The sequence below is a fragment of the Lampetra fluviatilis genome, chromosome 48, assembly GCF_964198595.1.
Source record: "Lampetra fluviatilis chromosome 48, kcLamFluv1.1, whole genome shotgun sequence".
NCBI lineage: Eukaryota > Metazoa > Chordata > Hyperoartia > Petromyzontiformes > Petromyzontidae > Lampetra > Lampetra fluviatilis.
The window spans coordinates 3,103,896-3,240,088 of record NC_136322.1 but is presented as its reverse complement, the minus strand read 5'-3'; the positions used below and the strand labels follow the sequence as shown (position 1 = coordinate 3,240,088).

The following is a 136,193-nucleotide window of genomic DNA, read 5'->3' as shown; positions in this document are numbered from 1 at the left end:
CGATCTGTTGCAAGATTGCACGTGGAGTGAATAATCGGTGTAAGGTCTTGTTTTCAAGTGAACAAGATGAACTAACTTTATAATCGTGTGAAGCTAAACGGCTTCCAACACAATAGTTGAGTGAACGTCACCAACTAGTTCTCCCAAAGTAAGAAAGACATTGCAAACAATGCGATATTTACGTATAGAAATTAATTTTAATAGAGAAGTTTAGATGGTGCACCGCAATGTTTACAAAACAAAGTGAAAAGGCGAGAACGAGCGAATGAAGGCAAATTGAGTAAAGCTGTCTGGAATCAATACCTTTTTAGACTAAATTCCATATTTGGCACCAGTAACATGATGACGGAATGAAGAGGTGCAACACATAATTCGGACGTCGCTGAGATTACTCTGCACTCCGTTCGAGTGAGGGAGCTGCCACCCGCCTCGCCTGTGTTTGTGATCCCTGCTTTCGGGCTCGATTACTCCCATCACATCAATGCTTAAAACACATCGAGTGGGTAAAATGTTATAGTTAATTTGGCGAATGTACGTAACTTATCCAATCTACACAAATCCTCACGATTGAACTGCACCAAGCGTCGAGCTCCTTGATCAGGGCCGAGGCAAGGCGAGCAACCATCGCCACGCCGTAAATGGGTTTGACTTACAGAATATGGCACGCATTCAACAGCAACGTAATACACTGTCATGTGTTACCGATGAACTAATGGAAGCGCAGCAGCATCTGGTTCACTTTTTTAACTAAGTGGGTGGCTCTGAAAAGAGCCGTTGAGGTGGAGTGAATCGAGCGTCGTCCGATCGGATTCACTTCTTTGGCGCAGTCTTCTTGGGCTTGGCCGCGGCCTTCTTGGGCTTGGCCACCTTGGGTTTGGCGGCCTTGGCCTTGACGGTCTTGGGCTTAGCGACCTTGGGCTTCGCAGCCTTGGGCTTGGCTGGGCTCTTCGCCGCCTTCTTGGGCTTAACAGCCAACTTCACCTTTTTGGGGCTCTTGGCCGCCTTGGCAGCCGCGGGCTTCTTTGCTTTCTTGGGAGACTTCTTGGGCGCGGTCTTCTTGGCTGCCGCGGGCTTCTTCACCTTCTTGGCTGCCGCGGGCTTTTTAGCTGCGGGCTTTGCCGTTGACGACTTGGGCTTCGCCTTTGCGGCAGCCTTTTCCTTGTTGAGTTTGAAAGAGCCAGACGCGCCGCTGCCCTTCACTTGCGCCACGGCGTCTTTGGCCACGAGCTTCTTGATGGCCAACTTCACGCGGGCATTGTTCTTCTCCACGTCGTATCCTCCGGCAGCAAGCGACTTTTTGAGCGCAGGAAGAGACACGCCGTTCCTCTCCTTGCTGCTGGCCAGAGCCTTGAGGATGAGCTCGGACACGCTGGGGCCGACCTTCTTGGCCTTTGGAGCGGCGCGCTTCTTCTTGGGGCTTTTAGGCGCTGAAGTAGCCGCAGCTGGTGGTTGAGCAGGAGCAGTTTCCGCCATCTCAAGACGTCGCTTTTATCGCCTCGCCTCTTTGAAATCGAAATCAGCGCTCTCACGAATTCGAAACGAGTGTTCTCCAGGCCCGAGGTTATTATAGAAGCGGCGTACTGAATGCGGACGTCGCTGAGATCATCCAGAACTCAGCTCTGGTGAGGGAGTTGCCACCATACTCACTGTGTTTATCACGCCTGCCTTTGGGCTCGATTACTCCCGTAACGTTCATACTTACATGCATCTAGTTGATACATTATCACGAAGATCACTTCTTTAATGTACGTTACTTATGCAATATACGACAATGCTCACGATATAAATTATAATTCAAAACAAGTGAACAACCAACATTTGGGAGACTGTGGGGGTCGCTAGCCCCCGAGATCCCTCCCTCGATAATACTAACGGCCGGACTAACATCATCAATCGCCCCCCCGCTGCTAAGCGAACCGCCGCTAGGCTCCTCACCCAGGGTGTGGGAGCCGTCACCCGAGGATTCCCCTCCACCGCGGGTCCGCGTAGCAGGCATGGATAACCACGCACGCGCACACCCACACACAGCTCTGCACGGCACTCACCCAACCCTGACCACTCACGTTAGGATCGCGCACCTGTGTTACACACGTCGTGAACGTGCGCGCACACACGCGTACAGCTCCACACGCGATACCCACTCCTGCGCCGCTCTGCGCTGCGCTGGCCGCCCACGTTACGATCGCGCACCTTGGGCACGCCGATTACGCACGCCGAGAGCTTACGCAAGTAACGAGCGCACGCAAGCGGGGCACACGCCGACACGACGACTCGTCCCCTCCCCCACTCGCGCGTGCACGTCAATACAAATATTGTACAAGGACGATTCTCCTCTCACACGGCTGCGTAGTCACGCCAACACACCAAAAGTGCTCTCCCCGGGCGTTAACGCACACACCTCCGTACCCGCACAATCGTACAGAGACCACGGCCTTTATGCGTACAACGACCACACACTCGCGAATGCAATGCACGCTAATACCACGTTCCAAAAACACCCAACAACACGGTTTTGTTACTACGCTCGAGATTTTATTAGCCCTTGCTAACCAACCGAGCCACCCGTGTGTGTGTGCGGGACAGCAAGGCGCTTCTAACCCACACTCTGGTGCCGTGTAGCCCTACTCTATGCTGCGCTCTCTGCTAAACCGCTTTCCTACTCGTCCTTACCCCGAACTAACCCTCTCCTACGGATCCTACCCTCCGCTCTGAGGTGTTGTAAGGCGCGCAACACGATACCGTCTGTAGTCCTTGGTGACCTTGCGGCGCTCAGATCGTCCTGCAGACAATCTAGCGGCTCGCCCGATGACTCCTTCGTCGCTGACCCCGTGTCCAAACTCCAGAAGAAGAGAGTTCCCTACTGCCCCTGCGTTTTCTTTTAAACTATTCACATCAAAGGCTAGGCGCCCCCGTCCCGACCGCCTTGGTCTCTCGACCAATCCTGAGCCTAGGATTTCCCGCTCTTTTGCGATCCCGCCGGCCTTTGAACTTTCGACCAATCAGTCGTCCCGGGTCCTGATCCCAGCTATCTGCCTTGCTGACCCGTGTTTGTGTTTGTATGCGTTTCTAACTGCGGGGCTCTCTGAGCTCGCCGTGGTCGTGCGATCTCAAATCCGCCCACGGCGCCGCAGTGTTACTTGGCCTGGGAAGGGTCCTGTCCAATTCCCTGGCCCTGAGAAACCGTGGGGTAACCCCCCTAGGGGGCCCTCGGGTGAAAACTCAGGGTAGGTGACCCGACCACGAGGCCCTACGTGGGTGCGGGTGCGTGTTTATGTGGGGGGGGTGATGGGGGGCAGTGCGGCGGTGGAAGCCGGGCGGCTCCCTGGCTCGGCCGAGCGGCCCCGTCGCTGTGGCACCACATAGCCCCCCGGGGTGCCAGTCCCCGTCCCGGGTTGACTGGAGCACCTCGCCTGGGTTGCCCCCACGAGGTATCGCCGCGGGGTCCGCGGGATTCGCCCGGCCCTTGTGGCTGGCCTCGGGGGTGGCGGCTCTGTCTCCTGGGGCTCCGGCGGTGGTCTCCTCCTCCATTCCAACGGCTCCCCTCGGTCTCCGGCACCTGCGGGCTGGGGGACAAACTCAGAGGCGGTGGGGTTTAAGGGTCGCCGTCCTCGTCGCCCCCGGCCCCGCCCGGGGCCCCTCGGAGCCCGGGGCTCCGTGGGGCCCATATACTGCGCGAGGCCCCCGGGCACGGGGGGTGGGGGGACCCCGGGGTTTCGGGGTACTTGGACGGCGGGGCTCCCCCCCTCGGGGGCTGCTCGCCACGGCTTCAGTCGGCGGATGTTGACCACCATCTCCCGGCCCCTCTCTCCTCCCTGAATCAGCACCGTCCATGGTGAGATCTGCCGTCTCACAATCCAGGGTCCTCGCCAGTAGGTGGTCAGCTTCCCCACCTGTCCGGCACCGACGCGGGGAGTGTACAGCCACACCTCGGAGCCCGCAGTGTAGAAGGGGGGCTCCATACGGGGTCGGGCGCCCTGCTCTTGCCGCTGGTGCGCGGCCTCTCCGTGCGGGTAGGCTCGGCCCCTGGCCTCTCGCAGGGTCTCCAGCAAGTGCTCCATGGGGTGGCTCCCTTCCTCCCGTTGCGGCGGAGGGACACCGAACAGCAGATCTGCGGGCAGGCGAGACTCGCGACCAAACATCATTAGGAACGGGGTCTGTCCTGTAGATGTGTGAACGGCGGTGGTGTAGGCGAACAGGGCATAAGGGAGGTGTTCGTCCCAGTCCTGTTGATTCGCGGCCGCCATGCGTTTAAGCTTCCCGGCCAGAGTCTGGTTCATCCTCTCTACCATCCCGTTCGCCTGGGGGTGATATGCCGTGGTTCGGTCCTTCTGGATCCCGAACTCTCGGCACAGCGCCTGGAATAGTTCGGCCTCGAATTCACTACCCTGGTCGGTAATGACTCGTTCGGGGATCCCGCACTTAAGTACGTAGTTTTCCACGAAGGCCCGGGCCACTACGAGGGCTGTTTTATCCGGGATAGCCACCGCCACGGGGTAGCGGGTGAAGTACTCCACCGCTACAAGAATATATCGGTTGCCCCGGTGGGATCGTGGAAAGGGCCCCTGCAGGTCGATTCCGACCAACTGATTCGTCCGACTGACTCGGAACGGCCTCAGGGGTACCTGGTACCTCGCCGGCTTTTGCCCACACTGCTGACAGGCCCGGCAGCCCTGCACCCAGGCGGCCACATCTTGCGCTAATTTAGGCCAGAGATACTGGCGACGCAGAGTCTCCCGGGTGCGCCGTTCCCCATCATGGCCCCCGAGCGGGTGGTCGTGTACCAGTCGTAGTAGTTGGGGCCGCACATGGGCGGGAACGCAGATGCACCCCGGCTGCCCAGCGTCGGCCAGTTCCCTCACCACCCCGTTTTCTACACACAACCGGGCATACAAACCGCTCCAGGGCCCTGGTAGTGCATCCTTCCTCTCTCGCAGTGCCGCCTCCACCGCCGCCAGATCCGGATCCCGCTGCTGGGTTTGTCGCAGCTGCTCGTCGTCCAAGCCCGGGAAGGCGCAGCCGACATCCTCTTGGATCCGCCCGGTTGGGGTGGGATGATCCGTCTGTCCCCGGGCTCCTTCTGCAGGGGTTCCTGCGGCGCACACTGCACTCTCTCTCGGGGGGGGGAGTTTAGTTTCCGCGCGCTCCTTGGGTTCTGCTGCCTGGCGGCAGCGTCCCCCCGTGAAGCACGGGCAGGCGTCTCCCTCCCTCGTCTCAGCGCGCACCGCGGGCCGTCTTGACAAGGCGTCCGCGTTCGCGTGTGTTCGCCCCGCTCGGTACTCGATCTGCAGGTTGTACTCCTGCAGCTGCGCCAGCCATCGAGCCATCTGCCCCCGCGGTTCCTTGAATGTAAGGAGGAACTGCAGTGCATAATGATCGGTGCGCACACGACATTTCCTGCCGTACAAGTACGGTCGGAACTGTTTACACGCGAAAATTACAGCATACAGTTCCTGACGGGTTACACAATAGTTCAGTTCGGCCCCGCTCAGGGTCCGACTGGCGTATGCGATGACCCGCTCCGTCCCACCCTGCACTTGCGACAGCACCGCGCCCAGCCCACTGCTGCAGGCGTCAGTGTCCAAAATAAAATCGGTGGTGAAATCTGGGAAAGCCAAGGTGGGGGTGTGGGTGAGGTGGTCTTTGAGTGTGGTGAAAGCCGTCTGGCAGGCCTCCGACCACTGATAGGGGTTCTTAGGGGAGGTGAGTTGGGTGAGGGGGCGTGCAATCTCACTGAATCTTTTTACAAATCGACGGTAATAAGTGGCGAGTCCCAAGAATGACCTGATCTCCGTCAGGTTCCTCGGCCGCGGCCAATCCACTACGGCACGCACCTTCTCGGGATCGGTGCTCACCCCTGCCTCGCTGACTCGGTGTCCGAGGTACCCCACCTCGCGTTGCGCAATGTAACACTTACGTGGCTTGAGCTTGAGATGGGCTGCTCGCAGTCGCTGGAATACTTCCCGCAGCCTGGACCAGTGTTCGGACAGCGACCTACTGAACACTATTACGTCGTCCAGGTAAATCAGGCACTGTTCCCACTGCAAGCCCCGCATCACCAACTCCATCAACCGCTGGAACGTCGCGGGCGCGTTAGTGAGTCCGAACGGCAACACTCGAAACTCAAACAGGCCCATCGGGGTGGTGAATGCTGTTTTTGGCCGATCCTCCTCCGTCATCTCCACCTGCCAGTAACCGGACGCCAGATCGAGGGTGGAAAAATACCGCGCTCCTGCGAGACTGTCGAAGGTGTCGTCGATGCGTGGGATGGGAAAAGCGTCGCCGAGGGTGACTGCGTTCAATTTTCGGTAATCAACGCAGAACCGAGTCGATCCGTCCTTTTTCGTTACCAGTACCACCGGGGCAGACCAAGGGCTCGCGGAGGGCTGGATTATGTTATCGCGTAGCATATCCGTGACTGCCTCTTTGATCTGGGTCCGTTCAGGCGCGCCCACTCGGTATGCAGGGAGTTTGATGGGTCGGGCTGCACCTGTGTCAATTTGGTGCTTGACCAGGTCGGTCCGGCCCACGTCCGAATCGTGCTCACTGAACACGTCGGCGTACTCCCGCAATAACCCGCGCAGCTGATCGGCCTCCCCCTTAGGTAAGGCTGCCCAAGGCACATGTAACGCATCCTGCAGGGGAACAATCTCGGCTCGGGGGGTCGGGCCGACCCGCCAGGCCAGATCCTGGCTGTCCTCGGGGCGGCCAGGGTCCTCCGCCCAGAGTGCGAACACCGAGTCGTTCGAGTGGCGAGCGTGCAGGGGGTGTACGGTGGCTACCGGGGTGCGTCGTCGTATCATTGCCGGGGTACTGTGTGGGTTAAACACACGTATAAACAGCCGGCCTCCATCTGCGTTTACCAGTGTGGCTGACCCTACCACCCCGTATCGCGATGCCAACTCCGGGTGAGGAGTCAGCATTACCTCGCCCGATGGTCGGTGGGTTGGGTCGGTGGAGAGGGTTGCCACTGGCACCAGCATCTCGGCGAGAGGCCCGATGGTGACGGCCGACACCAGCGTAGCGGCCACGGGTGTGAAGCGTGGGCGATTCGGCTCCTGTCCTAGGAACGGAATCCGCTCCCCGCTGCCCTCCACCGTAGCGCATCGTTGCCGGGGCTGTACGTTAAGTCCCAACTTTTCCAGGAGGTCCGTTCCTGCAATGCACTCGTGGCACAACACACTCGAAACGTAGAATTCCTGTGTGCACACCTGGTTTCCTAGACGGACCTCGAGGGAGACCTTCCCCAGCAACCCCATCCCGGCTCCGCTTGCCGTGTGCAGCGCGCGATCCGGGGCCTGCAGGCAGCCCACGTCCACCCCGAGCATGCTGCAGTGCGCGGCGCTCATGAGAGAGGCCACGGCGCCCGTGTCCAACAGGATCCGGGTGCGCTGCCCGTTCACCTGGCCTTCCACCAGCGACGTGGCTCCCGTTATCCCTGCCACCAGCTCCCGCAGCCAATCGCCCGAGGTCCCTGCGCCCTTGGGTGTTGTCGTTGTAACCTGTTTATGGATCACTCGCTCGCCATTATTATTACAGCTGGTTTGGGTCGGGTCTACGTCGATTTCATCCCCCGGTGGTCCCCTCTCTAGGGGGGGCTTAGTGTTTGACCTATGCATCGGCCTCGCACGGGCGAGCTGAGGGCAGTCCCTCATGAGATGCCCTCGACGGTCGCACACATAACACGTCCTGGGAGGAGTGGCGGCTCTGTGGCGAACTTTCTGCCCACTCCCTCCTCCCCCCGTGCGCTGTTGCTCATACTCTGCTTCTAGTCGGGCTATCCTTCCAGTTAGCCCTCCTACCGTGGAGTCTAGGTCCCCCATTTCGGATCGGATGGTCTCAACGGAGGATTGCAGTTGGGTCATATTTTTATTCGTTTCCTCACCTACTTGGTTTACCTTGTTGTCTATCTGGGTTACCTGGCCGGAGACATCCTTTATACCCGTTTGTATACCGGCAACCCATCCCGGGGTTGTCTCGCGGGACACTGGAGGCTCTCTTTCCCGGCCCCTTACCGTCCTCGCGAGCTCCTGTTCCTCCTCCTCGTCTTCCGAGAGCAGGCTCGCAATGGCGCGCTCTCGTCCCAGCCCCCGGAGCTGCGCGCGTTCGCTGTGAATTCTTTCACACTTACGTGCGCGCTCGACAAGGGTGTTAAAGGGAAGACGTGGGCAGCTCATGTCTGGCTGCCACCACGCCGTGCGAGACAGGTACCGCTGGATTTTCTCGGCAGCCAGTTCCTCAATAACCTCAGTTGCGTACCCCGGGCGTGCGATCTTTGTTAACTCGCGCACATCCTCGGCGTAATCACGGAGATCTTCGCCAGGTTGGCGACGGCGCGCCTCTAAGGCCGATTTTGCTTCCTCCTCGTCACGCGTGCCAAAACGCTGATCGAGTCGGCGCATCAGCTCCTCTAGCTGTGTCTGTGCGCTCGCGGGTAACGCTTCTACAAAATCGGCTGCCCGCCCATCAAGATTCATATTAAGTTGACGTACTGCCTGCACGTCCGTCCATCCATTAATTTCCTTAGCCCCTAAGAGATTGCGGGCGAATGCCTTCCACGAAGGGGCCCCCCTGCCGGTAAATATTAGTCTTATTTTAGCGTGAGGTAACGCGGGGGTCCATCCCACTTCTGACACCAATTTGTGGGGGTCGCTAGCCCCCGAGATCCCTCCCTCGATAATACTAACGGCCGGACTAACATCATCAATCGCCCCCCCGCTGCTAAGCGAACCGCCGCTAGGCTCCTCACCCAGGGTGTGGGAGCCGTCACCCGAGGATTCCCCTCCACCGCGGGTCCGCGTAGCAGGCATGGATAACCACGCACGCGCACACCCACACACAGCTCTGCACGGCACTCACCCAACCCTGACCACTCACGTTAGGATCGCGCACCTGTGTTACACACGTCGTGAACGTGCGCGCACACACGCGTACAGCTCCACACGCGATACCCACTCCTGCGCCGCTCTGCGCTGCGCTGGCCGCCCACGTTACGATCGCGCACCTTGGGCACGCCGATTACGCACGCCGAGAGCTTACGCAAGTAACGAGCGCACGCAAGCGGGGCACACGCCGACACGACGACTCGTCCCCTCCCCCACTCGCGCGTGCACGTCAATACAAATATCGTACAAGGACGATTCTCCTCTCACACGGCTGCGTAGTCACGCCAACACACCAAAAGTGCTCTCCCCGGGCGTTAACGCACACACCTCCGTACCCGCACAATCGTACAGAGACCACGGCCTTTATGCGTACAACGACCACACACTCGCGAATGCAATGCACGCTAATACCACGTTCCAAAAACACCCAACAACACGGTTTTGTTACTACGCTCGAGATTTTATTAGCCCTTGCTAACCAACCGAGCCACCCGTGTGTGTGTGCGGGACAGCAAGGCGCTTCTAACCCACACTCTGGTGCCGTGTAGCCCTACTCTATGCTGCGCTCTCTGCTAAACCGCTTTCCTACTCGTCCTTACCCCGAACTAACCCTCTCCTACGGATCCTACCCTCCGCTCTGAGGTGTTGTAAGGCGCGCAACACGATACCGTCTGTAGTCCTTGGTGACCTTGCGGCGCTCAGATCGTCCTGCAGACAATCTAGCGGCTCGCCCGATGACTCCTTCGTCGCTGACCCCGTGTCCAAACTCCAGAAGAAGAGAGTTCCCTACTGCCCCTGCGTTTTCTTTTAAACTATTCACATCAAAGGCTAGGCGCCCCCGTCCCGACCGCCTTGGTCTCTCGACCAATCCTGAGCCTAGGATTTCCCGCTCTTTTGCGATCCCGCCGGCCTTTGAACTTTCGACCAATCAGTCGTCCCGGGTCCTGATCCCAGCTATCTGCCTTGCTGACCCGTGTTTGTGTTTGTATGCGTTTCTAACTGCGGGGCTCTCTGAGCTCGCCGTGGTCGTGCGATCTCAAATCCGCCCACGGCGCCGCAGTGTTACTTGGCCTGGGAAGGGTCCTGTCCAATTCCCTGGCCCTGAGAAACCGTGGGGTAACCCCCCTAAGGGGCCCTCGGGTGAAAACTCAGGGTAGGTGACCCGACCACGAGGCCCTACGTGGGTGCGGGTGCGTGTTTATGTGGGGGGGGTGATGGGGGGCAGTGCGGCGGTGGAAGCCGGGCGGCTCCCTGGCTCGGCCGAGCGGCCCCGTCGCTGTGGCACCACAAGACATTGTTCGGTCAGGGCATGCTATGACGATTGTCGGTTTTCAAAAGTGTTACTGATGAACACTATTTTAAACGCACTCGAATTTTTTGCAAGACAAGATGCTTCAACAGACTACTCATATTTAATTCCAACGAAATATTTTCTATTTAAGTTTTGCCTCGCGCGCTCGCGATTCCTCCTCTCGCGCTATGGTGAGGACTGCGCGCCATGTCAACAGTCCCTTGTCACCGAACTTTTAACTGGACGTTTTAATCGAACTTTGAAATGAATAAATATATGGATTTTCAGATGGACAACAAACTGAAGAAAATTACTCAAAATTAACCGACATTAAATAGAAAGTTTAACATTTTACGTGGCAAGAGGTGAGTAGCTCACGCACTGCAGAAGGGTCGCGCGCCTTGAACAAGATCGAGGCACGGTGCACAATCATCACCACTCAAATTCAACTCAAGTGACTCTGCAGTCGAATGTTTAAAGAAAATATATAATCTTACGTTTAATGCACCGACAGAGTTGATATTCTAGGAGCGCAGGATGGTTCATCCGATGGGTTGTTTTTACTGCAATAAGTAACACGTATTTACTGCACTAAGTAACACGAATGAGTAATCATTGGAAAGATGTTATTAACCATGTAAAAAATATTTAACTACACATATTTGTACCATCTTATTTGACAAGTAATATTATACTTTACCGAGTGTTGACATCCCCAGCGTTTACCAGTACTTTTTTGCTTACTATCAGCTAACACCGGCCACAACCCTGAGCTGATGTGCTCATTTGATCCCTTTTCTGACCGCTCAAAAAGAGCGAGTTTTATTCTTTAAAAAACACGATTCTTTCTTCCAATAGGCATCCCAATTTATTCTAAACCATGTTCCATGATTGATGCAATGTTGGAATGCTGCTCAAATACCGTTCCTAAATTAGACATAAAGGGTATCTGGAATGAGCAGAGCATTCGTTTAATTGCGAGCAATTTGGGACGAGGGCAACTCGACGACGGTGTCCTTATTAAACAGGACCCTGCGGGGTGGGCTGGTAGGAACGAATAACCAAATAATATAAACATAATGTATTATTACACTTGTTAAGCCAGGAAAGCCCCACTGAGTCAAAAGGTTTTTGTAGGGTCCTGCCAAGTGTTTGCAGTAGGGGGCGATGTTGCTACACCTAATCGGACGATACGAAGGGAGAGATTGAGGCCTAGTTCTAGGCTTTAGGCCTAGCTGTATGCTTTAGGGCGCTGTGAGTTAATTTTTAATTTAAATGATTTAATGATTCATGTAAAAGCTTTAAATTTAAATGTTTCTATTTAAAAACATGAGGGAATGTAACATTGTTAAACATAACTCCCTTTCACACACGCGGGGGTACGACACGAATGGAGAGTTTCAGGCCTAGTTCTAGGCTTTAGGCCTAGCTGTAGGCTTTAGGGCGCTGTGAGTTTTTTTTTAATTTCAAAGTTTTAATTAAAAGCTATCTCAGGGAATTATTAGGGCGATGTTAGTTGTTTTATTTAATTTCAAAGTTTTAATTAAAAGCTATCTCAGGGAATTATTAGGGAATGTTACACGTGTTTAGCCAGGAAAGCCTCATTAATTTAAATGTTTTAATTAAAAGCTGAGGGAATTATAAGGGAATGTTACACTTGTTTAGCCAGGATAGTGTGGTGCCACAGCGACGGGGCCGCTCGGCCGAGCCAGGGAGCCGCCCGGCTTCCACCGCCGCACTGCCCCCCATCACCCCCCCCACATAAACACGCACCCGCACCCACGTAGGGCCTCGTGGTCGGGTCACCTACCCTGAGTTTTCACCCGAGGGCCCCCTAGGGGGGTTACCCCACGGTTTCTCAGGGCCAGGGAATTGGACAGGACCCTTCCCAGGCCAAGTAACACTGCGGCGCCGTGGGCGGATTTGAGATCGCACGACCACGGCGAGCTCAGAGAGCCCCGCAGTTAGAAACGCATACAAACACAAACACGGGTCAGCAAGGCAAATAGCTGGGATCAGGAACCGGGACGACTGATTGGTCGAAAGTTCAAAGGCCGGCGGGATCGCAAAAGAGCGGGAAATCCTAGGCTCAGGATTGGTCGAGAGACCAAGGCGGTCGGGACGGGGGCGCCTAGCCTTTGATGTGAATAGTTTAAAAGAAAACGCAGGGGCAGTAGGGAACTCTCTTCTTCTGGAGTTTGGACACGGGGTCAGCGACGAAGGAGTCATCGGGCGAGCCGCTAGATTGTCTGCAGGACGATCTGAGCGCCGCAAGGTCACCAAGGACTACAGACGGTATCGTGTTGCGCGCCTTACAACACCTCAGAGCGGAGGGTAGGATCCGTAGGAGAGGGTTAGTTCGGGGTAAGGACGAGTAGGAAAGCGGTTTAGCAGAGAGCGCAGCATAGAATAGGGCTACACGGCACCAGAGTGTGGGTTAGAAGCGCCTTGCTGTCCCGCACACACACACGGGTGGCTCGGTTGGTTAGCAAGGGCTAATAAAATCTCGAGCGTAGTAACAAAACCGTGTTGTTGGGTGTTTTTGGAACGTGGTATTAGCGTGCACTGCATTCGCGAGTGTGTGGTCGTTGTACGCATAAAGGCCGTGGTCTCTGTACGATTGTGCGGGTACGGAGGTGTGTGCGTTAACGCCCGGGGAGAGCACTTTTGGTGTGTTGGCGTGACTACGCAGCCGTGTGAGAGGAGAATCGTCCTTGTACGATATTTGTGTTGACGTGCACGCGCGAGTGGGGGAGGGGACGAGTCGTCGTGTCGGCGTGTGCCCCGCTTGCGTGCGCTCGTTACTTGCGTAAGCTCTCGGCGTGCGTAATCGGCGTGCCCAAGGTGCGCGATCGTAACGTGGGCGGCCAGCGCAGCGCAGAGCGGCGCAGGAGTGGGTATCGCGTGTGGAGCTGTACGCGTGTGTGCGCGCACGTTCACGACGTGTGTAACACAGGTGCGCGATCCTAACGTGAGTGGTCAGGGTTGGGTGAGTGCCGTGCAGAGCTGTGTGTGGGTGTGCGCGTGCGTGGTTATCCATGCCTGCTACGCGGACCCGCGGTGGAGGGGAATCCTCGGGTGACGGCTCCCACACCCTGGGTGAGGAGCCTAGCGGCGGTTCGCTTAGCAGCGGGGGGACGATTGATGATGTTAGTCCGGCCGTTAGTATTATCGAGGGAGGGATCTCGGGGGCTAGCGACCCCCACAAATTGGTGTCGGAAGCGGTACGGACCCCCGCGTTACCTCACGCTAAAATAAGACTGATATTTACCGGCCGGGGGGCCCCTTCGTGGAAGGCATTCGCCCGCAATCTCTTAGGGGCCAAGGAAATTAATGGATGGACGGACGCGCAGGCGGTACGTCAACTTAATATGAATCTTGATGGGCGGGCAGCCGATTTTGTAGAAGCGTTACCCGCGAGCGCACAGACACAGCTAGAGGAGCTGATGCGCCGACTCGATCAGCGTTTTGGCACGCGTGACGAGGAGGAAGCAAAATCGGCCTTAGAGGCGCGCCGTCGCCAACCTGGCGAAGATCTCCGTGATTACGCCGAGGATGTGCGCGAGTTAACAAAGATCGCACGCCCGGGGTACGCAACTGAGGTTATTGAGGAACTGGCTGCCGAGAAAATCCAGCGGTACCTGTCTCGCACGGCGTGGTGGCAGCCAGACATGAGCTGCCCACGTCTTCCCTTTAACACCCTTGTCGAGCGCGCACGTAAGTGTGAAAGAATTCACAGCGAACGCGCGCAGCTCCGGGGGCTGGGACGAGAGCGCGCCATTGCGAGCCTGCTCTCGGAAGACGAGGAGGAGGAACAGGAGCTCGCGAGGACGGTAAGGGGCCGGGAAAGAGAACCTCCAGTGTCCCGCGAGACAACCCCGGGATGGGTTGCCGGTATACAAACGGGTATAAAGGATGTCTCCGGCCAGGTAACCCAGGTAGGTGACAGGGTAACCCAGGTAGGTGACAGGGTAACCCAAGTAGACAACAAGGTAACCCAAGTACGGGCACACATGACTGCGCTGGAGACAATGGTAGAGACGGTCCAGGCCGAGGTAGGAGGATTAACTGGGAGAGTGGCTCGACTGGAGGCAGAGTCGGGGCAGCGGCGTGCCGGAGGGGGGATAGGGAACGGACGGGGGGGCTCCTACGGGACGGCCCCCCGTGCGTGTTACCTGTGTGACCGGCGAGGGCATCTCGTGAGAGACTGTCCGCAGATCGCCCGCGCTAGAAACGCGCCGGGGTTAAACCCCAACGCCCCCTAGAGAGTGGACCATCTGGGGGTGCATTCGAAGCGGTCCCGATGCAAAAAGACGGTAATAATGGCGAGCGAGTGATCTCCACACAGGTTCCAACAACAACGCCCACGGAAACGGTGACTCCTGGCGACTGGCTACGGGAGCTGGTGGCGGGGATCACGGGGGCCACGTCGCTGGTGGAAGGGGAGGTAAACGGAGTGCGTACCCGAATTCTGCTGGACACGGGGGCGGTGGCCTCGCTCGTGAGCGCAGCGCACTGCAGCGCGATCGGGGTCGACGTGCGTCACCTGCAGGCACCGGACCGCGCGCTGCACACGGCGAGCGGAGCCGGAATGGGGCTGCTGGGGAGAGCCACCCTAGAGGTCCGCATAGGCAGTCAGGTGTGCACCCAGGAGTTCTACGTGTCGAGTGCGTTGTGTCACGAGTGTATCGCAGGTACCGACCTCTTAGAACGGCTGGGACTCAACGTGCAACCCCGCCAGCGATGCGCCACCATGGAGAGCAACGGCGAGCGGATACCGTTCCTGGGACGAGAACCAACGCGCCCCCGCTTCGCACCTGTGGCCGCTACGCTGGTGTCGGCCGTCACCATCGGGCCTCTCGCCGAGATGCTGGTGCCGGTGGCAACCCTCTCCACCGACCCAACCCACCGACCATCGGGCGAGGTAATGCTGACTCCTCACCCGGAGTTGGCATCGCGATACGGGGTGGTAGGGTCAGCCACACTGGTAAACGCAGGTGCAGCCCGACCCATCAAACTCCCCGCATACCGAGTGGGCGCGCCTGAACGGACCCAGATCAAAGAGGCAGTCACGGATATGCTACGCAATAACATAATCCAGCCCTCCGCGAGCCCTTGGTCTGCCCCGGTGGTACTGGTAACGAAAAAGGACGGATCGACTCGGTTCTGCGTTGATTACCGAAAATTGAACGCAGTCACCCTCGGCGACGCTTTTCCCATCCCACGCATCGACGACACCTTCGACAGTCTCGCAGGAGCGCGGTATTTTTCCACCCTCGATCTGGCGTCCGGTTACTGGCAGGTGGAGATGACGGAGGAGGATCGGCCAAAAACAGCATTCACCACCCCGATGGGCCTGTTTGAGTTTCGAGTGTTGCCATTCGGACTCACTAACGCGCCCGCGACGTTCCAGCGGTTGATGGAGTTGGTGATGCGGGGCTTGCAGTGGGAACAGTGCCTGATTTACCTGGACGACGTAATAGTGTTCAGTAGGTCGCTGTCCGAACACTGGTCCAGGCTGCGGGAAGTATTCCAGCGACTGCGAGCAGCCCATCTCAAGCTCAAGCCACGTAAGTGTTACATTGCGCAACGCGAGGTGGGGTACCTCGGACACCGAGTCAGCGAGGCAGGGGTGAGCACCGATCCCGAGAAGGTGCGTGCCGTAGTGGATTGGCCGCGGCCGAGGAACCTGACGGAGATCAGGTCATTCTTGGGACTCGCCACTTATTACCGTCGATTTGTAAAGGGATTCAGTGAGATTGCACGCCCCCTCACCCAACTCACCTCCCCTAAGAACCCCTATCAGTGGTCGGAGGCCTGCCAGACGGCTTTCACCACACTCAAAGACCACCTCACCCACACCCCCACCTTGGCTTTCCCAGATTTCACCACCGATTTTATTTTGGACACTGACGCCTGCAGCAGTGGGCTGGGCGCGGTGCTGTCGCAAGTGCAGGGTGGGACGGAGCGGGTCATCGCGTACGCCAGTCGGACCCTGAGCGGGGCCGAACTGAACTATTGTGTAACCCGTCAGGAACTGTATGCTGTAATTTTCGCGTGTAAACAGTTCCGACCGTACTTGTACGGCAGGAAATGTCGTGTGCGCACCGATCATTATGCACTGCAGTTCCTCCTTACATTCAAGGAACCGCGGGGGCAGATGGCTCGATGGCTGGCGCAGCTGCAGGAGTACAACCTGCAGATCGAGTACCGAGCGGGGCGGACACACGCGAACGCGGACGCCTTGTCAAGACGGCCCGCGGTGCGCGCTGAGACGAGGGAGGGAGACGCCTGCCCGTGCTTCACGGGGGGACGCTGCCGCCAGGCAGCAGAACCCAAGGAGCGCGCGGAAACTAAACTCCCCCCCCCGAGAGAGAGTGCAGTGTGCGCCACAGAGACCCTCGCAGGTGGCACTAAGGATCCCGTCGACCGCCCGGCAAGCGCGGGACCCGCGGCTCGGGACCCGATCGGACGGACCCAGGAGGACGTCGGCTGTGCCTTCCCGGGCCTAAACGACGAGCAGCTGAGACAGACCCAGCAGCGAGATCCGGATCTGGCGGCAGTGGAGGCGGCACTGCGGGAGGAAAAGAGCGCCCTACCAGGACCCTGGAGCGGTTTGTATGCCCGGTTGTGTGTACAGAACGGAGTGGTACGGGAGTTAACCGAGGCCGGCCAGCCGGGGTGTATCTGTGTTCCTGCCCAGGTGCGACCCCAGCTGCTACGACTGGTACACGACCACCCGCTCGGGGGCCATGATGGGGAACGGCGCACCCGGGAGACTCTGCGTCGCCAGTATCTCTGGCCTAAATTGGCGCAAGATGTGGCCGCCTGGGTGCAGGGCTGCCGGGCCTGTCAGCAGTGTGGGCAAAAGCCGGCGAGGTACCAGGTACCCCTGAGGCCGTTCCGAGTCAGTCGGACGAATCAGTTGGTCGGAATCGACCTGCAAGGGCCCTTTCCACGATCCCACCGGGGCAACCGATATATTCTTGTAGCGGTGGAGTACTTCACCCGCTACCCCGTGGCGGTGGCTATCCCGGATAAAACAGCCCTCGTAGTGGCCCGGGCCTTCGTGGAAAACTACGTACTTAAGTGCGGGATCCCCGAACGAGTCATTACCGACCAGGGTAGTGAATTCGAGGCCGAACTATTCCAGGCGCTGTGCCGAGAGTTCGGGATCCAGAAGGACCGAACCACGGCATATCACCCCCAGGCGAACGGGATGGTAGAGAGGATGAACCAGACTCTGGCCGGGAAGCTTAAACGCATGGCGGCCGCGAATCAACAGGACTGGGACGAACACCTCCCCTATGCCCTGTTCGCCTACACCACCGCCGTTCACACATCTACAGGACAGACCCCGTTCCTAATGATGTTTGGTCGCGAGTCTCGCCTGCCCGCAGATCTGCTGTTCGGTGTCCCTCCGCCGCAACGGGAGGAAGGGAGCCACCCCGTGGAGCACTTGCTGGAGACCCTGCGAGGGGCCAGGGGCCGAGCCTACCCGCACGGAGAGGCCGCGCACCAGCGGCAAGAGCAGGGCGCCCGACCCCGTATGGAGCCCCCCTTCTACACTGCGGGCTCCGAGGTGTGGCTGTACACTCCCCGCGTCGGTGCCGGACAGGTGGGGAAGCTGACCACCTACTGGCGAGGACCCTGGATTGTGAGACGGCAGATCTCACCATGGACGGTGCTGATTCAGGGAGGAGAGAGGGGCCGGGAGATGGTGGTCAACATCCGCCGACTGAAGCCGTGGCGAGCAGCCCCCGAGGGGGGGAGCCCCGCCGTCCAAGTACCCCGAAACCCCGGGGTCCCCCTACCCCCCGTGCCCGGGGGCCTCGCGCAGTATATGGGCCCCACGGAGCCCCGGGCTCCGAGGGGCCCCGGGCGGGGCCGGGGGCGACGAGGACGGCGACCCTTAAACCCCACCGCCTCTGAGTTTGTTCCCCAGCCCGCAGGTGCCAGAGACCGAGGGGAGCCGTTGGAATGGAGGAGGAGACCACCGCCGGAGCCCCAGGAGACGGAGCCGCCACCCCCGAGGCCAGCCACAAGGGCCGGGCGAATCCCGCGGACCCCGCGGCGATACCTCGTGGGGGCAACCCAGGCGAGGTGCTCCAGTCAACCCGGGACGGGGACTGGCACCCCGGGGGGCTATGTGGTGCCACAGCGACGGGGCCGCTCGGCCGAGCCAGGGAGCCGCCCGGCTTCCACCGCCGCACTGCCCCCCATCACCCCCCCCACATAAACACGCACCCGCACCCACGTAGGGCCTCGTGGTCGGGTCACCTACCCTGAGTTTTCACCCGAGGGCCCCCTAGGGGGGTTACCCCACGGTTTCTCAGGGCCAGGGAATTGGACAGGACCCTTCCCAGGCCAAGTAACACTGCGGCGCCGTGGGCGGATTTGAGATCGCACGACCACGGCGAGCTCAGAGAGCCCCGCAGTTAGAAACGCATACAAACACAAACACGGGTCAGCAAGGCAGATAGCTGGGATCAGGAACCGGGACGACTGATTGGTCGAAAGTTCAAAGGCCGGCGGGATCGCAAAAGAGCGGGAAATCCTAGGCTCAGGATTGGTCGAGAGACCAAGGCGGTCGGGACGGGGGCGCCTAGCCTTTGATGTGAATAGTTTAAAAGAAAACGCAGGGGCAGTAGGGAACTCTCTTCTTCTGGAGTTTGGACACGGGGTCAGCGACGAAGGAGTCATCGGGCGAGCCGCTAGATTGTCTGCAGGACGATCTGAGCGCCGCAAGGTCACCAAGGACTACAGACGGTATCGTGTTGCGCGCCTTACAACACCTCAGAGCGGAGGGTAGGATCCGTAGGAGAGGGTTAGTTCGGGGTAAGGACGAGTAGGAAAGCGGTTTAGCAGAGAGCGCAGCATAGAATAGGGCTACACGGCACCAGAGTGTGGGTTAGAAGCGCCTTGCTGTCCCGCACACACACACGGGTGGCTCGGTTGGTTAGCAAGGGCTAATAAAATCTCGAGCGTAGTAACAAAACCGTGTTGTTGGGTGTTTTTGGAACGTGGTATTAGCGTGCACTGCATTCGCGAGTGTGTGGTCGTTGTACGCATAAAGGCCGTGGTCTCTGTACGATTGTGCGGGTACGGAGGTGTGTGCGTTAACGCCCGGGGAGAGCACTTTTGGTGTGTTGGCGTGACTACGCAGCCGTGTGAGAGGAGAATCGTCCTTGTACGATATTTGTGTTGACGTGCACGCGCGAGTGGGGGAGGGGACGAGTCGTCGTGTCGGCGTGTGCCCCGCTTGCGTGCGCTCGTTACTTGCGTAAGCTCTCGGCGTGCGTAATCGGCGTGCCCAAGGTGCGCGATCGTAACGTGGGCGGCCAGCGCAGCGCAGAGCGGCGCAGGAGTGGGTATCGCGTGTGGAGCTGTACGCGTGTGTGCGCGCACGTTCACGACGTGTGTAACACAGGTGCGCGATCCTAACGTGAGTGGTCAGGGTTGGGTGAGTGCCGTGCAGAGCTGTGTGTGGGTGTGCGCGTGCGTGGTTATCCATGCCTGCTACGCGGACCCGCGGTGGAGGGGAATCCTCGGGTGACGGCTCCCACACCCTGGGTGAGGAGCCTAGCGGCGGTTCGCTTAGCAGCGGGGGGACGATTGATGATGTTAGTCCGGCCGTTAGTATTATCGAGGGAGGGATCTCGGGGGCTAGCGACCCCCACAATAGCGTCACTGAGTCAAGGTTTTCGTAGGGTCATGCCAAATGTTTGCAGTAGGGGGCGATGTTGACGGACGGACACATTAATCTATTGTTGGTCTGGTCCACTTCGTTCCTACCAGTATAACAAAACTCCTGTGTACGACTGTCCGAGCTCTTTGCAAGTAAGTGGGTGGCTCTGAAAAGAGCCGTTGTTGTGGTGGTAGAGGCGGCGGCGCGTTCACTTCTTTGCCTGAGAGGTCTTCTTGGGCAGCAGCACGGCCTGGATGTTGGGCAGCACACCGCCCTGGGCGATAGTCACGCCGCCCATGAGCTTGTTGAGCTCCTCGTCGTTTCGCACGGCGAGCTGCAGGTGTCGGGGGATGATCCTCGTCTTCTTGTTGTCGCGGGCGGCATTGCCAGCCAGCTCGAGGATCTCGGCAGAAAGGTACTCGAGCACGGCGGCCAGGTAGACGGGTGCTCCAGCGCCGACCCGCTGGGCGTAATTGCCCTTGCGGAGCAGCCTGTGAACGCGACCCACGGGGAACTGCAGGCCGGCGCGGGAAGAGCGGGACTTTGCCTTGGCGCGAGACTTGCCACCGGTCTTGCCGCGTCCAGACATTGTTAAGCGACCTAGGATGCAAAAAGCACTGGAGACAAAGTACGAACGATTTGTGACGTTAACACGCACCACCGGAGCGGCTTTTATAGCGGAGACGAGGATCGTAGAGCGCGCCGCTGCTGATTGGCTCCTCTCGGTCGAGTCCCGCCCTCTCCTTGAGCCACCAATGAAAAGCCGGGACGCGAGGATTCGATGTTGACTTTAATTATTTGTATCCATATATATTTTAATGCGGGCACGCATCTTATGAATGAAACAATGCGATACACGTACTTAATAGGTTCAAGTTTTAAGCATGATAGAGTTAATTAATGGGCACGTGCTGGCAAGTCAAACTTATAAGCGGATTCCGCAAATATCAATGTATTATTGATTATAATAATCATTTTGAGGGACCGCATTGGTTATAAGAAATCATTGTGATAGCCTTGAGCTCGTGATTGATCGCCCACGTGCCTATACGGTGTATATATATTTTCCTTTAACCGCCTGTTCGGGCAATGCCTAAAAATATATGTGCGTGAATAATTCAGTCTCTTAGTTTGCAAAATGTGAACTTCTTATCAGCTCGGGCTTGAAACAACATAAACCAATATCTTTGGGTTTAATAGTTAATATATTTCACCAAAATAACCCTTTTGTTGAACATTATGTAAGCATGGTTTCACAACGCTTATATACGACACCAACGTGTGATGTTGAAAAATATGAGCGGCGGGGTATAGAAAATGAACTTCATTGTCGCTTACGCCTGACGACTCGTGAGAGCAGTGACCAGCAAACGAAGGTTTCCGGCACCCGAACTTTGAAGAACACACATGGAAGCGTTTTCATGAGTAAGTGGTGGCTCTGAAAAGAGCCTTTGTGTTGTGCTTTGAGGGCCGAGCTGGGCGTTCAAGCGCGCTCGCCACGAATGCGGCGGGCGAGCTGAATGTCCTTGGGCATGATGGTGACGCGCTTGGCGTGGATGGCGCACAGGTTGGTGTCCTCGAAGAGCGCGACAAGGTACGCTTCGCTGGCCTCCTGCAGAGCCATGACAGCGGAGCTCTGGAAGCGCAGGTCGGTCTTGAAGTCCTGCGCGATCTCCCTGACGAGGCGCTGGAAGGGCAGTTTGCGGATGAGCAGCTCGGTGGACTTCTGGTAGCGGCGGATCTCGCGCAGAGCGACGGTGCCGGGCCTGTAGCGGTGAGGCTTCTTGACGCCGCCCGTGGCCGGAGCGCTCTTTCGGGCCGCCTTGGTGGCGAGTTGCTTGCGGGGGGCCTTGCCGCCCGTGGACTTGCGAGCCGTCTGCTTGGTGCGAGCCATGGCTTGGTGAGGGCAAAGATTCTCACAGGCGGGGAGAAGGCGGCTTATGTAGCCCAGAGCGCGCGCTCACTGGTCAGCGGAGTCGTGACGTGCGAAGAAGGGGAGCGTGCTGATTGGTTGGCAGCGTGCAATGATCTCGAGTCGTCAACTCTTCTTAATCAACAAAATGTTCACAGTTTGGATCATTTCAGAATGCCGCATCACGATGCAGTAGTACCGTTTGAGCGCCGTCGATGTCTTTAACGGATGTTCTTTTCTCAAGCAAACACCTTTCCGAAAACAACTTTACAGTGCTCTGCATGATCTAAATAAAGTGTGAAGAAACTGCACTTCATTGGAAACAGTAATACGTAAAAATGTCGGAAAGAGGTGATCACAGGAATAGATATATATTCTCTTGGCATTGAGATGATGATCAATTATACTGCACGAGTCATCCATGCTAGGCGCTTACTTTTACATATATGTACACGTGCAAAATGTTAGTTCCTGCCCGAAAATACAACCACGAATTAAATATATTGCATTGCAAGGTTTTGGCGCCAAATATCCAATGTAATATCTGAATGGGCTGCAGATGAAATCAATGGACAATCAAGTCCAAGAAATGCCTGCTGGTGAATATGATGTGCCATGAATATTGTTATCGCTTTTATTCACGTGGAAACATGTTAAAATGCGTTCGATCTCTCCACTTCACTCAATGAGCGAACAATGTCCCCGCGTGAACCGGGGCTTTGTTGGAAGTTTCGTTTTGTACTCCTGCTAGGACTGGTACAAGCAGGTTCGGAGAGGTGGGTGGCTCTGAAAAGAGCCTTTGTAATTAATGGGAGTCGAGGCTTCACTTGGAGCTTGTGTACTTGGTGACGGCCTTGGTGCCCTCCGACACGGCGTGCTTGGCCAGCTCGCCGGGGAGCAGCAGTCGCACTGCGGTCTGGATCTCCCGAGAAGTGATGGTGGAGCGCTTGTTGTAGTGCGCCAGGCGGGACGCCTCGGAAGCGATGCGCTCGAAGATGTCGTTGACGAACGAGTTCATGATGCTCATTGCCTTGGACGAGATGCCGGTATCGGGGTGCACCTGCTTCATCACCTTGTAGATGTAAATGGCGTAGCTCTCCTTCCTGCGGTGGCGTCGCTTCTTGCCATCCTTGCGCGTAGCCTTGGTCACAGCCTTCTTGGAGCCCTTCTTGGGAGCAGGAACCTTGGCCGGCCCAGCGCTCTTTGATGCGGGAGGATCGGGCATGTCGACGCGTTGTAGGCAGCTTCAGGTCAGAACAGACGGGAAGCGAATGTGGATGTCGGTCGGGCGATGAGCTCCTTTTATAGGAGGCGAGATGCAAATCAGAGGATCGTAGTGCGCGGCGCTGCTGAGTGGCTCTTTTAGTACCATCCCTCTCCATCAGCCTCCAATGAGAAACGCGGACGCGATGCTCACTTTAATATCGTTTTTACTGCAAAAAGGACTTGTGAATATAACACAATGTAATGTCCAAACATGTATATTAGTGAATTGCAGCCATGGCCATTGCCTTTGTTTTAATAAGGATGACTGGAAAACCCAATACAGTATATTGTGTTTTGAGCGTGGGTTTTTTTGTTTCTTACGAGGGATTGTTTCACCACTCGTCTAATACGGCGCACGGGCGTTTTAAGAACGCAATTTGGAAAAATACAAGCGCTCGGTGGAGAAAAATAACTTCGCTGTTGTGCTGTACAGGTGGAGATTAGCATTCCGGCACGCTACGTCAATTAGGACGAGTGTGCTGTAAGATTGTGGCGCCAAATGCTCCACGTAATATCGGAATCGGCTGCAGCTGGAAATTAACGCAAAAATACCAGAAATGGGTACTGTATTAACGCGTTCAAGAATTACGCCTTGTTAAATGTGACGTGTCGTGAATATCATGATTTCTTTCATTCATGTGGAAGCAGATGAAGATTCGCCAACTCAACAAGCAAACGTCCACCACGCTCACGAGGAATTGGCGCGCAACAACCCAGGACATGTGCTCCATTTAGAAAGTGTTTGGCAACACTGGCGCAAGCAGTTTCGAAGAGGTGGGTGGCTCTGAAAAGAGCCTTTGGGTTGGCTTAGTGTGCGAGAGATGGGCGCTCAGCCTCCGAAGCCGTAGAGAGTGCGGCCCTGGCGCTTGAGGGCGTAGACCACGTCCATGGCGGTGACGGTCTTGCGCTTGGCGTGCTCCGTGTAGGTGACGGCGTCGCGGATGACGTTCTCAAGGAAGACCTTCAGGACGCCGCGGGTCTCCTCGTAGATGAGGCCCGAGATGCGCTTCACACCGCCGCGGCGAGCGAGGCGGCGGATGGCGGGCTTGGTGATGCCCTGGATGTTGTCGCGCAGCACCTTGCGATGGCGTTTTGCGCCTCCCTTGCCGAGCCCCTTACCGCCTTTACCGCGTCCAGACATTCCGACTACTTCTGACAAAGCTCGCGAGAGACTGCGCGCTCAGCTTGCAGCAGCAGCCGCCTTTATACCCGAAGCGTGGTGACGTCACCGACCACCCCTGCCCTCCGCGATGGCTCCGCCTTAAACCTTAGACCTTTAACCTCTGTGACGAAGAAAACCCTCCACTGTCGTCAATAACACTTCCTTGACATGTATAATATGCGACGTTTTGGGCAATGACCCTTCTTCGAAGCACTCTGTAATGATATTGGCACACCCGCAGCGAACGCGAGAGGAACGCGATCTGTTGCAAGATTGCACGTGGAGTGAATAATCGGTGTAAGGTCTTGTTTTCAAGTGAACAAGATGAACTAACTTTATAATCGTGTGAAGCTAAACGGCTTCCAACACAATAGTTGAGTGAACGTCACCAACTAGTTCTCCCAAAGTAAGAAAGACATTGCAAACAATGCGATATTTACGTATAGAAATTAATTTTAATAGAGAAGTTTAGATGGTGCACCGCAATGTTTACAAAACAAAGTGAAAAGGCGAGAACGAGCGAATGAAGGCAAATTGAGTAAAGCTGTCTGGAATCAATACCTTTTTAGACTAAATTCCATATTTGGCACCAGTAACATGATGACGGAATGAAGAGGTGCAACACATAATTCGGACGTCGCTGAGATTACTCTGCACTCCGTTCGAGTGAGGGAGCTGCCACCCGCCTCGCCTGTGTTTGTGATCCCTGCTTTCGGGCTCGATTACTCCCATCACATCAATGCTTAAAACACATCGAGTGGGTAAAATGTTATAGTTAATTTGGCGAATGTACGTAACTTATCCAATCTACACAAATCCTCACGATTGAACTGCACCAAGCGTCGAGCTCCTTGATCAGGGCCGAGGCAAGGCGAGCAACCATCGCCACGCCGTAAATGGGTTTGACTTACAGAATATGGCACGCATTCAACAGCAACGTAATACACTGTCATGTGTTACCGATGAACTAATGGAAGCGCAGCAGCATCTGGTTCACTTTTTTAACTAAGTGGGTGGCTCTGAAAAGAGCCGTTGAGGTGGAGTGAATCGAGCGTCGTCCGATCGGATTCACTTCTTTGGCGCAGTCTTCTTGGGCTTGGCCGCGGCCTTCTTGGGCTTGGCCACCTTGGGTTTGGCGGCCTTGGCCTTGACGGTCTTGGGCTTAGCGACCTTGGGCTTCGCAGCCTTGGGCTTGGCTGGGCTCTTCGCCGCCTTCTTGGGCTTAACAGCCAACTTCACCTTTTTGGGGCTCTTGGCCGCCTTGGCAGCCGCGGGCTTCTTTGCTTTCTTGGGAGACTTCTTGGGCGCGGTCTTCTTGGCTGCCGCGGGCTTCTTCACCTTCTTGGCTGCCGCGGGCTTTTTAGCTGCGGGCTTTGCCGTTGACGACTTGGGCTTCGCCTTTGCGGCAGCCTTTTCCTTGTTGAGTTTGAAAGAGCCAGACGCGCCGCTGCCCTTCACTTGCGCCACGGCGTCTTTGGCCACGAGCTTCTTGATGGCCAACTTCACGCGGGCATTGTTCTTCTCCACGTCGTATCCTCCGGCAGCAAGCGACTTTTTGAGCGCAGGAAGAGACACGCCGTTCCTCTCCTTGCTGCTGGCCAGAGCCTTGAGGATGAGCTCGGACACGCTGGGGCCGACCTTCTTGGCCTTTGGAGCGGCGCGCTTCTTCTTGGGGCTTTTAGGCGCTGAAGTAGCCGCAGCTGGTGGTTGAGCAGGAGCAGTTTCCGCCATCTCAAGACGTCGCTTTTATCGCCTCGCCTCTTTGAAATCGAAATCAGCGCTCTCACGAATTCAAATCGAGCGTTCTCCAGGCCCGAGGTTATTATAGAAGCGGCGTACTGAATGCGGACGTCGCTGAGATCATCCAGAACTCAGCTCTGGTGAGGGAGTTGCCACCTTACTCACTGTGTTTATCACGCCTGCCTTTGGGCTCGATTACTCCCGTAACGTTCATACTTACATGCATCTAGTTGATACATTATCACGAAGATCACTTCTTTAATGTACGTTACTTATGCAATATACGACAATGCTCATGATATAAATTATAATTCAAAACAAGTGAACAACCAACATTTGGGAGACATTGTTCGGTCAGGGCATGCTATGACGATTGTCGGTTTTCAAAAGTGTTACTGATGAACACTATTTAAAACGCACTCGAATTTTTTGCAAGACAAGATGCTTCAACAGACTACTCATATTTAATTCCAACGAAATATTTTCTATTTAAGTTTTGCCTCGCGCGCTCGCGATTCCTCCTCTCGCGCTATGGTGAGGACTGCGCGCCATGTCAACAGTCCCTTGTCACCGAACTTTTAACTGGACGTTTTAATCGAACTTTGAAATGAATAAATATATGGATTTTCAGATGGACAACAAACTGAAGAAAATTACTCAAAATTAACCGACATTAAATAGAAATTTTAACATTTTACGTGGCAAGAGGTGAGTAGCTCACGCACTGCAGAAGGGTCGCGCGCCTTGAACAAGATCGAGGCACGGTGCACAATCATCACCACTCAAATTCAACTCAAGTGACTCTGCAGTCGAATGTTTAAAGAAAATATATAATCTTACGTTTAATGCACCGACAGAGTTGATATTCTAGGAGCGCAGGATGGTTCATCCGATGGGTTGTTTTTACTGCAATAAGTAACACGTATTTACTGCACTAAGTAACACGAATGAGTAATCATTGGAAAGATGTTATTAACCATGTAAAAAATATTTAACTACACATATTTGTACCATCTTATTTGACAAGTAATATTATACTTTACCGAGTGTTGACATCCCCAGCGTTTACCAGTACTTTTTTGCTTACTATCAGCTAACACCGGCCACAACCCTGAGCTGATGTGCTCATTTGATCCCTTTTCTGACCGCTCAAAAAGAGCGAGTTTCATTCTTTAAAAAACACGATTCTTTCTTCCAATAGGCATCCCAATTTATTCTAAACCATGTTCCATGATTGATGCAATGTTGGAATGCTGCTCAAATACCGTTCCTAAATTAGACATAAAGGGTATCTGGAATGAGCAGAGCATTCGTTTAATTGCGAGCAATTTGGGACGAGGGCAACTCGACGACGGTGTCCTTATTAAACAGGACCCTGCGGGGTGGGCTGGTAGGAACGAATAACCAAATAATATAAACATAATGTATTATTACACTTGTTAAGCCAGGAAAGCCCCACTGAGTCAAAAGGTTTTTGTAGGGTCCTGCCAAGTGTTTGCAGTAGGGGGCGATGTTGCTACACCTAATCGGACGATACGAAGGGAGAGATTGAGGCCTAGTTCTAGGCTTTAGGCCTAGCTGTATGCTTTAGGGCGCTGTGAGTTAATTTTTAATTTAAATGATTTAATGATTCATGTAAAAGCTTTAAATTTAAATGTTTCTATTTAAAAACATGAGGGAATGTAACATTGTTAAACATAACTCCCTTTCACACACGCGGGGGTACGACACGAATGGAGAGTTTCAGGCCTAGTTCTAGGCTTTAGGCCTAGCTGTAGGCTTTAGGGCGCTGTGAGTTTTTTTTTTATTTCAAAGTTTTAATTAAAAGCTATCTCAGGGAATTATTAGGGCGCTGTTAGTTGTTTTATTTAATTTCAAAGTTTTAATTAAAAGCTATCTCAGGGAATTATTAGGGAATGTTACACGTGTTTAGCCAGGAAAGCCTCATTAATTTAAATGTTTTAATTAAAAGCTGAGGGAATTATAAGGGAATGTTACACTTGTTTAGCCAGGATAGCGTCACTGAGTCAAGGTTTTCGTAGGGTCATGCCAAATGTTTGCAGTAGGGGGCGATGTTGACGGACGGACACATTAATCTATTGGTGGTCTGGTCCACTTCGTTCCTACCAGTATAACAAAACTCCTGTGTACGACTGTCCGAGCTCTTTGCAAGTAAGTGGGTGGCTCTGAAAAGAGCCGTTGTTGTGGTGGTAGAGGCGGCGGCGCGTTCACTTCTTTGCCTGAGAGGTCTTCTTGGGCAGCAGCACGGCCTGGATGTTGGGCAGCACACCGCCCTGGGCGATAGTCACGCCGCCCATGAGCTTGTTGAGCTCCTCGTCGTTTCGCACGGCGAGCTGCAGGTGTCGGGGGATGATCCTCGTCTTCTTGTTGTCGCGGGCGGCATTGCCAGCCAGCTCGAGGATCTCGGCAGAAAGGTACTCGAGCACGGCGGCCAGGTAGACGGGTGCTCCAGCGCCGACCCGCTGGGCGTAATTGCCCTTGCGGAGCAGCCTGTGAACGCGACCCACGGGGAACTGCAGGCCGGCGCGGGAAGAGCGGGACTTTGCCTTGGCGCGAGACTTGCCACCGGTCTTGCCGCGTCCAGACATTGTTAAGCGACCTAGGATGCAAAAAGCACTGGAGACAAAGTACGAACGATTTGTGACGTTAACACGCACCACCGGAGCGGCTTTTATAGCGGAGACGAGGATCGTAGAGCGCGCCGCTGCTGATTGGCTCCTCTCGGTCGAGTCCCGCCCTCTCCTTGAGCCACCAATGAAAAGCCGGGACGCGAGGATTCGATGTTGACTTTAATTATTTGTATCCATATATATTTTAATGCGGGCACGCATCTTATGAATGAAACAATGCGATACACGTACTTAATAGGTTCAAGTTTTAAGCATGATAGAGTTAATTAATGGGCACGTGCTGGCAAGTCAAACTTATAAGCGGATTCCGCAAATATCAATGTATTATTGATTATAATAATCATTTTGAGGGACCGCATTGGTTATAAGAAATCATTGTGATAGCCTTGAGCTCGTGATTGATCGCCCACGTGCCTATACGGTGTATATATATTTTCCTTTAACCGCCTGTTCGGGCAATGCCTAAAAATATATGTGCGTGAATAATTCAGTCTCTTAGTTTGCAAAATGTGAACTTCTTATCAGCTCGGGCTTGAAACAACATAAACCAATTTCTTTGGGTTTAATAGTTAATATATTTCACCAAAATAACCCTTTTGTTGAACATTATGTAAGCATGGTTTCACAACGCTTATATACGACACCAACGTGTGATGTTGAAAAATATGAGCGGCGGGGTATAGAAAATGAACTTCATTGTCGCTTACGCCTGACGACTCGTGAGAGCCGTGACCAGCAAACGAAGGTTTCCGGCACCCGAACTTTGAAGAACACACATGGAAGCGTTTTCATGAGTAAGTGGTGGCTCTGAAAAGAGCCTTTGTGTTGTGCTTTGAGGGCCGAGCTGGGCGTTCAAGCGCGCTCGCCACGAATGCGGCGGGCGAGCTGAATGTCCTTGGGCATGATGGTGACGCGCTTGGCGTGGATGGCGCACAGGTTGGTGTCCTCGAAGAGCGCGACAAGGTACGCTTCGCTGGCCTCCTGCAGAGCCATGACAGCGGAGCTCTGGAAGCGCAGGTCGGTCTTGAAGTCCTGCGCGATCTCCCTGACGAGGCGCTGGAAGGGCAGTTTGCGGATGAGCAGCTCGGTGGACTTCTGGTAGCGGCGGATCTCGCGCAGAGCGACGGTGCCGGGCCTGTAGCGGTGAGGCTTCTTGACGCCGCCCGTGGCCGGAGCGCTCTTTCGGGCCGCCTTGGTGGCGAGTTGCTTGCGGGGGGCCTTGCCGCCCGTGGACTTGCGAGCCGTCTGCTTGGTGCGAGCCATGGCTTGGTGAGGGCAAAGATTCTCACAGGCGGGGAGAAGGCGGCTTATGTAGCCCAGAGCGCGCGCTCACTGGTCAGCGGAGTCGTGACGTGCGAAGAAGGGGAGCGTGCTGATTGGTTGGCAGCGTGCAATGATCTCGAGTCGTCAACTCTTCTTAATCAACAAAATGTTCACAGTTTGGATCATTTCAGAATGCCGCATCACGATGCAGTAGTACCGTTTGAGCGCCGTCGATGTCTTTAACGGATGTTCTTTTCTCAAGCAAACACCTTTCCGAAAACAACTTTACAGTGCTCTGCATGATCTAAATAAAGTGTGAAGAAACTGCACTTCATTGGAAACAGTAATACGTAAAAATGTCGGAAAGAGGTGATCACAGGAATAGATATATATTCTCTTGGCATTGAGATGATGATCAATTATACTGCACGAGTCATCCATGCTAGGCGCTTACTTTTACATATATGTACACGTGCAAAATGTTAGTTCCTGCCCGAAAATACAACCACGAATTAAATATTGCATTGCAAGGTTTTGGCGCCAAATATCCAATGTAATATCTGAATGGGCTGCAGATGAAATCAATGGACAATCAAGTCCAAGAAATGCCTGCTGGTGAATATGATGTGCCATGAATATTGTTATCGCTTTTATTCACGTGGAAACATGTTAAAATGCGTTCGATCTCTCCACTTCACTCAATGAGCGAACAATGTCCCCGCGTGAACCGGGGCTTTGTTGGAAGTTTCGTTTTGTACTCCTGCTAGGACTGGTACAAGCAGGTTCGGAGAGGTGGGTGGCTCTGAAAAGAGCCTTTGTAATTAATGGTGGAGTCGAGGCTTCACTTGGAGCTTGTGTACTTGGTGACGGCCTTGGTGCCCTCCGACACGGCGTGCTTGGCCAGCTCGCCGGGGAGCAGCAGTCGCACTGCGGTCTGGATCTCCCGAGAAGTGATGGTGGAGCGCTTGTTGTAGTGCGCCAGGCGGGACGCCTCGGAAGCGATGCGCTCGAAGATGTCGTTGACGAACGAGTTCATGATGCTCATTGCCTTGGACGAGATGCCGGTATCGGGGTGCACCTGCTTCATCACCTTGTAGATGTAAATGGCGTAGCTCTCCTTCCTGCGGTGGCGTCGCTTCTTGCCATCCTTGCGCGTAGCCTTGGTCACAGCCTTCTTGGAGCCCTTCTTGGGAGCAGGAACCTTGGCCGGCCCAGCGCTCTTTGATGCGGGAGGATCGGGCATGTCGACGCGTTGTAGGCAGCTTCAGGTCAGAACAGACGGGAAGCGAATGTGGATGTCGGTCGGGCGATGAGCTCCTTTTATAGGAGGCGAGATGCAAATCAGAGGATCGTAGTGCGCGGCGCTGCTGAGTGGCTCTTTTAGTACCATCCCTCTCCATCAGCCTCCAATGAGAAACGCGGACGCGATGCTCACTTTAATATCGTTTTTACTGCAAAAAGGACTTGTGAATATAACACAATGTAATGTCCAAACATGTATATTAGTGAATTGCAGCCATGGCCATTGCCTTTGTTTTAAAAAGGATGACTGGAAAACCCAATACAGTATATTGTGTTTTGAGCGTGGGTTTTTTTGTTTCTTACGAGGGATTGTTTCACCACTCGTCTAATACGGCGCACGGGCGTTTTATGAACGCAATTTGGAAAAATACAAGCGCTCGGTGGAGAAAAATAACTTCGCTGTTGTGCTGTACAGGTGGAGATTAGCATTCCGGCACGCTACGTCAATTAGGACGAGTGTGCTGTAAGATTGTGGCGCCAAATGCTCCACGTAATATCGGAATCGGCTGCAGCTGGAAATAGTTAACGCAAAAATACCAGAAATGGGTACTGTATTAACGCGTTCAAGAATTACGCCTTGTTAAATGTGACGTGTCGTGAATATCATGATTTCTTTCATTCATGTGGAAGCAGATGAAGATTCGCCAACTCAACAAGCAAACGTCCACCACGCTCACGAGGAATTGTGTGGGGGTCGCTAGCCCCCGAGATCCCTCCCTCGATAATACTAACGGCCGGACTAACATCATCAATCGCCCCCCCGCTGCTAAGCGAACCGCCGCTAGGCTCCTCACCCAGGGTGTGGGAGCCGTCACCCGAGGATTCCCCTCCACCGCGGGTCCGCGTAGCAGGCATGGATAACCACGCACGCGCACACCCACACACAGCTCTGCACGGCACTCACCCAACCCTGACCACTCACGTTAGGATCGCGCACCTGTGTTACACACGTCGTGAACGTGCGCGCACACACGCATACAGCTCCACACGCGATACCCACTCCTGCGCCGCTCTGCGCCGCGCTGGCCGCCCACGTTACGATCGCGCACCTTGGGCACGCCGATTACGCACGCCGAGAGCTTACGCAAGTAACGAGCGCACGCAAGCGGGGCACACGCCGACACGACGACTCGTCCCCTCCCCCACTCGCGCGTGCACGTCAACACAAATATCGGACAAGGACGATTCTCCTCTCACACGGCTGCGTAGTCGCGCCAACACACCAAAAGTGCTCTCCCCGGGCGTTAACGCACACACCTCCGTACCCGCACAATCGTACAGAGACCACGGCCTTTATGCGTACAACGACCACACACTCGCGAATGTAGTGCACGCTAATACCACGTTCCAAAAACACCCAACAACACGGTTTTGTTACTACGCTCGAGATTTTATTAGCCCTTGCTAACCAACCGAGCCACCCGTGTGTGTGTGCGGGACAGCAAGGCGCTTCTAACCCACACTCTGGTGCCGTGTAGCCCTATTCTATGCTGCGCTCTCTGCTAAACCGCTTTCCTACTCGTCCTTACCCCGAACTAACCCTCTCCTACGGATCCTACCCTCCGCTCTGAGGTGTTGTAAGGCGCGCAACACGATACCGTCTGTAGTCCTTGGTGACCTTGCGGCGCTCAGATCGTCCTGCAGACAATCTAGCGGCTCGCCCGATGACTCCTTCGTCGCTGACCCCGTGTCCAAACTCCAGAAGAAGAGAGTTCCCTACTGCCCCTGCGTTTTCTTTTAAACTATTCACATCAAAGGCTAGGCGCCCCCGTCCCGACCGCCTTGGTCTCTCGACCAATCCTGAGCCTAGGATTTCCCGCTCTTTTGCGATCCCGCCGGCCTTTGAACTTTCTACCAATCAGTCGTCCCGGTTCCTGATCCCAGCTATCTGCCTTGCTGACCCGTGTTTGTGTTTGTATGCGTTTCTAACTGCGGGGCTCTCTGAGCTCGCCGTGGTCGTGCGATCTCAAATCCGCCCACGGCGCCGCAGTGTTACTTGGCCTGGGAAGGGTCCTGTCCAATTCCCTGGCCCTGAGAAACCGTGGGGTAACCCCCCTAGGGGGCCCTCGGGTGAAAACTCAGGGTAGGTGACCCGACCACGAGGCCCTACGTGGGTGCGGGTGCGTGTTTATGTGGGGGGGGTGATGGGGGGCAGTGCGGCGGTGGAAGCCGGGCGGCTCCCTGGCTCGGCCGAGCGGCCCCGTCGCTGTGGCACCACATAGCCCCCCGGGGTGCCAGTCCCCGTCCCGGGTTGACTGGAGCACCTCGCCTGGGTTGCCCCCACGAGGTATCGCCGCGGGGTCCGCGGGATTCGCCCGGCCCTTGTGGCTGGCCTCGGGGGTGGCGGCTCCGTCTCCTGGGGCTCCGGCGGTGGTCTCCTCCTCCATTCCAACGGCTCCCCTCGGTCTCTGGCACCTGCGGGCTGGGGAACAAACTCAGAGGCGGTGGGGTTTAAGGGTCGCCGTCCTCGTCGCCCCCGGCCCCGCCCGGGGCCCCTCGGAGCCCGGGGCTCCGTGGGGCCCATATACTGCGCGAGGCCCCCGGGCACGGGGGGTAGGGGGACCCCGGGGTTTCGGGGTACTTGGACGGCGGGGCTCCCCCCCTCGGGGGCTGCTCGCCACGGCTTCAGTCGGCGGATGTTGACCACCATCTCCCGGCCCCTCTCTCCTCCCTGAATCAGCACCGTCCATGGTGAGATCTGCCGTCTCACAATCCAGGGTCCTCGCCAGTAGGTGGTCAGCTTCCCCACCTGTCCGGCACCGACGCGGGGAGTGTACAGCCACACCTCGGAGCCCGCAGTGTAGAAGGGGGGCTCCATACGGGGTCGGGCGCCCTGCTCTTGCCGCTGGTGCGCGGCCTCTCCGTGCGGGTAGGCTCGGCCCCTGGCCCCTCGCAGGGTCTCCAGCAAGTGCTCCACGGGGTGGCTCCCTTCCTCCCGTTGCGGCGGAGGGACACCGAACAGCAGATCTGCGGGCAGGCGAGACTCGCGACCAAACATCATTAGGAACGGGGTCTGTCCTGTAGATGTGTGAACGGCGGTGGTGTAGGCGAACAGGGCATAGGGGAGGTGTTCGTCCCAGTCCTGTTGATTCGCGGCCGCCATGCGTTTAAGCTTCCCGGCCAGAGTCTGGTTCATCCTCTCTACCATCCCGTTCGCCTGGGGGTGATATGCCGTGGTTCGGTCCTTCTGGATCCCGAACTCTCGGCACAGCGCCTGGAATAGTTCGGCCTCGAATTCACTACCCTGGTCGGTAATGACTCGTTCGGGGATCCCGCACTTAAGTACGTAGTTTTCCACGAAGGCCCGGGCCACTACGAGGGCTGTTTTATCCGGGATAGCCACCGCCACGGGGTAGCGGGTGAAGTACTCCACCGCTACAAGAATATATCGGTTGCCCCGGTGGGATCGTGGAAAGGGCCCTTGCAGGTCGATTCCGACCAACTGATTCGTCCGACTGACTCGGAACGGCCTCAGGGGTACCTGGTACCTCGCCGGCTTTTGCCCACACTGCTGACAGGCCCGGCAGCCCTGCACCCAGGCGGCCACATCTTGCGCCAATTTAGGCCAGAGATACTGGCGACGCAGAGTCTCCCGGGTGCGCCGTTCCCCATCATGGCCCCCGAGCGGGTGGTCGTGTACCAGTCGTAGCAGCTGGGGTCGCACCTGGGCAGGAACACAGATACACCCCGGCTGGCCGGCCTCGGTTAACTCCCGTACCACTCCGTTCTGTACACACAACCGGGCATACAAACCGCTCCAGGGTCCTGGTAGGGCGCTCTTTTCCTCCCGCAGTGCCGCCTCCACTGCCGCCAGATCCGGATCTCGCTGCTGGGTCTGTCTCAGCTGCTCGTCGTTTAGGCCCGGGAAGGCACAGCCGACGTCCTCCTGGGTCCGTCCGATCGGGTCCCGAGCCGCGGGTCCCGCGCTTGCCGGGCGGTCGACGGGATCCTCAGTGCCACCTGCGAGGGTCTCTGTGGCGCACACTGCACTCTCTCTCGGGGGGGGGAGTTTAGTTTCCGCGCGCTCCTTGGGTTCTGCTGCCTGGCGGCAGCGTCCCCCCGTGAAGCACGGGCAGGCGTCTCCCTCCCTCGTCTCAGCGCGCACCGCGGGCCGTCTTGACAAGGCGTCCGCGTTCGCGTGTGTCCGCCCCGCTCGGTACTCGATCTGCAGGTTGTACTCCTGCAGCTGCGCCAGCCATCGAGCCATCTGCCCCCGCGGTTCCTTGAATGTAAGGAGGAACTGCAGTGCATAATGATCGGTGCGCACACGACATTTCCTGCCGTACAAGTACGGTCGGAACTGTTTACACGCGAAAATTACAGCATACAGTTCCTGACGGGTTACACAATAGTTCAGTTCGGCCCCGCTCAGGGTCCGACTGGCGTACGCGATGACCCGCTCCGTCCCACCCTGCACTTGCGACAGCACCGCGCCCAGCCCACTGCTGCAGGCGTCAGTGTCCAAAATAAAATCGGTGGTGAAATCTGGGAAAGCCAAGGTGGGGGTGTGGGTGAGGTGGTCTTTGAGTGTGGTGAAAGCCGTCTGGCAGGCCTCCGACCACTGATAGGGGTTCTTAGGGGAGGTGAGTTGGGTGAGGGGGCGTGCAATCTCACTGAATCCCTTTACAAATCGACGGTAATAAGTGGCGAGTCCCAAGAATGACCTGATCTCCGTCAGGTTCCTCGGCCGCGGCCAATCCACTACGGCACGCACCTTCTCGGGATCGGTGCTCACCCCTGCCTCGCTGACTCGGTGTCCGAGGTACCCCACCTCGCGTTGCGCAATGTAACACTTACGTGGCTTGAGCTTGAGATGGGCTGCTCGCAGTCGCTGGAATACTTCCCGCAGCCTGGACCAGTGTTCGGACAGCGACCTACTGAACACTATTACGTCGTCCAGGTAAATCAGGCACTGTTCCCACTGCAAGCCCCGCATCACCAACTCCATCAACCGCTGGAACGTCGCGGGCGCGTTAGTGAGTCCGAACGGCAACACTCGAAACTCAAACAGGCCCATCGGGGTGGTGAATGCTGTTTTTGGCCGATCCTCCTCCGTCATCTCCACCTGCCAGTAACCGGACGCCAGATCGAGGGTGGAAAAATACCGCGCTCCTGCGAGACTGTCGAAGGTGTCGTCGATGCGTGGGATGGGAAAAGCGTCGCCGAGGGTGACTCCGTTCAATTTTCGGTAATCAACGCAGAACCGAGTCGATCCGTCCTTTTTCGTTACCAGTACCACCGGGGCAGACCAAGGGCTCGCGGAGGGCTGGATTATGTTATCGCGTAGCATATCCGTGACTGCCTCTTTGATCTGGGTCCGTTCAGGCGCGCCCACTCGGTATGCGGGGAGTTTGATGGGTCGGGCTGCACCTGTGTCAATTTGGTGCTTGACCAGGTCGGTCCGGCCCACGTCCGAATCGTGCTCACTGAACACGTCGGCGTACTCCCGCAATAACCCGCGCAGCTGATCGGCCTCCCCCTTAGGTAAGGCTGCCCAAGGCACATGTAGCGCATCCTGCAGGGGAACAATCTCGGCTCGGGGGGTCGGGCCGACTCGCCAGGCCAGATCCTGGCTGTCCTCGGGGCGGCCAGGGTCCTCCGCCCAGAGTGCGAACACCGAGTCGTTCGAGTGGCGAGCGTGCAGGGGGTGTACGGTGGCTACCGGGGTGCGTCGTCGTATCATTGCCGGGGTACTGTGTGGGTTAAACACACGTATAAACAGCCGGCCCCCATCTGCGTTTACCAGTGTGGCTGACCCTACCACCCCGTATCGCGATGCCAACTCCGCGTGAGGAGTCAGCATTACCTCGCCCGATGGTCGGTGGGTTGGGTCGGTGGAGAGGGTTGCCACTGGCACCAGCATCTCGGCGAGAGGCCCGATGGTGACGGCCGACACCAGCGTAGCGGCCACGGGTGTGAAGCGTGGGCGATTCGGCTCCTGTCCTAGGAACGGAATCCGCTCCCCGCTGCCCTCCACCGTAGCGCATCGTTGCCGGGGCTGTACGTTAAGTCCCAACTTTTCCAGGAGGTCCGTTCCTGCAATGCACTCGTGGCACAACACACTCGAAACGTAGAATTCCTGTGTGCACACCTGGTTTCCTAGACGGACCTCGAGGGAGACCTTCCCTAGCAACCCCATCCCGGCTCCGCTTGCCGTGTGCAGCGCGCGATCCGGGGCCTGCAGGCAGCCCACGTCCACCCCGAGCATGCTGCAGTGCGCGGCGCTCATGAGAGAGGCCACGGCGCCCGTGTCCAACAGGATCCGGGTGCGCTGCCCGTTCACCTGGCCTTCCACCAGCGACGTGGCTCCCGTTATCCCTGCCACCAGCTCCCGCAGCCAATCGCCCGAGGTCCCTGCGCCCTTGGGTGTTGTCGTTGTAACCTGTTTATGGATCACTCGCTCGCCATTATTATTACAGCTGGTTTGGGTCGGGTCCACGTCGATTTCATCCCCCGGTGGTCCCCTCTCTAGGGGGGGCTTAGTGTTTGACCTATGCATCGGCCTCGCACGGGCAAGCTGAGGGCAGTCCCTCATGAGATGCCCTCGACGGTCGCACACATAACACGTCCTGGGAGGAGTGGCGGCTCTGTGGCGAACTTTCTGCCCACTCCCTCCTCCCCCCGTGCGCTGTTGCTCATACTCTGCTTCTAGTCGGGCTATCCTCCCAGTTAATCCTCCTACCTCGGCCTGGACCGTCTCTACCATTGTCTCCAGCGCAGTCATGTGTGCCCGTACTTGGGTTACCTTGTTGTCTACTTGGGTTACCCTGTCACCTACCTGGGTTACCCTGTCACCTACCTGGGTTACCTGGCCGGAGACATCCTTTATACCCGTTTGTATTCCGGCAACCCATCCCGGGGTTGTCTCGCGGGACACTGGAGGTTCTCTTTCCCGGCCCCTTACCGTCCTCGCGAGCTCCTGTTCCTCCTCCTCGTCTTCCGAGAGCAGGCTCGCAATGGCGCGCTCTCGTCCCAGCCCCCGGAGCTGCGCGCGTTCGCTGTGAATTCTTTCACACTTACGTGCGCGCTCGACAAGGGTGTTAAAGGGAAGACGTGGGCAGCTCATGTCTGGCTGCCACCACGCCGTGCGAGACAGGTACCGCTGGATTTTCTCGGCAGCCAGTTCCTCAATAACCTCAGTTGCGTACCCCGGGCGTGCGATCTTTGTTAACTCGCGCACATCCTCGGCGTAATCACGGAGATCTTCGCCAGGTTGGCGACGGCGCGCCTCTAAGGCCGATTTTGCTTCCTCCTCGTCACGCGTGCCAAAACGCTGATCGAGTCGGCGCATCAGCTCCTCTAGCTGTGTCTGTGCGCTCGCGGGTAACGCTTCTACAAAATCGGCTGCCCGCCCATCAAGATTCATATTAAGTTGACGTACTGCCTGCGCGTCCGTCCATCCATTAATTTCCTTGGCCCCTAAGAGATTGCGGGCGAATGCCTTCCACGAAGGGGCCCCCCGGCCGGTAAATATCAGTCTTATTTTAGCGTGAGGTAACGCGGGGGTCCGTACCGCTTCCGACACCAATTTGTGGGGGTCGCTAGCCCCCGAGATCCCTCCCTCGATAATACTAACGGCCGGACTAACATCATCAATCGCCCCCCCGCTGCTAAGCGAACCGCCGCTAGGCTCCTCACCCAGGGTGTGGGAGCCGTCACCCGAGGATTCCCCTCCACCGCGGGTCCGCGTAGCAGGCATGGATAACCACGCACGCGCACACCCACACACAGCTCTGCACGGCACTCACCCAACCCTGACCACTCACGTTAGGATCGCGCACCTGTGTTACACACGTCGTGAACGTGCGCGCACACACGCATACAGCTCCACACGCGATACCCACTCCTGCGCCGCTCTGCGCCGCGCTGGCCGCCCACGTTACGATCGCGCACCTTGGGCACGCCGATTACGCACGCCGAGAGCTTACGCAAGTAACGAGCGCACGCAAGCGGGGCACACGCCGACACGACGACTCGTCCCCTCCCCCACTCGCGCGTGCACGTCAACACAAATATCGGACAAGGACGATTCTCCTCTCACACGGCTGCGTAGTCGCGCCAACACACCAAAAGTGCTCTCCCCGGGCGTTAACGCACACACCTCCGTACCCGCACAATCGTACAGAGACCACGGCCTTTATGCGTACAACGACCACACACTCGCGAATGTAGTGCACGCTAATACCACGTTCCAAAAACACCCAACAACACGGTTTTGTTACTACGCTCGAGATTTTATTAGCCCTTGCTAACCAACCGAGCCACCCGTGTGTGTGTGCGGGACAGCAAGGCGCTTCTAACCCACACTCTGGTGCCGTGTAGCCCTATTCTATGCTGCGCTCTCTGCTAAACCGCTTTCCTACTCGTCCTTACCCCGAACTAACCCTCTCCTACGGATCCTACCCTCCGCTCTGAGGTGTTGTAAGGCGCGCAACACGATACCGTCTGTAGTCCTTGGTGACCTTGCGGCGCTCAGATCGTCCTGCAGACAATCTAGCGGCTCGCCCGATGACTCCTTCGTCGCTGACCCCGTGTCCAAACTCCAGAAGAAGAGAGTTCCCTACTGCCCCTGCGTTTTCTTTTAAACTATTCACATCAAAGGCTAGGCGCCCCCGTCCCGACCGCCTTGGTCTCTCGACCAATCCTGAGCCTAGGATTTCCCGCTCTTTTGCGATCCCGCCGGCCTTTGAACTTTCTACCAATCAGTCGTCCCGGTTCCTGATCCCAGCTATCTGCCTTGCTGACCCGTGTTTGTGTTTGTATGCGTTTCTAACTGCGGGGCTCTCTGAGCTCGCCGTGGTCGTGCGATCTCAAATCCGCCCACGGCGCCGCAGTGTTACTTGGCCTGGGAAGGGTCCTGTCCAATTCCCTGGCCCTGAGAAACCGTGGGGTAACCCCCCTAGGGGGCCCTCGGGTGAAAACTCAGGGTAGGTGACCCGACCACGAGGCCCTACGTGGGTGCGGGTGCGTGTTTATGTGGGGGGGGTGATGGGGGGCAGTGCGGCGGTGGAAGCCGGGCGGCTCCCTGGCTCGGCCGAGCGGCCCCGTCGCTGTGGCACCACAATTGGCGCGCAACAACCCAGGACATGTGCTCCATTTAGAAAGTGTTTGCAAACACTGGCGCAAGCAGTTTCGAAGAGGTGGGTGGCTCTGAAAAGAGCCTTTGGGTTGGCTTAGTGTGCGAGAGATGGGCGCTCAGCCTCCGAAGCCGTAGAGAGTGCGGCCCTGGCGCTTGAGGGTGTGGTGCCACAGCGACGGGGCCGCTCGGCCGAGCCAGGGAGCCGCCCGGCTTCCACCGCCGCACTGCCCCCCATCACCCCCCCCACATAAACACGCACCCGCACCCACGTAGGGCCTCGTGGTCGGGTCACCTACCCTGAGTTTTCAACCGAGGGCCCCCTAGGGGGGTTACCCCACGGTTTCTCAGGGCCAGGGAATTGGACAGGACCCTTCCCAGGCCAAGTAACACTGCGGCGCCGTGGGCGGATTTGAGATCGCACGACCACGGCGAGCTCAGAGAGCCCCGCAGTTAGAAACGCATACAAACACAAACACGGGTCAGCAAGGCAGATAGCTGGGATCAGGACCCGGGACGGCTGATTGGTCGAAAGTTCAAAGGCCGGCGGGATCGCAAAAGAGCGGGAAATCCTAGGCTCAGGATTGGTCGAGAGACCAAGGCGGTCGGGACGGGGGCTCCTAGCCTTTGATGTGAATAGTTTAAAAGAAAACGCAGGGGCAGTAGGGAACTCTCTTCTTCTGGAGTTTGGACACGGGGTGAGCGACGAAGGAGTCATCGGGCGAGCCGCTAGATTGTCTGCAGGACGATCTGAGCGCCGCAAGGTCACCAAGGACTACAGACGGTATCGTGTTGCGCGCCTTACAACACCTCAGAGCGGAGGGTAGGATCCGTAGGAGAGGGTTAGTTCGGGGTAAGGACGAGTAGGAAAGCGGTTTAGCAGAGAGCGCAGCATAGAATAGGGCTATGTGGTGCCACAGCGACGGGGCCGCTCGGCCGAGCCAGGGAGCCGCCCGGCTTCCACCGCCGCACTGCCCCCCATCACCCCCCCCACATAAACACGCACCCGCACCCACGTAGGGCCTCGTGGTCGGGTCACCTACCCTGAGTTTTCACCCGAGGGCCCCCTAGGGGGGTTACCCCACGGTTTCTCAGGGCCAGGGAATTGGACAGGACCCTTCCCAGGCCAAGTAACACTGCGGCGCCGTGGGCGGATTTGAGATCGCACGACCATGGCGAGCTCAGAGAGCCCCGCAGTTAGAAACGCATACAAACACAAACACGGGTCAGCAAGGCAGATAGCTGGGATCAGGACCCGGGACGACTGATTGGTCGAAAGTTCAAAGGCCGGCGGGATCGCAAAAGAGCGGGAAATCCTAGGCTCAGGATTGGTCGAGAGACCAAGGCGGTCGGGACGGGGGCGCCTAGCCTTTGATGTGAATAGTTTAAAAGAAAACGCAGGGGCAGTAGGGAACTCTCTTCTTCTGGAGTTTGGACACGGGGTCAGCGACGAAGGAGTCATCGGGCGAGCCGCTAGATTGTCTGCAGGACGATCTGAGCGCCGCAAGGTCACCAAGGACTACAGACGGTATCGTGTTGCGCGCCTTACAACACCTCAGAGCGGAGGGTAGGATCCGTAGGAGAGGGTTAGTTCGGGGTAAGGACGAGTAGGAAAGCGGTTTAGCAGAGAGCGCAGCATAGAATAGGGCTACACGGCACCAGAGTGTGGGTTAGAAGCGCCTTGCTGTCCCGCACACACACACGGGTGGCTCGGTTGGTTAGCAAGGGCTAATAAAATCTCGAGCGTAGTAACAAAACCGTGTTGTTGGGTGTTTTTGGAACGTGGTATTAGCGTGCACTACATTCGCGAGTGTGTGGTCGTTGTACGCATAAAGGCCGTGGTCTCTGTACGATTGTGCGGGTACGGAGGTGTGTGCGTTAACGCCCGGGGAGAGCACTTTTAGTGTGTTGGCGTGACTACGCAGCCGTGTGAGAGGAGAATCGTCCTTGTCCGATATTTGTGTTGACGTGCACGCGCGAGTGGGGGAGGGGACGAGTCGTCGTGTCGGCGTGTGCCCCGCTTGCGTGCGCTCGTTACTTGCGTAAGCTCTCGGCGTGCGTAATCGGCGTGCCCAAGGTGCGCGATCGTAACGTGGGCGGCCAGCGCGGCGCAGAGCGGCGCAGGAGTGGGTATCGCGTGTGGAGCTGTATGCGTGTGTGCGCGCACGTTCACGACGTGTGTAACACAGGTGCGCGATCCTAACGTGAGTGGTCAGGGTTGGGTGAGTGCCGTGCAGAGCTGTGTGTGGGTGTGCGCGTGCGTGGTTATCCATGCCTGCTACGCGGACCCGCGGTGGAGGGGAATCCTCGGGTGACGGCTCCCACACCCTGGGTGAGGAGCCTAGCGGCGGTTCGCTTAGCAGCGGGGGGGCGATTGATGATGTTAGTCCGGCCGTTAGTATTATCGAGGGAGGGATCTCGGGGGCTAGCGACCCCCACAAATTGGTGTCAGAAGTGGGATGGACCCCCGCGTTACCTCACGCTAAAATAAGACTGATATTTACCGGCCGGGGGGCCCCTTCGTGGAAGGCATTCGCCCGCAATCTCTTAGGGGCCAAGGAAATTAATGGATGGACGGACGCGCAGGCAGTACGTCAACTTAATATGAATCTTGATGGGCGGGCAGCCGATTTTGTAGAAGCGTTACCCGCGAGCGCACAGACACAGCTAGAGGAGCTGATGCGCCGACTCGATCAGCGTTTTGGCACGCGTGACGAGGAGGAAGCAAAATCGGCCTTAGAGGCGCGCCGTCGCCAACCTGGCGAAGATCTCCGTGATTACGCCGAGGATGTGCGCGAGTTAACAAAGATCGCACGCCCGGGGTACGCAACTGAGGTTATTGAGGAACTGGCTGCCGAGAAAATCCAGCGGTACCTGTCTCGCACGGCGTGGTGGCAGCCAGACATGAGCTGCCCACGTCTTCCCTTTAACACCCTTGTCGAGCGCGCACGTAAGTGTGAAAGAATTCACAGCGAACGCGCGCAGCTCCGGGGGCTGGGACGAGAGCGCGCCATTGCGAGCCTGCTCTCGGAAGACGAGGAGGAGGAACAGGAGCTCGCGAGGACGGTAAGGGGCCGGGAAAGAGAACCTCCAGTGTCCCGCGAGACAACCCCGGGATGGGTTGCCGGTATACAAACGGGTATAAAGGATGTCTCCGGCCAGGTAACCCAGGTACGCGAGGAAACGAACAAAAATATGACCCAATTGCAATCCTCCGTTGAGACCATCCGATCTGAAATGGGGGACCTACGCGCCACGGTGGGAGGGTTATCTGGGAGGGTAGCCCGACTAGAGGCGGAGGGTGGACAGCGGCGTAATGGGGGGGGAGGGAGTGGGCGGGGGGCCCACTACGGAGCCGCCCCCCTTCCCCGGGCATGTTATATGTGCGATCGCCGAGGGCATCTAGTGAGAGACTGTCCTGAAATCACCCGAGCTAGGCAGGCGCGGGTTAAACTCCAACGCCTCCTAGTGAGCAGACCAACTAGGGGTGCAATCGACGCGGTCCCGATACAAATAGACGGTAATGGTAATAATGGCGAGCGAGTGATCTCCACACAGGTTCCAACAACAACGCCCACGGAAACGGTGACTCCTGGCGACTGGCTACGGGAGCTGGTGGCGGGGATCACGGGGGCCACGTCGCTGGTGGAAGGGGAGGTACACGGAGTGCGTACCCGAATTCTGCTGGACACGGGGGCGGTGGCCTCGCTCGTGAGCGCAGCGCACTGCAGCGCGATCGGGGTCGACGTGCGTCACCTGCAGGCACCGGACCGCGCGCTGCACACGGCGAGCGGAGCCGGAATGGGGCTGCTGGGGAGAGCCACCCTAGAGGTCCGCATAGGAAACCAGGTGTGCACACAGGAATTCTACGTTTCGAGTGTGTTGTGCCACGAGTGCATTGCAGGAACGGACCTCCTGGAAAAGTTGGGACTTAACGTACAGCCCCGGCAACGATGCGCTACGGTGGAGGGCAGCGGGGAGCGGATTCCGTTCCTAGGACAGGAGCCGAATCGCCCACGCTTCACACCCGTGGCCGCTACGCTGGTGTCGGCCGTCACCATCGGGCCTCTCGCCGAGATGCTGGTGCCAGTGGCAACCCTCTCCACCGACCCAACCCACCGACCATCGGGCGAGGTAATGCTGACTCCTCACCCGGAGTTGGCATCGCGATACGGGGTGGTAGGGTCAGCCACACTGGTAAACGCAGATGGGGGCCGGCTGTTTATACGTGTGTTTAACCCACACAGTACCCCGGCAATGATACGACGACGCACCCCGGTAGCCACCGTACACCCCCTGCACGCTCGCCACTCGAACGACTCGGTGTTCGCACTCTGGGCGGAGGACCCTGGCCGCCCCGAGGACAGCCAGGATCTGGCCTGGCGGGTCGGCCCGACCCCCCGAGCCGAGATTGTTCCCCTGCAGGATGCGTTACATGTGCCTTGGGCAGCCTTACCTAAGGGGGAGGCCGATCAGCTGCGCGGGTTATTGCGGGAGTACGCCGACGTGTTCAGTGAGCACGATTCGGACGTGGGCCGGACCGACCTGGTCAAGCACCAAATTGACACAGGTGCAGCCCGACCCATCAAACTCCCCGCATACCGAGTGGGCGCGCCTGAACGGACCCAGATCAAAGAGGCAGTCACGGATATGCTACGCGATAACATAATCCAGCCCTCCGCGAGCCCTTGGTCTGCCCCGGTGGTACTGGTAACGAAAAAGGACGGATCGACTCGGTTCTGCGTTGATTACCGAAAATTGAACGCAGTCACCCTCGGCGACGCTTTTCCCATCCCACGCATCGACGACACCTTCGACAGTCTCGCAGGAGCGCGGTATTTTTCCACCCTCGATCTGGCGTCCGGTTACTGGCAGGTGGAGATGACGGAGGAGGATCGGCCAAAAACAGCATTCACCACCCCGATGGGCCTGTTTGAGTTTCGAGTGTTGCCGTTCGGACTCACTAACGCGCCCGCGACGTTCCAGCGGTTGATGGAGTTGGTGATGCGGGGCTTGCAGTGGGAACAGTGCCTGATTTACCTGGACGACGTAATAGTGTTCAGTAGGTCGCTGTCCGAACACTGGTCCAGGCTGCGGGAAGTATTCCAGCGACTGCGAGCAGCCCATCTCAAGCTCAAGCCACGTAAGTGTTACATTGCGCAACGCGAGGTGGGGTACCTCGGACACCGAGTCAGCGAGGCAGGGGTGAGCACCGATCCCGAGAAGGTGCGTGCCGTAGTGGATTGGCCGCGGCCGAGGAACCTGACGGAGATCAGGTCATTCTTGGGACTCGCCACTTATTACCGTCGATTTGTAAAGGGATTCAGTGAGATTGCACGCCCTCTCACCCAACTCACCTCCCCTAAGAACCCCTATCAGTGGTCGGAGGCCTGCCAGACGGCTTTCACCACACTCAAAGACCACCTCACCCACACCCCCACCTTGGCTTTCCCAGATTTCACCACCGATTTTATTTTGGACACTGACGCCTGCAGCAGTGGGCTGGGCGCGGTGCTGTCGCAAGTGCAGGGTGGGACGGAGCGGGTCATCGCATACGCCAGTCGGACCCTGAGCGGGGCCGAACTGAACTATTGTGTAACCCGTCAGGAACTGTATGCTGTAATTTTCGCGTGTAAACAGTTCCGACCGTACTTGTACGGCAGGAAATGTCGTGTGCGCACCGATCATTATGCACTGCAGTTCCTCCTTACATTCAAGGAACCGCGAGGGCAGATGGCTCGATGGCTGGCGCAGCTGCAGGAGTACAACCTGCAGATCGAGTACCGAGCGGGGCGAACACACGCGAACGCAGACGCCTTGTCAAGACGGCCCGCGGTGCGCGCTGAGACGAGGGAGGGAGACGCCTGCCCGTGCTTCACGGGGGGACGCTGCCGCCAGGCAGTAGAACCCAAGGAGCGCGCGGAAACTAAACTCCCCCCCCCGAGAGAGAGTGCAGTGTGCGCCGCAGGAACCCCTGCAGAAGGAGCCCGGGGACAGACGGATCATCCCACCCCAACCGGGCGGATCCAAGAGGATGTCGGCTGCGCCTTCCCGGGCTTGGACGACGAGCAGCTGCGACAAACCCAGCAGCGGGATCCGGATCTGGCGGCGGTGGAGGCGGCACTGCGAGAGAGGAAGGATGCACTACCAGGGCCCTGGAGCGGTTTGTATGCCCGGTTGTGTGTAGAAAACGGGGTGGTGAGGGAACTGGCCGACGCTGGGCAGCCGGGGTGCATCTGCGTTCCCGCCCATGTGCGGCCCCAACTACTACGACTGGTACACGACCACCCGCTCGGGGGCCATGATGGGGAACGGCGCACCCGGGAGACTCTGCGTCGCCAGTATCTCTGGCCTAAATTAGCGCAAGATGTGGCCGCCTGGGTGCAGGGCTGCCGGGCCTGTCAGCAGTGTGGGCAAAAGCCGGCGAGGTACCAGGTACCCCTGAGGCCGTTCCGAGTCAGTCGGACGAATCAGTTGGTCGGAATCGACCTGCAGGGGCCCTTTCCACGATCCCACCGGGGCAACCGATATATTCTTGTAGCGGTGGAGTACTTCACCCGCTACCCCGTGGCGGTGGCTATCCCGGATAAAACAGCCCTCGTAGTGGCCCGGGCCTTCGTGGAAAACTACGTACTTAAGTGCGGGATCCCCGAACGAGTCATTACCGACCAGGGTAGTGAATTCGAGGCCGAACTATTCCAGGCGCTGTGCCGAGAGTTCGGGATCCAGAAGGACCGAACCACGGCATATCACCCCCAGGCGAACGGGATGGTAGAGAGGATGAACCAGACTCTGGCCGGGAAGCTTAAACGCATGGCGGCCGCGAATCAACAGGACTGGGACGAACACCTCCCCTATGCCCTGTTCGCCTACACCACCGTCGTTCACACATCTACAGGACAGACCCCGTTCCTAATGATGTTTGGTCGCGAGTCTCGCCTGCCCGCAGATCTGCTGTTCGGTGTCCCTCCGCCGCAACGGGAGGAAGGGAGCCACCCCGTGGAGCACTTGCTGGAGACCCTGCGATGGGCCAGGGGCCGAGCCTACCCGCACGGAGAGGCCGCGCACCAGCGGCAAGAGCAGGGCGCCCGACCCCGTATGGAGCCCCCCTTCTACACTGCGGGCTCCGAGGTGTGGCTGTACACTCCCCGCGTCGGTGCCGGACAGGTGGGGAAGCTGACCACCTACTGGCGAGGACCCTGGATTGTGAGACGGCAGATCTCACCATGGACGGTGCTGATTCAGGGAGGAGAGAGGGGCCGGGAGATGGTGGTCAACATCCGCCGACTGAAGCCGTGGCGAGCAGCCCCCGAGGGGGGGAGCCCCGCCGTCCAAGTACCCCGAAACCCCGGGGTCCCCCCACCCCCCGTGCCCGGGGGCCTCGCGCAGTATATGGGCCCCACGGAGCCCCGGGCTCCGAGGGGCCCCGGGCGGGGCCGGGGGCGACGAGGACGGCGACCCTTAAACCCCACCGCCTCTGAGTTTGTTCCCCAGCCCGCAGGTGCCGGAGACCGAGGGGAGCCGTTGGAATGGAGGAGGAGACCACCGCCGGAGCCCCAGGAGACGGAGCCGCCACCCCCGAGGCCAGCCACAAGGGCCGGGCGAATCCCGCGGACCCCGCGGCGATACCTCGTGGGGGCAACCCAGGCGAGGTGCTCCAGTCAACCCGGGACGGGGACTGGCACCCCGGGGGGCTATGTGGTGCCACAGCGACGGGGCCGCTCGGCCGAGCCAGGGAGCCGCCCGGCTTCCACCGCCGCACTGCCCCCCATCACCCCCCCCACATAAACACGCACCCGCACCCACGTAGGGCCTCGTGGTCGGGTCACCTACCCTGAGTTTTCACCCGAGGGCCCCCTAGGGGGGTTACCCCACGGTTTCTCAGGGCCAGGGAATTGGACAGGACCCTTCCCAGGCCAAGTAACACTGCGGCGCCGTGGGCGGATTTGAGATCGCACGACCACGGCGAGCTCAGAGAGCCCCGCAGTTAGAAACGCATACAAACACAAACACGGGTCAGCAAGGCAGATAGCTGGGATCAGGACCCGGGACGACTGATTGGTCGAAAGTTCAAAGGCCGGCGGGATCGCAAAAGAGCGGGAAATCCTAGGCTCAGGATTGGTCGAGAGACCAAGGCGGTCGGGACGGGGGCGCCTAGCCTTTGATGTGAATAGTTTAAAAGAAAACGCAGGGGCAGTAGGGAACTCTCTTCTTCTGGAGTTTGGACACGGGGTCAGCGACGAAGGAGTCATCGGGCGAGCCGCTAGATTGTCTGCAGGACGATCTGAGCGCCGCAAGGTCACCAAGGACTACAGACGGTATCGTGTTGCGCGCCTTACAACACCTCAGAGCGGAGGGTAGGATCCGTAGGAGAGGGTTAGTTCGGGGTAAGGACGAGTAGGAAAGCGGTTTAGCAGAGAGCGCAGCATAGAATAGGGCTACACGGCACCAGAGTGTGGGTTAGAAGCGCCTTGCTGTCCCGCACACACACACGGGTGGCTCGGTTGGTTAGCAAGGGCTAATAAAATCTCGAGCGTAGTAACAAAACCGTGTTGTTGGGTGTTTTTGGAACGTGGTATTAGCGTGCACTGCATTCGCGAGTGTGTGGTCGTTGTACGCATAAAGGCCGTGGTCTCTGTACGATTGTGCGGGTACGGAGGTGTGTGCGTTAACGCCCGGGGAGAGCACTTTTGGTGTGTTGGCGTGACTACGCAGCCGTGTGAGAGGAGAATCGTCCTTGTACGATATTTGTGTTGACGTGCACGCGCGAGTGGGGGAGGGGACGAGTCGTCGTGTCGGCGTGTGCCCCGCTTGCGTGCGCTCGTTACTTGCGTAAGCTCTCGGCGTGCGTAATCGGCGTGCCCAAGGTGCGCGATCGTAACGTGGGCGGCCAGCGCGGCGCAGAGCGGCGCAGGAGTGGGTATCGCGTGTGGAGCTGTATGCGTGTGTGCGCGCACGTTCACGACGTGTGTAACACAGGTGCGCGATCCTAACGTGAGTGGTCAGGGTTGGGTGAGTGCCGTGCAGAGCTGTGTGTGGGTGTGCGCGTGCGTGGTTATCCATGCCTGCTACGCGGACCCGCGGTGGAGGGGAATCCTCGGGTGACGGCTCCCACACCCTGGGTGAGGAGCCTAGCGGCGGTTCGCTTAGCAGCGGGGGGGCGATTGATGATGTTAGTCCGGCCGTTAGTATTATCGAGGGAGGGATCTCGGGGGCTAGCGACCCCCACAAATTGGTGTCGGAAGCGGTACGGACCCCCGCGTTACCTCACGCTAAAATAAGACTGATATTTACCGGCCGGGGGGCCCCTTCGTGGAAGGCATTCGCCCGCAATCTCTTAGGGGCCAAGGAAATTAATGGATGGACGGACGCGCAGGCAGTACGTCAACTTAATATGAATCTTGATGGACGGGCAGCCGATTTTGTAGAAGCGTTACCCGCGAGTGCACAGACACAGCTAGAGGAGTTGATGCGCCGACTCGATCAGCGTTTTGGCACGCGTGACGAGGAGGAAGCAAAATCGGCCTTAGAGGCGCGCCGTCGTCAACCTGGCGAGGATCTTCGTGATTACGCCGAGGATGTGCGCGAGTTAACAAAGATCGCACGCCCGGGGTACGCAACTGATGTTATTGAGGAACTGGCCGCCGAGAAAATCCAGCGGTACCTGTCTCGCACGGCGTGGTGGCAGCCAGACATGAGCTGCCCACGTCTTCCCTTTAACACCCTTGTCGAGCGCGCACGTAAGTGTGAAAGAATTCACAGCGAACGCGCGCAGCTCCGGGGGCTGGGACGAGAGCGCGCCATTGCGAGCCTGCTCTCGGAAGACGAGGAGGAGGAACAGGAGCTCGCGAGGACGGTAAGGGGCCGGGAAAGAGAGCCTCCAGTGTCCCGCGAGACAACCCCGGGATGGGTTGCCGGTATACAAACGGGTATAAAGGATGTCTCCGGCCAAGTAACCCAGGTACGCGAGGAAACGAATAAAAATATGACCCAACTGCAATCCTCCGTTGAGACCATCCGATCCGAAATGGGGGACCTAGACTCCACGGTAGGAGGGCTAACTGGAAGGATAGCCCGACTAGAAGCAGAGTATGAGCAACAGCGCACGGGGGGAGGAGGGAGTGGGCAGAAAGTTCGCCACAGAGCCGCCACTCCTCCCAGGACGTGTTATGTGTGCGACCGTCGAGGGCATCTCATGAGGGACTGCCCTCAGCTCGCCCGTGCGAGGCCGATGCATAGGTCAAACACTAAGCCCCCCCTAGAGAGGTGACCACCGGGGGATGAAATCGACGTAGACCCGACCCAAACCAGCTGTAATAATAATGGTGAGCGAGTGATCCATAAACAGGTTACAACGACAACACCCAAGGGCGCAGGGACCTCGGGCGATTGGCTGCGGGAGCTGGTGGCAGGGATAACGGGAGCCACGTCGCTGGTGGAAGGCCAGGTGAACGGGCAGCGCACCCGGATCCTGCTGGACACGGGCGCCGTGGCCTCTCTCATGAGCGCCGCGCACTGCAGCATGCTCGGGGTGGACGTGGGCTGCCTGCAGGCCCCGGATCGCGCGCTGCACACGGCAAGCGGAGCCGGGATGGGGTTGCTGGGGAAGGTCTCCCTCGAGGTCCGTCTAGGAAACCAGGTGTGCACACAGGAATTCTACGTTTCGAGTGTGTTGTGCCACGAGTGCATTGCAGGAACGGACCTCCTGGAAAAGTTGGGACTTAACGTACAGCCCCGGCAACGATGCGCTACGGTGGAGGGCAGCGGGGAGCGGATTCCGTTCCTAGGACAGGAGCCGAATCGCCCACGCTTCACACCCATGGCCGCTACGCTGGTGTCGGCCGTCACCATCGGGCCTCTCGCCGAGATGCTGGTGCCAGTGGCAACCCTCTCCACCGACCCAACCCACCGACCATCGGGCGAGGTAATGCTGACTCCTCACCCGGAGTTGGCATCGCGATACGGGGTGGTAGGGTCAGCCACACTGGTAAACGCAGATGGGGGCCGGCTGTTTATACGTGTGTTTAACCCACACAGTACCCCGGCAATGATACGACGACGCACCCCGGTAGCCACCGTACACCCCCTGCACGCTCGCCACTCGAACGACTCGGTGTTCGCACTCTGGGCGGAGGACCCTGGCCGCCCCGAGGACAGCCAGGATCTGGCCTGGCGGGTCGGCCCGACCCCCCGAGCCGAGATTGTTCCCCTGCAGGATGCGTTACATGTGCCTTGGGCAGCCTTACCTAAGGGGGAGGCCGATCAGCTGCGCAGGTTATTGCGGGAGTACGCCGACGTGTTCAGTGAGCACGATTCGGACGTGGGACGGACCGACCTGGTCAAGCACCAAATTGACACAGGTGCAGCCCGACCCATCAAACTCCCCGCATACCGAGTGGGCGCGCCTGAACGGACCCACATCAAAGAGGCAGTCACGGATATGCTACGCGATAACATAATCCAGCCCTCCGCGAGCCCTTGGTCTGCCCCGGTGGTACTGGTAACGAAAAAGGACGGATCGACTCGGTTCTGCGTTGATTACCGAAAATTGAACGCAGTCACCCTCGGCGACGCTTTTCCCATCCCACGCATCGACGACACCTTCGACAGTCTCGCAGGAGCGCGGTATTTTTCCACCCTCGATCTGGCGTCCGGTTACTGGCAGGTGGAGATGACGGAGGAGGATCGGCCAAAAACAGCATTCACCACCCCGATGGGCCTGTTTGAGTTTCGAGTGTTGCCGTTCGGACTCACTAACGCGCCCGCGACGTTCCAGCGGTTGATGGAGTTGGTGATGCGGGGCTTGCAGTGGGAACAGTGCCTGATTTACCTGGACGACGTAATAGTGTTCAGTAGGTCGCTGTCCGAACACTGGTCCAGGCTGCGGGAAGTATTCCAGCGACTGCGAGCAGCCCATCTCAAGCTCAAGCCACGTAAGTGTTACATTGCGCAACGCGAGGTGGGGTACCTCGGACACCGAGTCAGCGAGGCAGGGGTGAGCACCGATCCCGAGAAGGTGCGTGCCGTAGTGGATTGGCCGCGGCCGAGGAACCTGACGGAGATCAGGTCATTCTTGGGACTCGCCACTTATTACCGTCGATTTGTAAAGGGATTCAGTGAGATTGCACGCCCCCTCACCCAACTCACCTCCCCTAAGAACCCCTATCAGTGGTCGGAGGCCTGCCAGACGGCTTTCACCACACTCAAAGACCACCTCACCCACACCCCCACCTTGGCTTTCCCAGATTTCACCACCGATTTTATTTTGGACACTGACGCCTGCAGCAGTGGGCTGGGCGCGGTGCTGTCGCAAGTGCAGGGTGGGACGGAGCGGGTCATCGCATACGCCAGTCGGACCCTGAGCGGGGCCGAACTGAACTATTGTGTAACCCGTCAGGAACTGTATGCTGTAATTTTCGCGTGTAAACATTTCCGACCGTACTTGTACGGCAGGAAATGTCGTGTGCGCACCGATCATTATGCACTGCAGTTCCTCCTTACATTCAAGGAACCGCGGGGGCAGATGGCTCGATGGCTGGCGCAGCTGCAGGAGTACAACCTGCAGATCGAGTACCGAGCGGGGCGAACACACGCGAACGCGGACGCCTTGTCAAGACGGCCCGCGGTGCGCGCTGAGACGAGGGAGGGAGACGCCTGCCCGTGCTTCACGGGGGGACGCTGCCGCCAGGCAGCAGAACCCAAGGAGCGCGCGGAAACTAAACTCCCCCCCCCGAGAGAGAGTGCAGTGTGCGCCGCAGGAACCCCTGCAGAAGGAGCCCGGGGACAGACGGATCATCCCACCCCAACCGGGCGGATCCAAGAGGATGTCGGCTGCGCCTTCCCGGGCTTGGACGACGAGCAGCTGCGACAAACCCAGCAGCGGGATCCGGATCTGGCGGCGGTGGAGGCGGCACTGCGAGAGAGGAAGGATGCACTACCAGGGCCCTGGAGCGGTTTGTATGCCCGGTTGTGTGTAGAAAACGGGGTGGTGAGGGAACTGGCCGACGCTGGGCAGCCGGGGTGCATCTGCGTTCCCGCCCATGTGCGGCCCCAACTACTACGACTGGTACACGACCACCCGCTCGGGGGCCATGATGGGGAACGGCGCACCCGGGAGACTCTGCGTCGCCAGTATCTCTGGCCTAAATTAGCGCAAGATGTGGCCGCCTGGGTGCAGGGCTGCCGGGCCTGTCAGCAGTGTGGGCAAAAGCCGGCGAGGTACCAGGTACCCCTGAGGCCGTTCCGAGTCAGTCGGACGAATCAGTTGGTCGGAATCGACCTGCAGGGGCCCTTTCCACGATCCCACCGGGGCAACCGATATATTCTTGTAGCGGTGGAGTACTTCACCCGCTACCCCGTGGCGGTGGCTATCCCGGATAAAACAGCCCTCGTAGTGGCCCGGGCCTTCGTGGAAAACTACGTACTTAAGTGCGGGATCCCCGAACGAGTCATTACCGACCAGGGTAGTGAATTCGAGGCCGAACTATTCCAGGCGCTGTGCCGAGAGTTCGGGATCCAGAAGGACCGAACCACGGCATATCACCCCCAGGCGAACGGGATGGTAGAGAGGATGAACCAGACTCTGGCCGGGAAGCTTAAACGCATGGCGGCCGCGAATCAACAGGACTGGGACGAACACCTCCCCTATGCCCTGTTCGCCTACACCACCGCCGTTCACACATCTACAGGACAGACCCCGTTCCTAATGATGTTTGGTCGCGAGTCTCGCCTGCCCGCAGATCTGCTGTTCGGTGTCCCTCCGCCGCAACGGGAGGAAGGGAGCCACCCCGTGGAGCACTTGCTGGAGACCCTGCGATGGGCCAGGGGCCGAGCCTACCCGCACGGAGAGGCCGCGCACCAGCGGCAAGAGCAGGGCGCCCGACCCCGTATGGAGCCCCCCTTCTACACTGCGGGCTCCGAGGTGTGGCTGTACACTCCCCGCGTCGGTGCCGGACAGGTGGGGAAGCTGACCACCTACTGGCGAGGACCCTGGATTGTGAGACGGCAGATCTCACCATGGACGGTGCTGATTCAGGGAGGAGAGAGGGGCCGGGAGATGGTGGTCAACATCCGCCGACTGAAGCCGTGGCGAGCGGCCCCCGAGGGGGGGAGCCCCGCCGTCCAAGTACCCCGAAACCCCGGGGTCCCCCCACCCCCCGTGCCCGGGGGCCTCGCGCAGTATATGGGCCCCACGGAGCCCCGGGCTCCGAGGGGCCCCGGGCGGGGCCGGGGGCGACGAGGACGGCGACCCTTAAACCCCACCGCCTCTGAGTTTGTCCCCCAGCCCGCAGGTGCCGGAGACCGAGGGGAGCCGTTGGAATGGAGGAGGAGACCACCGCCGGAGCCCCAGGAGACGGAGCCGCCACCCCCGAGGCCAGCCACAAGGGCCGGGCGAATCCCGCGGACCCCGCGGCGATACCTCGTGGGGGCAACCCAGGCGAGGTGCTCCAGTCAACCCGGGACGGGGACTGGCACCCCGGGGGGCTATGTGGTGCCACAGCGACGGGGCCGCTCGGCCGAGCCAGGGAGCCGCCCGGCTTCCACCGCCGCACTGCCCCCCATCACCCCCCCCACATAAACACGCACCCGCACCCACGTAGGGCCTCGTGGTCGGGTCACCTACCCTGAGTTTTCACCCGAGGGCCCCCTAGGGGGGTTACCCCACGGTTTCTCAGGGCCAGGGAATTGGACAGGACCCTTCCCAGGCCAAGTAACACTGCGGCGCCGTGGGCGGATTTGAGATCGCACGACCACGGCGAGCTCAGAGAGCCCCGCAGTTAGAAACGCATACAAACACAAACACGGGTCAGCAAGGCAGATAGCTGGGATCAGGACCCGGGACGACTGATTGGTCGAAAGTTCAAAGGCCGGCGGGATCGCAAAAGAGCGGGAAATCCTAGGCTCAGGATTGGTCGAGAGACCAAGGCGGTCGGGACGGGGGCGCCTAGCCTTTGATGTGAATAGTTTAAAAGAAAACGCAGGGGCAGTAGGGAACTCTCTTCTTCTGGAGTTTGGACACGGGGTCAGCGACGAAGGAGTCATCGGGCGAGCCGCTAGATTGTCTGCAGGACGATCTGAGCGCCGCAAGGTCACCAAGGACTACAGACGGTATCGTGTTGCGCGCCTTACAACACCTCAGAGCGGAGGGTAGGATCCGTAGGAGAGGGTTAGTTCGGGGTAAGGACGAGTAGGAAAGCGGTTTAGCAGAGAGCGCAGCATAGAATAGGGCTACACGGCACCAGAGTGTGGGTTAGAAGCGCCTTGCTGTCCCGCACACACACACGGGTGGCTCGGTTGGTTAGCAAGGGCTAATAAAATCTCGAGCGTAGTAACAAAACCGTGTTGTTGGGTGTTTTTGGAACGTGGTATTAGCGTGCACTGCATTCGCGAGTGTGTGGTCGTTGTACGCATAAAGGCCGTGGTCTCTGTACGATTGTGCGGGTACGGAGGTGTGTGCGTTAACGCCCGGGGAGAGCACTTTTGGTGTGTTGGCGTGACTACGCAGCCGTGTGAGAGGAGAATCGTCCTTGTACGATATTTGTGTTGACGTGCACGCGCGAGTGGGGGAGGGGACGAGTCGTCGTGTCGGCGTGTGCCCCGCTTGCGTGCGCTCGTTACTTGCGTAAGCTCTCGGCGTGCGTAATCGGCGTGCCCAAGGTGCGCGATCGTAACGTGGGCGGCCAGCGCGGCGCAGAGCGGCGCAGGAGTGGGTATCGCGTGTGGAGCTGTATGCGTGTGTGCGCGCACGTTCACGACGTGTGTAACACAGGTGCGCGATCCTAACGTGAGTGGTCAGGGTTGGGTGAGTGCCGTGCAGAGCTGTGTGTGGGTGTGCGCGTGCGTGGTTATCCATGCCTGCTACGCGGACCCGCGGTGGAGGGGAATCCTCGGGTGACGGCTCCCACACCCTGGGTGAGGAGCCTAGCGGCGGTTCGCTTAGCAGCGGGGGGGCGATTGATGATGTTAGTCCGGCCGTTAGTATTATCGAGGGAGGGATCTCGGGGGCTAGCGACCCCCACAAATTGGTGTCGGAAGCGGTACGGACCCCCGCGTTACCTCACGCTAAAATAAGACTGATATTTACCGGCCGGGGGGCCCCTTCGTGGAAGGCATTCGCCCGCAATCTCTTAGGGGCCAAGGAAATTAATGGATGGACGGACGCGCAGGCAGTACGTCAACTTAATATGAATCTTGATGGACGGGCAGCCGATTTTGTAGAAGCGTTACCCGCGAGTGCACAGACACAGCTAGAGGAGTTGATGCGCCGACTCGATCAGCGTTTTGGCACGCGTGACGAGGAGGAAGCAAAATCGGCCTTAGAGGCGCGCCGTCGTCAACCTGGCGAGGATCTTCGTGATTACGCCGAGGATGTGCGCGAGTTAACAAAGATCGCACGCCCGGGGTACGCAACTGATGTTATTGAGGAACTGGCCGCCGAGAAAATCCAGCGGTACCTGTCTCGCACGGCGTGGTGGCAGCCAGACATGAGCTGCCCACGTCTTCCCTTTAACACCCTTGTCGAGCGCGCACGTAAGTGTGAAAGAATTCACAGCGAACGCGCGCAGCTCCGGGGGCTGGGACGAGAGCGCGCCATTGCGAGCCTGCTCTCGGAAGACGAGGAGGAGGAACAGGAGCTCGCGAGGACGGTAAGGGGCCGGGAAAGAGAGCCTCCAGTGTCCCGCGAGACAACCCCGGGATGGGTTGCCGGTATACAAACGGGTATAAAGGATGTCTCCGGCCAAGTAACCCAGGTACGCGAGGAAACGAATAAAAATATGACCCAACTGCAATCCTCCGTTGAGACCATCCGATCCGAAATGGGGGACCTAGACTCCACGGTAGGAGGGCTAACTGGAAGGATAGCCCGACTAGAAGCAGAGTATGAGCAACAGCGCACGGGGGGAGGAGGGAGTGGGCAGAAAGTTCGCCACAGAGCCGCCACTCCTCCCAGGACGTGTTATGTGTGCGACCGTCGAGGGCATCTCATGAGGGACTGCCCTCAGCTCGCCCGTGCGAGGCCGATGCATAGGTCAAACACTAAGCCCCCCCTAGAGAGGGGACCACCGGGGGATGAAATCGACGTAGACCCGACCCAAACCAGCTGTAATAATAATGGTGAGCGAGTGATCCATAAACAGGTTACAACGACAACACCCAAGGGCGCAGGGACCTCGGGCGATTGGCTGCGGGAGCTGGTGGCAGGGATAACGGGAGCCACGTCGCTGGTGGAAGGCCAGGTGAACGGGCAGCGCACCCGGATCCTGCTGGACACGGGCGCCGTGGCCTCTCTCATGAGCGCCGCGCACTGCAGCATGCTCGGGGTGGACGTGGGCTGCCTGCAGGCCCCGGATCGCGCGCTGCACACGGCAAGCGGAGCCGGGATGGGGTTGCTGGGGAAGGTCTCCCTCGAGGTCCGTCTAGGAAACCAGGTGTGCACACAGGAATTCTACGTTTCGAGTGTGTTGTGCCACGAGTGCATTGCAGGAACGGACCTCCTGGAAAAGTTGGGACTTAACGTACAGCCCCGGCAACGATGCGCTACGGTGGAGGGCAGCGGGGAGCGGATTCCGTTCCTAGGACAGGAGCCGAATCGCCCACGCTTCACACCCATGGCCGCTACGCTGGTGTCGGCCGTCACCATCGGGCCTCTCGCCGAGATGCTGGTGCCAGTGGCAACCCTCTCCACCGACCCAACCCACCGACCATCGGGCGAGGTAATGCTGACTCCTCACCCGGAGTTGGCATCGCGATACGGGGTGGTAGGGTCAGCCACACTGGTAAACGCAGATGGGGGCCGGCTGTTTATACGTGTGTTTAACCCACACAGTACCCCGGCAATGATACGACGACGCACCCCGGTAGCCACCGTACACCCCCTGCACGCTCGCCACTCGAACGACTCGGTGTTCGCACTCTGGGCGGAGGACCCTGGCCGCCCCGAGGACAGCCAGGATCTGGCCTGGCGGGTCGGCCCGACCCCCCGAGCCGAGATTGTTCCCCTGCAGGATGCGTTACATGTGCCTTGGGCAGCCTTACCTAAGGGGGAGGCCGATCAGCTGCGCAGGTTATTGCGGGAGTACGCCGACGTGTTCAGTGAGCACGATTCGGACGTGGGACGGACCGACCTGGTCAAGCACCAAATTGACACAGGTGCAGCCCGACCCATCAAACTCCCCGCATACCGAGTGGGCGCGCCTGAACGGACCCACATCAAAGAGGCAGTCACGGATATGCTACGCGATAACATAATCCAGCCCTCCGCGAGCCCTTGGTCTGCCCCGGTGGTACTGGTAACGAAAAAGGACGGATCGACTCGGTTCTGCGTTGATTGTGGTGCCACAGCGACGGGGCCGCTCGGCCGAGCCAGGGAGCCGCCCGGCTTCCACCGCCGCACTGCCCCCCATCACCCCCCCCACATAAACACGCACCCGCACCCACGTAGGGCCTCGTGGTCGGGTCACCTACCCTGAGTTTTCACCCGAGGGCCCCCTAGGGGGGTTACCCCACGGTTTCTCAGGGCCAGGGAATTGGACAGGACCCTTCCCAGGCCAAGTAACACTGCGGCGCCGTGGGCGGATTTGAGATCGCACGACCACGGCGAGCTCAGAGAGCCCCGCAGTTAGAAACGCATACAAACACAAACACGGGTCAGCAAGGCAGATAGCTGGGATCAGGACCCGGGACGACTGATTGGTCGAAAGTTCAAAGGCCGGCGGGATCGCAAAAGAGCGGGAAATCCTAGGCTCAGGATTGGTCGAGAGACCAAGGCGGTCGGGACGGGGGCGCCTAGCCTTTGATGTGAATAGTTTAAAAGAAAACGCAGGGGCAGTAGGGAACTCTCTTCTTCTGGAGTTTGGACACGGGGTCAGCGACGAAGGAGTCATCGGGCGAGCCGCTAGATTGTCTGCAGGACGATCTGAGCGCCGCAAGGTCACCAAGGACTACAGACGGTATCGTGTTGCGCGCCTTACAACACCTCAGAGCGGAGGGTAGGATCCGTAGGAGAGGGTTAGTTCGGGGTAAGGACGAGTAGGAAAGCGGTTTAGCAGAGAGCGCAGCATAGAATAGGGCTACACGGCACCAGAGTGTGGGTTAGAAGCGCCTTGCTGTCCCGCACACACACACGGGTGGCTCGGTTGGTTAGCAAGGGCTAATAAAATCTCGAGCGTAGTAACAAAACCGTGTTGTTGGGTGTTTTTGGAACGTGGTATTAGCGTGCATTGCATTCGCGAGTGTGTGGTCGTTGTACGCATAAAGGCCGTGGTCTCTGTACGATTGTGCGGGTACGGAGGTGTGTGCGTTAACGCCCGGGGAGAGCACTTTTGGTGTGTTGGCGTGACTACGCAGCCGTGTGAGAGGAGAATCGTCCTTGTACGATATTTGTGTTGACGTGCACGCGCGAGTGGGGGAGGGGACGAGTCGTCGTGTCGGCGTGTGCCCCGCTTGCGTGCGCTCGTTACTGGCGTAAGCTCTCGGCGTGCGTAATCGGCGTGCCCAAGGTGCGCGATCGTAACGTGGGCGGCCAGCGCAGCGCAGAGCGGCGCAGGAGTGGGTATCGCGTGTGGAGCTGTACGCGTATGTGCGCGCACGTTCACGACGTGTGTAACACAGGTGCGCGATCCTAACGTGAGTGGTCAGGGTTGGGTGAGTGCCGTGCAGAGCTGTGTGTGGGTGTGCGCGTGCGTGGTTATCCATGCCTGCTACGCGGACCCGCGGTGGAGGGGAATCCTCGGGTGACGGCTCCCACACCCTGGGTGAGGAGCCTAGCGGCGGTTCGCTTAGCAGCGGGGGGGCGATTGATGATGTTAGTCCGGCCGTTAGTATTATCGAGGGAGGGATCTCGGGGGCTAGCGACCCCCACAAATTGGTGTCAGAAGCGGTACGGACCCCCGCGTTACCTCACGCTAAAATAAGACTAATATTTACCGGCAGGGGGGCCCCTTCGTGGAAGGCATTCGCCCGCAATCTCTTAGGGGCTAAGGAAATTAATGGATGGACGGACGTGCAGGCAGTACGTCAACTTAATATGAATCTTGATGGGCGGGCAGCCGATTTTGTAGAAGCGTTACCCGCGAGCGCACAGACACAGCTAGAGGAGCTGATGCGCCGACTCGATCAGCGTTTTGGCACGCGTGACGAGGAGGAAGCAAAATCGGCCTTAGAGGCGCGCCGTCGCCAACCTGGCGAAGATCTCCGTGATTACGCCGAGGATGTGCGCGAGTTAACAAAGATCGCACGCCCGGGGTACGCAACTGAGGTTATTGAGGAACTGGCTGCCGAGAAAATCCAGCGGTACCTGTCTCGCACGGCGTGGTGGCAGCCAGACATGAGCTGCCCACGTCTTCCCTTTAACACCCTTGTCGAGCGCGCACGTAAGTGTGAAAGAATTCACAGCGAACGCGCGCAGCTCCGGGGGCTGGGACGAGAGCGCGCCATTGCGAGCCTGCTCTCGGAAGACGAGGAGGAGGAACAGGAGCTCGCGAGGACGGTAAGGGGCCGAGAAAGAGAGCCTCCAGTGTCCCGCGAGACAACCCCGGGATGGGTTGCCGGTATACAAACGGGTATAAAGGATGTCTCCGGCCAGGTAACCCAGATAGACAACAAGGTAAACCAAGTAGGTGAGGAAACGAATTAAAATATGACCCAACTGCAATCCTCCGTTGAGACCATCCGATCCGAAATGGGGGACCTAGACTCCACGGTAGGAGGGCTAACTGGAAGGATAGCCCGACTAGAAGCAGAGTATGAGCAACAGCGCACGGGGGGAGGAGGGAGTGGGCAGAAAGTTCGCCACAGAGCCGCCACTCCTCCCAGGACGTGTTATGTGTGCGACCGTCGAGGGCATCTCATGAGGGACTGCCCTCAGCTCGCCCGTGCGAGGCCGATGCATAGGTCAAACACTAAGCCCCCCCTAGAGAGGGGACCACCGGGGGATGAAATCGACGTAGACCCGACCCAAACCAGCTGTAATAATAATGGCGAGCGAGTGATCCATAAACAGGTTACAACGACAACACCCAAGGGCGCAGGGACCTCGGGCGATTGGCTGCGGGAGCTGGTGGCAGGGATAACGGGAGCCACGTCGCTGGTGGAAGGCCAGGTGAACGGGCAGCGCACCCGGATCCTGTTGGACACGGGCGCCGTGGCCTCTCTCATGAGCGCCGCGCACTGCAGCATGCTCGGGGTGGACGTGGGCTGCCTGCAGGCCCCGGATCGCGCGCTGCACACGGCAAGCGGAGCCGGGATGGGGTTGCTGGGGAAGGTCTCCCTCGAGGTCCGTCTAGGAAACCAGGTGTGCACACAGGAATTCTACGTTTCGAGTGTGTTGTGCCACGAGTGCATTGCAGGAACGGACCTCCTGGAAAAGTTGGGACTTAACGTACAGCCCCGGCAACGATGCGCTACGGTGGAGGGCAGCGGGGAGCGGATTCCGTTCCTAGGACAGGAGCCGAATCGCCCACGCTTCACACCCGTGGCCGCTACGCTGGTGTCGGCCGTCACCATCGGGCCTCTCGCCGAGATGCTGGTGCCAGTGGCAACCCTCTCCACCGACCCAACCCACCGACCATCGGGCGAGGTAATGCTGACTCCTCACCCGGAGTTGGCATCGCGATACGGGGTGGTAGGGTCAGCCACACTGGTAAACGCAGATGGGGGCCGGCTGTTTATACGTGTGTTTAACCCACACAGTACCCCGGCAATGATACGACGACGCACCCCGGTAGCCACCGTACACCCCCTGCACGCTCGCCACTCGAACGACTCGGTGTTCGCACTCTGGGCGGAGGACCCTGGCCGCCCCGAGGACAGCCAGGATCTGGCCTGGCGGGTCGGCCCGACCCCCCGAGCCGAGATTGTTCCCCTGCAGGATGCGTTACATGTGCCTTGGGCAGCCTTACCTAAGGGGGAGGCCGATCAGCTGCGCGGGTTATTGCGGGAGTACGCCGACGTGTTCAGTGAGCACGATTCGGACGTGGGCCGGACCGACCTGGTCAAGCACCAAATTGACACAGGTGCAGCCCGACCCATCAAACTCCCTGCATACCGAGTGGGCGCGCCTGAACGGACCCAGATCAAAGAGGCAGTCACGGATATGCTACGCGATAACATAATCCAGCCCTCCGCGAGCCCTTGGTCTGCCCCGGTGGTACTGGTAACGAAAAAGGACGGATCGACTCGGTTCTGCGTTGATTACCGAAAATTGAACGCAGTCACCCTCGGCGACGCTTTTCCCATCCCACGCATCGACGACACCTTCGACAGTCTCGCAGGAGCGCGGTATTTTTCCACCCTCGATCTGGCGTCCGGTTACTGGCAGGTGGAGATGACGGAGGAGGATCGGCCAAAAACAGCATTCACCACCCCGATGGGCCTGTTTGAGTTTCGAGTGTTGCCGTTCGGACTCACTAACGCGCCCGCGACGTTCCAGCGGTTGATGGAGTTGGTGATGCGGGGCTTGCAGTGGGAACAGTGCCTGATTTACCTGGACGACGTAATAGTGTTCAGTAGGTCGCTGTCCGAACACTGGTCCAGGCTGCGGGAAGTATTCCAGCGACTGCGAGCAGCCCATCTCAAGCTCAAGCCACGTAAGTGTTACATTGCGCAACGCGAGGTGGGGTACCTCGGACACCGAGTCAGCGAGGCAGGGGTGAGCACCGATCCCGAGAAGGTGCGTGCCGTAGTGGATTGGCCGCGGCCGAGGAACCTGACGGAGATCAGGTCATTCTTGGGACTCGCCACTTATTACCGTCGATTTGTAAAGGGATTCAGTGAGATTGCACGCCCCCTCACCCAACTCACCTCCCCTAAGAACCCCTATCAGTGGTCGGAGGCCTGCCAGACGGCTTTCACCACACTCAAAGACCACCTCACCCACACCCCCACCTTGGCTTTCCCAGATTTCACCACCGATTTTATTTTGGACACTGACGCCTGCAGCAGTGGGCTGGGCGCGGTGCTGTCGCAAGTGCAGGGTGGGACGGAGCGGGTCATCGCATACGCCAGTCGGACCCTGAGCGGGGCCGAACTGAACTATTGTGTAACCCGTCAGGAACTGTATGCTGTAATTTTCGCGTGTAAACAGTTCCGACCGTACTTGTACGGCAGGAAATGTCGTGTGCGCACCGATCATTATGCACTGCAGTTCCTCCTTACATTCAAGGAACCGCGGGGGCAGATGGCTCGATGGCTGGCGCAGCTGCAGGAGTACAACCTGCAGATCGAGTACCGAGCGGGGCGAACACACGCGAACGCGGACGCCTTGTCAAGACGGCCCGCGGTGCGCGCTGAGACGAGGGAGGGAGACGCCTGCCCGTGCTTCACGGGGGGACGCTGCCGCCAGGCAGCAGAACCCAAGGAGCGCGCGGAAACTAAACTCCCCCCCCCGAGAGAGAGTGCAGTGTGCGCCGCAGGAACCCCTGCAGAAGGAGCCCGGGGACAGACGGATCATCCCACCCCAACCGGGCGGATCCAAGAGGATGTCGGCTGCGCCTTCCCGGGCTTGGACGACGAGCAGCTGCGACAAACCCAGCAGCGGGATCCGGATCTGGCGGCGGTGGAGGCGGCACTGCGAGAGAGGAAGGATGCACTACCAGGGCCCTGGAGCGGTTTGTATGCCCGGTTGTGTGTAGAAAACGGGGTGGTGAGGGAACTGGCCGACGCTGGGCAGCCGGGGTGCATCTGCGTTCCCGCCCATGTGCGGCCCCAACTACTACGACTGGTACACGACCACCCGCTCGGGGGCCATGATGGGGAACGGCGCACCCGGGAGACTCTGCGTCGCCAGTATCTCTGGCCTAAATTAGCGCAAGATGTGGCCGCCTGGGTGCAGGGCTGCCGGGCCTGTCAGCAGTGTGGGCAAAAGCCGGCGAGGTACCAGGTACCCCTGAGGCCGTTCCGAGTCAGTCGGACGAATCAGTTGGTCGGAATCGACCTGCAGGGGCCCTTTCCACGATCCCACCGGGGCAACCGATATATTCTTGTAGCGGTGGAGTACTTCACCCGCTACCCCGTGGCGGTGGCTATCCCGGATAAAACAGCCCTCGTAGTGGCCCGGGCCTTCGTGGAAAACTACGTACTTAAGTGCGGGATCCCCGAACGAGTCATTACCGACCAGGGTAGTGAATTCGAGGCCGAACTATTCCAGGCGCTGTGCCGAGAGTTCGGGATCCAGAAGGACCGAACCACGGCATATCACCCCCAGGCGAACGGGATGGTAGAGAGGATGAACCAGACTCTGGCCGGGAAGCTTAAACGCATGGCGGCCGCGAATCAACAGGACTGGGACGAACACCTCCCCTATGCCCTGTTCGCCTACACCACCGCCGTTCACACATCTACAGGACAGACCCCGTTCCTAATGATGTTTGGTCGCGAGTCTCGCCTGCCCGCAGATCTGCTGTTCGGTGTCCCTCCGCCGCAACGGGAGGAAGGGAGCCACCCCATGGAGCACTTGCTGGAGACCCTGCGAGAGGCCAGGGGCCGAGCCTACCCGCACGGAGAGGCCGCGCACCAGCGGCAAGAGCAGGGCGCCCGACCCCGTATGGAGCCCCCCTTCTACACTGCGGGCTCCGAGGTGTGGCTGTACACTCCCCGCGTCGGTGCCGGACAGGTGGGGAAGCTGACCACCTACTGGCGAGGACCCTGGATTGTGAGACGGCAGATCTCACCATGGACGGTGCTGATTCAGGGAGGAGAGAGGGGCCGGGAGATGGTGGTCAACATCCGCCGACTGAAGCCGTGGCGAGCGGCCCCCGAGGGGGGGAGCCCCGCCGTCCAAGTACCCCGAAACCCCGGGGTCCCCCCACCCCCCGTGCCCGGGGGCCTCGCGCAGTATATGGGCCCCACGGAGCCCCGGGCTCCGAGGGGCCCCGGGCGGGGCCGGGGGCGACGAGGACGGCGACCCTTAAACCCCACCGCCTCTGAGTTTGTCCCCCAGCCCGCAGGTGCCGGAGACCGAGGGGAGCCGTTGGAATGGAGGAGGAGACCACCGCCGGAGCCCCAGGAGACGGAGCCGCCACCCCCGAGGCCAGCCACAAGGGCCGGGCGAATCCCGCGGACCCCGCGGCGATACCTCGTGGGGGCAACCCAGGCGAGGTGCTCCAGTCAACCCGGGACGGGGACTGGCACCCCGGGGGGCTATGTGGTGCCACAGCGACGGGGCCGCTCGGCCGAGCCAGGGAGCCGCCCGGCTTCCACCGCCGCACTGCCCCCCATCACCCCCCCCACATAAACACGCACCCGCACCCACGTAGGGCCTCGTGGTCGGGTCACCTACCCTGAGTTTTCACCCGAGGGCCCCCTAGGGGGGTTACCCCACGGTTTCTCAGGGCCAGGGAATTGGACAGGACCCTTCCCAGGCCAAGTAACACTGCGGCGCCGTGGGCGGATTTGAGATCGCACGACCACGGCGAGCTCAGAGAGCCCCGCAGTTAGAAACGCATACAAACACAAACACGGGTCAGCAAGGCAGATAGCTGGGATCAGGACCCGGGACGACTGATTGGTCGAAAGTTCAAAGGCCGGCGGGATCGCAAAAGAGCGGGAAATCCTAGGCTCAGGATTGGTCGAGAGACCAAGGCGGTCGGGACGGGGGCGCCTAGCCTTTGATGTGAATAGTTTAAAAGAAAACGCAGGGGCAGTAGGGAACTCTCTTCTTCTGGAGTTTGGACACGGGGTCAGCGACGAAGGAGTCATCGGGCGAGCCGCTAGATTGTCTGCAGGACGATCTGAGCGCCGCAAGGTCACCAAGGACTACAGACGGTATCGTGTTGCGCGCCTTACAACACCTCAGAGCGGAGGGTAGGATCCGTAGGAGAGGGTTAGTTCGGGGTAAGGACGAGTAGGAAAGCGGTTTAGCAGAGAGCGCAGCATAGAATAGGGCTACACGGCACCAGAGTGTGGGTTAGAAGCGCCTTGCTGTCCCGCACACACACACGGGTGGCTCGGTTGGTTAGCAAGGGCTAATAAAATCTCGAGCGTAGTAACAAAACAGTGTTGTTGGGTGTTTTTGGAACGTGGTATTAGCGTGCACTGCATTCGCGAGTGTGTGGTCGTTGTACGCATAAAGGCCGTGGTCTCTGTACGATTGTGCGGGTACGGAGGTGTGTGCGTTAACGCCCGGGGAGAGCACTTTTGGTGTGTTGGCGTGACTACGCAGCCGTGTGAGAGGAGAATCGTCCTTGTACGATATTTGTGTTGACGTGCACGCGCGAGTGGGGGAGGGGACGAGTCGTCGTGTCGGCGTGTGCCCCGCTTGCGTGTGCTCGTTACTTGCGTAAAGTGCGGCGCGGTGGTGGACCCCTGACCCCCGACCCCACGGCTCGAGCGCGTAATCGGCTGCGCATTGTTGTACGGTTTGTCTCGCGCGCACGGCGGCGGCGGCTTGAGTCGTTGTGTCGGCGTGTGCCCCGCTTGCGTGTGCTCGTTACTTGCGTAAGCTCTCGGCGTGCGTAATCGGCGTACACCAGGTGCGCAATCGTAACGTGAGCGGCCAGCGCGGCGCAGAGCGGCGCAAGAGTGGGTATCGCGTGTGGAGCTGTATGTGTGTGCGCGCACGTTCACGACGTGTGTAACACAGGTGCGCGATCCTAACGTGAGTGGTCAGTGTTGGGTGAGTGCCATGCAGAGCTGTGTGTGGGTGTGCGCGTACGTGGTTAACCATGCCTGCTACGCGGACCCGCGGTGGAGGGGAATCCTCGGGTGACGGCTCCCACACCATGGGTGAGGAGCCTAGCGGCGGTTCGCTTAGCAGCGGGGGGGCGATTGATGATGTTAGTCCGGCCATTAGTATTATCGAGGGAGGGATCTCGGGGGCTAGCGACCCCCACAGTTACTTATTGCAGTAAAAACAACTCATCGCATGAACCATCCTGCGCTCCTAGAATATCAACTGTGTCGGTGCATAAAACGTAAGAATATATATTTTCTTTAAACATTCGACTGCGGAGTCACTTGAGTTGAATTTGAGTGGTGATGATTCTGCACCGTGCCTCGATCTTGTTCAAGGCGCGCGACCCTTCTACAGTGCGTGAGCTACTCACCTCTTGCCACGTAAAATGTTAAACTTTCTATTTAATGTCGGTTAATTTTGAGTAATTTTCTTCAGTTTGTTGTCCATCTGAAAATCCATATATTTATTCATTTCAAAGTTCGATTAAAACGTCCAATTAAAAGTTCGGTGACAAGGGACTGTTGACATGGCGCGCAGTCCTCACCATAGCGCGAGAGGAGGAATCGCGAGCGCGCGAGGCAAAACTTAAATAGAAAATATTTCGTTGGAATTAAATATGAGTAGTCTGTTGAAGCATCTTGTCTTGCAAAAAAATCGAGTGCGTTTTAAATAGTGTTTATCAGTAACACTTTTGAAAACCGACAATCATCATATCTTGCCCTGACCGAACAATGTCTCCCAAATGTTGGTTGTTCACTTGTTTTGAATTATAATTTATATCGTGAGCATTGTCGTATATTGCATAAGCAACGTGCATTAAAGAAGTGATCTTCGTGATAATCTATCAACTAGATGCATGTAAGTATGAACGTTACGGGAGTAATCGAGCCCAAAGGCAGGCGTGATAAACACAGTGAGTATGGTGGCAACTCCCTCACTAGATCTGAGTGCTGGATGATCTCAGCGACGTCCGCATTCAGTACGCCGCTTCTATAATAACCTTGGGCCTGGAGGACGCTCGTTTCGCATTCGTGAGAGCGCTGATTTCGATTTCAAAGAGGCGAGGCGATAAAAGCGACGTCTTGAGATGGCGGAAACTGCTCCTGCTCAACCACCAGCTGCGGCTACTTCAGCGCCTAAAAGCCCCAAGAAGAAGCGCGCCGCTCCAAAGGCCAAGAAGGTCGGCCCCAGCGTGTCCGAGCTCATCCTCAAGACTCTGGCCAGCAGCAAGGAGAGGAACGGCGTGTCTCTTCCTGCGCTCAAAAAGTCGCTTGCTGCCGGAGGATACGACGTGGAGAAGAACAATGCCCGCGTGAAGTTGGCCATCAAGAAGCTCGTGGCCAAAGACGCCGTGGCGCAAGTGAAGGGCAGCGGCGCGTCTGGCTCTTTCAAACTCAACAAGGAAAAGGCTGCCGCAAAGGCGAAGCCCAAGTCGTCAACGGCAAAGCCAGCAGCTAAAAAGCCCGCGGCAGCCAAGAAGGTGAAGAAGCCCGCGGCAGCCAAGAAGACCGCGCCCAAGAAGTCTCCCAAGAAAGCAAAGAAGCCCGCGGCTGCCAAGGCGGCCAAGAGCCCCAAAAAGGTGAAGTTGGCTGTTAAGCCCAAGAAGGCGGCGAAGAGCCCAGCCAAGCCCAAGGCTGCGAAGCCCAAGGTCGCTAAGCCCAAGACCGTCAAGGCCAAGGCCGCCAAACCCAAGGTGGCCAAGCCCAAGAAGGCCGCGGCCAAGCCCAAGAAGACTGCGCCAAAGAAGTGAATCCGATCGGACGACGCTCGATTCACTCCACCTCAACGGCTCTTTTCAGAGCCACCCACTTAGTTAAAAAAGTGAACCAGATGCTGCTGCGCTTCCATTAGTTCATCGGTAACACATGACAGTGTATTACGTTGCTGTTGAATGCGTGCCATATTCTGTAAGTCAAACCCATTTACGGCGTGGCGATGGTTGCTCGCCTTGCCTCGGCCCTGATCAAGGAGCTCGACGCTTGGTGCAGTTCAATCGTGAGGATTTGTGTAGATTGGATAAGTTACGTACATTCGCCAAATTAACTATAACATTTTACCCACTCGATGTGTTTTAAGCATTGATGTGATGGGAGTAATCGAGCCCGAAAGCAGGGATCACAAACAGGCGAGGCGGGTGGCAAGCTCCCTCACTCGAACGGAGTGCAGAGTAATCTCAGCGACGTCCGAATTATGTGTTGCACCTCTTCATTCCGTCATCATGTTACTGGTGCCAAATATGGAATTTAGTCTAAAAAGGTATTGATTCCAGACAGCTTTACTCAATTTGCCTTCATTCGCTCGTTCTCGCCTTTTCACTTTGTTTTGTAAACATTGCGGTGCACCATCTAAACTTCTCTATTAAAATTAATTTCTATACGTAAATATCGCATTGTTTGCAATGTCTTTCTTACTTTGGGAGAACTAGTTGGTGACGTTCACTCAACTATTGTGTTGGAAGCCGTTTAGCTTCACACGATTATAAAGTTAGTTCATCTTGTTCACTTGAAAACAAGACCTTACACCGATTATTCACTCCACGTGCAATCTTGCAACAGATCGCGTTCCTCTCGCGTTCGCTGCGGGTGTGCCAATATCATTACAGAGTGCTTCGAAGAAGGGTCATTGCCCAAAACGTCGCATATTATACATGTCAAGGAAGTGTTATTGACGACAGTGGAGGGTTTTCTTCGTCACAGAGGTTAAAGGTCTAAGGTTTAAGGCGGAGCCATCGCGGAGGGCAGGGGTGGTCGGTGACGTCACCACGCTTCGGGTATAAAGGCGGCTGCTGCTGCAAGCTGAGCGCGCAGTCTCTCGCGAGCTTTGTCAGAAGTAGTCGGAATGTCTGGACGCGGTAAAGGCGGTAAGGGGCTCGGCAAGGGAGGCGCAAAACGCCATCGCAAGGTGCTGCGCGACAACATCCAGGGCATCACCAAGCCCGCCATCCGCCGCCTCGCTCGCCGCGGCGGTGTGAAGCGCATCTCGGGCCTCATCTACGAGGAGACCCGCGGCGTCCTGAAGGTCTTCCTTGAGAACGTCATCCGCGACGCCGTCACCTACACGGAGCACGCCAAGCGCAAGACCGTCACCGCCATGGACGTGGTCTACGCCCTCAAGCGCCAGGGCCGCACTCTCTACGGCTTCGGAGGCTGAGCGCCCATCTCTCGCACACTAAGCCAACCCAAAGGCTCTTTTCAGAGCCACCCACCTCTTCGAAACTGCTTGCGCCAGTGTTGCCAAACACTTTCTAAATGGAGCACATGTCCTGGGTTGTTGCGCGCCAATTCCTCGTGAGCGTGGTGGACGTTTGCTTGTTGAGTTGGCGAATCTTCATCTGCTTCCACATGAATGAAAGAAATCATGATATTCACGACACGTCACATTTAACAAGGCGTAATTCTTGAACGCGTTAATACAGTACCCATTTCTGGTATTTTTGCGTTAATTATTTCCAGCTGCAGCCGATTCCGATATTACGTGGAGCATTTGGCGCCACAATCTTACAGCACACTCGTCCTAATTGACGTAGCGTGCCGGAATGCTAATCTCCACCTGTACAGCACAACAGCGAAGTTATTTTTCTCCACCGAGCGCTTGTATTTTTCCAAATTGCGTTCTTAAAACGCCCGTGCGCCGTATTAGACGAGTGGTGAAACAATCCCTCGTAAGAAACAAAAAAACCCACGCTCAAAACACAATATACTGTATTGGGTTTTCCAGTCATCCTTATTAAAACAAAGGCAATGGCCATGGCTGCAATTCACTAATATACATGTTTGGACATTACATTGTGTTATATTCACAAGTCCTTTTTGCAGTAAAAACGATATTAAAGTGAGCATCGCGTCCGCGTTTCTCATTGGAGGCTGATGGAGAGGGATGGTACTAAAAGAGCCACTCAGCAGCGCCGCGCACTACGATCCTCTGATTTGCATCTCGCCTCCTATAAAAGGAGCTCATCGCCCGACCGACATCCACATTCGCTTCCCGTCTGTTCTGACCTGAAGCTGCCTACAACGCGTCGACATGCCCGATCCTCCCGCATCAAAGAGCGCTGGGCCGGCCAAGGTTCCTGCTCCCAAGAAGGGCTCCAAGAAGGCTGTGACCAAGGCTACGCGCAAGGATGGCAAGAAGCGACGCCACCGCAGGAAGGAGAGCTACGCCATTTACATCTACAAGGTGATGAAGCAGGTGCACCCCGATACCGGCATCTCGTCCAAGGCAATGAGCATCATGAACTCGTTCGTCAACGACATCTTCGAGCGCATCGCTTCCGAGGCGTCCCGCCTGGCGCACTACAACAAGCGCTCCACCATCACTTCTCGGGAGATCCAGACCGCAGTGCGACTGCTGCTCCCCGGCGAGCTGGCCAAGCACGCCGTGTCGGAGGGCACCAAGGCCGTCACCAAGTACACAAGCTCCAAGTGAAGCCTCGACTCCCATTAATTACAAAGGCTCTTTTCAGAGCCACCCACCTCTCCGAACCTGCTTGTACCAGTCCTAGCAGGAGTACAAAACGAAACTTCCAACAAAGTCCCGGTTCACGCGGGGACATTGTTCGCTCATTGAGTGAAGTGGAGAGATCGAACGCATTTTAACATGTTTCCACGTGAATAAAAGCGATAACAATATTCATGGCACATCATATTCACCAGCAGGCATTTCTTGGACTTGATTGTCCATTGATTTCATCTGCAGCCCATTCAGATATTACATTGGATATTTGGCGCCAAAACCTTGCAATGCAATATATTTAATTCGTGGTTGTATTTTCGGGCAGGAACTAACATTTTGCACGTGTACATATATGTAAAAGTAAGCGCCTAGCATGGATGACTCGTGCAGTATAATTGATCATCATCTCAATGCCAAGAGAATATATATCTATTCCTGTGATCACCTCTTTCCGACATTTTTACGTATTACTGTTTCCAATGAAGTGCAGTTTCTTCACACTTTATTTAGATCATGCAGAGCACTGTAAAGTTGTTTTCGGAAAGGTGTTTGCTTGAGAAAAGAACATCCGTTAAAGACATCGACGGCGCTCAAACGGTACTACTGCATCGTGATGCGGCATTCTGAAATGATCCAAACTGTGAACATTTTGTTGATTAAGAAGAGTTGACGACTCGAGATCATTGCACGCTGCCAACCAATCAGCACGCTCCCCTTCTTCGCACGTCACGACTCCGCTGACCAGTGAGCGCGCGCTCTGGGCTACATAAGCCGCCTTCTCCCCGCCTGTGAGAATCTTTGCCCTCACCAAGCCATGGCTCGCACCAAGCAGACGGCTCGCAAGTCCACGGGCGGCAAGGCCCCCCGCAAGCAACTCGCCACCAAGGCGGCCCGAAAGAGCGCTCCGGCCACGGGCGGCGTCAAGAAGCCTCACCGCTACAGGCCCGGCACCGTCGCTCTGCGCGAGATCCGCCGCTACCAGAAGTCCACCGAGCTGCTCATCCGCAAACTGCCCTTCCAGCGCCTCGTCAGGGAGATCGCGCAGGACTTCAAGACCGACCTGCGCTTCCAGAGCTCCGCTGTCATGGCTCTGCAGGAGGCCAGCGAAGCGTACCTTGTCGCGCTCTTCGAGGACACCAACCTGTGCGCCATCCACGCCAAGCGCGTCACCATCATGCCCAAGGACATTCAGCTCGCCCGCCGCATTCGTGGCGAGCGCGCTTGAACGCCCAGCTCGGCCCTCAAAGCACAACACAAAGGCTCTTTTCAGAGCCACCACTTACTCATGAAAACGCTTCCATGTGTGTTCTTCAAAGTTCGGGTGCCGGAAACCTTCGTTTGCTGGTCACTGCTCTCACGAGTCGTCAGGCGTAAGCGACAATGAAGTTCATTTTCTATACCCCGCCGCTCATATTTTTCAACATCACACGTTGGTGTCGTATATAAGCGTTGTGAAACCATGCTTACATAATGTTCAACAAAAGGGTTATTTTGGTGAAATATATTAACTATTAAACCCAAAGATATTGGTTTATGTTGTTTCAAGCCCGAGCTGATAAGAAGTTCACATTTTGCAAACTAAGAGACTGAATTATTCACGCACATATATTTTTAGGCATTGCCCGAACAGGCGGTTAAAGGAAAATATATATACACCGTATAGGCACGTGGGCGATCAATCACGAGCTCAAGGCTATCACAATGATTTCTTATAACCAATGCGGTCCCTCAAAATGATTATTATAATCAATAATACATTGATATTTGCGGAATCCGCTTATAAGTTTGACTTGCCAGCACGTGCCCATTAATTAACTCTATCATGCTTAAAACTTGAACCTATTAAGTACGTGTATCGCATTGTTTCATTCATAAGATGCGTGCCCGCATTAAAATATATATGGATACAAATAATTAAAGTCAACATCGAATCCTCGCGTCCCGGCTTTTCATTGGTGGCTCAAGGAGAGGGCGGGACTCGACCGAGAGGAGCCAATCAGCAGCGGCGCGCTCTACGATCCTCGTCTCCGCTATAAAAGCCGCTCCGGTGGTGCGTGTTAACGTCACAAATCGTTCGTACTTTGTCTCCAGTGCTTTTTGCATCCTAGGTCGCTTAACAATGTCTGGACGCGGCAAGACCGGTGGCAAGTCTCGCGCCAAGGCAAAGTCCCGCTCTTCCCGCGCCGGCCTGCAGTTCCCCGTGGGTCGCGTTCACAGGCTGCTCCGCAAGGGCAATTACGCCCAGCGGGTCGGCGCTGGAGCACCCGTCTACCTGGCCGCCGTGCTCGAGTACCTTTCTGCCGAGATCCTCGAGCTGGCTGGCAATGCCGCCCGCGACAACAAGAAGACGAGGATCATCCCCCGACACCTGCAGCTCGCCGTGCGAAACGACGAGGAGCTCAACAAGCTCATGGGCGGCGTGACTATCGCCCAGGGCGGTGTGCTGCCCAACATCCAGGCCGTGCTGCTGCCCAAGAAGACCTCTCAGGCAAAGAAGTGAACGCGCCGCCGCCTCTACCACCACAACAACGGCTCTTTTCAGAGCCACCCACTTACTTGCAAAGAGCTCGGACAGTCGTACACAGGAGTTTTGTTATACTGGTAGGAACGAAGTGGACCAGACCACCAATAGATTAATGTGTCCGTCCGTCAACATCGCCCCCTACTGCAAACATTTGGCATGACCCTACGAAAACCTTGACTCAGTGACGCTATCCTGGCTAAACAAGTGTAACATTCCCTTATAATTCCCTCAGCTTTTAATTAAAACATTTAAATTAATGAGGCTTTCCTGGCTAAACACGTGTAACATTCCCTAATAATTCCCTGAGATAGCTTTTAATTTAAACTTTGAAATTAAATTTAAAAAACTCACAGCGCCCTAAAGCCTAGAACTAGGCCTGAAACTCTCCTTTCGTATCGTATCCCCGCGTGTGTGAAAGGGAGTTATGTTTAACAATGTTACATTCCCTGATGTTTTTAAATAGAAACATTTAAATTTAAAGCTTTTACATGAATCATTAAAACATTTAAATTGAAAAATTAACTCACAGCGCCCTAAAGCCTACAGCTAGGCCTAAAGCCTAAAACTAGGCCTCAATCTCTCCCTTCGTATCGTCCGATTAGGTGTAGCAACATCGCCCCCTACTGCAAACACTTGGCAGGACCCTACAAAAACCTTTTGACTCAGTGGGGCTTTCCTGGCTTAACAAGTGTAATAATCTATATATATAAAATCGCGAATCTGTCTGTCTGTGTGTGTCGCCGGACCATACGCACTTTCATTGGACGGCGGTTGCCCCTGGCAATGGCTAGCGACGCCTTCGCCGCGGGCTGCAGTTTCATTGGACGGCGGTTGCCTCTGGCAACGGGTAGCCACGCCTTCGCCGCTTTCATTGGACGGCGGTTGCCCCTGCCAACGGGTAGCGACGCCTTCGGCGCGGTGTGGACGCCATTTTTAATTCCCCTTAAAAATAGGCGCACGCATTAACACGCGACTTTTAGGTAAATTCATCAAAGTTTCACGTCCTGTTCACTCCCCTCCCACCCCAATGTGTGCAATTACTATTATAGGGTCGCTAGATAATAAAATTATAGCGATTAGACAGTATTATTGTAGCGCGGGGGGGGGGTAACGGCCCCAGTACCAAGCCTCAGTTGGGTAGGCAATCTAGGCAAGGCCGGAGGCTCTGCACGGTACTAGACCTCGACACCCCACCCGTGTCAAGCGACGACTTTGTGGTGAGGGTGTGATTGGTGAGGATGAGTGGTGAGGGAGAGTGGTGAGGGAGAGTGGTGAGGGTGAATGGTGAGGGTGAGTGGTCAGTGGTGAGGGTGAGTGTTGAGGGTGAGTGGTGAGTGGTGATTGGTGAGGGTCTGATTGGTGAGGATGAGTGGTGAGGGAGAGTGGTGAGGGAGAGTGGTGAGGGTGAATGGTGAGGGAGAGTGAGTGGTGAGGGTGAGTGTTGAGGGTGAGTGGTGATTGGTGAGGGTGTGATTGGTGAGTATGAGTGGTGAGGGAGAGTGGTGAGGGAGAGTGGTGAGGGTGAATGGTGAGGGTGAGTGTTGAGGGTGAGTGGTGAGTGGTGATTGGTGAGGGTCTGATTGGTGAGGATGAGTGGTGAGGGAGAGTGGTGAGGGAGAGTGGTGAGGGTGAATGGTGAGGGAGAGTGAGTGGTGAGGGTGAGTGTTGAGGGTGAGTGGTGATTGGTGAGGATGTGATTGGTGAGTATGAGTGGTGAGGGAGAGTGGTGAGGGAGAGTGGTGAGGGTGAATGGTGAGGGTGAGTGTTGAGGGTGAGTGGTGATTGGTGAGAGTGTGATTGGTGAGGATGAGTGGTGAGGGAGAGTGCTGAGGGAGAGTGGTGAGGGTGTGATTGGTGAGGATGAGTGGTGAGGGAGAGTGGTGAGGGTGAATGGTGAATGTGAGTGGTGAGGGTGAGTGTTGAGGGTGAGTGGTGAGTGGTGATTGGTGAGTGTGAGTGGTGAGTGGTGAGGGTGAGTGTTGAGGGTGAGTGGTGAGTGGTGATTGGTGAGGGTGTGATTGGTGAGGATGAGTGGTGAGGGTGAGTGTTGAGGGTGAGTGGTGAGGGTGTGATTGGTGAGGATGAGTGGTGAGGGAGAGTGGTGAGGGTGAATGGTGAGGGTGAGTGGTTAGTGGTGAGGGTGAGTGTTGAGGGTGAGTGCTGAGTGGTGATTGGTGAGGGTGAGTGGTGAGGGTGAGTGTTGAGGGTGAGTGGTGAGTGGTGATTGGTGAGGGTGTGATTGGTGAGGATGAGTGTTGAGGGTGAGTGTTGAGGGCGAGTGGTGAGTGGTGAGGGTGTGATTCGTGAGTATGAGTGGTGAGGGAGAGTGGTGAGGGAGAGTGGTGAGGGTGAATGGTGAGGGTGAGTGGTGAGGGTGAGTGTTGATGATGAGTGGTGAGTGGTGATTGGTGAGGGTGTGATTGTTGAGGATGAGTGGTGAGGGAGAGTGCTGAGGGAGAGTGGTGAGGGTGTGATTGGTGAGGATGAGTGGTGAGGGAGAGTGGTGAGGGTGAATGGTGAGGGTGAGTGGTGAGGGTGTGATTGGTGAGGATGAGTGGTGAGGGAGAGTGGTGAGGGTGAATGGTGAGGGTGAATGGTGAGTGGTGAGTGGTGAGGGTGAGTGTTGAGGGTGAGTGGTGAGTGGTGATTGGTGAGGGTATGATTGGTGAGGATGAGTGGTGAGGGAGAGTGGTGAGGGAGAGTGGTGAGGGTGAATGGTGAGGGTGAGTGGTGAGGGTGTGTATATATGTAAGGTTATTAAGAAATATATTTTTCACCCGGGCAACGCCGGGTACTTCTGCTAGTACATTATGTTTATATTATTTGGTTATTCGTTCCTACCAGCCCACCCCGCAGGGTCCTGTTTAATAATGACACCGTCGTCGAGTTGCCCTCGTCCCAAATTGCTCGCAATTAAACGAATGCTCTGCTCATTCCAGATACCCTTAATGTCTAATTTAGGAACGGTATTTGAGCAGCATTCCAACATTGCATCAATCATGGAACATGGTTTAGAATAAATTGGGATGCCTATTGGAAGAATTAATCGTGTTTTTTTAAAGAATAAAACTCGCTCTTTTTGAGCGGTCAGTAAAGGGAACAAATGAGCACATCAGCTCAGGGTTGTGGCCGCTGTTAGCTGATAGTAAGCAAAAAGGTACTGGTAAACGCTGGGGATGTCAACACTCGGTAAAGTATAATATTACCTGTCAAATAAGATGGTACAAATATGTGTAGTTAAATATTTTTTACATGGTTAATAACATCTTTCCAATGATTACTCATTCGTGTTACTTAGTGCAGTAAATACGTGTTACTTATTGCAGTAAAAACAACTCATCGCATGAACCATCCTGCGCTCCTAGAATATCAACTGTGTCGGTGCATAAAACGTAAGAATATATATTTTCTTTAAACATTCGACTGCGGAGTCACTTGAGTTGAATTTGAGTGGTGATGATTCTGCACCGTGCCTCGATCTTGTTCAAGGCGCGCGACCCTTCTACAGTGCGTGTGTGGTGCCACAGCGACGGGGCCGCTCGGCCGAGCCAGGGAGCCGCCCGGCTTCCACCGCCGCACTGCCCCCCATCACCCCCCCCACATAAACACGCACCCGCACCCACGTAGGGCCTCGTGGTCGGGTCACCTACCCTGAGTTTTCACCCGAGGGCCCCCTAGGGGGGTTACCCCACGGTTTCTCAGGGCCAGGGAATTGGACAGGACCCTTCCCAGGCCAAGTAACACTGCGGCGCCGTGGGCGGATTTGAGATCGCACGACCACGGCGAGCTCAGAGAGCCCCGCAGTTAGAAACGCATACAAACACAAACACGGGTCAGCAAGGCAGATAGCTGGGATCAGGACCCGGGACGACTGATTGGTCGAAAGTTCAAAGGCCGGCGGGATCGCAAAAGAGCGGGAAATCCTAGGCTCAGGATTGGTCGAGAGACCAAGGCGGTCGGGACGGGGGCTCCTAGCCTTTGATGTGAATAGTTTAAAAGAAAACGCAGGGGCAGTAGGGAACTCTCTTCTTCTGGAGTTTGGACACGGGGTCAGCGACGAAGGAGTCATCGGGCGAGCCGCTAGATTGTCTGCAGGACGATCTGAGCGCCGCAAGGTCACCAAGGACTACAGACGGTATCGTGTTGCGCGCCTTACAACACCTCAGAGCGGAGGGTAGGATCCGTAGGAGAGGGTTAGTTCGGGGTAAGGACGAGTAGGAAAGCGGTTTAGCAGAGAGCGCAGCATAGAATAGGGCTACACGGCACCAGAGTGTGGGTTAGAAGCGCCTTGCTGTCCCGCACACACACACGGGTGGCTCGGTTGGTTAGCAAGGGCTAATAAAATCTCGAGCGTAGTAACAAAACCGTGTTGTTGGGTGTTTTTGGAACGTGGTATTAGCGTGCATTGCATTCGCGAGTGTGTGGTCGTTGTACGCATAAAGGCCGTGGTCTCTGTACGATTGTGCGGGTACGGAGGTGTGTGCGTTAACGCCCGGGGAGAGCACTTTTGGTGTGTTGGCGTGACTACGCAGCCGTGTGAGAGGAGAATCGTCCTTGTACGATATTTGTGTTGACGTGCACGCGCGAGTGGGGGAGGGGACGAGTCGTCGTGTCGGCGTGTGCCCCGCTTGCGTGCGCTCGTTACTTGCGTAAGCTCTCGGCGTGCGTAATCGGCGTGCCCAAGGTGCGCGATCGTAACGTGGGCGGCCAGCGCGGCGCAGAGCGGCGCAGGAGTGGGTATCGCGTGTGGAGCTGTATGCGTGTGTGCGCGCACGTTCACGACGTGTGTAACACAGGTGCGCGATCCTAACGTGAGTGGTCAGGGTTGGGTGAGTGCCGTGCAGAGCTGTGTGTGGGTGTGCGCGTGCGTGGTTATCCATGCCTGCTACGCGGACCCGCGGTGGAGGGGAATCCTCGGGTGACGGCTCCCACACCCTGGGTAAGGAGCCTAGCGGCGGTTCGCTTAGCAGCGGGGGGGCGATTGATGATGTTAGTCCGGCCGTTAGTATTATCGAGGGAGGGATCTCGGGGGCTAGCGACCCCCACAAATTGGTGTCGGAAGCGGTACGGACCCCCGCGTTACCTCACGCTAAAATAAGACTGATATTTACCGGCCGGGGGGCCCCTTCGTGGAAGGCATTCGCCCGCAATCTCTTAGGGGCCAAGGAAATTAATGGATGGACGGACGCGCAGGCAGTACGTCAACTTAATATGAATCTTGATGGGCGGGCAGTCGATTCTGTAGAAGCGTTACCCGCGAGCGCACAGACACAGCTAGAGGAGCTGATGCGCCGACTCGATCAGCGTTTTGGCACACGTGACGAGGAGGAAGCAAAATCGGCCTTAGAGGCGCGCCGTCGCCAACCTGGCGAAGATCTCCGTGATTACGCCGAGGATGTGCGCGAGTTAACAAAGATCGCACGCCCGGGGTACGCAACTGAGGTTATTGAGGAACTGGCTGCCGAGAAAATCCAGCGGTACCTGTCTCGCACGGCGTGGTGGCAGCCAGACATGAGCTGCCCACGTCTTCCCTTTAACACCCTTGTCGAGCGCGCACGTAAGTGTGAAAGAATTCACAGCGAACGCGCGCAGCTCCGGGGGCTGGGACGAGAGCGCGCCATTGCGAGCCTGCTCTCGGAAGACGAGGAGGAGGAACAGGAGCTCGCGAGGACGGTAAGGGGCCGGGAAAGAGAACCTCCCGTGTCCCGCGAGACAACCCCGGGTTGGTTAGCTGGGTTACAGACCGGCATGGGAGATATAGCCGGCCAGGTAACCCAGGTGCAATCCTCCGTTGAGACCATCCGATCCGAAATGGGGGACCTAGACTCCGCGGTAGGAGGGCTAACTGGAAGGATAGCCCGACTAGAAGCAGAGTATGAGCAACAGCGCACGGGGGGAGGAGGGAGTGGGCAGAAAGTTCGCCACAGAGCCGCCACTCCTCCCAGGACGTGCTATGTGTGCGACCGTCGAGGGCATCTCATGAGGGACTGCCCTCAGCTCGCCCGTGCGAGGCCGATGCATAGGTCAAACACTAAGCCCCCCCTAGAGAGGGGACCACCGGGGGATGAAATCGACGTGGACCCGACCCAAACCAGCTGTAATAATAATGGCGAGCGAGTGATCTCCACACAGGTTCCAACAACAACGCCCACGGAAACGGTGACTCCTGGCGACTGGCTACGGGAGCTGGTGGCGGGGATCACGGGGGCCACGTCGCTCGTGGAAGGGGAGGTAAACGGAGTGCGTACCCGAATTCTGCTGGACACGGGGGCGGTGGCCTCGCTCGTGAGCGCAGCGCACTGCAGCGCGATCGGGGTCGACGTGCGTCACCTGCAGGCACCGGACCGCGCGCTGCACACGGCGAGCGGAGCCGGAATGGGGCTGCTGGGGAGAGCCACCCTAGAGGTCCGCATAGGCAGTCAGGTGTGCACCCAGGAGTTCTACGTGTCGAGTGCGTTGTGTCACGAGTGTATCGCAGGTACCGACCTCTTAGAACGGCTGGGACTCAACGTGCAACCCCGCCAGCGATGCGCCACCATGGAGAGCAACGGCGAGCGGATACCGTTCCTGGGACGAGAACCAACGCGCCCCCGCTTCGCACCTGTGGTCGCTATCCTGGCGACGGCAGTCACCATCGACCCACTCACCGAGATGCTGGTGCCGGTGGCAACATCCCCCACCGACCCCGCGCTCCGACCATCAGGAGAGGTAATGCTAACTCCTCACCCGGAGTTGGCAAAACGGTATGGGATAGTGGGATCCGCCACGTTGGTAAACGCAGATGGGGACCGATTGTTTATACGTGTGTTTAACCCACACAGTACCCCGGCAATGATACGACGACGCACCCCGGTAGCCACCGTACACCCCCTGCACGCTCGCCACTCGAACGACTCGGTGTTCGCACTCTGGGCGGAGGACCCTGGCCGCCCCGAGGACAGCCAGGATCTGGCCTGGCGGGTCGGCCCGACCCCCCGAGCCGAGATTGTTCCCCTGCAGGATGCGTTACATGTGCCTTGGGCAGCCTTACCTAAGGGGGAGGCCGATCAGCTGCGCGGGTTATTGCGGGAGTACGCCGACGTGTTCAGTGAGCACGATTCGGACGTGGGCCGGACCGACCTGGTCAAGCACCAAATTGACACAGGTGCAGCCCGACCCATCAAACTCCCCGCATACCGAGTGGGCGCGCCTGAACGGACCCAGATCAAAGAGGCAGTCACGGATATGCTACGCGATAACATAATCCAGCCCTCCGCGAGCCCTTGGTCTGCCCCGGTGGTACTGGTAACGAAAAAGGACGGATCGACTCGGTTCTGCGTTGATTACCGAAAATTGAACGCAGTCACCCTCGGCGACGCTTTTCCCATCCCACGCATCGACGACACCTACGACAGTCTCGCAGGAGCGCGGTATTTTTCCACCCTCGATCTCGCGTCCGGGTACTGGCAGGTGGAGATGACGGAGGAGGATCGGCCAAAAACAGCATTCACCACCCCGATGGGCCTGTTTGAGTTTCGAGTGTTGCCGTTCGGACTCACTAACGCGCCCGCGACGTTCCAGCGGTTGATGGAGTTGGTGATGCGGGGCTTGCAGTGGGAACAGTGCCTGATTTACTTGGACGATGTGATAGTGTTCAGTAGATCTTTGTCTGAGCATTGGTCCAGGCTTCGAGAGGTGTTCCAGCGACTGCGAGCGGCTCATCTCAAGCTCAAGCCACGTAAGTGTTACATCGCACAACGCGAGGTGGGGTACCTCGGGCATCGCGTCAGCGAGGCAGGCGTGCACACCGATCCGGAGAAGGTACGCGCCGTAGTGGAGTGGCCACGGCCAAGGAATCTGACGGAGATCAGATCATTTTTGGGGCTCGCCACCTATTATCGTCGATTTGTAAAGGGATTCAGTGAGATTGCACGCCCTCTCACCCAACTCACCTCCCCTAAGCACCCCTACCAGTGGACGGGGGCCTGCCAGACGGCCTTCACCACTCTCAAAGATCACCTCACCCACGCCCCCACCCTCGCTTTCCCCGATTTTACCACCGATTTTATTTTGGACACCGACGCCTGCAGCAGCGGGCTGGGCGCGGTGTTGTCACAGGTACAGGATGGGACGGAACGAGTCATCGCGTACGCCAGCCGGACCTTGAGTGGGGCCGAGCTGAACTATTGCGTGACCCGCCAAGAGTTGTACGCCGTAATTTTCGCATGCAAACAGTTCCGGCCGTATTTGTACGGCAGGAGATGTCGCGTACGCACTGACCATTATGCTCTGCAGTTCCTTCTTACATTCAAGGAGCCGCGGGGGCAGATGGCCCGGTGGTTGGCGCAGTTGCAGGAGTACAACCTGCAAATCGAGTATCGGGCTGGCCGGACGCACGCAAACGCCTTGTCGAGGCGACCCACGGTGTTCGCCGAGACGAGGGCGGAGGAGGCCTGCCCGTGTTTCACGGAAGGACGCTGCCGGCAGGCAACGGACAACGAGAGGCCGCGGCCACTGACCCCCCCCCAGCGAGAGAGAGTGCAGTGTGCGCCACAGAGACCCTTGCAGGTGGCACCGAGGATCCCGTCGACCGCCCGGCAAGCGCGGGACCCGCAGCTCGGGACCCGATCGGACGGATCCAGGAGGACGTCGGCTGCGCCTTCCCGGGCCTGAACGACGAGCAGCTGAGACAGACCCAGCAGCGAGATCCGGATCTGGCGGCGGTGGAGGCGGCACTGCGAGAGAAGGAGGATGCACTACCAGGGCCCTGGAGCGGTTTGTATGCCCGGTTGTGTGTGGAAAACGGGGTGGTGAGGGAACTGGCCGACGCTGGGCAGCCTGGGTGCATCTGCGTTCCCGCCCATGTGCGACCCCAACTACTACGACTGGTACACGACCACCCGCTCGGGGGCCATGATGGGGAACGGCGCACCCGGGAGACTCTGCGTCGCCAGTATCTCTGGCCTAAATTGGCACAAGATGTGGCCGCCTGGGTGCAGGGCTGCCGGGCCTGCCAGCAGTGTGGGCAAAAGCCGGCGAGGTACCAGGTACCCCTGAGGCCGTTCCGAGTCAGTCGGACGAATCAGTTGGTCGGAATCGACTTGCAGGGGCCCTTTCCACGATCCCACCGGGGCAACCGATATATTCTTGTAGCGGTGGAGTACTTCACCCGCTACCCCGTGGCGGTGGCTATCCCGGATAAAACAGCCCTCGTAGTGGCCCGGGCCTTCGTGGAAAACTACGTACTTAAGTGCGGGATCCCCGAACGAGTCATTACCGACCAGGGTAGTGAATTCGAGGCCGAACTATTCCAGGCGCTGTGCCGAGAGTTCGGGATCCAGAAGGACCGAACCACGGCATATCACCCCCAGGCAAACGGGATGGTAGAGAGGATGAACCAGACTCTGGCCGGGAAGCTTAAACGCATGGCGGCCGCGAATCAACAGGACTGGGACGAACACCTCCCCTATGCCCTGTTCGCCTACACCACCGCCGTTCACACATCTACAGGACAGACCCCGTTCCTAATGATGTTTGGTCGCGAGTCTCGCCTGCCCGCAGATCTGCTGTTCGGTGTCCCTCCGCCGCAACGGGAGGAAGGGAGCCACCCCATGGAGCACTTGCTGGAGACCCTGCGAGAGGCCAGGGGCCGAGCCTACCCGCACGGAGAGGCCGCGCACCAGCGGCAAGAGCAGGGCGCCCGACCCCGTATGGAGCCCCCCTTCTACACTGCGGGCTCCGAGGTGTGGCTGTACACTCCCCGCGTCGGTGCCGGACAGGTGGGGAAGCTGACCACCTACTGGCGAGGACCCTGGATTGTGAGACGGCAGATCTCACCATGGACGGTGCTGATTCAGGGAGGAGAGAGGGGCCGGGAGATGGTGGTCAACATCCGCCGACTGAAGCCGTGGCGAGCAGCCCCCGAGGGGGGGAGCCCCGCCGTCCAAGTACCCCGAAACCCCGGGGTCCCCCCACCCCCCGTGCCCGGGGGCCTCGCGCAGTATATGGGCCCCACGGAGCCCCGGGCTCCGAGGGGCCCCGGGCGGGGCCGGGGGCGACGAGGACGGCGACCCTTAAACCCCACCGCCTCTGAGTTTGTTCCCCAGCCCGCAGGTGCCGGAGACCGAGGGGAGCCGTTGGAATGGAGGAGGAGACCACCGCCGGAGCCCCAGGAGACGGAGCCGCCACCCCCGAGGCCAGCCACAAGGGCCGGGCGAATCCCGCGGACCCCGCGGCGATACCTCGTGGGGGCAACCCAGGCGAGGTGCTCCAGTCAACCCGGGACGGGGACTGGCACCCCGGGGGGCTATGTGGTGCCACAGCGACGGGGCCGCTCGGCCGAGCCAGGGAGCCGCCCGGCTTCCACCGCCGCACTGCCCCCCATCACCCCCCCCACATAAACACGCACCCGCACCCACGTAGGGCCTCGTGGTCGGGTCACCTACCCTGAGTTTTCACCCGAGGGCCCCCTAGGGGGGTTACCCCACGGTTTCTCAGGGCCAGGGAATTGGACAGGACCCTTCCCAGGCCAAGTAACACTGCGGCGCCGTGGGCGAATTTGAGATCGCACGACCACGGCGAGCTCAGAGAGCCCCGCAGTTAGAAACGCATACAAACACAAACACGGGTCAGCAAGGCAGATAGCTGGGATCAGGACCCGGGACGACTGATTGGTCGAAAGTTCAAAGGCCGGCGGGATCGCAAAAGAGCGGGAAATCCTAGGCTCAGGATTGGTCGAGAGACCAAGGCGGTCGGGACGGGGGCTCCTAGCCTTTGATGTGAATAGTTTAAAAGAAAACGCAGGGGCAGTAGGGAACTCTCTTCTTCTGGAGTTTGGACACGGGGTCAGCGACGAAGGAGTCATCGGGCGAGCCGCTAGATTGTCTGCAGGACGATCTGAGCGCCGCAAGGTCACCAAGGACTACAGACGGTATCGTGTTGCGCGCCTTACAACACCTCAGAGCGGAGGGTAGGATCCGTAGGAGAGGGTTAGTTCGGGGTAAGGACGAGTAGGAAAGCGGTTTAGCAGAGAGCGCAGCATAGAATAGGGCTACACGGCACCAGAGTGTGGGTTAGAAGCGCCTTGCTGTCCCGCACACACACACGGGTGGCTCGGTTGGTTAGCAAGGGCTAATAAAATCTCGAGCGTAGTAACAAAACCGTGTTGTTGGGTGTTTTTGGAACGTGGTATTAGCGTGCATTGCATTCGCGAGTGTGTGGTCGTTGTACGCATAAAGGCCGTGGTCTCTGTACGATTGTGCGGGTACGGAGGTGTGTGCGTTAACGCCCGGGGAGAGCACTTTTGGTGTGTTGGCGTAACTACGCAGCCGTGTGAGAGGAGAATCGTCCTTGTACGATATTTGTGTTGACGTGCACGCGCGAGTGGGGGAGGGGACGAGTCGTCGTGTCGGCGTGTGCCCCGCTTGCGTGCGCTCGTTACTTGCGTAAGCTCTCGGCGTGCGTAATCGGCGTGCCCAAGGTGCGCGATCGTAACGTGGGCGGCCAGCGCGGCGCAGAGCGGCGCAGGAGTGGGTATCGCGTGTGGAGCTGTATGCGTGTGTGCGCGCACGTTCACGACGTGTGTAACACAGGTGCGCGATCCTAACGTGAGTGGTCAGGGTTGGGTGAGTGCCGTGCAGAGCTGTGTGTGGGTGTGCGCGTGCGTGGTTATCCATGCCTGCTACGCGGACCCGCGGTGGAGGGGAATCCTCGGGTGACGGCTCCCACACCCTGGGTAAGGAGCCTAGCGGCGGTTCGCTTAGCAGCGGGGGGGCGATTGATGATGTTAGTCCGGCCGTTAGTATTATCGAGGGAGGGATCTCGGGGGCTAGCGACCCCCACACGTGAGCTACTCACCTCTTGCCACGTAAAATGTTAAACTTTCTATTTAATGTCGGTTAATTTTGAGTAATTTTCTTCAGTTTGTTGTCCATCTGAAAATCCATATATTTATTCATTTCAAAGTTCGATTAAAACGTCCAATTAAAAGTTCGGTGACAAGGGACTGTTGACATGGCGCGCATTCCTCACCATAGCGCGAGAGGAGGAATCGCGAGCGCGCGAGGCAAAACTTAAATAGAAAATATTTCGTTGGAATTAAATATGAGTAGTCTGTTGAAGCATCTTGTCTTGCAAAAAATTCGAGTGCGTTTTAAATAGTGTTCATCAGTAACACTTTTGAAAACCGACAATCATCATATCTTGCCCTGACCGAACAATGTCTCCCAAATGTTGGTTGTTCACTTGTTTTGAATTATAATTTATATCGTGAGCATTGTCGTATATTGCATAAGCAACGTACATTAAAGAAGTGATCTTCGTGATAATCTATCAACTAGATGCATGTAAGTATGAACGTTACGGGAGTAATCGAGCCCAAAGGCAGGCGTGATAAACACAGTGAGTATGGTGGCAACTCCCTCACTAGATCTGAGTGCTGGATGATCTCAGCGACGTCCGCATTCAGTACGCCGCTTCTATAATAACCTTGGGCCTGGAGGACGCTCGTTTCGCATTCGTGAGAGCGCTGATTTCGATTTCAAAGAGGCGAGGCGATAAAAGCGACGTCTTGAGATGGCGGAAACTGCTCCTGCTCAACCACCAGCTGCGGCTACTTCAGCGCCTAAAAGCCCCAAGAAGAAGCGCGCCGCTCCAAAGGCCAAGAAGGTCGGCCCCAGCGTGTCCGAGCTCATCCTCAAGGCTCTGGCCAGCAGCAAGGAGAGGAACGGCGTGTCTCTTCCTGCGCTCAAAAAGTCGCTTGCTGCCGGAGGATACGACGTGGAGAAGAACAATGCCCGCGTGAAGTTGGCTATCAAGAAGCTCGTGGCCAAAGACGCCGTGGCGCAAGTGAAGGGCAGCGGCGCGTCTGGCTCTTTCAAACTCAACAAGGAAAAGGCTGCCGCAAAGGCGAAGCCCAAGTCGTCAACGGCAAAGCCCGCAGCTAAAAAGCCCGCGGCAGCCAAGAAGGTGAAGAAGCCCGCGGCAGCCAAGAAGACCGCGCCCAAGAAGTCTCCCAAGAAAGCAAAGAAGCCCGCGGCTGCCAAGGCGGCCAAGAGCCCCAAAAAGGTGAAGTCGGTTGTTAAGCCCAAGAAGGCGGCGAAGAGCCCAGCCAAGCCCAAGGCTGCGAAGCCCAAGGTCGCTAAGCCCAAGACCGTCAAGGCCAAGGCCGCCAAACCCAAGGTGGCCAAGCCCAAGAAGGCCGCGGCCAAGCCCAAGAAGACTGCGCCAAAGAAGTGAATTCGATCGGACGACGCTCGATTCACTCCACCTCAACGGCTCTTTTCAGAGCCACCCACTTAGTTAAAAAAGTGAACCAGATGCTGCTGCGCTTCCATTAGTTCATCGGTAACACATGACAGTGTATTACGTTGCTGTTGAATGCGTGCCATATTCTGTAAGTCAAACCCATTTACGGCGTGGCGATGGTTGCTCGCCTTGCCTCGGCCCTGATCAAGGAGCTCGACGCTTGGTGCAGTTCAATCGTGAGGATTTGTGTAGATTGGATAAGTTACGTACATTCGCCAAATTAACTGTATAACGTTTTACCCACTCGATGTGTTTTAAGCATTGATGTGATGGGAGTAATCGAGCCCGAAAGCAGGGATCACAAACACAGTCGAGGCGGGTGGCATCTCCCTCACTCGAACTGAGTGCAGAGTAATCTCAGCGACGTCAGCATTCTCGCTGGCGATTCTAATCTAAATCCAGATTCAAAATCGATGCATTCTTGACGAACCTCCAATTTTGATTATGTGTTGCACCTCTTCATTCCGTCATCATGTTACTGGTGCCAAATATGGAATTTAGTCTAAAAATGTATTGATTCCAGACAGCTTTACTCAATTTGCCTTCATTCGCTCGTTCTCGCCTTTTCACTTTGTTTTTGTTTTGTAAACATTGCGGTGCACCATCTAAACTTCTCTATTAAAATTAATTTATATACGTAAATATCGCATTGTTTGCAATGTCTTTCTTACTTTGGGAGAACTAGTTGGTGACGTTCACTCAACTATTGTGTTGGAAGTGTGGTGCCACAGCGACGGGGCCGCTCGGCCGAGCCAGGGAGCCGCCCGGCTTCCACCGCCGCACTGCCCCCCATCACCCCCCCCACATAAACACGCACCCGCACCCACGTAGGGCCTCGTGGTCGGGTCACCTACCCTGAGTTTTCACCCGAGGGCCCCCTAGGGGGGTTACCCCACGGTTTCTCAGGGCCAGGGAATTGGACAGGACCCTTCCCAGGCCAAGTAACACTGCGGCGCCGTGGGCGGATTTGAGATCGCACGACCACGGCGAGCTCAGAGAGCCCCGCAGTTAGAAACGCATACAAACACAAACACGGGTCAGCAAGGCAGATAGCTGGGATCAGGAACCGGGACGACTGATTGGTCGAAAGTTCAAAGGCCGGCGGGATCGCAAAAGAGCGGGAAATCCTAGGCTCAGGATTGGTCGAGAGACCAAGGCGGTCGGGACGGGGGCGCCTAGCCTTTGATGTGAATAGTTTAAAAGAAAACGCAGGGGCAGTAGGGAACTCTCTTCTTCTGGAGTTTGGACACGGGGTCAGCGACGAAGGAGTCATCGGGCGAGCCGCTAGATTGTCTGCAGGACGATCTGAGCGCCGCAAGGTCACCAAGGACTACAGACGGTATCGTGTTGCGCGCCTTACAACACCTCAGAGCGGAGGGTAGGATCCGTAGGAGAGGGTTAGTTCGGGGTAAGGACGAGTAGGAAAGCGGTTTAGCAGAGAGCGCAGCATAGAATAGGGCTACACGGCACCAGAGTGTGGGTTAGAAGCGCCTTGCTGTCCCGCACACACACACGGGTGGCTCGGTTGGTTAGCAAGGGCTAATAAAATCTCGAGCGTAGTAACAAAACCGTGTTGTTGGGTGTTTTTGGAACGTGGTATTAGCGTGCACTGCATTCGCGAGTGTGTGGTCGTTGTACGCATAAAGGCCGTGGTCTCTGTACGATTGTGCGGGTACGGAGGTGTGTGCGTTAACGCCCGGGGAGAGCACTTTTGGTGTGTTGGCGTGACTACGCAGCCGTGTGAGAGGAGAATCGTCCTTGTACGATATTTGTGTTGACGTGCACGCGCGAGTGGGGGAGGGGACGAGTCGTCGTGTCGGCGTGTGCCCCGCTTGCGTGCGCTCGTTACTTGCGTAAGCTCTCGGCGTGCGTAATCGGCGTGCCCAAGGTGCGCGATCGTAACGTGGGCGGCCAGCGCGGCGCAGAGCGGCGCAGGAGTGGGTATCGCGTGTGGAGCTGTATGCGTGTGTGCGCGCACGTTCACGACGTGTGTAACACAGGTGCGCGATCCTAACGTGAGTGGTCAGGGTTGGGTGAGTGCCGTGCAGAGCTGTGTGTGGGTGTGCGCGTGCGTGGTTATCCATGCCTGCTACGCGGACCCGCGGTGGAGGGGAACCCTCGGGTGACGGCTCCCACACCCTGGGTGAGGAGCCTAGCGGCGGTTCGCTTAGCAGCGGGGGGGCGATTGATGATGTTAGTCCGGCCGTTAGTATTATCGAGGGAGGGATCTCGGGGGCTAGCGACCCCCACAAATTGGTGTCGGAAGCGGTACGGACCCCCGCGTTACCTCACGCTAAAATAAGACTGATATTTACCGGCCGGGGGGCCCCTTCGTGGAAGGCATTCGCCCGCAATCTCTTAGGGGCCAAGGAAATTAATGGATGGACGGACGCGCAGGCAGTACGTCAACTTAATATGAATCTTGATGGGCGGGCAGCCGATTTTGTAGAAGCGTTACCCGCGAGCGCACAGACACAGCTAGAGGAGCTGATGCGCCGACTCGATCAGCGTTTTGGCACGCGTGACGAGGAGGAAGCAAAATCGGCCTTAGAGGCGCGCCGTCGCCAACCTGGCGAAGATCTCCGTGATTACGCCGAGGATGTGCGCGAGTTAACAAAGATCGCACGCCCGGGGTACGCAACTAATGTTATTGAGGAACTGGCCGCCGAGAAAATCCAGCGGTACCTGTCTCGCACGGCGTGGTGGCAGCCAGACATGAGCTGCCCACGTCTTCCCTTTAACGCCCTTGTCGAGCGCGCACGTAAGTGTGAAAGAATTCACAGCGAACGCGCGCAGCTCCGGGGGCTGGGACGAGAGCGCGCCATTGCGAGCCTGCTCTCGGAAGACGAGGAGGAGGAACAGGAGCTCGCGAGAACGGTAAGGGGCCGGGAAAGAGAGCCTCCAGTGTCCCGCGAGACAACCCCGGGATGGGTTGCCGGTATACAAACGGGTATAAAGGATGTCTCCGGCCAGGTAACCCAGGTAGGTGACAGGGTAACCCAAGTAGACAACAAGGTAACCCAAGTACGGGCACACATGACTGCGCTGGAGACAATGGTAGAGACGGTCCAGGCCGAGGTAGGAGGATTAACTGGGAGGATAGCCCGACTAGAAGCAGAGTATGAGCAACAGCGCACGGGGGGAGGAGGGAGTGGGCAGAAAGTTCGCCACAGAGCCGCCACTCCTCCCAGGACGTGTTATGTGTGCGACCGTCGAGGGCATCTCATGAGGGACTGCCCTCAGCGCGCCCGTGCGAGGCCGATGCATAGGTCAAACACTAAGCCCCCCCTAGAGAGGGGACCACCAGGGGATGAAATCGACGTAGACCCGACCCAAACCAGCTGTAATAATAATGGCGAGCGAGTGATCCATAAACAGGTTACAACGACAACACCCAAGGGCGCATGGACCTCGGGCGATTGGCTGCGGGAGCTGGTGGCAGGGATAACGGGAGCCACGTCGCTGGTGGAAGGCCAGGTGAACGGGCAGCGCACCCGGATCCTGTTGGACACGGGCGCCGTGGCCTCTCTCATGAGCGCCGCGCACTGCAGCATGCTCGGGGTGGACGTGGGCTGCCTGCAGGCCCCGGATCGCGCGCTGCACACGGCAAGCGGAGCCGGGATGGGGTTGCTGGGGAAGGTCTCCCTCGAGGTCCGTCTAGGAAACCAGGTGTGCACACAGGAATTCTACGTTTCGAGTGTGTTGTGCCACGAGTGCATTGCAGGAACGGACCTCCTGGAAAAGTTGGGACTTAACGTACAGCCCCGGCAACGATGCGCTACGGTGGAGGGCAGCGGGGAGCGGATTCCGTTCCTAGGACAGGAGCCGAATCGCCCACGCTTCACACCCGTGGCCGCTACGCTGGTGTCGGCCGTCACCATCGGGCCTCTCGCCGAGATGCTGGTGCCAGTGGCAACCCTCTCCACCGACCCAACCCACCGACCATCGGGCGAGGTAATGCTGACTCCTCACCCGGAGTTGGCATCGCGATACGGGGTGGTAGGGTCAGCCACACTGGTAAACGCAGATGGGGGCCGGCTGTTTATACGTGTGTTTAACCCACACAGTACCCCGGCAATGATACGACGACGCACCCCGGTAGCCACCGTACACCCCCTGCACGCTCGCCACTCGAACGACTCGGTGTTCGCACTCTGGGCGGAGGACCCTGGCCGCCCCGAGGACAGCCAGGATCTGGCCTGGCGAGTCGGCCCGACCCCCCGAGCCGAGATTGTTCCCCTGCAGGATGCGCTACATGTGCCTTGGGCAGCCTTACCTAAGGGGGAGGCCGATCAGCTGCGCGGGTTATTGCGGGAGTACGCCGACGTGTTCAGTGAGCACGATTCGGACGTGGGCCGGACCGACCTGGTCAAGCACCAAATTGACACAGGTGCAGCCCGACCCATCAAACTCCCCGCATACCGAGTGGGCGCGCCTGAACGGACCCAGATCAAAGAGGCAGTCACGGATATGCTACGCGATAACATAATCCAGCCCTCCGCGAGCCCTTGGTCTGCCCCGGTGGTACTGGTAACGAAAAAGGACGGATCGACTCGGTTCTGCGTTGATTACCGAAAATTGAACGCAGTCACCCTCGGCGACGCTTTTCCCATCCCACGCATCGACGACACCTTCGACAGTCTCGCAGGAGCGCGGTATTTTTCCACCCTCGATCTGGCGTCCGGTTACTGGCAGGTGGAGATGACGGAGGAGGATCGGCCAAAAACAGCATTCACCACCCCGATGGGCCTGTTTGAGTTTCGAGTGTTGCCGTTCGGACTCACTAACGCGCCCGCGACGTTCCAGCGGTTGATGGAGTTGGTGATGCGGGGCTTGCAGTGGGAACAGTGCCTGATTTACCTGGACGACGTAATAGTGTTCAGTAGGTCGCTGTCCGAACACTGGTCCAGGCTGCGGGAAGTATTCCAGCGACTGCGAGCAGCCCATCTCAAGCTCAAGCCACGTAAGTGTTACATTGCGCAACGCGAGGTGGGGTACCTCGGACACCGAGTCAGCGAGGCAGGGGTGAGCACCGATCCCGAGAAGGTGCGTGCCGTAGTGGATTGGCCGCGGCCGAGGAACCTGACGGAGATCAGGTCATTCTTGGGACTCGCCACTTATTACCGTCGATTTGTAAAGGGATTCAGTGAGATTGCACGCCCCCTCACCCAACTCACCTCCCCTAAGAACCCCTATCAGTGGTCGGAGGCCTGCCAGACGGCTTTCACCACACTCAAAGACCACCTCACCCACACCCCCACCTTGGCTTTCCCAGATTTCACCACCGATTTTATTTTGGACACTGACGCCTGCAGCAGTGGGCTGGGCGCGGTGCTGTCGCAAGTGCAGGGTGGGACGGAGCGGGTCATCGCGTACGCCAGTCGGACCCTGAGCGGGGCCGAACTGAACTATTGTGTAACCCGTCAGGAACTGTATGCTGTAATTTTCGCGTGTAAACAGTTCCGACCGTACTTGTACGGCAGGAAATGTCGTGTGCGCACCGATCATTATGCACTGCAGTTCCTCCTTACATTCAAGGAACCGCGGGGGCAGATGGCTCGATGGCTGGCGCAGCTGCAGGAGTACAACCTGCAGATCGAGTACCGAGCGGGGCGGACACACGCGAACGCGGACGCCTTGTCAAGACGGCCCGCGGTGCGCGCTGAGACGAGGGAGGGAGACGCCTGCCCGTGCTTCACGGGGGGACGCTGCCGCCAGGCAGCAGAACCCAAGGAGCGCGCGGAAACTAAACTCCCCCCCCCGAGAGAGAGTGCAGTGTGCGCCACAGAGACCCTCGCGGGTGGCACTGAGGATCCCGTCGACCGCCCGGCAAGCGCGGGACCCGCGGCTCGGGACCCGATCGGACGGATCCAGGAGGACGTCGGCTGTGCCTTCCCGGGCCTAAACGACGAGCAGCTGAGACAGACCCAGCAGCGAGATCCGGATCTGGCGGCAGTGGAGGCGGCACTGCGGGAGGAAAAGAGCGCCCTACCAGGACCCTGGAGCGGTTTGTATGCCCGGTTGTGTGTACAGAACGGAGTGGTACGGGAGTTAACCGAGGCCGGCCAGCCGGGGTGTATCTGTGTTCCTGCCCAGGTGCGACCCCAGCTGCTACGACTGGTACACGACCACCCGCTCGGGGGCCATGATGGGGAACGGCGCACCCGGGAGACTCTGCGTCGCCAGTATCTCTGGCCTAAATTGGCGCAAGATGTGGCCGCCTGGGTGCAGGGCTGCCGGGCCTGTCAGCAGTGTGGGCAAAAGCCGGCGAGGTACCAGGTACCCCTGAGGCCGTTCCGAGTCAGTCGGACGAATCAGTTGGTCGGAATCGACCTGCAAGGGCCCTTTCCACGATCCCACCGGGGCAACCGATATATTCTTGTAGCGGTGGAGTACTTCACCCGCTACCCCGTGGCGGTGGCTATCCCGGATAAAACAGCCCTCGTAGTGGCCCGGGCCTTCGTGGAAAACTACGTACTTAAGTGCGGGATCCCCGAACGAGTCATTACCGACCAGGGTAGTGAATTCGAGGCCGAACTATTCCAGGCGCTGTGCCGAGAGTTCGGGATCCAGAAGGACCGAACCACGGCATATCACCCCCAGGCGAACGGGATGGTAGAGAGGATGAACCAGACTCTGGCCGGGAAGCTTAAACGCATGGCGGCCGCGAATCAACAGGACTGGGACGAACACCTCCCCTATGCCCTGTTCGCCTACACCACCGCCGTTCACACATCTACAGGACAGACCCCGTTCCTAATGATGTTTGGTCGCGAGTCTCGCCTGCCCGCAGATCTGCTGTTCGGTGTCCCTCCGCCGCAACGGGAGGAAGGGAGCCACCCCGTGGAGCACTTGCTGGAGACCCTGCGAGGGGCCAGGGGCCGAGCCTACCCGCACGGAGAGGCCGCGCACCAGCGGCAAGAGCAGGGCGCCCGACCCCGTATGGAGCCCCCCTTCTACACTGCGGGCTCCGAGGTGTGGCTGTACACTCCCCGCGTCGGTGCCGGACAGGTGGGGAAGCTGACCACCTACTGGCGAGGACCCTGGATTGTGAGACGGCAGATCTCACCATGGACGGTGCTGATTCAGGGAGGAGAGAGGGGCCGGGAGATGGTGGTCAACATCCGCCGACTGAAGCCGTGGCGAGCAGCCCCCGAGGGGGGGAGCCCCGCCGTCCAAGTACCCCGAAACCCCGGGGTCCCCCTACCCCCCGTGCCCGGGGGCCTCGCGCAGTATATGGGCCCCACGGAGCCCCGGGCTCCGAGGGGCCCCGGGCGGGGCCGGGGGCGACGAGGACGGCGACCCTTAAACCCCACCGCCTCTGAGTTTGTTCCCCAGCCCGCAGGTGCCAGAGACCGAGGGGAGCCGTTGGAATGGAGGAGGAGACCACCGCCGGAGCCCCAGGAGACGGAGCCGCCACCCCCGAGGCCAGCCACAAGGGCCGGGCGAATCCCGCGGACCCCGCGGCGATACCTCGTGGGGGCAACCCAGGCGAGGTGCTCCAGTCAACCCGGGACGGGGACTGGCACCCCGGGGGGCTATGTGGTGCCACAGCGACGGGGCCGCTCGGCCGAGCCAGGGAGCCGCCCGGCTTCCACCGCCGCACTGCCCCCCATCACCCCCCCCACATAAACACGCACCCGCACCCACGTAGGGCCTCGTGGTCGGGTCACCTACCCTGAGTTTTCACCCGAGGGCCCCCTAGGGGGGTTACCCCACGGTTTCTCAGGGCCAGGGAATTGGACAGGACCCTTCCCAGGCCAAGTAACACTGCGGCGCCGTGGGCGGATTTGAGATCGCACGACCACGGCGAGCTCAGAGAGCCCCGCAGTTAGAAACGCATACAAACACAAACACGGGTCAGCAAGGCAGATAGCTGGGATCAGGAACCGGGACGACTGATTGGTCGAAAGTTCAAAGGCCGGCGGGATCGCAAAAGAGCGGGAAATCCTAGGCTCAGGATTGGTCGAGAGACCAAGGCGGTCGGGACGGGGGCGCCTAGCCTTTGATGTGAATAGTTTAAAAGAAAACGCAGGGGCAGTAGGGAACTCTCTTCTTCTGGAGTTTGGACACGGGGTCAGCGACGAAGGAGTCATCGGGCGAGCCGCTAGATTGTCTGCAGGACGATCTGAGCGCCGCAAGGTCACCAAGGACTACAGACGGTATCGTGTTGCGCGCCTTACAACACCTCAGAGCGGAGGGTAGGATCCGTAGGAGAGGGTTAGTTCGGGGTAAGGACGAGTAGGAAAGCGGTTTAGCAGAGAGCGCAGCATAGAATAGGGCTACACGGCACCAGAGTGTGGGTTAGAAGCGCCTTGCTGTCCCGCACACACACACGGGTGGCTCGGTTGGTTAGCAAGGGCTAATAAAATCTCGAGCGTAGTAACAAAACCGTGTTGTTGGGTGTTTTTGGAACGTGGTATTAGCGTGCACTGCATTCGCGAGTGTGTGGTCGTTGTACGCATAAAGGCCGTGGTCTCTGTACGATTGTGCGGGTACGGAGGTGTGTGCGTTAACGCCCGGGGAGAGCACTTTTGGTGTGTTGGCGTGACTACGCAGCCGTGTGAGAGGAGAATCGTCCTTGTACGATATTTGTGTTGACGTGCACGCGCGAGTGGGGGAGGGGACGAGTCGTCGTGTCGGCGTGTGCCCCGCTTGCGTGCGCTCGTTACTTGCGTAAGCTCTCGGCGTGCGTAATCGGCGTGCCCAAGGTGCGCGATCGTAACGTGGGCGGCCAGCGCGGCGCAGAGCGGCGCAGGAGTGGGTATCGCGTGTGGAGCTGTATGCGTGTGTGCGCGCACGTTCACGACGTGTGTAACACAGGTGCGCGATCCTAACGTGAGTGGTCAGGGTTGGGTGAGTGCCGTGCAGAGCTGTGTGTGGGTGTGCGCGTGCGTGGTTATCCATGCCTGCTACGCGGACCCGCGGTGGAGGGGAACCCTCGGGTGACGGCTCCCACACCCTGGGTGAGGAGCCTAGCGGCGGTTCGCTTAGCAGCGGGGGGGCGATTGATGATGTTAGTCCGGCCGTTAGTATTATCGAGGGAGGGATCTCGGGGGCTAGCGACCCCCACAGAAGCCGTTTAGCTTCACACGATTATAAAGTTAGTTCATCTTGTTCACTTGAAAACAAGACCTTACACCGATTATTCACTCCACGTGCAACCTTGCAACAGATCGCGTTCCTCTCGCGTTCGCTGCGGGTGTGCCAATATCATTACAGAGTGCTTCGAAGAAGGGTCATTGCCCAAAACGTCGCATATTATACATGTCAAGGAAGTGTTATTGACGACAGTGGAGGGTTTTCTTCGTCACAGAGGTTAAAGGTCTAAGGTTTAAGGCGGAGCCATCGCGGAGGGCAGGGGTGGTCGGTGACGTCACCACGCTTCGGGTATAAAGGCGGCTGCTGCTGCAAGCTGAGCGCGCAGTCTCTCGCGAGCTTTGTCAGAAGTAGTCGGAATGTCTGGACGCGGTAAAGGCGGTAAGGGGCTCGGCAAGGGAGGCGCAAAACGCCATCGCAAGGTGCTGCGCGACAACATCCAGGGCATCACCAAGCCCGCCATCCGCCGCCTCGCTCGCCGCGGCGGTGTGAAGCGCATCTCGGGCCTCATCTACGAGGAGACCCGCGGCGTCCTGAAGGTCTTCCTTGAGAACGTCATCCGCGACGCCGTCACCTACACGGAGCACGCCAAGCGCAAGACCGTCACCGCCATGGACGTGGTCTACGCCCTCAAGCGCCAGGGCCGCACTCTCTACGGCTTCGGAGGCTGAGCGCCCATCTCTCGCACACTAAGCCAACCCAAAGGCTCTTTTCAGAGCCACCCACCTCTTCGAAACTGCTTGCGCCAGTGTTGCCAAACACTTTCTAAATGGAGCACATGTCCTGGGTTGTTGCGCGCCAATTCCTCGTGAGCGTGGTGGACGTTTGCTTGTTGAGTTGGCGAATCTTCATCTGCTTGCACATGAATGAAAGAAATCAAGGTATTCGCGACACGTCACATTTAACAAGGCGTGATTCTTGAACGCGTTAATACAGTACCCATTTCTGGTATTTCACCGAGCGCTTGTATTTTTCCAAATTGCGTTCATAAAACGCCCGTGCGCCGTATTAGACGAGTGGTGAAACAATCCCTCGTAAGAAACAAAAAAACCCACGCTCAAAACACAATATACTGTATTGGGTTTTCTACTCATCCTTTTTAAAACAAAGGCAATGCCATGGCTGCAATTCACTAATATACATGTTTGGACATTACATTGTGTTATATTTGCAGTAAAAATCGATATTAAAGTGAACATCGCGTCCGCGTTTCTCATTGGACGCTGATGGAGAGGGATGGTACTAAAAGAGCCACTCAGCAGCGCCGCGCACTACGATCCTCTGATTTGCATCTCGCCTCCTATAAAAGGAGCTCATCGCCCGACCGACATCCACATTCGCTTCCCGTCTATTCTGACCTGAAGCTGCCTACAACGCGTCGACATGCCCGATCCTCCCGCATCAAAGAGCGCTGGGCCGGCCAAGGTTCCTGCTCCCAAGAAGGGCTCCAAGAAGGCTGTGACCAAGGCTACGCGCAAAGATGGCAAGAAGCGACGCCACCGCAGGAAGGAGAGCTACGCCATTTACATCTACAAGGTGATGAAGCAGGTGCACCCCGATACCGGCATCTCGTCCAAGGCAATGAGCATCATGAACTCGTTCGTCAACGACATCTTCGAGCGCATCGCTTCCGAGGCGTCCCGCCTGGCGCACTACAACAAGCGCTCCACCATCACTTCTCGGGAGATCCAGACCGCAGTGCGACTGCTGCTCCCCGGCGAGCTGGCCAAGCACGCCGTGTCGGAGGGCACCAAGGCCGTCACCAAGTACACAAGCTCCAAGTGAAGCCTCGACTCCACCATTAATTACAAAGGCTCTTTTCAGAGCCACCCACCTCTCCGAACCTGCTTGTACCAGTCCTAGCAGGAGTACAAAACGAAACTTCCAACAAAGCCCCGGTTCACGCGGGGACATTGTTCGCTCATTGAGTGAAGTGGAGAGATCGAACGCATTTTAACATGTTTCCACGTGAATAAAAGCGATAACAATATTCATGGCACATCATATTCACCAGCAGGCATTTCTTGGACTTGATTGTCCATTGATTTCATCTGCAGCCCATTCAGATATTACATTGGATATTTGGCGCCAAAACCTTGCAATGCAATATTTAATTCGTGGTTGTATTTTCGGGCAGGAACTAACATTTTGCACGTGTACATATATGTAAAAGTAAGCGCCTAGCATGGATGACTCGTGCAGTATAATTGATCATCATCTCAATGCCAAGAGAATATATATCTATTCCTGTGATCACCTCTTTCCGACATTTTTACGTATTACTGTGGTGCCACAGCGACGGGGCCGCTCGGCCGAGCCAGGGAGCCGCCCGGCTTCTACCGCCGCACTGCCCCCCATCACCCCCCCCACATAAACACGCACCCGCACCCACGTAGGGCCTCGTGGTCGGGTCACCTACCCTGAGTTTTCACCCGAGGGCCCCCTAGGGGGGTTACCCCACGGTTTCTCAGGGCCAGGGAATTGGACAGGACCCTTCCCAGGCCAAGTAACACTGCGGCGCCGTGGGCGGATTTGAGATCGCACGACCATGGCGAGCTCAGAGAGCCCCGCAGTTAGAAACGCATACAAACACAAACACGGGTCAGCAAGGCAGATAGCTGGGATCAGGACCCGGGACGACTGATTGGTCGAAAGTTCAAAGGCCGGCGGGATCGCAAAAGAGCGGGAAATCCTAGGCTCAGGATTGGTCGAGAGACCAAGGCGGTCGGGACGGGGGCGCCTAGCCTTTGATGTGAATAGTTTAAAAGAAAACGCAGGGGCAGTAGGGAACTCTCTTCTTCTGGAGTTTGGACACGGGGTCAGCGACGAAGGAGTCATCGGGCGAGCCGCTAGATTGTCTGCAGGACGATCTGAGCGCCGCAAGGTCACCAAGGACTACAGACGGTATCGTGTTGCGCGCCTTACAACACCTCAGAGCGGAGGGTAGGATCCGTAGGAGAGGGTTAGTTCGGGGTAAGGACGAGTAGGAAAGCGGTTTAGCAGAGAGCGCAGCATAGAATAGGGCTACACGGCACCAGAGTGTGGGTTAGAAGCGCCTTGCTGTCCCGCACACACACACGGGTGGCTCAGTTGGTTAGCAAGGGCTAATAAAATCTCGAGCGTAGTAACAAAACCGTGTTGTTGGGTGTTTTTGGAACGTGGTATTAGCGTGCACTGCATTCGCGAGTGTGTGGTCGTTGTACGCATAAAGGCCGTGGTCTCTGTACGATTGTGCGGGTACGGAGGTGTGTGCGTTAACGCCCGGGGAGAGCACTTTTGGTGTGTTGGCGTGACTACGCAGCCGTGTGAGAGGAGAATCGTCCTTGTACGATATTTGTGTTGACGTGCACGCGCGAGTGGGGGAGGGGACGAGTCGTCGTGTCGGCGTGTGCCCCGCTTGCGTGCGCTCGTTACTTGCGTAAGCTCTCGGCGTGCGTAATCGGCGTGCCCAAGGTGCGCGATCGTAACGTGGGCGGCCAGCGCGGCGCAGAGCGGCGCAGGAGTGGGTATCGCGTGTGGAGCTGTATGCGTGTGTGCGCGCACGTTCACGACGTGTGTAACACAGGTGCGCGATCCTAACGTGAGTGGTCAGGGTTGGGTGAGTGCCGTGCAGAGCTGTGTGTGGGTGTGCGCGTGCGTGGTTATCCATGCCTGCTACGCGGACCCGCGGTGGAGGGGAATCCTCGGGTGACGGCTCCCACACCCTGGGTGAGGAGCCTAGCGGCGGTTCGCTTAGCAGCGGGGGGGCGATTGATGATGTTAGTCCGGCCGTTAGTATTATCGAGGGAGGGATCTCGGGGGCTAGCGACCCCCACAAATTGGTGTCGGAAGCGGTACGGACCCCCGCGTTACCTCACGCTAAAATAAGACTGATATTTACCGGCCGGGGGGCCCCTTCGTGGAAGGCATTCGCCCGCAATCTCTTAGGGGCCAAGGAAATTAATGGATGGACGGACGCGCAGGCAGTACGTCAACTTAATATGAATCTTGATGGGCGGGCAGCCGATTTTGTAGAAGCGTTACCCGCGAGCGCACAGACACAGCTAGAGGAGCTGATGCGCCGACTCGATCAGCGTTTTGGCACACGTGACGAGGAGGAAGCAAAATCGGCCTTAGAGGCGCGCCGTCGCCAACCTGGCGAAGATCTCCGTGATTACGCCGAGGATGTGCGCGAGTTAACAAAGATCGCACGCCCGGGGTACGCAACTGATGTTATTGAGGAACTGGCCGCCGAGAAAATCCAGCGGTACCTGTCTCGCACGGCGTGGTGGCAGCCAGACATGAGCTGCCCACGTCTTCCCTTTAACACCCTTGTCGAGCGCGCACGTAAGTGTGAAAGAATTCACAGCGAACGCGCGCAGCTCCGGGGGCTGGGACGAGAGCGCGCCATTGCGAGCCTGCTCTCGGAAGACGAGGAGGAGGAACAGGAGCTCGCGAGGACGGTAAGGCGCCGGGAAAGAGAGCCTCCAGTGTCCCGCGAGACAACCCCGGGATGGGTTGCCGGTATACAAATGGGTATAAAGGATGTCTCCGGCCAAGTAACCCAGGTACGCGAGGAAACGAATAAAAATATGACCCAACTGCAATCCTCCGTTGAGACCATCCGATCCGAAATGGGGGACCTAGACTCCACGGTAGGAGGGCTAACTGGAAGGATAGCCCGACTAGAAGCAGAGTATGAGCAACAGCGCACGGGGGGAGGAGGGAGTGGGCAGAAAGTTCGCCACAGAGCCGCCACTCCTCCCAGGACGTGTTATGTGTGCGACCGTCGAGGGCATCTCATGAGGGACTGCCCTCAGCTCGCCCGTGCGAGGCCGATGCATAGGTCAAACACTAAGCCCCCCCTAGAGAGGGGACCACCGGGGGATGAAATCGACGTAGACCCGACCCAAACCAGCTGTAATAATAATGGCGAGCGAGTGATCCATAAACAGGTTACAACGACAACACCCAAGGGCGCAGGGACCTCGGGCGATTGGCTGCGGGAGCTGGTGGCAGGGATAACGGGAGCCACGTCGCTGGTGGAAGGCCAGGTGAACGGGCAGCGCACCCGGATCCTGTTGGACACGGGCGCCGTGGCCTCTCTCATGAGCGCCGCGCACTGCAGCATGCTCGGGGTGGACGTGGGCTGCCTGCAGGCCCCGGATCGCGCGCTGCACACGGCAAGCGGAGCCGGGATGGGGTTGCTGGGGAAGGTCTCCCTCGAGGTCCGTCTAGGAAACCAGGTGTGCACACAGGAATTCTACGTTTCGAGTGTGTTGTGCCACGAGTGCATTGCAGGAACGGACCTCCTGGAAAAGTTGGGACTTAACGTACAGCCCCGGCAACGATGCGCTACGGTGGAGGGCAGCGGGGAGCGGATTCCGTTCCTAGGACAGGAGCCGAATCGCCCACGCTTCACACCCGTGGCCGCTACGCTGGTGTCGGCCGTCACCATCGGGCCTCTCGCCGAGATGCTGGTGCCAGTGGCAACCCTCTCCACCGACCCAACCCACCGACCATCGGGCGAGGTAATGCTGACTCCTCACCCGGAGTTGGCATCGCGATACGGGGTGGTAGGGTCAGCCACACTGGTAAACGCAGATGGGGGCCGGCTGTTTATACGTGTGTTTAACCCACACAGTACCCCGGCAATGATACGACGACGCACCCCGGTAGCCACCGTACACCCCCTGCACGCTCGCCACTCGAACGACTCGGTGTTCGCACTCTGGGCGGAGGACCCTGGCCGCCCCGAGGACAGCCAGGATCTGGCCTGGCGGGTCGGCCCGACCCCCCGAGCCGAGATTGTTCCCCTGCAGGATGCGTTACATGTGCCTTGGGCAGCCTTACCTAAGGGGGAGGCCGATCAGCTGCGCGGGTTATTGCGGGAGTACGCCGACGTGTTCAGTGAGCACGATTCGGACGTGGGCCGGACCGACCTGGTCAAGCACCAAATTGACACAGGTGCAGCCCGACCCATCAAACTCCCTGCATACCGAGTGGGCGCGCCTGAACGGACCCAGATCAAAGAGGCAGTCACGGATATGCTACGCGATAACATAATCCAGCCCTCCGCGAGCCCTTGGTCTGCCCCGGTGGTACTGGTAACGAAAAAGGACGGATCGACTCGGTTCTGCGTTGATTACCGAAAATTGAACGCAGTCACCCTCGGCGACGCTTTTCCCATCCCACGCATCGACGACACCTTCGACAGTCTCGCAGGAGCGCGGTATTTTTCCACCCTCGATCTGGCGTCCGGTTACTGGCAGGTGGAGATGACGGAGGAGGATCGGCCAAAAACAGCATTCACCACCCCGATGGGCCTGTTTGAGTTTCGAGTGTTGCCGTTCGGACTCACTAACGCGCCCGCGACGTTCCAGCGGTTGATGGAGTTGGTGATGCGGGGCTTGCAGTGGGAACAGTGCCTGATTTACCTGGACGACGTAATAGTGTTCAGTAGGTCGCTGTCCGAACACTGGTCCAGGCTGCGGGAAGTATTCCAGCGACTGCGAGCAGCCCATCTCAAGCTCAAGCCACGTAAGTGTTACATTGCGCAACGCGAGGTGGGGTACCTCGGACACCGAGTCAGCGAGGCAGGGGTGAGCACCGATCCCGAGAAGGTGCGTGCCGTAGTGGATTGGCCGCGGCCGAGGAACCTGACGGAGATCAGGTCATTCTTGGGACTCGCCACTTATTACCGTCGATTTGTAAAGGGATTCAGTGAGATTGCACGCCCCCTCACCCAACTCACCTCCCCTAAGAACCCCTATCAGTGGTCGGAGGCCTGCCAGACGGCTTTCACCACACTCAAAGACCACCTCACCCACACCCCCACCTTGGCTTTCCCAGATTTCACCACCGATTTTATTTTGGACACTGACGCCTGCAGCAGTGGGCTGGGCGCGGTGCTGTCGCAAGTGCAGGGTGGGACGGAGCGGGTCATCGCATACGCCAGTCGGACCCTGAGCGGGGCCGAACTGAACTATTGTGTAACCCGTCAGGAACTGTATGCTGTAATTTTCGCGTGTAAACAGTTCCGACCGTACTTGTACGGCAGGAAATGTCGTGTGCGCACCGATCATTATGCACTGCAGTTCCTCCTTACATTCAAGGAACCGCGGGGGCAGATGGCTCGATGGCTGGCGCAGCTGCAGGAGTACAACCTGCAGATCGAGTACCGAGCGGGGCGAACACACGCGAACGCGGACGCCTTGTCAAGACGGCCCGCGGTGCACGCTGAGACGAGGGAGGGAGACGCCTGCCCGTGCTTCACGGGGGGACGCTGCCGCCAGGCAGCAGAACCCAAGGAGCGCGCGGAAACTAAACTCCCCCCCCCGAGAGAGAGTGCAGTGTGCGCCGCAGGAACCCCTGCAGAAGGAGCCCGGGGACAGACGGATCATCCCACCCCAACCGGGCGGATCCAAGAGGATGTCGGCTGCGCCTTCCCGGGCTTGGACGACGAGCAGCTGCGACAAACCCAGCAGCGGGATCCGGATCTGGCGGCGGTGGAGGCGGCACTGCGAGAGAGGAAGGATGCACTACCAGGGCCCTGGAGCGGTTTGTATGCCCGGTTGTGTGTAGAAAACGGGGTGGTGAGGGAACTGGCCGACGCTGGGCAGCCGGGGTGCATCTGCGTTCCCGCCCATGTGCGACCCCAACTACTACGACTGGTACACGACCACCCGCTCGGGGGCCATGATGGGGAACGGCGCACCCGGGAGACTCTGCGTCGCCAGTATCTCTGGCCTAAATTAGCGCAAGATGTGGCCGCCTGGGTGCAGGGCTGCCGGGCCTGTCCGCAGTGTGGGCAAAAGCCGGCGAGGTACCAGGTACCCCTGAGGCCGTTCCGAGTCAGTCGGACGAATCAGTTGGTCGGAATCGACCTGCAGGGGCCCTTTCCACGATCCCACCGGGGCAACCGATATATTCTTGTAGCGGTGGAGTACTTCACCCGCTACCCCGTGGCGGTGGCTATCCCGGATAAAACAGCCCTCGTAGTGGCCCGGGCCTTCGTGGAAAACTACGTACTTAAGTGCGGGATCCCCGAACGAGTCATTACCGACCAGGGTAGTGAATTCGAGGCCGAACTATTCCAGGCGCTGTGCCGAGAGTTCGGGATCCAGAAGGACCGAACCACGGCATATCACCCCCAGGCGAACGGGATGGTAGAGAGGATGAACCAGACTCTGGCCGGGAAGCTTAAACGCATGGCGGCCGCGAATCAACAGGACTGGGACGAACACCTCCCCTATGCCCTGTTCGCCTACACCACCGCCGTTCACACATCTACAGGACAGACCCCGTTCCTAATGATGTTTGGTCGCGAGTCTCGCCTGCCCGCAGATCTGCTGTTCGGTGTCCCTCCGCCGCAACGGGAGGAAGGGAGCCACCCCGTGGAGCACTTGCTGGAGACCCTGCGAGGGGCCAGGGGCCGAGCCTACCCGCACGGAGAGGCCGCGCACCAGCGGCAAGAGCAGGGCGCCCGACCCCGTATGGAGCCCCCCTTCTACACTGCGGGCTCCGAGGTGTGGCTGTACACTCCCCGCGTCGGTGCCGGACAGGTGGGGAAGCTGACCACCTTCTGGCGAGGACCCTGGATTGTGAGACGGCAGATCTCACCATGGACGGTGCTGATTCAGGGAGGAGAGAGGGGCCGGGAGATGGTGGTCAACATCCGCCGACTGAAGCCGTGGCGAGCAGCCCCCGAGGGGGGGAGCCCCGCCGTCCAAGTACCCCGAAACCCCGGGGTCCCCCCACCCCCCGTGCCCGGGGGCCTCGCGCAGTATATGGGCCCCACGGAGCCCCGGGCTCCGAGGGGCCCCGGGCGGGGCCGGGGGCGACGAGGACGGCGACCCTTAAACCCCACCGCCTCTGAGTTTGTTACCCAGCCCGCAGGTGCCAGAGACCGAGGGGAGCCGTTGGAATGGAGGAGGAGACCACCGCCGGAGCCCCAGGAGACGGAGCCGCCACCCCCGAGGCCAGCCACAAGGGCCGGGCGAATCCCGCGGACCCCGCGGCGATACCTCGTGGGGGCAACCCAGGCGAGGTGCTCCAGTCAACCCGGGACGGGGACTGGCACCCCGGGGGGCTATGTGGTGCCACAGCGACGGGGCCGCTCGGCCGAGCCAGGGAGCCGCCCGGCTTCCACCGCCGCACTGCCCCCCATCACCCCCCCCACATAAACACGCACCCGCACCCACGTAGGGCCTCGTGGTCGGGTCACCTACCCTGAGTTTTCACCCGAGGGCCCCCTAGGGGGGTTACCCCACGGTTTCTCAGGGCCAGGGAATTGGACAGGACCCTTCCCAGGCCAAGTAACACTGCGGCGCCGTGGGCGGATTTGAGATCGCACGACCATGGCGAGCTCAGAGAGCCCCGCAGTTAGAAACGCATACAAACACAAACACGGGTCAGCAAGGCAGATAGCTGGGATCAGGACCCGGGACGACTGATTGGTCGAAAGTTCAAAGGCCGGCGGGATCGCAAAAGAGCGGGAAATCCTAGGCTCAGGATTGGTCGAGAGACCAAGGCGGTCGGGACGGGGGCGCCTAGCCATTGATGTGAATAGTTTAAAAGAAAACGCAGGGGCAGTAGGGAACTCTCTTCTTCTGGAGTTTGGACACGGGGTCAGCGACGAAGGAGTCATCGGGCGAGCCGCTAGATTGTCTGCAGGACGATCTGAGCGCCGCAAGGTCACCAAGGACTACAGACGGTATCGTGTTGCGCGCCTTACAACACCTCAGAGCGGAGGGTAGGATCCGTAGGAGAGGGTTAGTTCGGGGTAAGGACGAGTAGGAAAGCGGTTTAGCAGAGAGCGCAGCATAGAATAGGGCTACACGGCACCAGAGTGTGGGTTAGAAGCGCCTTGCTGTCCCGCACACACACACGGGTGGCTCGGTTGGTTAGCAAGGGCTAATAAAATCTCGAGCGTAGTAACAAAACCGTGTTGTTGGGTGTTTTTGGAACGTGGTATTAGCGTGCACTGCATTCGCGAGTGTGTGGTCGTTGTACGCATAAAGGCCGTGGTCTCTGTACGATTGTGCGGGTACGGAGGTGTGTGCGTTAACGCCCGGGGAGAGCACTTTTGGTGTGTTGGCGTGACTACGCAGCCGTGTGAGAGGAGAATCGTCCTTGTACGATATTTGTGTTGACGTGCACGCGCGAGTGGGGGAGGGGACGAGTCGTCGTGTCGGCGTGTGCCCCGCTTGCGTGCGCTCGTTACTTGCGTAAGCTCTCGGCGTGCGTAATCGGCGTGCCCAAGGTGCGCGATCGTAACGTGGGCGGCCAGCGCGGCGCAGAGCGGCGCAGGAGTGGGTATCGCGTGTGGAGCTGTATGCGTGTGTGCGCGCACGTTCACGACGTGTGTAACACAGGTGCGCGATCCTAACGTGAGTGGTCAGGGTTGGGTGAGTGCCGTGCAGAGCTGTGTGTGGGTGTGCGCGTGCGTGGTTATCCATGCCTGCTACGCGGACCCGCGGTGGAGGGGAATCCTCGGGTGACGGCTCCCACACCCTGGGTGAGGAGTCTAGCGGCGGTTCGCTTAGCAGCGGGGGGGCGATTGATGATGTTAGTCCGGCCGTTAGTATTATCGAGGGAGGGATCTCGGGGGCTAGCGACCCCCACATTACTGTTTCCAATGAAGTGCAGTTTCTTCACACTTTATTTAGATCATGCAGAGCACTGTAAAGTTGTTTTCGGAAAGGTGTTTGCTTGAGAAAAGAACATCCGTTAAAGACATCGACGGCGCTCAAACGGTACTACTGCATCGTGATGCGGCATTCTGAAATGATCCAAACTGTGAACATTTTGTTGATTAAGAAGAGTTGAAGACTCGAGATCATTGCACGCTGCCAACCAATCAGCACGCTCCCCTTCTTCGCACGTCACGACTCCGCTGACCAGTGAGCGCGCGCTCTGGGCTACATAAGCCGCCTTCTCCCCGCCTGTGAGAATCTTTGCCCTCACCAAGCCATGGCTCGCACCAAGCAGACGGCTCGCAAGTCCACGGGCGGCAAGGCCCCCCGCAAGCAACTCGCCACCAAGGCGGCCCGAAAGAGCGCTCCGGCCACGGGCGGCGTCAAGAAGCCTCACCGCTACAGGCCCGGCACCGTCGCTCTGCGCGAGATCCGCCGCTACCAGAAGTCCACCGAGCTGCTCATCCGCAAACTGCCCTTCCAGCGCCTCGTCAGGGAGATCGCGCAGGACTTCAAGACCGACCTGCGCTTCCAGAGCTCCGCTGTCATGGCTCTGCAGGAGGCCAGCGAAGCGTACCTTGTCGCGCTCTTCGAGGACACCAACCTGTGCGCCATCCACGCCAAGCGCGTCACCATCATGCCCAAGGACATTCAGCTCGCCCGCCGCATTCGTGGCGAGCGCGCTTGAACGCCCAGCTCGGCCCTCAAAGCACAACACAAAGGCTCTTTTCAGAGCCACCACTTACTCATGAAAACGCTTCCATGTGTGTTCTTCAAAGTTCGGGTGCCGGAAACCTTCGTTTGCTGGTCACGGCTCTCACGAGTCGTCAGGCGTAAGCGACAATGAAGTTCATTTTCTATACTCCGCCGCTCATATTTTTCAACATCACACGTTGGTGTCGTATATAAGCGTTGTGAAACCATGTTTACGTAATGTACAACAAAAGGGTTATTTTGGTTAAATATATTAACTATTAAACCCAAAGATATTGGTTTATGTTGTTTCAAGCCCGAGCTGATAAGAAGTTCACATTTTGCAAACTAAGAGACTGCATTATTCACGCACATATATTTTTAGGCATTGCCCGAACAGGCGGTTAAAGGAAAATATATATACACCGTATAGGCACGTGGGCGATCAAGCACGAGCTCAAGGCTATCACAATGATTTCTTATAACCAATGCGGTCCCTCAAAATGATGATTATAATCAATAATACATTGATATTTGCGGAATCCGCTTATAAGTTTGACTTGCCAGCACGTGCCCATAAATTAACTCTATCATGCTTAAAACTTGAACCTATTAAGTACGTGTATCGCATTGTTTCATTCATAAGATGCGTGTCCGCATTAAAATATATATGGATACAAATAATTAAAGTCAACATCGAATCCTCGCGTCCCGGCTTTTCATTGGTGGCTCAAGGAGAGGGCGGGACTCGACCGAGAGGAGCCAATCAGCAGCGGCGCGCTCTACGATCCTCGTCTCCGCTATAAAAGCCGCTCCAGTGGTGCGTGTTAACGTCACAAATCGTTCGTACTTTGTCTCCAGTGCTTTTTGCATCCTAGGTCCCTTAACAATGTCTGGACGCGGCAAGACCGGTGGCAAGTCTCGCGCCAAGGCAAAGTCCCGCTCTTCCCGCGCCGGCCTGCAGTTCACCGTGGGTCGCGTTCACAGGCTGCTCCGCAAGGGCAATTACGCCCAGCGGGTCGGCGCTGGAGCACCCGTCTACCTGGCCGCCGTGCTTGAGTACCTTTCTGCCGAGATCCTCGAGCTGGCTGGCAATGCCGCCCGCGACAACAAGAAGACGAGGATCATCCCCCGACACCTGCAGCTCGCCGTGCGAAACGACGAGGAGCTCAACAAGCTCATGGGCGGCGTGACTATCGCCCAGGGCGGTGTGCTGCCCAACATCCAGGCCGTGCTGCTGCCCAAGAAGACCTCTCAGGCAAAGAAGTGAACGCGCCGCCGCCTCTACCACCACAACAACGGCTCTTTTCAGAGCCACCCACTTACTTGCAAAGAGCTCGGACAGTCGTACACAGGAGTTTTGTTATACTGGTAGGAACGAAGTGGACCAGACCACCAATAGATGAATGTGTCCGTCCGTCAACATCGCCCCCTACTGCAAACATTTGGCATGACCCTACGAAAACCTTTAGACTCAGTGACGCTATCCTGGCTAAACAAGTGTAACATTCCCTTATAATTCCCTCAGCTTTTAATTAAAACATTTAAATTAATGAGGCTTTCCTGGCTAAACACGTGTAACATTCCCTAATAATTCCCTGAGATAGCTTTTAATTAAAACTTTGAAATTAAATAAAACAACTAACAGCGCCCTAATAATTCCCTGAGATAGCTTTTAATTAAAACTTTGAAATTAAAAAAAAACTCACAGCGCCCTAAAGCCTACAGCTAGGCCTAAAGCCTAGAACTAGGCCTGAAACTCTCCATTCGTGTCGTACCCCCGCGTGTGTGAAAGGGAGTTATGTTTAACAATGTTACATTCCCTCATGTTTTTAAATAGAAACATTTAAATTTAAAACTTTTACATGAATCATTAAAACATTTAAATTAAAAATTAACTCACAGCGCCCTAAAGCATACAGCTAGGCCTAAAGCCTAGAACTAGGCCTCAATCTCTCCCTTCGTATCGTCCGATTAGGTGTAGCAACATCGCCCCCTACTGCAAACACTTGGCAGGACCCTACAAAAACCTTTTGACTCAGTGGGGCTTCCCTGGCTTAACAAGTGTAATAATACATTATGTTTATATTATTTGGTTATTCGTTCCTACCAGCCCACCCCGCAGGGTCCTGTTTAATAAGGACACCGTCGTCGAGTTGCCCTCGTCCCAAATTGCTCGCAATTAAACGAATGCTCTGCTCATTCCAGATACCCTTTATGTCTAATTTAGGAACGGTATTTGAGCAGCATTCCAACATTGCATCAATCATGGAACATGGTTTAGAATAAATTGGGATGCCTATTGGAAGAAAGAATCGTGTTTTTTAAAGAATAAAACTCGCTCTTTTTGAGCGGTCAGAAAAGGGATCAAATGAGCACATCAGCTCAGGGTTGTGGCCGGTGTTAGCTGATAGTAAGCAAAAAAGTACTGGTAAACGCTGGGGATGTCAACACTCGGTAAAGTATAATATTACTTGTCAAATAAGATGGTACAAATATGTGTAGTTAAATATTTTTTACATGGTTAATAACATCTTTCCAATGATTACTCATTCGTGTTACTTAGTGCAGTCAATACGTGTTACTTATTGCAGTAAAAACAACCCATCGCATGAACCATCCTGCGCTCCTAGAATATCAACTCTGTCGGTGCATTAAACGTAAGATTATATATTTTCTTTAAACATTCGACTGCAGAGTCACTTGAGTTGAATTTGAGTGGTGATGATTGTGCACCGTGCCTCGATCTTGTTCAAGGCGCGCGACCCTTCTGCAGTGCGTGAGCTACTCACCTCTTGCCACGTAAAATGTTAAACTTTCTATTTAATGTCGGTTAATTTTGAGTAATTTTCTTCAGTTTGTTGTCCATCTGAAAATCCATATATTTATTCATTTCAAAGTTCGATTAAAACGTCCAGTTAAAAGTTCGGTGACAAGGGACTGTTGACATGGCGCGCAGTCCTCACCATAGCGCGAGAGGAGGAATCGCGAGCGCGCGAGGCAAAACTTAAATAGAAAATATTTCGTTGGAATTAAATATGAGTAGTCTGTTGAAGCATCTTGTCTTGCAAAAAATTCGAGTGCGTTTTAAATAGTGTTCATCAGTAACACTTTTGAAAACCGACAATCGTCATATCATGCCCTGACCGAACAATGTCTCCCAAATGTTGGTTGTTCACTTGTTTTGAATTATAATTTATATCGTGAGCATTGTCGTATATTGCATAAGTAACGTACATTAAAGAAGTGATCTTCGTGATAATGTATCAACTAGATGCATGTAAGTATGAACGTTACGGGAGTAATCGAGCCCAAAGGCAGGCGTGATAAACACAGTGAGTATGGTGGCAACTCCCTCACTAGATCTGAGTGCTGGATGATCTCAGCGACGTCCGCATTCAGTACGCCGCTTCTATAATAACCTTGGGCCTGGAGGACGCTCGTTTCGCATTCGTGAGAGCGCTGATTTCGATTTCAAAGAGGCGAGGCGATAAAAGCGACGTCTTGAGATGGCGGAAACTGCTCCTGCTCAACCACCAGCTGCGGCTACTTCAGCTGTGGGGGTCGCTAGCCCCCGAGATCCCTCCCTCGATAATACTAACGGCCGGACTAACATCATCAATCGCCCCCCCCGCTGCTAAGCGAACCGCCGCTAGGCTCCTCACCCAGGGTGTGGGAGCCGTCACCCGAGGATTCCCCTCCACCGCGGGTCCGCGTAGCAGGCATGGATAACCACGCACGCGCACACCCACACACAGCTCTGCACGGCACTTGTGGTGCCACAGCGACGGGGCCGCTCGGCCGAGCCAGGGAGCCGCCCGGCTTCCACCGCCGCACTGCCCCCCATCACCCCCCCCACATAAACACGCACCCGCACCCACGTAGGGCCTCGTGGTCGGGTCACCTACCCTGAGTTTTCACCCGAGGGCCCCCTAGGGGGGTTACCCCACGGTTTCTAAGGGCCAGGGAATTGGACAGGACCCTTCCCAGGCCAAGTAACACTGCGGCGCCGTGGGCGGATTTGAGATCGCACGACCACGGCGAGCTCAGAGAGCCCCGCAGTTAGAAACGCATACAAACACAAACACGGGTCAGCAAGGCAGATAGCTGGGATCAGGACCCGGGACGACTGATTGGTCGAAAGTTCAAAGGCCGGCGGGATCGCAAAAGAGCGGGAAATCCTAGGCTCAGGATTGGTCGAGAGACCAAGGCGGTCGGGACGGGGGCTCCTAGCCTTTGATGTGAATAGTTTAAAAGAAAACGCAGGGGCAGTAGGGAACTCTCTTCTTCTGGAGTTTGGACACGGGGTCAGCGACGAAGGAGTCATCGGGCGAGCCGCTAGATTGTCTGCAGGACGATCTGAGCGCCGCAAGGTCACCAAGGACTACAGACGGTATCGTGTTGCGCGCCTTACAACACCTCAGAGCGGAGGGTAGGATCCGTAGGAGAGGGTTAGTTCGGGGTAAGGACGAGTAGGAAAGCGGTTTAGCAGAGAGCGCAGCATAGAATAGGGCTACACGGCACCAGAGTGTGGGTTAGAAGCGCCTTGCTGTCCCGCACACACACACGGGTGGCTCGGTTGGTTAGCAAGGGCTAATAAAATCTCGAGCGTAGTAACAAAACCGTGTTGTTGGGTGTTTTTGGAACGTGGTATTAGCGTGCACTGCATTCGCGAGTGTGTGGTCGTTGTACGCATAAAGGCCGTGGTCTCTGTACGATTGTGCGGGTACGGAGGTGTGTGCGTTAACGCCCGGGGAGAGCACTTTTGGTGTGTTGGCGTGACTACGCAGCCGTGTGAGAGGAGAATCGTCCTTGTACGATATTTGTGTTGACGTGCACGCGCGAGTGGGGGAGGGGACGAGTCGTCGTGTCGGCGTGTGCCCCGCTTGCGTGCGCTCGTTACTTGCGTAAGCTCTCGGCGTGCGTAATCGGCGTGCCCAAGGTGCGCGATCGTAACGTGGGCGGCCAGCGCGGCGCAGAGCGGCGCAGGAGTGGGTATCGCGTGTGGAGCTGTATGCGTGTGTGCGCGCACGTTCACGACGTGTGTAACACAGGTGCGCGATCCTAACGTGAGTGGTCAGGGCTGGGTGAGTGCCGTGCAGAGCTGTGTGTGGGTGTGCGCGTGCGTGGTTATCCATGCCTGCTACGCGGACCCGCGGTGGAGGGGAATCCTCGGGTGACGGCTCCCACACCCTGGGTGAGGAGCCTAGCGGCGGTTCGCTTAGCAGCGGGGGGGCGATTGATGATGTTAGTCCGGCCGTTAGTATTATCGAGGGAGGGATCTCGGGGGCTAGCGACCCCCACAAATTGGTGTCGGAAGCGGTACGGACCCCCGCGTTACCTCACGCTAAAATAAGACTGATATTTACCGGCCGGGGGGCCCCTTCGTGGAAGGCATTCGCCCGAAATCTCTTAGGGGCCAAGGAAATTAATGGATGGACGGACGCGCAGGCAGTACGTCAACTTAATATGAATCTTGATGGGCGGGCAGCCGATTTTGTAGAAGCGTTACCCGCGAGCGCACAGACACAGCTAGAGGAGCTGATGCGCCGACTCGATCAGCGTTTTGGCACACGTGACGAGGAGGAAGCAAAATCGGCCTTAGAGGCGCGCCGTCGCCAACCTGGCGAAGATCTCCGTGATTACGCCGAGGATGTGCGCGAGTTAACAAAGATCGCACGCCCGGGGTACGCAACTGAGGTTATTGAGGAACTGGCTGCCGAGAAAATCCAGCGGTACCTGTCTCGCACGGCGTGGTGGCAGCCAGACATGAGCTGCCCACGTCTTCCCTTTAACACCCTTGTCGAGCGCGCACGTAAGTGTGAAAGAATTCACAGCGAACGCGCGCAGCTCCGGGGGCTGGGACGAGAGCGCGCCATTGCGAGCCTGCTCTCGGAAGACGAGGAGGAGGAACAGGAGCTCGCGAGGACGGTAAGGGGCCGGGAAAGAGAACCTCCCGTGTCCCGCGAGACAACCCCGGGTTGGGTAGCTGGGTTACAGACCGGCATGGGAGATATAGCCGGCCAGGTAACCCAGGTGCAATCCTCCGTTGAGACCATCCGATCCGAAATGGGGGACCTAGACTCCGCGGTAGGAGGGCTAACTGGAAGGATAGCCCGACTAGAAGCAGAGTATGAGCAACAGCGCACGGGGGGAGGAGGGAGTGGGCAGAAAGTTCGCCACAGAGCCGCCACTCCTCCCAGGACGTGTTATGTGTGCGACCGTCGAGGGCATCTCATGAGGGACTGCCCTCAGCTCGCCCGTGCGAGGCCGATGCATAGGTCAAACACTAAGCCCCCCCTAGAGAGGGGACCACCGGGGGATGAAATCGACGTGGACCCGACCAAAACCAGCTGTAATAATAATGGCGAGCGAGTGATCCATAAACAGGTTACAACGACAACACCCAAGGGCGCAGGGACCTCGGGCGATTGGCTGCGGGAGCTGGTGGCAGGGATAACGGGAGCCACGTCGCTGGTGGAAGGCCAGGTGAACGGGCAGCGCACCCGGATCCTGTTGGACACGGGCGCCGTGGCCTCTCTCATGAGCGCCGCGCACTGCAGCATGCTCGGGGTGGACGTGGGCTGCCTGCAGGCCCCGGATCGCGCGCTGCACACGGCAAGCGGAGCCGGGATGGGGTTGCTGGGGAAGGTCTCCCTCGAGGTCCGTCTAGGAAACCAGGTGTGCACACAGGAATTCTACGTTTCGAGTGTGTTGTGCCACGAGTGCATTGCAGGAACGGACCTCCTGGAAAAGTTGGGACTTAACGTACAGCCCCGGCAACGATGCGCTACGGTGGAGGGCAGCGGGGAGCGGATTCCGTTCCTAGGACAGGAGCCGAATCGCCCACGCTTCACACCCGTGGCCGCTACGCTGGTGTCGGCCGTCACCATCGGGCCTCTTGTGAGGGTCGCTAGCCCCCGCGATCCCTCCCTCGGTACCCCTAACGGCCGGGTTAACCTCATTACTCGCCCCCTCGCTGCTAGGCGAACCGCTGCTGCGCTCTTCACCCATGGGGTGAGAGCCGTCGCTCCAGGATTCCCCTCCCCCGCGGGTCCGCGTAGTAGGCATGTTTAATTACGCACGCGCACACCCACACACAGCTCTGCGCGGCACTCACTCAACCCTCGCCGCTCACGTTATGATCGCGCACCGGGGGTACGCTGATTACGCACGCCGCGAGCTTACGCATACACAGTACCACACGCGTTCACACTTATAACACGAAATCACACGAGGCCACGATCAGCTATTAATGATTTATTGTCTGCTACGTGGGACTGGTTGTTGATTCAGTATGAATCGACGAGGCTGCCTACTCTACTAACCCGGAACCTATTCCCTATTTATCGTTCACGAAACACTTTTACCTCCTTACTCACGGTTTGAGGCACTCGACGTTCCGTGGGTTTTCCTCGCTGCTCGCCTCGACACGTCGCACGGACGTCCGGAGGGCAGAGCTGGGGCAGTCCTGGACGTTGGCTTCTCGGAGCAAGAGAGCGATTTCCCCTTTGCGCTCCCCATTTACCCTCCCCACCTCAAAGGGAATGCGACTCTGGACAATAGGCTCGCGACCCTCTCGCATGCGCACCGCCGTTCCGGGCGCTTTTGATATGCTAATTAATGCTCAACCTGCGCGGCGCAAATTCCAATCAATCCCTTTCTCACGCAGGTCCCCCCCCCCATTATCGCAGTTTATGCGGCGGTGTCCATCACAAAGGCCCGTCGTGGGAAGCTGTGCATGGCTCCTCGCGCGCCTCCCCTCTCCCAATTATTTATACTAATAGCCTTATCCTTAAACTCCCCTAACAATGGTGCCTGCGCGCTCAAGCGTAATTATCCCAACCCTCCATGACTATGCGCAACAGCTCCTGCGGTCCCGCTATTCGTGCTGTCCCGTCCCTCCCCTGCTTGCCCCGTCGACCCGTGGGGGTGTGTGTGGGGGGAAAATGCACCTCAACCGCGGTGGCCGAATGCCCCATGCCGCGACCACACCATATTACGGCTGGTCGCAGCGCCGCGGCGCAACGTAGCACGGGGGAGGTCGTCCAATTCCCTGATCGCCGGAAACCGTGAGAGTTAACCCCGATAGGGGTTTCTCGGATAAAAACCGGTCGGCCAGGTGACCTCCCCTCGGAGCTCTATGGGGGGGGGGGGGAATGCGTGCGGGTGTGTTCGTGTGAGGTGAGGTGAGGGGGACGCGGGGTTGGCTCCGTTGCTTGGTGGTGGCGAAGTCGGGGGTTTGGGCGCCTGCCGAACGGCTTCGTGGCGGCGGCATCACATAGCCCCCCGAGGTGCCAGTCCCCGTCCCGGGTTGACTGGAGCACCTCGCTTGGGCCGCGCCCACGAGGAAACGTTGCGGGGTCCGGGGGATCCGTCCGGACCTGGTGGCTGGCCTCGGGGCGGGTGGTTCCGTCCTCTGTAGCTCCTGCGGCGGTCTCCTCCTCCACTCCAGCGGCTCTCCCCGTCCTCCGGCACCTGTGGGCTGGGGCACAAACTCAGCAGCGGAAGGGTTTAGTGGCCGTCGTCCGCGTCTTCTCCGGACTGGATCGGGGCGTCTCGGGGGCCCGACGGGGCCCATGTAGTGTGCGAGGCCCCCCAACACGAGGGGTGCGGGTACTCCGGGATTTCGGGGCCTTCGGGTGACGGGGTCCTCTCTCGCCGGGGCCGCTTTCCACGGTTTTAAGCGGCGGACGTTGACCACCGTCTCTCGATCCCTCTCCCCGCCATAGATTAGTACCGTCCAGGGGGATATCTGCCGCACCACGGTCCAGGGTCCCCGCCAGTAGGTCGTCAGTTTCCCCACCTGCCCGGCCCCGATGCGAGGGGTGTGTAGCCACACCTTAGCACCTGTCAGGAATAAGGGGGGTTCCATGCGGGGTCGGGTGCCCTGTTCCTGCCGCCGATGCGCGGCTTCCCCTTGCGGGTATGCTCGGCCTCGGGCTTCTCGCAGGGTCTCCAACAGGTGTTCCACGGGGCGGCTTCCCTCCTCCGGCTGGGGGGAAGGGACGCCGAATAGCAGATCTGCGGGTAAACGAGACTCACGGCCGAACATCATTAAAAACGGGGTTTGCCCCGTCGACGTGTGTACGGTGGTGGCGTAGGCGAAAAGGGCGTAGGGGAGGTGTTCGTCCCAATCCCGTTGATTTGCAGCCGCCATACGTTTGAGTTTCCCCGCTAGGGTCTGATTCATGCGTTCTACCATACCATTCGCCTGGGGGTGGTACGCTGTGGTTCGGTCCTTCTGGATTCCGAATTCTCGGCACAGTGCCTGGAACAGCTCGGCCTCGAACTCGCTACCCTGGTCGGTGAGGACTCGTTCTGGGATCCCGTGCTTGAGTACGTAATGTTCCACGAATGCCCGGGCCACCACCAAGGCCGTTTTATCAGGGATGGCCACTGCCACGGGGTAGCGGGTGAAATACTCTACTGCGACTAGAATATACCGGTTGCCTCGATGGGATCGTGGGAATGGCCCCTGTAGATCGATCCCGACCAGCTGATTCGTGCGGCTGACGCGGAACGGCCTTAGGGGTACCTGGTATCGTGCCGGTTTCGGCCCGCACTGCTGACAGGCGCGGCAGCCCTGTACCCAGGCCGCCACGTCTTGTGCCAATTTGGGCCAGAGATACTGGCGACGCAGGGTCTCTCGCGTGCGTCGTTCCCCATCGTGGCCCCCGAGTGGGTGGTCATGCACCAGCCGTAGCAGCTGGGGTCGCACCTGGGCAGGAACACAGATGCACCCCGGCTGGCCGGCCTCGGTTAACTCCCGTACCACTCCGTTCTGCACACACAACCGGGCATACAAACCGCTCCAGGGTCCTGGTAGGGCGCTCTTTTCCTCCCGCAGGGCCGCCTCCACTGCCGCCAGATCGGGATCTCGCTGCTGGGTCTGTCTCAGCTGCTCGTCGTTCAGGCCCGGGAAGGCGCAGCCGACGTCCTCCTGGATCCGTCCGATCGGGTCCCGAGCCGCGGGTCCCGCGCTTGCCGGGCGGTCGACGGGATCCTCGGTGCCACCTGTGAGGGCCTCTGTGGCGCACACTGCACTCTCTCTCGCTGGGGGGGGGTCAGTGGCCGCGGCCGCTCGGGGGTCCGTTGCCTGCCGGCAGCGTCCCCCCGTGAAACACGGGCAGGCCTCCTCCGCCCTTGTCTCGGCGTACACCGTGGGTCGCCTCGACAAGGCGTCCGCGTTTGCATGCGTCCGGCCAGCCCGATACTCGATTTGCAGGTTGTACTCCTGCAACTGCGCCAACCACCGGGCCATCTGCCCCCGCGGCTCCTTGAATGTAAGAAGGAACTGCAAAGCATAATGGTCAGTGCGTACGCGACATCTCCTGCCGTACAAATACGGCCGGAACTGTTTGCATGCGAAAATCACGGCGTACAACTCTTGGCGGGTCACGCAATAGTTCAGCTCGGCCCCACTCAAGGTCCGGCTGGCGTACGCGATGACACGTTCTGTCCCATCCTGTACCTGTGACAACACCGCGCCCAGCCCGCTGCTGCAGGCGTCGGTGTCCAAAATAAAATCGGTGGTAAAATCGGGGAAAGCGAGGGTGGGGGCATGGGTGAGGTGGTCTTTGAGAGTGGTGAAGGCCGTCTGGCAGGCCCCCGTCCACTGATAGGGGTGCTTAGGGGAGGTGAGTTGGGTGAGGGGGCGTGCAATCTCGCTGAATCCCTTTACAAATCGACGATAATAGGTGGCGAGCCCCAAAAATGATCTGATCTCCGTCAGATTCCTTGGCCGTGGCCACTCCACTACGGCGCGTACCTTCTCCGGATCGGTACGCACGCCTGCCTCGCTGACGCGATGCCCGAGGTACCCCACCTCGCGTTGTGCGATGTAACACTTACGTGGCTTGAGCTTGAGATGAGCCGCTCGCAGTCGCTGGAACACCTCTCGAAGCCTGGACCAATGCTCAGACAAAGATCTACTGAACACGATCACATCGTCCAAGTAAATCAGGCACTGTTCCCATTGCAAACCCCGCATCACCAACTCCATCAGCCGCTGGAACGTCGCGGGTGCATTGGTGAGTCCGAACGGGAGTACTCGAAACTCGAATAGTCCCATCGGGGTGGTGAATGCGGTTTTCGGCCGATCCTCCTCCGCCATCTCCACCTGCCAGTACCCGGACGCGAGATCGAGGGTGGAAAAATATCGCGCTCCGGCGAGGCTGTCAAAAGTGTCGTCGATCCGGGGTATGGGGAAGGCGTCGCCGAGCGTGACTGCGTTCAGTTTACGGTAATCGACGCAGAACCGGGTTGACCCATCCTTTTTCGTTACTAGTACCACTGGGGCTGACCAGGGGCTCGCCGAGGGCTGAATTATGTTATCGCGAAGCATGTCCTCAACCGCCTCTTTGATCTGGGTGCGTTCGGGTGCGCCCACTCGGTATGCAGGGAGTTTGATGGGTCGGGCTGCACCGGTGTCAATTTGGTGCTTAACAAGATCGGTCCGACCCACGTCCGAGTCGTGTTCACTGAATACGTCGGCATACTCCCGCAGTAACTCGCGCAGCCGATCGGCCTCTCCCTTAGGTACATCCGCCCATGGTACATGTAACGCGTCGAGCAGGGGAACGACCTCGGCTCGGGGAGTCGGGCCGACTCGCCAGGCCAGGTCCTGGTCACCCTCAGAACGCCCGGGGTCCTCCGCCCAGAGTGCGAATACCGAGTCGTTAGAGTGGCGTGCGTGCAGGGGGTGTACGGTGGCTATCGGGGTGCGTCGTCGCAGTATCGCTGGGGTATTGTGGGGGTTAAACATCCGCATAAACAATCGGTCCCCATCTGCGTTTACCAACGTGGCGGATCCCACTATCCCATACCGTTTTGCCAACTCCGGGTGAGGAGTTAGCATTACCTCTCCTGATGGTCGGAGCGCGGGGTCGGTGGGGAATGTTGCCACCGGCACCAGCATCTCGGTGAGCGGGCCGATGGTGACTGCCGTCGCCAGGATAGCGGCCACAGGTGCGAAGCGGGGGCGCGTCGGTTCTCGTCCCAAGAACGGTATCCGCTCGCCGTTGCTCTCCATGGTGGCGCATCGCTGGCGGGGTTGCACGTTGAGTCCCAGCCGTTCTAAGAGGTCGGTACCTGCGATACACTCGTGACACAACGCACTCGACACGTAGAACTCCTGGGTGCACACCTGACTGCCTATGCGGACCTCTAGGGTGGCTCTCCCCAGCAGCCCCATTCCGGCTCCGCTCGCCGTGTGCAGCGCGCGGTCCGGTGCCTGCAGGTGACGCACGTCGACCCCGATCGCGCTGCAGTGCGCTGCGCTCACGAGCGAGGCCACCGCCCCCGTGTCTAGCAGGATTCGGGTACGCACTCCGTTAACCTCCCCTTCCACCAGCGACGTGGCCCCCGTGATCCCCGCCACCAGCTCCCGTAGCCAGTCGCCAGGAGTCACCGTTTCCGTGGGCGTTGTTGCTGGAACCTGTGTGGAGATCACTCGCTCGCCATTATTCTCATTATCGTCTATTTGTATCGGGACCGCGTCGATTGCACCCCTAGTTGGTCCGCTCACTAGGAGGCGTTGGAGTTTAACCCCCGCGCCTGCCGAGCTCGGGTGATTTCAGGACAGTCTCTCACTAGATGCCCTCGGCGATCGCACATATAACATGCCCGGGGAGGGGGGGCGGTTCCGTAGCGGGTCCCCTGTCCGCTCCCTCTCCCTCCCCCAGTACGCAGTTGCCCCACATCGGACTCTAATTGGGACACCCTCCCGGCTAGTCCCCCTACTGTCGAGCGTAGTTCACCCATCTCAGACTGGAGGGTCTTCACATTTTTATTTGCTTCCTCGCGTACTTGGTGTACCTGGCTAGCAATATCTCCCATGCCGGTCTGTAACCCAGCTACCCACCCCGGAGTTGTTTCGCTGGGTCTCTGGGGCTCCCTTGCCCGTCCCCTTACTGCAATGGCGAGCTCTTCCTCCTCGTCGGAGAGTAGGCTCGCTACGGCGCACTCTCGTCCCCTCCCTCGAGGCTGCGCGCGCTCACCCGAGAGTTTCTCGCATTTGCGCGCGCGCTCGACGAGGGTGTTAAAGGAGAGTCGTGCACCGTCTACATTTGGCTGCCACCACGGGGTGCGTGCCAAATATCGCTGGATTTTACCGGCGGCGAGGCCCTCAATTATTTTTGCCTCGTACTCTGGGTACGCGAGCTGGGTCAACATGCGCACATCCTCGGCGTAATCTCGTAGATCTTCGCCGGGTTGGCGGCGGCGTGCCTCTAAGGCCGTCTGCGCATCCTCCTCGTCATAGGCGCCGAAGCGTCGTTCGAGTTCGCACATTAATTTTTCCCACTGATTTTGTGCGCTTGCGGGCAAAGCTTCCACAAAGTCAGCTGCCCGCCCATCTAAATGTAGCTCTAACTGCTGCAACGCCTCCTCATCTGACCACCCATTAACCTTTTTCGCCCCCCTGATGCTGCGGGCAAACGATTTCCATGTTGGAATTCCTTTGCCCGTAAATGTGCATTTGATTTTAATCTGGGTTGGGGGGCCTCTTTCCCTTGGGGGTGCGGGGGATCGTCCCGTTTCTGACACCAATATGTGAGGGTCGCTAGCCCCCGCGATCCCTCCCTCGGTACCCCTAACGGCCGGGTTAACCTCATTACTCGCCCCCTCGCTGCTAGGCGAACCGCTGCTGCGCTCTTCACCCATGGGGTGAGAGCCGTCGCTCCAGGATTCCCCTCCCCCGCGGGTCCGCGTAGTAGGCATGTTTAATTACGCACGCGCACACCCACACACAGCTCTGCGCGGCACTCACTCAACCCTCGCCGCTCACGTTATGATCGCGCACCGGGGGTACGCTGATTACGCACGCCGCGAGCTTACGCATACACAGTACCACACGCGTTCACACTTATAACACGAGATCACACGAGGCCACGATCAGCTATTAATGATTTATTGTCTGCTACGTGGGACTGGTTGTTGAGTCAGTATGAATCGACGAGGCTGCCTACTCTACTAACCCGGAACCTATTCCCTATTTATCGTTCACGAAACACTTTTACCTCCTTACTCACGGTTTGAGGCACTCGACGTTCCGTGGGTTTTCCTCGCTGCTCGCCTCGACACGTCGCACGGACGTCCGGAGGGCAGAGCTGGGGCAGTCCTGGACGTTGGCTTCTCGGAGCAAGAGAGCGATTTCCCCTTTGCGCTCCCCATTTACCCTCCCCACCTCAAAGGGAATGCGACTCTGGACAATAGGCTCGCGACCCTCTCGCATGCGCACCGCCGTTCCGGGCGCTTTTGATATGCTAATTAATGCTCAACCTGCGCGGCGCAAATTCCAATCAATCCCTTTCTCACGCAGGTCCCCCCCCCATTATCGCAGTTTATGCGGCGGTGTCCATCACAAAGGCCCGTCGTGGGAAGCTGTGCATGGCTCCTCGCGCGCCTCCCCTCTCCCAATTATTTATACTAATAGCCTTATCCTTAAACTCCCCTAACAATGGTGCCTGCGCGCTCAAGCGTAATTATCCCAACCCTCCATGACTATGCGCAACAGCTCCTGCGGTCCCGCTATTCGTGCTGTCCCGTCCCTCCCCTGCTTGCCCCGTCGACCCGTGGGGGTGTGTGTGGGGGGAAAATGCACCTCAACCGCGGTGGCCGAATGCCCCATGCCGCGACCACACCATATTACGGCTGGTCGCAGCGCCGCGGCGCAACGTAGCACGGGGGAGGTCGTCCAATTCCCTGATCGCCGGAAACCGTGAGAGTTAACCCCGATAGGGGTTTCTCGGATAAAAACCGGTCGGCCAGGTGACCTCCCCTCGGAGCTCTATGGGGGGGGGGGGGGGGAATGCGTGCGGGTGTGTTCGTGTGAGGTGAGGTGAGGGGGACGCGGGGTTGGCTCCGTTGCTTGGTGGTGGCGAAGTCGGGGGTTTGGGCGCCTGCCGAACGGCTTCGTGGCGGCGGCATCACACTCTCGCCGAGATGCTGGTGCCAGTGGCAACCCTCTCCACCGACCCAACCCACCGACCATCGGGCGAGGTAATGCTGACTCCTCACCCGGAGTTGGCATCGCGATACGGGGTGGTAGGGTCAGCCACACTGGTAAACGCAGATGGGGGCCGGCTGTTTATACGTGTGTTTAACCCACACAGTACCCCGGCAATGATACGACGACGCACCCCGGTAGCCACCGTACACCCCCTGCACGCTCGCCACTCGAACGACTCGGTGTTCGCACTCTGGGCGGAGGACCCTGGCCGCCCCGAGGACAGCCAGGATCTGGCCTGGCGGGTCGGCCCGACCCCCCGAGCCGAGATTGTTCCCCTGCAGGATGCGTTACATGTGCCTTGGGCAGCCTTACCTAAGGGGGAGGCCGATCAGCTGCGCGGGTTATTGCGGGAGTACGCCGACGTGTTCAGTGAGCACGATTCGGACGTGGGCCGGACCGACCTGGTCAAGCACCAAATTGACACAGGTGCAGCCCGACCCATCAAACTCCCCGCATACCGAGTAGGCGCGCCTGAACGGACCCAGATCAAAGAGGCAGTCACGGATATGCTACGCGATAACATAATCCAGCCCTCCGCGAGCCCTTGGTCTGCCCCGGTGGTACTGGTAACGAAAAAGGACGGATCGACTCGGTTCTGCGTTGATTACCGAAAATTGAACGCAGTCACCCTCGGCGACGCTTTTCCCATCCCACGCATCGACGACACCTTCGACAGTCTCGCAGGAGCGCGGTATTTTTCCACCCTCGATCTGGCGTCCGGTTACTGGCAGGTGGAGATGACGGAGGAGGATCGGCCAAAAACAGCATTCACCACCCCGATGGGCCTGTTTGAGTTTCGAGTGTTGCCGTTCGGACTCACTAACGCGCCCGCGACGTTCCAGCGGTTGATGGAGTTGGTGATGCGGGGCTTGCAGTGGGAACAGTGCCTGATTTACCTGGACGACGTAATAGTGTTCAGTAGGTCGCTGTCCGAACACTGGTCCAGGCTGCGGGAAGTATTCCAGCGACTGCGAGCAGCCCATCTCAAGCTCAAGCCACGTAAGTGTTACATTGCGCAACGCGAGGTGGGGTACCTCGGACACCGAGTCAGCGAGGCAGGGGTGAGCACCGATCCCGAGAAGGTGCGTGCCGTAGTGGATTGGCCGCGGCCGAGGAACCTGACGGAGATCAGGTCATTCTTGGGACTCGCCACTTATTACCGTCGATTTGTAAAGGGATTCAGTGAGATTGCACGCCCCCTCACCCAACTCACCTCCCCTAAGAACCCCTATCAGTGGTCGGAGGCCTGCCAGACGGCTTTCACCACACTCAAAGACCACCTCACCCACACCCCCACCTTGGCTTTCCCAGATTTCACCACCGATTTTATTTTGGACACTGACGCCTGCAGCAGTGGGCTGGGCGCGGTGCTGTCGCAAGTGCAGGGTGGGACGGAGCGGGTCATCGCATACGCCAGTCGGACCCTGAGCGGGGCCGAACTGAACTATTGTGTAACCCGTCAGGAACTGTATGCTGTAATTTTCGCGTGTAAACAGTTCCGACCGTACTTGTACGGCAGGAAATGTCGTGTGCGCACCGATCATTATGCACTGCAGTTCCTCCTTACATTCAAGGAACCGCGGGGGCAGATGGCTCGATGGCTGGCGCAGCTGCAGGAGTACAACCTGCAGATCGAGTACCGAGCGGGGCGAACACACGCGAACGCGGACGCCTTGTCAAGACGGCCCGCGGTGTGCGCTGAGACGAGGGAGGGAGACGCCTGCCCGTGCTTCACGGGGGGACGCTGCCACCAGGCAGCAGAACCCAAGGAGCGCGCGGAAACTAAACTCCCCCCCCGAGAGAGAGTGCAGTGTGCGCCGCAGGAACCCCTGCAGAAGGAGCCCGGGGACAGACGGATCATCCCACCCCAACCGGGCGGATCCAAGAGGATGTCGGCTGCGCCTTCCCGGGCTTGGACGACGAGCAGCTGCGACAAACCCAGCAGCGGGATCCGGATCTGGCGGCGGTGGAGGCGGCACTGCGAGAGAGGAAGGATGCACTACCAGGGCCCTGGAGCGGTTTGTATGCCCGGTTGTGTGTAGAAAACGGGGTGGTGAGGGAACTGGCCGACGCTGGGCAGCCGGGGTGCATCTGCGTTCCCGCCCATGTGCGACCCCAACTACTACGATTGGTACACGACCACCCGCTCGGGGGCCATGATGGGGAACGGCGCACCCGGGAGACTCTGCGTCGCCAGTATCTCTGGCCTAAATTAGCGCAAGATGTGGCCGCCTGGGTGCAGGGCTGCCGGGCCTGTCAGCAGTGTGGGCAAAAGCCGGCGAGGTACCAGGTACCCCTGAGGCCGTTCCGAGTCAGTCGGACGAATCAGTTGGTCGGAATCGACCTGCAGGGGCCCTTTCCACGATCCCACCGGGGCAACCGATATATTCTTGTAGCGGTGGAGTACTTCACCCGCTACCCCGTGGCGGTGGCTATCCCGGATAAAACAGCCCTCGTAGTGGCCCGGGCCTTCGTGGAAAACTACGTACTTAAGTGCGGGATCCCCGAACGAGTCATTACCGACCAGGGTAGTGAATTCGAGGCCGAACTATTCCAGGCGCTGTGCCGAGAGTTCGGGATCCAGAAGGACCGAACCACGGCATATCACCCCCAGGCGAACGGGATGGTAGAGAGGATGAACCAGACTCTGGCCGGGAAGCTTAAACGCATGGCGGCCGCGAATCAACAGGACTGGGACGAACACCTCCCCTATGCCCTGTTCGCCTACACCACCGCCGTTCACACATCTACAGGACAGACCCCGTTCCTAATGATGTTTGGTCGCGAGTCTCGCCTGCCCGCAGATCTGCTGTTCGGTGTCCCTCCGCCGCAACGGGAGGAAGGGAGCCACCTCATGGAGCACTTGCTGGAGACCCTGCGAGAGGCCAGGGGCCGAGCCTACCCGCACGGAGAGGCCGCGCACCAGCGGCAAGAGCAGGGCGCCCGACCCCGTATGGAGCCCCCCTTCTACACTGCGGGCTCCGAGGTGTGGCTGTACACTCCCCGCGTCGGTGCCGGACAGGTGGGGAAGCTGACCACCTACTGGCGAGGACCCTGGATTGTGAGACGGCAGATCTCACCATGGACGGTGCTGATTCAGGGAGGAGAGAGGGGCCGGGAGATGGTGGTCAACATCCGCCGACTGAAGCCGTGGCGAGCAGCCCCCGAGGGGGGGAGCCCCGCCGTCCAAGTACCCCGAAACCCCGGGGTCCCCCCACCCCCCGTGCCCGGGGGCCTCGCGCAGTATATGGGCCCCACGGAGCCCCGGGCTCCGAGGGGCCCCGGGCGGGGCCGGGGGCGACGAGGACGGCGACCCTTAAACCCCACCGCCTCTGAGTTTGTCCCCCAGCCCGCAGGTGCCGGAGACCGAGGGGAGCCGTTGGAATGGAGGAGGAGACCACCGCCGGAGCCCCAGGAGACGGAGCCGCCACCCCCGAGGCCAGCCACAAGGGCCGGGCGAATCCCGCGGACCCCGCGGCGATACCTCGTGGGGGCAACCCAGGCGAGGTGCTCCAGTCAACCCGGGACGGGGACTGGCACCCCGGGGGGCTATGTGGTGCCACAGCGACGGGGCCGCTCGGCCGAGCCAGGGAGCCGCCCGGCTTCCACCGCCGCACTGCCCCCCATCACCCCCCCCACATAAACACGCACCCGCACCCACGTAGGGCCTCGTGGTCGGGTCACCTACCCTGAGTTTTCACCCGAGGGCCCCCTAGGGGGGTTACCCCACGGTTTCTCAGGGCCAGGGAATTGGACAGGACCCTTCCCAGGCCAAGTAACACTGCGGCGCCGTGGGCGGATTTGAGATCGCACGACCACGGCGAGCTCAGAGAGCCCCGCAGTTAGAAACGCATACAAACACAAACACGGGTCAGCAAGGCAGATAGCTGGGATCAGGACCCGGGACGACTGATTGGTCGAAAGTTCAAAGGCCGGCGGGATCGCAAAAGAGCGGGAAATCCTAGGCTCAGGATTGGTCGAGAGACCAAGGCGGTCGGGACGGGGGCTCCTAGCCTTTGATGTGAATAGTTAAAAAGAAAACGCAGGGGCAGTAGGGAACTCTCTTCTTCTGGAGTTTGGACACGGGGTCAGCGACGAAGGAGTCATCGGGCGAGCCGCTAGATTGTCTGCAGGACGATCTGAGCGCCGCAAGGTCACCAAGGACTACAGACGGTATCGTGTTGCGCGCCTTACAACACCTCAGAGCGGAGGGTAGGATCCGTAGGAGAGGGTTAGTTCGGGGTAAGGACGAGTAGGAAAGCGGTTTAGCAGAGAACGCAGCATAGAATAGGGCTACACGGCACCAGAGTGTGGGTTAGAAGCGCCTTGCTGTCCCGCACACACACACGGGTGGCTCGGTTGGTTAGCAAGGGCTAATAAAATCTCGAGCGTAGTAACAAAACCGTGTTGTTGGGTGTTTTTGGAACGTGGTATTAGCGTGCACTGCATTCGCGAGTGTGTGGTCGTTGTACGCATAAAGGCCGTGGTCTCTGTACGATTGTGCGGGTACGGAGGTGTGTGCGTTAACGCCCGGGGAGAGCACTTTTGGTGTGTTGGCGTGACTACGCAGCCGTGTGAGAGGAGAATCGTCCTTGTACGATATTTGTGTTGACGTGCACGCGCGAGTGGGGGAGGGGACGAGTCGTCGTGTCGGCGTGTGCCCCGCTTGCGTGCGCTCGTTACTTGCGTAAGCTCTCGGCGTGCGTAATCGGCGTGCCCAAGGTGCGCGATCGTAACGTGGGCGGCCAGCGCGGCGCAGAGCGGCGCAGGAGTGGGTATCGCGTGTGGAGCTGTATGCGTGTGTGCGCGCACGTTCACGACGTGTGTAACACAGGTGCGCGATCCTAACGTGAGTGGTCAGGGTTGGGTGAGTGCCGTGCAGAGCTGTGTGTGGGTGTGCGCGTGCGTGGTTATCCATGCCTGCTACGCGGACCCGCGGTGGAGGGGAATCCTCGGGTGACGGCTCCCACACCCTGGGTGAGGAGCCTAGCGGCGGTTCGCTTAGCAGCGGGGGGGCGATTGATGATGTTAGTCCGGCCGTTAGTATTATCGAGGGAGGGATCTCGGGGGCTAGCGACCCCCACACACTCACCCAACCCTGACCACTCACGTTAGGATCGCGCACCTGTGTTACACACGTCGTGGGGGCCCTCGGGTGAAAACTCAGGGTAGGTGACCCGACCACGAGGCCCTACGTGGGTGCGGGTGCGTGTTTATGTGGGGGGGGTGATGGGGGGCAGTGCGGCGGTGGAAGCCGGGCGGCTCCCTGGCTCGGCCGAGCGGCCCCGTCGCTGTGGCACCACATAGCCCCCCGGGGTGCCAGTCCCCGTCCCGGGTTGACTGGAGCACCTCGCCTGGGTTGCCCCCACGAGGTATCGCCGCGGGGTCCGCGGGATTCGCCCGGCCCTTGTGGCTGGCCTCGGGGGTGGCGGCTCCGTCTCCTGGGGCTCCGGCGGTGGTCTCCTCCTCCATTCCAACGGCTCCCCTCGGTCTCTGGCACCTGCGGGCTGGGGAACAAACTCAGAGGCGGTGGGGTTTAAGGGTCGCCGTCCTCGTCGCCCCCGGCCCCGCCCGGGGCCCCTCGGAGCCCGGGGCTCCGTGGGGCCCATATACTGCGCGAGGCCCCCGGGCACGGGGGGTGGGGGGACCCCGGGGTTTCGGGGTACTTGGACGGCGGGGCTCCCCCCCTCGGGGGCTGCTCGCCACGGCTTCAGTCGGCGGATGTTGACCACCATCTCCCGGCCCCTCTCTCCTCCCTGAATCAGCACCGTCCATGGTGAGATCTGCCGTCTCACAATCCAGGGTCCTCGCCAGAAGGTGGTCAGCTTCCCCACCTGTCCGGCACCGACGCGGGGAGTGTACAGCCACACCTCGGAGCCCGCAGTGTAGAAGGGGGGCTCCATACGGGGTCGGGCGCCCTGCTCTTGCCGCTGGTGCGCGGCCTCTCCGTGCGGGTAGGCTCGGCCCCTGGCCCCTCGCAGGGTCTCCAGCAAGTGCTCCACGGGGTGGCTCCCTTCCTCCCGTTGCGGCGGAGGGACACCGAACAGCAGATCTGCGGGCAGGCGAGACTCGCGACCAAACATCATTAGGAACGGGGTCTGTCCTGTAGATGTGTGAACGGCGGTGGTGTAGGCGAACAGGGCATAGGGGAGGTGTTCGTCCCAGTCCTGTTGATTCGCGGCCGCCATGCGTTTAAGCTTCCCGGCCAGAGTCTGGTTCATCCTCTCTACCATCCCGTTCGCCTGGGGGTGATATGCCGTGGTTCGGTCCTTCTGGATCCCGAACTCTCGGCACAGCGCCTGGAATAGTTCGGCCTCGAATTCACTACCCTGGTCGGTAATGACTCGTTCGGGGATCCCGCACTTAAGTACGTAGTTTTCCACGAAGGCCCGGGCCACTACGAGGGCTGTTTTATCCGGGATAGCCACCGCCACGGGGTAGCGGGTGAAGTACTCCACCGCTACAAGAATATATCGGTTGCCCCGGTGGGATCGTGGAAAGGGCCCCTGCAGGTCGATTCCGACCAACTGATTCGTCCGACTGACTCGGAACGGCCTCAGGGGTACCTGGTACCTCGCCGGCTTTTGCCCACACTGCTGACAGGCCCGGCAGCCCTGCACCCAGGCGGCCACATCTTGCGCTAATTTAGGCCAGAGATACTGGCGACGCAGAGTCTCCCGGGTGCGCCGTTCCCCATCATGGCCCCCGAGCGGGTGGTCGTGTACCAGTCGTAGTAGTTGGGGTCGCACATGGGCGGGAACGCAGATGCACCCCGGCTGCCCAGCGTCGGCCAGTTCCCTCACCACCCCGTTTACTACACACAACCGGGCATACAAACCGCTCCAGGGCCCTGGTAGTGCATCCTTCCTCTCTCGCAGTGCCGCCTCCACCGCCGCCAGATCCGGATCCCGCTGCTGGGTTTGTCGCAGCTGCTCGTCGTCCAAGCCCGGGAAGGCGCAGCCGACATCCTCTTGGATCCGCCCGGTTGGGGTGGGATGATCCGTCTGTCCCCGGGCTCCTTCTGCAGGGGTTCCTGCGGCGCACACTGCACTCTCTCTCGGGGGGGGGAGTTTAGTTTCCGCGCGCTCCTTGGGTTCTGCTGCCTGGCGGCAGCGTCCCCCCGTGAAGCACGGGCAGGCGTCTCCCTCCCTCGTCTCAGCGCGCACCGCGGGCCGTCTTGACAAGGCGTCCGCGTTCGCGTGTGTTCGCCCCGCTCGGTACTCGATCTGCAGGTTGTACTCCTGCAGCTGCGCCAGCCATCGAGCCATCTGCCCCCGCGGTTCCTTGAATGTAAGGAGGAACTGCAGTGCATAATGATCGGTGCGCACACGACATTTCCTGCCGTACAAGTACGGTCGGAACTGTTTACACGCGAAAATTACAGCATACAGTTCCTGACGGGTTACACAATAGTTCAGTTCGGCCCCGCTCAGGGTCCGACTGGCGTATGCGATGACCCGCTCCGTCCCACCCTGCACTTGCGACAGCACCGCGCCCAGCCCACTGCTGCAGGCGTCAGTGTCCAAAATAAAATCGGTGGTGAAATCTGGGAAAGCCAAGGTGGGGGTGTGGGTGAGGTGGTCTTTGAGTGTGGTGAAAGCCGTCTGGCAGGCCTCCGACCACTGATAGGGGTTCTTAGGGGAGGTGAGTTGGGTGAGGGGGCGTGCAATCTCACTGAATCCCTTTACAAATCGACGGTAATAAGTGGCGAGTCCCAAGAATGACCTGATCTCCGTCAGGTTCCTCGGCCGCGGCCAATCCACTACGGCACGCACCTTCTCGGGATCGGTGCTCACCCCTGCCTCGCTGACTCGGTGTCCGAGGTACCCCACCTCGCGTTGCGCAATGTAACACTTACGTGGCTTGAGCTTGAGATGGGCTGCTCGCAGTCGCTGGAATACTTCCCGCAGCCTGGACCAGTGTTCGGACAGCGACCTACTGAACACTATTACGTCGTCCAGGTAAATCAGGCACTGTTCCCACTGCAAGCCCCGCATCACCAACTCCATCAACCGCTGGAACGTCGCGGGCGCGTTAGTGAGTCCGAACGGCAACACTCGAAACTCAAACAGGCCCATCGGGGTGGTGAATGCTGTTTTTGGCCGATCCTCCTCCGTCATCTCCACCTGCCAGTAACCGGACGCCAGATCGAGGGTGGAAAAATACCGCGCTCCTGCGAGACTGTCGAAGGTGTCGTCGATGCGTGGGATGGGAAAAGCGTCGCCGAGGGTGACTGCGTTCAATTTTCGGTAATCAACGCAGAACCGAGTCGATCCGTCCTTTTTCGTTACCAGTACCACCGGGGCAGACCAAGGGCTCGCGGAGGGCTGGATTATGTTATCGCGTAGCATATCCGTGACTGCCTCTTTGATCTGGGTCCGTTCAGGCGCGCCCACTCGGTATGCAGGGAGTTTGATGGGTCGGGCTGCACCTGTGTCAATTTGGTGCTTGACCAGGTCGGTCCGGCCCACGTCCGAATCGTGCTCACTGAACACGTCGGCGTACTCCCGCAATAACCCGCGCAGCTGATCGGCCTCCCCCTTAGGTAAGGCTGCCCAAGGCACATGTAACGCATCCTGCAGGGGAACAATCTCGGCTCGGGGGGTCGGGCCGACCCGCCAGGCCAGATCCTGGCTGTCCTCGGGGCGGCCAGGGTCCTCCGCCCAGAGTGCGAACACCGAGTCGTTCGAGTGGCGAGCGTGCAGGGGGTGTACGGTGGCTACCGGGGTGCGTCGTCGTATCATTGCCGGGGTACTGTGTGGGTTAAACACACGTATAAACAGCCGGCCCCCATCTGCGTTTACCAGTGTGGCTGACCCTACCACCCCGTATCGCGATGCCAACTCCGGGTGAGGAGTCAGCATTACCTCGCCCGATGGTCGGTGGGTTGGGTCGGTGGAGAGGGTTGCCACTGGCACCAGCATCTCGGCGAGAGGCCCGATGGTGACGGCCGACACCAGCGTAGCGGCCACGGGTGTGAAGCGTGGGCGATTCGGCTCCTGTCCTAGGAACGGAATCCGCTCCCCGCTGCCCTCCACCGTAGCGCATCGTTGCCGGGGCTGTACGTTAAGTCCCAACTTTTCCAGGAGGTCCGTTCCTGCAATGCACTCGTGGCACAACACACTCGAAACGTAGAATTCCTGTGTGCACACCTGGTTTCCTAGACGGACCTCGAGGGAGACCTTCCCCAGCAACCCCATCCCGGCTCCGCTTGCCGTGTGCAGCGCGCGATCCGGGGCCTGCAGGCAGCACACGTCCACCCCGAGCATGCTGCAGTGCGCGGCGCTCATGAGAGAGGCCACGGCGCCCGTGTCCAACAGGATCCGGGTGCGCTGCCCGTTCACCTGGCCTTCCACCAGCGACGTGGCTCCCGTTATCCCTGCCACCAGCTCCCGCAGCCAATCGCCCGAGGTCCCTGCGCCCTTGGGTGTTGTCGTTGTAACCTGTTTATGGATCACTCGCTCGCCATTATTCTCATTACCGTCTATTTGTATCGGGACCGCGTCGATTGCACCCCTAGTTGGTCCGCTCACTAGGAGGCGTTGGAGTTTAACCCCCGCGCCTGCCTAGCTCGGGTGATTTCAGGACAGTCTCTCACTAGATGCCCTCGGCGATCACACATATAACATGCCCGGGGAGGGGGGGCGGCTCCGTAGTGGGCCCCCTGCCCACTCCCTCCCCCCCCATTACGCCGCTGTCCACCCTCCGCCTCTAGTCGGGCTACCCTCCCAGATAACCCTCCCACCGTGGCGCGTAGGTCCCCCATTTCGGATCGGATGGTCTCAACGGAGGATTGCAGTTTGGCCATATTTTTATTCGTATCCTCACCTACTTGGTTTACCTTGTTGTCTATCTGGGTTACCTGGCCGGAGACATCCTTTATACCCGTTTGTATACCGGCAACCCATCCCGGGGTTGTCTCGCGGGACACTGGAGGCTCTCTTTCCCGGCCCCTTACCGTCCTCGCGAGCTCCTGTTCCTCCTCCTCGTCTTCCGAGAGCAGGCTCGCAATGGCGCGCTCTCGTCCCAGCCCCCGGAGCTGCGCGCGTTCGCTGTGAATTCTTTCACACTTACGTGCGCGCTCGACAAGGGTGTTAAAGGGAAGACGTGGGCAGCTCAGGTCTGGCTGCCACCACGCCGTGCGAGACAGGTACCGCTGGATTTTCTCGGCAGCCAGTTCCTCAATAACCTCCGTTGCGTACCCCGGGCGTGCGATCTTTGTTAACTCGCGCACATCCTCGGCGTAATCACGGAGATCTTCGCCAGGTTGGCGACGGCGCGCCTCTAAGGCCGATTTTGCTTCCTCCTCGTCACGCGTGCCAAAACGCTGATCGAGTCGGCGCATCAGCTCCTCTAGCTGTGTCTGTGCGCTCGCGGGTAACGCTTCTACAAAATCGGCTGCCCGCCCATCAAGATTCATATTAAGTTGACGTACTGCCTGCACGTCCGTCCATCCATTAATTTCCTTAGCCCCTAAGAGATTGCGGGCGAATGCCTTCCACGAAGGGGCCCCCCTGCCGGTAAATATTAGTCTTATTTTAGCGTGAGGTAACGCGGGGGTCCATCCCACTTCTGACACCAATTTGTGGGGGTCGCTAGCCCCCGAGATCCCTCCCTCGATAATACTAACGGCCGGACTAACATCATCAATCGCCCCCCCGCTGCTAAGCGAACCGCCGCTAAGCTCCTCACCCAGGGTGTGGGAGCCGTCACCCGAGGATTCCCCTCCACCGCGGGTCCGCGTAGCAGGCATAGTTAACCACGTACGCGCACACCCACACACAGCTCTGCACGGCACTCACCCAACACTGACCACTCACGTTAGGATCGCGCACCTGTGTTACACACGTCGTGAACGTGCGCGCACACACATACAGCTCCACACGCGATACCCACTCTTGCGCCGCTCTGCGCCGCGCTGGCCGCTCACGTTACGATCGCGCACCTGGGGTACGCCGATTACGCACGCCGAGAGCTTACGCAAGTAACGAGCACACGCAAGCGGGGCACACGCCGACACAACGACTCAAGCCGCCGCCGCCGTGCGCGCGAGACAAACCGTACAACAATGCGCAGCCGATTACGCGCTCGAGCCGTGGGGTCGGGGGTCAGGGGTCCACCACCGCGCCGCACTTTACGCAAGTAACGAGCACACGCAAGCGGGGCACACGCCGACACACAAAAGTGCTCTCCCCGGGCGTTAACGCACACACCTCCGTACCCGCACAATCGTACAGAGACCACGGCCTTTATGCATACAACGACCACACACTCGCGAATGCAGTGCACGCTAATACCACGTTCCAAAAACACCCAACAACACGGTTTTGTTACTACGCTCGAGATTTTATTAGCCCTTGCTAACCAACCGAGCCACCCGTGTGCGTGTGCGGGCCAGCAAGGCGCTTCTAACCCACACTCTGGTGCCGTGTAGCCCTATTCTATGCTGCGCTCTCTGCTAAACCGCTTTCCTACTCGTCCTTACCCCGAACTAACCCTCTCCTACGGATCCTACTCTCCGCTCTGAGGTGTTGTAAGGCGCGCAACACGATACCGTCTGTAGTCCTTGGTGACCTTGCGGCGCTCAGATCGTCCTGCAGACAATCTAGCGGCTCGCCCGATGACTCCTTCGTCGCTGACCCCGTGTCCAAACTCCAGAAGAAGAGACCTCCCTACTGCCCCTGCGTTTTCTTTTAGACTATTCACATCAAAGGCTAGGCGCCCCCGTCCCGACCGCCTTGGTCTCTCGACCAATCCTGAGCCTAGGATTTCCCGCTCTTTTGCGATCCCGCCGGCCTTTGAACTTTCGACCAATCAGTCGTCCCGGGTCCTGATCCCAGCTATCTGCCTTGCTGACCCGTGTTTGTGTTGGTATGCGTTTCTAACTGCGGGGCTCTCTGAGCTCGCCGTGGTCGTGCGATCTCAAATCCGCCCACGGCGCCGCAGTGTTACTTGGCCTGGGAAGGGTCCTGTCCAATTCCCTGGCCCTGAGAAACCGTGGGGTAACCCCCCTAGGGGGCCCTCGGGTGAAAACTCAGGGTAGGTGACCCGACCACGAGGCCCTACGTGGGTGCGGGTGCGTGTTTATGTGGGGGGGGTGATGGGGGGCAGTGCGGCGGTGGAAGCCGGGCGGCTCCCTGGCTCGGCCGAGCGGCCCCGTCGCTGTGGCACCACACTTGCTTAGGACCGTGCAAATCTTTAGGTCGTTTTTTAACCCACTTCCCGTGATCCAATCGAGCTGACATTTTGCACACAGACTCGTTGTGCGTGACAATGCATTTTCGTTAAAAAAAATTCCAAAATTTTACACTTTTTAGGATTTTTTTTTTTAATATTTAATTACCAATTGTTTGATGCTGCCAGAGGACGAGAGGACTCTAGCCGATGCCACGCATATAAAGGATTTATAGTGAAAAACTTTGTTTTTACGGGTTTACTTGTTTGTTTCTTACGAGGGATTGTTTCACCACTCGTCTAATACGGCGCACGGGCGTTTTATGAACGCAATTTGGAAAAATACAAGCGCTCGGTGGAGAAAAATAACTTCGCTGTTGTGCTGTACAGGTGGAGATTAGCATTCCGGCACGCTACGTCAATTAGGACGAGTGTGCTGTAAGATTGTGGCGGCAAATGCTCCACGTAATATCGGAATCGGTTGCAGCTGGAAATAATTCACGCACAAATGGGTACTGTATTAACGCGTTCAAGAATTACGCCTTGTTAAATGTGACGTGTCGTGAATATCATGATTTATTTCATTCATGTGGAAGCAGATGAAGATTCGCCAACTCAACAAGCAAACGTCCACCACGCTCACGAGGAATTGGCGCGCAACAACCCAGGACATGTGCTCCATTTAGAAAGTGTTTGGCAACACTGGCGCAAGCAGTTTCGAAGAGGTGGGTGGCTCTGAAAAGAGCCTTTGGGTTGGCTTAGTGTGCGAGAGATGGGCGCTCAGCCTCCGAAGCCGTAGAGAGTGCGGCCCTGGCGCTTGAGGGCGTAGACCACGTCCATGGCGGTGACGGTCTTGCGCTTGGCGTGCTCCGTGTAGGTGACGGCGTCGCGGATGACGTTCTCAAGGAAGACCTTCAGGACGCCGCGGGTCTCCTCGTAGATGAGGCCCGAGATGCGCTTCACACCGCCGCGGCGAGCGAGGCGACGGATGGCGGGCTTGGTGATGCCCTGGATGTTGTCGCGCAGCACCTTGCGATGGCGTTTTGCGCCTCCCTTGCCGAGCCCCTTACCGCCTTTACCGCGTCCAGACATTCCGACTACTTCTGACAAAGCTCGCGAGAGACTGCGCGCTCAGCTTGCAGCAGCAGCCGCCTTTATACCCGAAGCGTGGTGACGTCACCGACCACCCCTGCCCTCCGCGATGGCTCCGCCTTAAACCTTAGACCTTTAACCTCTGTGACGAAGAAAACCCTCCACTGTCGTCAATAACACTTCCTTGACATGTATAATATGCGACGTTTTGGGCAATGACCCTTCTTCGAAGCACTCTGTAATGATATTGGCACACCCGCAGCGAACGCGAGAGGAACGCGA

At 58.3% G+C, this 136,193-nt stretch overlaps 15 protein-coding genes across 15 annotated transcripts; 8 read left to right on the top strand and 7 right to left on the bottom strand.

The window, feature by feature from the left end:
* Nucleotides 1-710: 710 nt before the first annotated feature.
* LOC144948154 (histone H1.2-like) lies at nt 711-1,514 on the bottom strand. The gene has a single exon (XM_078877582.1). The coding sequence runs from the start codon at nt 1,471-1,473 to the stop codon at nt 811-813; it is 663 nt and encodes a 220-aa protein (XP_078733708.1). The 5' UTR covers nt 1,474-1,514; the 3' UTR covers nt 711-810.
* Nucleotides 1,515-20,062: 18,548 nt separating this feature from the next.
* LOC144948008 (uncharacterized) lies at nt 20,063-21,755 on the bottom strand. The gene is made up of 2 exons (XM_078877436.1): nt 21,359-21,755; nt 20,063-20,530 (listed from the first exon to the last, which is right to left on the bottom strand). The coding sequence occupies exons 1-2, from the start codon at nt 21,753-21,755 to the stop codon at nt 20,070-20,072; spliced, it is 858 nt and encodes a 285-aa protein (XP_078733562.1). The 3' UTR covers nt 20,063-20,069.
* An 836-nt stretch (nt 21,756-22,591) lies between these two features.
* On the bottom strand, nt 22,592-23,770 carry LOC144948007 (histone H2B type 3-B-like). Its single transcript, XM_078877435.1, has 2 exons — nt 23,760-23,770; nt 22,592-23,017 (listed from the first exon to the last, which is right to left on the bottom strand). The coding sequence occupies exons 1-2, from the start codon at nt 23,768-23,770 to the stop codon at nt 22,597-22,599; spliced, it is 432 nt and encodes a 143-aa protein (XP_078733561.1). The 3' UTR covers nt 22,592-22,596.
* A 98-nt stretch (nt 23,771-23,868) lies between these two features.
* LOC144948006 (histone H4) lies at nt 23,869-24,180 on the bottom strand. The gene has a single exon (XM_078877434.1). It carries the CDS (start codon nt 24,178-24,180, stop codon nt 23,869-23,871), a length of 312 nt encoding a protein of 103 aa, XP_078733560.1.
* A 989-nt stretch (nt 24,181-25,169) lies between these two features.
* LOC144948153 (histone H1.2-like) lies at nt 25,170-25,973 on the bottom strand. The gene has a single exon (XM_078877581.1). It carries the CDS (start codon nt 25,930-25,932, stop codon nt 25,270-25,272), a length of 663 nt encoding a protein of 220 aa, XP_078733707.1. The 5' UTR covers nt 25,933-25,973; the 3' UTR covers nt 25,170-25,269.
* A 2,189-nt stretch (nt 25,974-28,162) lies between these two features.
* LOC144948005 (uncharacterized) lies at nt 28,163-29,855 on the bottom strand. Its single transcript, XM_078877432.1, has 2 exons — nt 29,459-29,855; nt 28,163-28,630 (listed from the first exon to the last, which is right to left on the bottom strand). The coding sequence occupies exons 1-2, from the start codon at nt 29,853-29,855 to the stop codon at nt 28,170-28,172; spliced, it is 858 nt and encodes a 285-aa protein (XP_078733558.1). The 3' UTR covers nt 28,163-28,169.
* Nucleotides 29,856-30,691: 836 nt separating this feature from the next.
* Nucleotides 30,692-67,880, bottom strand: LOC144948003 (histone H2B type 3-B-like). The gene is made up of 2 exons (XM_078877430.1): nt 67,843-67,880; nt 30,692-31,117 (listed from the first exon to the last, which is right to left on the bottom strand). Exons 1-2 carry the CDS (start codon nt 67,878-67,880, stop codon nt 30,697-30,699), a joined length of 459 nt encoding a protein of 152 aa, XP_078733556.1. The 3' UTR covers nt 30,692-30,696.
* Nucleotides 67,881-67,991: 111 nt separating this feature from the next.
* On the top strand, nt 67,992-68,654 carry LOC144948001 (histone H1.2-like). Its single transcript, XM_078877429.1, has one exon. It carries the CDS (start codon nt 67,992-67,994, stop codon nt 68,652-68,654), a length of 663 nt encoding a protein of 220 aa, XP_078733555.1.
* A 1,088-nt stretch (nt 68,655-69,742) lies between these two features.
* On the top strand, nt 69,743-70,054 carry LOC144948000 (histone H4). The gene has a single exon (XM_078877428.1). It carries the CDS (start codon nt 69,743-69,745, stop codon nt 70,052-70,054), a length of 312 nt encoding a protein of 103 aa, XP_078733554.1.
* A 98-nt stretch (nt 70,055-70,152) lies between these two features.
* Nucleotides 70,153-71,329, top strand: LOC144947999 (histone H2B type 3-B-like). Its single transcript, XM_078877427.1, has 2 exons — nt 70,153-70,163; nt 70,909-71,329. The coding sequence occupies exons 1-2, from the start codon at nt 70,153-70,155 to the stop codon at nt 71,327-71,329; spliced, it is 432 nt and encodes a 143-aa protein (XP_078733553.1).
* An 841-nt stretch (nt 71,330-72,170) lies between these two features.
* Nucleotides 72,171-73,856, top strand: LOC144947998 (uncharacterized). The gene is made up of 2 exons (XM_078877426.1): nt 72,171-72,567; nt 73,396-73,856. The coding sequence occupies exons 1-2, from the start codon at nt 72,171-72,173 to the stop codon at nt 73,854-73,856; spliced, it is 858 nt and encodes a 285-aa protein (XP_078733552.1).
* Nucleotides 73,857-86,432: 12,576 nt separating this feature from the next.
* LOC144948152 (histone H1.2-like) lies at nt 86,433-87,108 on the top strand. Its single transcript, XM_078877580.1, has one exon. The coding sequence runs from the start codon at nt 86,433-86,435 to the stop codon at nt 87,093-87,095; it is 663 nt and encodes a 220-aa protein (XP_078733706.1). The 3' UTR covers nt 87,096-87,108.
* Nucleotides 87,109-96,622: 9,514 nt separating this feature from the next.
* On the top strand, nt 96,623-96,934 carry LOC144947997 (histone H4). The gene has a single exon (XM_078877425.1). It carries the CDS (start codon nt 96,623-96,625, stop codon nt 96,932-96,934), a length of 312 nt encoding a protein of 103 aa, XP_078733551.1.
* Nucleotides 96,935-97,646: 712 nt separating this feature from the next.
* On the top strand, nt 97,647-98,048 carry LOC144947996 (histone H2B type 3-B). Its single transcript, XM_078877424.1, has one exon. The coding sequence runs from the start codon at nt 97,647-97,649 to the stop codon at nt 98,046-98,048; it is 402 nt and encodes a 133-aa protein (XP_078733550.1).
* Nucleotides 98,049-107,216: 9,168 nt separating this feature from the next.
* Nucleotides 107,217-108,902, top strand: LOC144947995 (uncharacterized). The gene is made up of 2 exons (XM_078877423.1): nt 107,217-107,613; nt 108,451-108,902. Exons 1-2 carry the CDS (start codon nt 107,217-107,219, stop codon nt 108,900-108,902), a joined length of 849 nt encoding a protein of 282 aa, XP_078733549.1.
* Nucleotides 108,903-136,193: the final 27,291 nt, after the last annotated feature.

What these genes read in the sequence shown, in the direction of transcription:
- LOC144947997 (XM_078877425.1), top strand. Translation starts at nt 96,623, where the DNA reads ATGTCTGGACGCGGTAAAGGCGGTAAGGGGCTCGGCAAGGGAGGCGCA.
- LOC144948005 (XM_078877432.1), bottom strand. Translation starts at nt 29,855, where the DNA reads ATGGCTCGCACCAAGCAGACGGCTCGCAAGTCCACGGGCGGCAAGGCC. An exon ending in GCTCGCCCGCCGCATTCGTG is followed by an intron (nt 28,631 to 29,458) that starts GCGAGCGCGCTT and finishes CCGCTATAAAAG; the next exon opens with CCGCTCCGGTGGTGCGTGTT.
- LOC144947998 (XM_078877426.1), top strand. Translation starts at nt 72,171, where the DNA reads ATGGCTCGCACCAAGCAGACGGCTCGCAAGTCCACGGGCGGCAAGGCC. An exon ending in GCTCGCCCGCCGCATTCGTG is followed by an intron (nt 72,568 to 73,395) that starts GCGAGCGCGCTT and finishes CCGCTATAAAAG; the next exon opens with CCGCTCCGGTGGTGCGTGTT.
- LOC144948152 (XM_078877580.1), top strand. Translation starts at nt 86,433, where the DNA reads ATGGCGGAAACTGCTCCTGCTCAACCACCAGCTGCGGCTACTTCAGCG.
- LOC144948153 (XM_078877581.1), bottom strand. Translation starts at nt 25,932, where the DNA reads ATGGCGGAAACTGCTCCTGCTCAACCACCAGCTGCGGCTACTTCAGCG.
- LOC144948000 (XM_078877428.1), top strand. Translation starts at nt 69,743, where the DNA reads ATGTCTGGACGCGGTAAAGGCGGTAAGGGGCTCGGCAAGGGAGGCGCA.
- LOC144948006 (XM_078877434.1), bottom strand. Translation starts at nt 24,180, where the DNA reads ATGTCTGGACGCGGTAAAGGCGGTAAGGGGCTCGGCAAGGGAGGCGCA.
- LOC144947995 (XM_078877423.1), top strand. Translation starts at nt 107,217, where the DNA reads ATGGCTCGCACCAAGCAGACGGCTCGCAAGTCCACGGGCGGCAAGGCC. An exon ending in GCTCGCCCGCCGCATTCGTG is followed by an intron (nt 107,614 to 108,450) that starts GCGAGCGCGCTT and finishes AAGCCGCTCCAG; the next exon opens with TGGTGCGTGTTAACGTCACA.
- LOC144948154 (XM_078877582.1), bottom strand. Translation starts at nt 1,473, where the DNA reads ATGGCGGAAACTGCTCCTGCTCAACCACCAGCTGCGGCTACTTCAGCG.
- LOC144948001 (XM_078877429.1), top strand. Translation starts at nt 67,992, where the DNA reads ATGGCGGAAACTGCTCCTGCTCAACCACCAGCTGCGGCTACTTCAGCG.
- LOC144948003 (XM_078877430.1), bottom strand. Translation starts at nt 67,880, where the DNA reads ATGCGGACGTCGCTGAGATCATCCAGCACTCAGATCTA. An exon ending in TCATCCAGCACTCAGATCTA is followed by an intron (nt 31,118 to 67,842) that starts GTGAGGGAGTTG and finishes TCTGACCTGAAG; the next exon opens with CTGCCTACAACGCGTCGACA.
- LOC144948008 (XM_078877436.1), bottom strand. Translation starts at nt 21,755, where the DNA reads ATGGCTCGCACCAAGCAGACGGCTCGCAAGTCCACGGGCGGCAAGGCC. An exon ending in GCTCGCCCGCCGCATTCGTG is followed by an intron (nt 20,531 to 21,358) that starts GCGAGCGCGCTT and finishes CCGCTATAAAAG; the next exon opens with CCGCTCCGGTGGTGCGTGTT.
- LOC144947996 (XM_078877424.1), top strand. Translation starts at nt 97,647, where the DNA reads ATGCCCGATCCTCCCGCATCAAAGAGCGCTGGGCCGGCCAAGGTTCCT.